The 144,179-nt window shown below is 44.4% G+C and overlaps 1 protein-coding gene and 2 pseudogenes across 1 annotated transcript; 2 read left to right on the top strand and 1 right to left on the bottom strand.

Moving 5' to 3' along the window:
• Positions 1 to 43,712: 43,712 nt before the first annotated feature.
• On the bottom strand, positions 43,713 to 44,246 carry LOC124096972 (myosin regulatory light polypeptide 9-like; annotated as a pseudogene).
• A 7,126-nt stretch (positions 44,247 to 51,372) lies between these two features.
• Positions 51,373 to 123,016, top strand: Kank4 (KN motif and ankyrin repeat domains 4). The gene is made up of 10 exons (XM_046451134.2): positions 51,373 to 51,674; positions 92,699 to 92,784; positions 97,989 to 99,899; positions 101,165 to 101,276; positions 104,255 to 104,470; positions 106,116 to 106,203; positions 108,437 to 108,656; positions 113,638 to 113,780; positions 119,923 to 120,123; positions 121,134 to 123,016. Exons 2-10 carry the CDS (start codon positions 92,769 to 92,771, stop codon positions 121,236 to 121,238), a joined length of 3,012 nt encoding a protein of 1,003 aa, XP_046307090.1. The 5' UTR covers positions 51,373 to 51,674; positions 92,699 to 92,768; the 3' UTR covers positions 121,239 to 123,016.
• A 3,927-nt stretch (positions 123,017 to 126,943) lies between these two features.
• Positions 126,944 to 130,431, top strand: LOC131424425 (nanos homolog 1-like; annotated as a pseudogene).
• The last annotated feature ends 13,748 nt before the right edge of the window (positions 130,432 to 144,179 follow it).

Here is a 144,179-nt window from a genome sequence, read left to right as displayed (position 1 = left end):
TTACAGAATAATTCTTCTTAGGCAGAATCGTCTCATGATCCAACAATATCTAGCATCTGTGGGCTCCACCCATTCGATTCTAGTAGTGCTTGCAATCCCTCAAATTTCCAGAATTTTCCCCAAAGACCATCACATCCCTGAGTGTTGGATGCGGGGCGGGGGTGGGGGGGGTTGTGAATGACAGAATGTGGGGTTGGAGGGGGTACAATGTGTGTTTGTCAGCTGAGGTGGGGGTGGGTGTTGGGATCAGTTGGAACCCCACCAAGAGTTGCAAGCCTCATTCCACAGGGTCTGGCAAACAGATGAGCAGATAGCTGAGCAGATAGCGGAGGAGTCTTTTAAGAGCATAGAAAATGACATCTAGAGTTAAGGTTTCAACCTACTTTAATATTACAAGATAAGAAGGAAAATCCATAACAACAACAAGTTTAACAGGAGCATTCAACCAAACTGCTTTGGATTTTAATGCTTTAAAAAATTTTTTTTAAATAAAATAAAAGACCTTTTTATTTATATGTGGTGTTGAGAATTGAACCCAGTGCCTCACATATAAATAAAAACATGTGTGAGGCACGCGCTCTACCACTGAGCTATAACCCCAGCCCTCTGGATTTTAATGTGTTTTAAGATTTGTTTGTTTGTTTGAGGATCTGGGAATCGAACTCAGGGTCACATGCACGGTAGACTAGGGCTCTGCCATTGAATTGCATTTGCAGCCCCAGGCCCCTCTGGGATTTATAAGTATTCTCTCTTGTCAATCCAGTTTTTAAAATACCTGACATAAGCTTCTTTATACAGAAAGGGATACTTGCTGGTCCTCATTGATATTTAATTTAATAAAGTTTCAGGCTTACAACATAGCTGCTTCTTAAGCTTTTAAGCTCAATGTACTGATCTGTTAATTTATTCATAAATCTAGTAAGTTCATATAAAAATAGCATCACTTTCATTTATCCCTGAATTAATATTAAGTTTAACAAGCAATATTCCTTAAACTATTAACCCTGTTTAACTATCATGGCTAATTAAATCCTTTTAAATTTTAAATTATAATCTCAAATTTAATATATTTGATTCTGTCAAGCATGTCAGACACCCTACAAGGCTGATTTACCCACCAGCAAAACATTTTTAAGCACTGACATTCTAATTATAAGCATATTCTCTTATAAACACCTAAAATCACGCCTGGGGGTGTGGCTTGGTGGTAAAGCAGTTGCCAAGCATGTGCAAGTCCCTGGGCTTGAACTCAAGTACCACACACACACAAAACAAACAAACAAACAAACAAAAAAAACAAAAAACAAAAAACCTAAAAACATTTCAGTCTTAATTAGGCCAGGGGTATAGCTCAGTGGTTAAGCATCTGCTTAGCATGGGTGAGGCCCTGGGTTCAATCCACAACTGGGGAGGGGGCAGATCTTCATGCTGTCTTTAAAATAAAATGCTAAGCTTAATATAAACATTTCAAATTAAAATTGTACAATTAATATGTTAGATTTTCTTCTATATTTCAAACATCATAACCATTATATATAATTTTTCATGGTAAACTAAAAACTTGGTCCAAAACATCATGTGAAAGTATTAATCTCATTGATTTAATTTACTCTATCATCTTTGGGGCGGGGGGCGGTACTGGGGATTGAACTCAGGGACACTCAACCACTGAGCCACATCCTCAGCCCTATTTTGTATTTTATTAGATATAGGATCTCACTGAGTTGCTTAGCGACTTGCTAAATTGCTGAGGCTGGCTTTGAACTCGCGATCTTACTGCCTTGCCTCCTGAGCTGCTGGATTATAGGCATGTGCCACCACTCCCCGCCCTGTATCATCTATGTATTTTATTATTATTAATTTCTGAGTAGCAAAGTCATTTCCCTCAACTACACAGTACTGATGTACCATCTCAGGCCAACTGAAGATCTCAGCCTGTGACAAGGGCTACAGATTCAAGTTCAAAGTCAGAGGTTCTGTCTGAAATAGACAGTATGTCCAGGCTAATGCTACCTGAGACCCTGGTTCACCTCTATAACCCCTTTCTAAGGTCATGGGGATTTAAAGTCCCAATTTTATTATGACTTGAATAACGAGTCACACGAAGTTATTTCCTTTAGTTGAATTTTAAACTCTTTACTTTTACTTCTTTCATGAAGCTGTATTACCTGCTAAGATTTCACATTTTTCATGTATTTTGATATCTTACCAGTCTCATTAATTACACTTTTTTCCCCCAGTACTGACGACTGAACCCAGGGCCTCACACATGCTAGGTAAGTGATCTACCACAGCTACAACTCCATCCCTTTTCAAATTTTATTTTGAAACAGGATCTCACTAAATTGCCCAGGCTGCCCTTGAACTTGAGATCCTTCTGCCTCAGTCTCCCAAGCAGCTGGGATTACAGGTTTGAGCCAGTGCACCAAGCTCACTGATCTCATTTTTGTGATCATTTTATTGACATCCCTTCTTTGTAGGCCAGCTCAATTCTGTATGATATGGTAGAGTTCCTGAAACAATTATTTAAATTTATTTATTCAAGTAAAAGGAAATGTAACGAGCACCTACTATGTGCCAGGCACTGTTCTAGGCCCTGGAACCACAAGAGGAAACAAAACAGAAAGAAAAAAACAATCCCTATCTTCATGAAGCTTTTTTTTTCTAGTGGGACCATTACCTTTTTGCCATCTTGAAGTACCACTTTGAGTCAGGGATTATGTCATTGGAAATCCTGGCTGGCTCGGGGGAAAGCACATAACAGTAATACAGGGACAGCTAGCATTTCTAAGGGCTTACCGAGAGCTCTCAGGGCTTACCGCTGGCTCAGGACAACTCTGAGGGCTTTGCATGTCTCCCATGGAATCCTTGCGGCAGCCCAGTGTTGGGAGGTGGTATTTTACAGACGCTCCAGTGTTCAGTCAACTGCCTATATCCCGTAATCACTAACAGGACCCGAATTCTAAAACAGTTTTCTGGCTCATATTTAACTGGCATGCCACATTGTTCCCAGAGTGGTGCGAAATAAATATTTGCTAAAAATCAATCAATCTATCTATCAATCAATCAATCATGGGCAATTTTCTTGGCCCTAATCAGCTGGTTATCTTGGTGTGTGCTAGGGAACAATCCCCTGCTCAGCTCCTTCCCTTCTCCACACCCACGTCTTTGTTGTGCTCAGGCTGGCTGGAGTGTCTGCCGCTGATTTATTTATACCATATCCTTAATCTAAAGCAACTGTGCGCCAGGTGTTGGAGTCAGATTCCATCAGGAAGCTCTTGTCGTATATTTGCTAGAGGAAAGATGGGATTAGATTAAGCCAAAAAGGAAAACAGTGAGGTGTCCACTATTCGCCTCCACCTACCCCTTCCGTGGCCAACCGCTTGCCCACTAGATGCAACAGAGGCCCTATGGGGACAGTCACAGTCTGGTATGTTTGTACATCAGCTGTCACTTGGAAAAATAAACAGAAAGAGCTTTATTTGGAATCTTGGTCCCTGAAGGATATGACCAAGGTCACCAAATTAAATTCCTAACAAAACGAAGTTAAGGCTCTCAGCTCCCCCAAACCTACCTCTGTGCTGTCCCAAGAGAGTGAATGGCCTCAAATTGCTTCTCAGTAGACAAAGGGAAGGGTCCTGATGGTCTGAAGGACAATGATAACAACTGCTAGCAGCCCCAGAAACTGGGCTCCAAGCTGGCTCTAGCTGAGATGCTCAACCGACATGGTCTGCCTTAAACCTTAGAAAGTGACTGAAGTCAGTCACCTTAGAGATGAGGAACCTGAGGCTCAGGGCAGTCCCCTCCTTGAACAATGCTTGCACTTATGTTGAAGAATTTATCATGCTCTATTGTAATATTTTTGTTCTAAATATATTTTGTGACATGATTCTGTAGCCTAGAGACAGCTGCAGTGGGCAGGAGTTGGACAACTTGCCATTTTGGAGCCGTTTGAGTCCACTGTGGAGTAGATTGTTCCTTTGTTTTGGCAAAATCTGCAGCGAGTGCCTTCTGGGTGCAGGGCATGAAAATAGGAGCCAGGTGTCCTTCCCCTATTTTCATAGGGGAAGGTGCGAAGCGCTATTGGTCAATGGCTTTGGATCAGGAAGGGAACACGGTGGTTGGGGGTGTGGACTGCCAGGTGCAGATGCCACAGAGCCACATCTCAGCTCTTGCTTTGTTGGGAAGAGGATGAAGAGCGATGCTTCCTGTTGACCTGAGCAGCACTGATTGTGATGGGCTGGGACAAGCCTGCTATTACAGGGAGGAAAGAAGTTGGAGGAGTGGGATACTTGGGTCTGGAATATATGATAAAAAACCCTGGGGGCACCTGAGTTAACTGGGGGGAATCATACCTGCTACTGGATGGGGATGGTCCTGACAACAAGGCTTGAGAGCGCGGTAAGAAGATCGCTTCCTCCACCAGGGCCAGAACTGCATTAGCCACCCCACTCCACCTGGGCAGAGGAACAGAGGTGATGGGGAACCAGCAAAAGCTGACAAATACAGAAACTTGGTTTCTGTTTCCTGTGAATGAGAAATATGAAATCCTGGGATGGTATACCACTATGCTTTGTCGAGGACTAGGCCTTCTTCTATCTTACTGTCCTTTTGTCCTCAGTCCAGGGCTTATATCTATGATCCCAAATGGTTGCCCAAGCTCCAGCCATTGCAGTTGATTTCTAGCCAGTAGGAAGCAGGGTAAAGCCAGCAGGGGTGTCCTTTACAAATGTAATCGACTGTTGTCATCATTGTCTCCAACTTGTTTTACTCCTATTACCTTTCTCAATCTTAGGAAATGGCCATAACTCTGTATGTTAGTCGGCTTTCTGTGCTGTGACAAAATACCTAAGATAAATCAACCTAGACAGAAAGGAGAAGGTTTATTTTGACTCACGGTTTTAAAGGTTTCAGTCTGTGGTCACTTGGTCCCATCACTTTAGGGCTTAGGTGCCTGGTGGAGCAAAGCCTCATGGTAGCTGGGAAGGAAAGGGAGAGAAAAAGGGGAGGGAGGGAGGGAGAAAGGGGGGGAGAGGACAAGTGTAAAATAGGAACAAAATATGCCCTTCAAGGACACACCCCCAAGGACCTACTTCTTCCAAATAGGCCTCACCTCCTAAGTTTCCACCCCTCCTATTTGCCCATTAAGCTATGAATTCATAAATGGATTCATATCTTCATAAGGCCAGGCCCTCATGATCCTATTATGTCTTGAAGGCTCCACCTCTGAACACTGCTGTCCTGGGGACCAAGCCTTCAACACACAAGCTCTTGGGGGACATTTCATGTCCAGACCATAACACACTGCATTCCAGAGCATCTTGCCTTCAAGATGAGGACAGGCCTTCACTAGCGGATGATCACTTCTGATCAGCGTCAAAAAACCAGACTGGCACTCAGGTTCCTGGGAAATGCTGATTACTGCAAGGAGCCCATAACCTGATTCTCATATAAATATCCCCCACTTCCCCAGACTTGAAAAGGGGCGGGGGGACCTGGGGACGTCCATCTGCTCCTTTTCCAGGTCAGTGACATTCACATTAAAGCCTACTTTCTTTCTCCCCAACACTCTTCTCTTGGGCATTTTTTCCCCTTTTCTGTTTGATGAGCTTCCAGACTGAATTCAATACACAAATACTCCCCCAAAATTTCACGTGCCTTTTTATGCTTACATCTCGTTGACCTGAACTTAGTTATGTGGCCATAGCCAGTTACAAGAGAGATTGAAAAATGTACTTTTTAAAAATAGCTCAGCTTTAAATTTAAAAAAAAATCTGTTTTTGTTTGTTTTATTAAAGAAGAAAAAAATAAGGAATTTTTTGGAGGAAATGAGCAGCATCTGTCTCACTCCCCTCTGCTTTGACTACTTACTGCAGTGGAGGGTTTTACTCATCTGACTCTTCATACTTCACAGGTCCTCATGAGGCCTTTTCATATACCTGGTGACCATTTGTACGTCTTTTTTGGAGAAATGTCTATTTGGGTCTGATGCCCATTATTGAATTGGGTCACTTGTCTCTGCAATTGCTATTGAGTGTTTTGAGTTCCTTGCATATTCTGGATCTCAACACAGAATATTCTCCCAGTGTAAAGATTATCTCTTCACTCTGTCAATTGTTTTCCTTGCTAAGCACAAGCTTTTTAGTTTGATGTGATCAAATTTGTCTATATTTACTTTTGTTTCATGTGCTTTTAGGGTTTTGTCCAAAAACAAACAAAACCCCTTTGCCCATCCCAGGTTCCTGACGAGTTTTCCTCTAATAGTTTTCATAGTTTCAAGGTCTCTATATATGTGTTCATTATGAGTTGTTATCTTTGAAACTGGTGAGACCTTAAGGGTGAGTTTTATTCCTCTACATGTGGCTATCCAATTGTCTGTGCACCACATTGCACCACATTTCGAAGAGACTGTGCTTTCTCCACTGTGTGTTCTTGGCAGCTTATTGATGATCTGTTGGCTTTGGGTGTGTGGGTTTCCTTCTAGGTTTTCTATTTTGCTCTATTGGTCTATCTAAATGCTTTTAGACCAATAATGTGCTATTTTGATTTCTACATGTTTGTAAGTATATTTTGAAGTCAGTGTGATGCCTCCAGCTTTGTTCTTTTTGTTTAAGATGGTTTTGACCATTTGGTATTTTTTTTTGTGGTTCCATAAAAATTATGTTTGCTTTTATTTCCTAGTTCTGTGAAGACTGTCATTGGGATTTTGATAGGGAATGCATTGAATCTGTAGATTGTCTTAGGTGGTATGAATATTTTAATAATGTGATTTTTCTAATCTTTGAACAAGGCATCTTTCTGTGTGTGTGTGTGTGTGTGCACATATGTGTTTGGGTATGTGTAAGTGTTTTTTCTGTTTCCTTTATCAATGTTTTATAGTATTCATTGTAGAAATCTCTTTGGCTAGCTTTATTCCTAAATATTTTTTTCTGGCTACTTTAAATGGGATTGCTTTTTGATAATTTGATAATTTTTTCAGATAATTTGCTATTGGTGTATGGGAACACTACTGATTTTTGTATGTTCACTTTGTATCCTACAACTTTCTGAATTTACATATTAGTTCTAATAGCTTTTTGATGGAGTCTTTAGGCTTTTCTCTATGTAAGATCCCGTCATCTGTGAACAGTGACAGTTTAACTTTTCCACTTTTGATGTCCTTGATTTCTTTCTCTCACCTGCTTTCTCGGTTAGGATTTCCATAACTATGTTGAATGAAAGAGGTAAACATAGCATTCTTGTTTTATTCCAGGTCTGAGAGAAAGCTTCAGATTTTCCCTTGTTCAATGTGATGCCAGCTGTTGGCTTATTATATAGGCCTTTGTTATGTTGAGGTATATTCCTTCTATACATAATTTGTTCAGAGTTTGTTTTTTTTTTTTTTTTTTTACTGAGAGGGGGATGTTGAATTTTATCAATTTTTTTTCCTGAAGTTATTGAGATGATCATGTGTTTTTTGTCCTTCAGTCTGTTGGTGAGGTGCATCTTTCTTTTTTAATGTTTTTTTTTTTAATTTTTTTTATTGGTTGTTCAAAACATTATAAAGCTCTTGACATATCATATTTCATACATTAGATTCCAGTTGGTTATGAACTCCCAATTTTACCCCAAATACAGATTGCAGAATCACATCGGTTACACATCCACATTTTTACATAATGCCCTATTAGTAACTGTTGTATTCTGCTACCTTTCCTATCCTCTACCATCCCCCCTCCCTCCCCTCCCATCTTCTCTCTCTACCCCATCCACTGTAATTCATATCTCTCCTTGTTTATTTTCCCATTCCCCTCACAACCTCTTATATGTAATTTTGTATAACAATGAGGGTCTCCCTCCATTACCATGCAATTTCCCTTTTCTCTCCCTTTCCATCCCACCTCATGTATCTGTTTAATGTTAATCTTTTCTTCCTGCTCTTCCTCCCTGCTCTGTTCTTAGTTGCTCTCATTATATCAAAGAAGACATTTGGTATTTGTTTTTTAGGGATTGGCTAGCTTCACTAAGCATAATCTGCTCTAGTGCCATCCATTTCCCTGCAAATTCTATGATTTTGTCATTTTTTAGTGCTGCGTAATACTCCATGGTGTATAAATGCCACATTTTTTTTTATCCATTCATCTATTGAAGGGCATCTGGGTTGGTTCCACAGTCTAGCAATTGTGAATTGTGCTGCTATGAACATCGATGTAGCAGTATCCCTGTAGTACGCTCTGTTAAGGTCTTCAGGGAGAAGTCCAAGAAGGGCAATAGCTGGGTCAAATGGTGGTTCCATTCCCAGCTTTCCCAGGAGTCTCCATACTGTTTTCCAGATTGGCCGCACCAGTTTGCAGTCCCACCAGCAATGTACAAGAGTACCCTTTTCCCCACATCCTCTCCAGCACTTGTTGTTGTTTGACTTCATAATGGCTGCCAATCTTACTGGAGTGAGATGGTATCTTAGGGTGGTTTTGATTTGCATTTCTCTGACTGCTAGAGATGGTGAGCATTTTTTCATGTACTTGTTGATTGATTGTATGTCCTCCTCTGAGAAGTGTCTGTTCAGGTCTTTGGCCCATTTGTTGATTGGGTTATTTGTTTTCTTATTGTTTAATTTTTTGAGTTCTTTGTATACTCTGGATATTAGGGCTCTATCTGAAGTGTGAGGAGTAAAAATTTGTTCCCATGATGTAGGCTCCCTATTTACCTCTTTTATTGTTTCTCTTGCTGAGAGAAAACTTTTCAGTTTAAGTAAGTCCCATTTGTTGATTTTTGTTATCAACTTTTGTGCTATGGGTGTCCTATTAAGGAATTTGGAGCCCGACCCTACAATATGTAGATCGGAGCCAACTTTTTCTTCTATCAGACGCAGAGTCTCTGATTTGATATCTAGCTCCTTGATCCACTTTGAGTTAACTTTTGTGCATGGCGAGAGGAGGGGATTCAGTTTCATTTTGTTGCATATGGATTTCCAGTTTTCCCAGCACCATTTGTTGAAGATGCTATCCTCCCTCCATTGCATGCTTTTAGCTCCTTTATCAAATATAAGATAGTTGTAGCTTTGTGGATTAGTCTCTGTGTCCTCTATTCTGTACCATTGGTCCACCCTCCTGTTTTGGTACCAGTACCATGCTGTTTTTGTTACTATTGCTCTGTAATATAGTTTTAAGTCTGGTATCGCTATACCGCCTGATTCGCACTTCCTGCTTAGAATTGCTTTTGCTATTCTGGGTCTTTTATTTTTCCATATGAATTTCATGATTGCTTTATCCATTTCTACAAGAAATGCCGTTGGGATTTTGATTGGCATTGCATTAAACCTATAGAGAACTTTTGGTAATATCGCCATTTTGATGATGTTAGTTCTGCCTATCCATGAACAGGGTATATTTTTCCATCTTCTAAGATCTTCTTCTACTTCTCTTTTTAGGGTTTTGTAGTTTTCATTATATAAATCTTTCACCTCTTTTGTTAGGTTGATTCCCAAGTATTTTATTTTTTTTGAGGATATTGTGAATGGAGTGTTTTTCCTCATTTCCGTTTCAGAAGTTTTGTCGCTGATATACAGAAATGCCTTTGATTTATGCGTGTTGATTTTATATCCTGCCACTTTGCTGAATTCATTTATTAGTTCTAGTAGTTTTTTTGTAGACCCTTTTGGGTCTTCTAGGTATAGAATCATGTCATCTGCAAATAGTGATAATTTAAGTTCTTCTTTCCTATTTTGATGCCTTTAATTTCTTTCGTCTGTCTAATTGCTCTGGCCAGTGTTTCGAGAACTATATTGAATAGAAGTGGTGATAGAGGGCATCCCTGTCTTGTTCCAGATTTTAGGGGGAATGCCTTCAATTTTTCTCCATTGAGAATGATGCTAGCCTGAGGCTTAGCATAGATAGCTTTTACAATGTCGAGGTAAGTTCCTGTTATCCCTAGTTTTTCTAATGTTTTGAACATAAAGGGATGCTGTCACTTTGTCGAATGCTTTTTCTGCGTCTATTGAGATGATCATATGGTTCTTATTTTTAAGTCTATTGATGTGGTGAATAACATTTATTGATTTCCGTATATTGAACCATCCTTGCATCCCAGGGATGAATCCTACTTGATCATGGTGCACAATTTTTTTGATGTGCCTTTGTATCCGATTCGCCAGAATTTTATTGAGGATTTTTGCATCTATGTTCATCAGAGATATTGGTCTGTAGTTTTCTTTCTTTGAGGTGTCTTTGTCTGGTTTCGGAATCAGGGTGATGTTGGCCTCATAGAATGAATTTGGCAGAGCTCCTTCTTTTTCTATTTCCTGAAATAACTTGAAAAGTATTGGTATTAATTCTTCCTTAAAGGTTTTGTAAAACTCCGCTGTATACCCATCCGGTCCTGGGCTTTTCTTGGTTGGAAGTCTTTTGATTGCTTCTTCTATTTCATCTATTGTTATTGGTCTGTTTAAGTTGTGAGTATCCTCCTGACTCAGTCTGGGCAAATCATATGACTTAAGGAATTTATCAATGTCTTCACTATCTTCTATTTTATTGGAATATAGGTTTTCAAAATAATTTCTAATTGTCTTCTGTATTTCTGTAGTGTCTGTTGTGATATTGCCTTTTTCATCCCGTATGTTAGTGATTTGAGTTCTCTCTCTTCTTCTCTTCGTTAGCATGGCTAAGGGTCTGTCGATCTTATTTATTTTTTCAAAGAACCAACTTTTAGTTTTGTTAATTTTTTCAATAGTTTCTTTTGTTTCAATTTCATTGATTTCCGCTCTGATTTTAATTATTTCTTGCCTTCTGCTACATTTGCTGTTGTTTTGCTCTTCCTTTTCTAGGGCTTTGAGATGAAGTGTGAGCTCATTTATTTGTTGGTTTTTCCTTTTTTTGAGGAATGACCTCCAAGCGATGAATTTCCCTCTTAAAACTGCTTTCATTGTGTCCCATAGATTCCGATATGTTGTGTCTGTATTTTCATTTATCTCTAAGAATTTTTTGATTTCTTCCTTTATGTCTTCTGTAACCCATTGATCATTCAGTAACATATTGTTCATTTTCCATGTGATGTAGGATTTTTCCTTCCGTCTTTTATCATTGATTTCCAGTTTCATTCCATTATGATCAGATAAAATGCATGGTATTATCTCCACCCCTGTATATTTACTGAGGGTTGCCCTATGGCATAATATATGGTCTATTTTTGAGGAGGATCCATGTGCTGCTGAGAAAAAAGTATATCCACTTGATGATGGTTGATATATTCTATATATGTCAGTTAAGTCTAGGTTGTTGATTGTGATATTGAGTTCTATAGTTTCTTTATTCAGCTTTTGTTTGGAGGATTTGTCCAATTGTGAGAGAGGTGTGTTGAAGTCACCCATAATTATTGTGTTGTGGTGTATTTGATTCTTGAACTTGAGGAGAATTTGTTTTATGAACGTCGCAGCACCATTATTTGGTGCATAAATATTGATAATTGTTATGTCTTGTTGGTGAATGGTTCCTTTTAACAGCATATAATGTCCTTCCTTATCCCTTTTGATTAATTTAGTCTTGAAGTCAATTTTATTCGATATGAGGATGGCCACCCCTGCTTGCTTACGAGGACCGTGTGCATGGTATATTTTTTCCCAACCTTTCACCTTCAGCCTGTGTATGTCTTTTCCAATCAGATGTGTCTCCTGGAGGCAGCATATTGTTGGATTTGTTTTTTTAATCCATGTTACCAGCCTATGTCGCTTTATTGGAGAGTTTAAGCCATTAATGTTTAGAGTTACTATTGATATATGGTTTGTACTTCCAGCCATGTTTGATTATTTATCTTCTTTTTTTTTTTTTAATTTAGTTTGCTTCTCCATGGTTAGCTTTCCCCCCGCCCTCTGTCTTTATAGAGGCACTTCCCACTGATGGTTTTGGTTATTGTTTTTCATTTCTTCCTCGTGTAGTGTTTTGCTCAAGATGCTTTGCAATGCTGGTTTTCTGGCTGCAAATTCTTTTAGCTTTTGTTTATCATGAAAGATTTTTATTTCGTTATCGTACCTGAAGCTTAATTTTGCTGGATACAGAATTCTTGGTTGGCATCCATTGTCTTTCAGTGTTTGAAATACGTTGTTCCAGGATCTTCTCGCTTTCAGCGTCTGTGATGAAAAATCCGTTGTTAACCTTATTGGTTTACCCCTGAATGTAATCTGCCTCCTTTCTCTTGTAGCTTTTAGTATTTTCTCTTTGTTCTGTATATTGGATATCTTCATAACAATGTGTCTTGGCGTTGGTCTACTGTGATTTTGTGTGCTCGGTGTCCTGTATGCATCTACAATTTGTATATCCGTTTCCTTTTTTATTTCTGGAAAGTTTTCTGTAATTATTTCTTTCAGCAGGTTACTCATTCCCTTGGCTTGAATCTCTGTACCTTCTTCTATCCCGATGACTCGTAGGTTTGGTTACTTTATGTTATCCCATATCTCTTGGATGTTTTTCTCGTGGTTTTTAACCAGCCTTTCTGAGTTGGCTAGGCTCTTTTCAAGATGATATATTTTGTCTTCATTATCTGATGTTCTGGCTTCTACTTGCTCCACTCTGTTAGTGATACTCTCAATTGAGTTTTTAATTTGGTTTATTGTTTCCTTCATTTCTAGAATTATTGTTTGGTTTTTTTTTATAATCTCAATCTCCTGATAAAGATGCTTAACTTCTTCTTTTATCTGTCTATGTAATTCATTTTCAAAGTGTTCTTTCACTGTTTGGATTTGCTGTCTCGTATCTTCTTTAAGGTTCCATTCCATCTGTCTAAGGTATTCCTTGAGTTCTTTATATGACCATTTTTCTGCTGACTCTAGGTCCTCCTGAATATTTAGGCTGTCCTTCATTGTTTGTACTCCTTTTCTTCCTTGCTTTTTTATGCTGCTCATGTTACTTCTTGTTCTGTTTGACTGCTGAGTTACTGTTTACTCTTATAGATTTATTTGATGCTTGAGAGGAAAGATATTAGAAGGGAAGGGAAGAAGTCACTAAAGAGAATGAGAGTAGGCAGGTAGAATTCAAGGAAGGGGGAATAAGAAGATTGAAAAGAAATGAAAAGACAAAAGAAACAAGAATAACAAAGATCAGATAATAAAGAAAGAAAGAAAAGACGAAAAAAAATTTTTAACAAAAATAATAGTGATAATAAAAAATGAAAATTAAAATTAAAAAAAATAATAATAATAAAATAAAAAAAATTAAAAAAAATAGAAACATTAAAAAAAATTAAAGAACAACAACAAATAAAAATTGAAAATGAAAGAAAAAGAAGAAAAAAAAAAGAAAAAAAAGAAAAAGAAAAGAAAAAAAAAAGATAATAATAATAATAATAAATGCAGTCCTAGAGTTCTATTAACTTCTCTTCCAGTAGGTGGAGCTGTGCCCACTGGGCCAAGCTTCTCCTCTCAGTAGGAGGGAACCATTCACTGTGCAGCAGCTCTTTCTGGGCGGGTCTCCAATCCTGAGTGTCTAGGGCCTTGTCTTGTGTTTCCTCAAGCCAGGCCGTGCTCACCTGTGGCGCTCACCACAATACTGGCTACACGCCAGGTCTGCTGCTCCTGGGAGCCCTGTTTTCATGAACACCTGGGCTCACTCTCCCTGTTTGCCTCCCTCAGACCCTAAGTTTGTAGAGCTTGGGGCTGAGATCCCTCAGCGAATTTGCTTGCCCTCCTGTAGCCACGCCCCCGGTAGCTGGTGCAAGAGACCTCAGTTGTCAGCACTGGTGGGAGCGGTAGCCGGGAGTTCCGCGCCGCGAGTCCCGTGCCACTCCTGATTCCCTCGGTCTGGCTATTGCGTTCACAGGAGAGCTGGGAGTGGCCCTTAAGGTTTCCCCGCTGTGTGGAGAGAGATGGCTAGGGGATTACACACCTGTCGCGCTGGTTTCAATGCAGTTATCTCCTCCGCCCGTGACGCCATTTCTCTGCCATGGTGATATCCCATGCAAATGGTGACCGTTTGTTCCCTTTGCCGGATGACCAATGCAACGGGTGGGTCCTGACTGTCTCTCCCAATCCCCGTTTCAGTCCTGTGGCCACTGCCTATGAAGGCTCGGTTGGCTTTTACCTCTGTAAGTTCCTAAGGGCCGGCCAATTATTTCAGCGGGATCGTTAGTGCTGAGTCACACGAAGCAGGCGAACCGGAGCTTAATTGCCTCCGATTCGGGCTCTGTGTGTGTGTTCTGAGGGGCCCAGCCTGTACACCCCAGATCCACGTCAGCTCAGCATTGCCTAGTGATCCTGAGCAAACAGCATTTAGACAGTTTACGGCTCCCTATGCCCGCGCAGTTGAAGATGTCAGAGACTTGATCTCTCTGCGCCTGCCACCATGTTACATCTCCTCAGTGATATTCATGTTGCCCTTACAGCTTCCTGGTATAAGCAAGTTCTTGGGATTATACAAACTGCTGCTTCTTTTTCCAGTCCAGATTTCTAGAAATGAAACTCTGGGCCGCGCTGACGAGCGTCCGCGCTTGTCCGCGACCGTAGCAGAGCCGCCCTGGCCTCCGCAGCTCTTCAGCCCGGTGCCAGGCCCCAGGGGCCCAAGCGGCTGCCGCCGCGGCTCTCCGTCCCCCTCCTCCGGAGCACGGGTCCCCTGGCAGGGGGGTGCAGAACGACCCCAGAGCAGGCTCTGCCCGAAGGTGCAGCGGCGAACAGGCCACAGAGACGCTCGAGGCTGCAGTCCAGCCTTTGGAGGACAGGGCTCGGCACGCAGCCCAGCTCCAACCTCTAGGTGCGGCTGCCGGACAGTGTATACAGAGCCATCAAGACAGCAAGCAGAAAGCAAATGGCGGCTCCCGCGGAGTGGATTTTCGGCACAGAAACCACAGCCCCGCCAGCAATCCCAATCCACAAACTCTCCCTGTATAAAAAATATTCAAAAAAAAAAGAAAAAAAAAAGGCGGGGCGCACTGAGCTTTCTTTGCCTCGGGTACTTACAATCCACTGCTGATTACACATTCAGCTTCTCCGCCCGGAGCGAAGCGAAAGAGGAAGCAGATGGGAGCAAAGCGCCCGCGGCTCTGAGCAGCCAAGCATCTCTTTTTCGATTTCTTTGTTCTTCCTGCTCCTTGGCAAAGTGGTCCACTACAGATTAACGGTGAAAGGAGCTTTAACAGACTGTGCGAAATCTCTATTAAAGCCGCTGCTTTGAGCACCACGCTCAGCACTTCAGCAACCCCCGTACGCAGCGGCCATCTTCCTTTCTTAATTAATCGGTGAGGTGCATCTTAAATAAAGATCTTATAGAGACTTCAGATTGTAGCAAGAAGACCATGGGCTTTGAAATAAGAAAACCTGTCCCCATCACTTATTTCCTGTGTGACACTGGGCAAATGCTTAATCCTAAATATTTTTATCTTTATAGTAAGAATAAAATTTTGTACTTCTGCTGGGCCATGGTTGCACTTGCCTGTATCCCCAGGTACTGGGGAACTGAGGCAGAAGGACCTCAAGTTCAAGGTCAGCCTCAGAAACTTAGTGACATGCTATCTTAAAATAAAAAGGGCTTGTGATGTAGCTTAGTGGTAAAGTGCCTGCCTAGAATGCATAAGGCCCTGAGTTCAATCCCCAGTACTAAAAAAAAAAATTCTACTTTATGACAAGTTATTGCTTTCATTTGGAGTGATGAAAATGTTTGAAAAATAGATATTGGCGAATATTGTGCAACATCATCAACATCATTAATGCCAGTGAAATATGCACTTACAAATGAATTAGAAAATTTTCTACCATATAAGTTTGCCATATTTCTGTATATACCTCATGTGAGTTTATGGAAGAACATGAAAAGAAAAAAAAAACCATGAAAAGGATAAAAGTAAGAAGCCATCACAAAAAGGGGTCTGAGATGGGGGGAGGGGATGAATGTCTGTGGTTGGAGGACAGTAATTACATTTTTCAGGAATGCTTTAAGTCCTATAACCAGAACCATTTGTGGTCTCTTGGCAACACGCAGACCTCACAGAGAAATGCCTGATGTGCAGAATCAGTGATGCAGCAGTTTTCTGGTGGCTTTCAAGGCAAGATTGATAGTGCTTATGTTTGCAGATTCTCAAAATGCTGATAAATTGTGCTGGGTGAGACAGTCTGGCCAGAACTGGCTATTCAACTTCAATTGGACCAATACTTAACAAACACCTATGTACAGTCATTACAGATATTAGTGAATTTTTGGTCCTCATCTCTAGAACATAAGATTAAATTTGTACTTCCCCACTATCTTAGTTTTGGCAAATGAAAGAAGAGCATAAATAGTAGTATTTATTTATACTACATCACAAATAAATAGTATTGTCTTGAGTGAGGGAAATTCTTTCCCTTCATCTGCCTTGGTGGTTGCACATGTGACAAGATGAATCCCCAAGGTCTGTGTCTAGGAGTCACTGCAAGGAGTCAGGTTTGACACCCTGCACTAGACACAAACAGGAGTGAGGAACAAGTTTTTGTGTTTGGGATGCCACTGAGATTTTGGCACTATTGGTTGCTGGAGCATTACTTAACCTAACCTGACTAATGCTCTATGTGTCTCTCCCTGGGCTATGTGAGTGTTTTAACATAGAGATTAAACTCTGGAGTTAGAGAACTGGATTTTTAATCCTGGTTAGCTCATTTATTACTATGGAATCTTAGACAAATCACTGACATTTATGCTTTATTTCTCACATTAATACAGTGGAGACAATAATGGAAGTTATCTCAAAGGGTTTTTATGAGAATTAAAATTAGGTGAGCAGTGTTTGTCAACACCAGGCACATTACTTACTGTCCTCAAAAATGTTTGATGATGATGATGATGGTGGTGGTGATCTTATTTAATTCCCGTGACAACTCTGTGTGAAACATGTTCTGTTAAGTCAATTGAAGTCTTGGCATTGGCACAGCAGCATAATCTGACCTGAACTGTACAGATAATGAGAGAGAAAGTTCTGATATTGAATCCAACGCTGACTCATCAATCTGCCTTGGGGGTGTACCTCTATGTCCCTGAAAACTGTTCTGCTCCAGCATCCACCATATCTTCTCTTTCTGCCTTCCTATTCTCTCCAGACAGCTCATTCACTTCCTCAACTTCTCCAAGGACCAAATCCATGTCAAAGATTTCCTGAGGCCTAGATTCTGAGCTCCAGCTACCAACCCTGGTCCCTCCACTGGGCCTGTCCTCCTTTCGAAAAGGCAGGCCAGAAATATGACCCCTAGACTTCAGATCTGTTTGATTCCCTCTGTGCCAGATGCACCACTTGATCTGTCAAAACCAAATAATTTATCTAAACCATTAAACAAAGCAACTGGTGCACAAAGTAAAAATATCCAGAAGATCCAAGGACATAGAAAAGTCCCTCCAGCTTGCCCTGTGGACACTCTGCCTCTCACCAGGGGCAACCGTGGTGACCAGTTTCCTCAAAGAGGGTTTCCTTTTGGTTCCCTGTTTCTTTCCTGAACTGTGCTTTCCCGGGGGACATTCCTGGGGTGAGTGACCTTGCCACCCACTGCTGGACCTGCTGCCCCCTCCCACCAGCAGCACCCACCTGGAACCCCACTCCTCTCTCTGCCTCCTCACCCTGCAGCCTCCCACTGCTTTCAAGCCACCTGCTCCAGGAAATCATTATGGTTATTATCACTTTAGCATTTCCAGTTGTCGCTCCTCTCTTCCTCCTGACAGCAGAACTTACTATTTCTGACATATTGGGACATTTTGTCTTTCAGTTTCTCAGGTGCTAGTTTCTGGTTGTTTGGTGTGGGCCACCCTCACCTCCCCAGTTAGCGGAGGGTTGACTGTCCCCTGATGGCTTCCACCACCTCCTATGCTCCAATGACACCCAAATCCACTCTCCTGGGTTTCAGACTTACTTATTTTTCCAGTTGAAACTGGGTCTCCTCCCAGCTGTCCTGTGGGAATGTCCAAAATGGAATTCAGCCCTTTTGCCCTTAACATGACTCACTCCTTGCACTTTCTCTCTCAGTGAATGACATCAACATGTATTTTATCCTCTGAATTTGAAACTTTGATCAGCTGAAGTTCAAATACCTCCTCCCACCTGTGTCTATCCGGGAGGGAAGCTGGGGAGAATGGGCATCACAGCCCTGTTGATTCGGCATCAAAAATCCTTCTCGAGTCCCTGGCATTCTCTGAACTCCTTCTATCTCTGTCCTTGGTCAGGTTCTCTCCTCTCCTCCCTGGTCTATGGACAGTGCTCCCCCTCCATATAGCCTCTTTTCCCTCCAGTTCATGGCCTCCTCCTTGGTGATGTCATCTTTCTGAAGGATGGTCGTGATAATTTCACTTTCCTGTTCAGAAACCTTTCAGGGTTCCCCACATTAGCCTGCAGGCCCCTCCAGACTTGCCTTTAATGCTCTGCTCACCACTCCCCACTGCCACCCCCAGGCCCTGACATTTCAGTCAATGGTCACCTGCCCTTCTCCAGACAAGGTCTTTACTGATTTTATCTCTTGACTTCCTTTTTCCTCCACCTCTGCCCACCTTACCAGGGCCCCAAGGCCAGCACAGATGTCCTCTCCTTCATGAGGCCTTTTCCTCATCCTCCATCCCTGACCCCTCAACTCCTGGGTGAAATTAACTACTCTTCCTTTTGCACCCCTGACTTTGTGTTCTTGCTGCTTCTATATCACATCAATAGTTGTATCTGTCAGCGAGTAAAGGGATATCATTCACTCATTTCAGTATTCCAGTGACAAAATAGATGCTTGGTTGCCGAGGAGTCATATTCAATCTATGTCCATTAGACACATTAATTGATTAGTTCATTGGAGGTTGTGTAATTTTAAATCTTCAAACAAGGGGGTTGCCACTTATAATCTTTAAGGGCCTTGGGAGCTCTAAAATTCTGTCATTTGGAATGCCTCAGTATCTCTAAAAGTCAACCCCTTTGTATTCCTCCCTTCCTTCTTTCTTTCTTCCTTCAAATAATTTTGAGGGGCCCCTATGTGCCAGGCCCTGTTACTAAGTTACTGAGGACAATAAAGAATCTTTTCTGTCTTCAAGAACTTTGGGGGTTCCAGGTGCTCATGCCTGTAATCCCAGTGGCTGGGAGGCTGAGGCAGGAGGATCGTGAGTTTAAAGCCAGCCTCAGCAAAAAACGAGATGCTAAGCAACTCAGTGAGACTCTGTGAATAAAATAAAAAATAGGGCTGGGATGTGGCTCGAGTGTCCCTTGGCACCTTCCCCCACAAAAAAAAAGCAGCTTGAGGGGAGGGGGGTGGGAACAGTGTCATTCAGACATCAAGCATCTGCTTCCTCTACTTCTCACAAAGGGCTGTGCTCTTTAACTTGCAGGCCTGGTCCTCCTCCCAACCCCCTGATTTATCCACTGTGGGAGCTGTCATGCATATTTCCAAATTGCTCTCAGCTTCCTCTGTAGATCATCCTCTTTACTGAGGGTTACCACTGGAAGCCCCAAGTTGTGGCCACCTCCTAGAACCAGGCCTCTCCCCACTAGCCCCAGGAAGGGGACGGGAAGGGCAGGCTTCCCTCGGATCACTGGGCTCATCTTTGAGGTTGTGCATGGCTTCCACCAGAGGAAGGTGGGAACTTTTCCCTCATGTCAAGTGAGCTCCAAGATGTGGAGCCTCCACACAGAGGGGGGCGGTGGCAAGCCCTCCCCACTCTCCCAAGCATTATTCATCTGAATTGACACCTGCCTTTCTAAGAACTGAATTCCTTCCTCAAAGAAAGATGTCACTGTCTGAGCCCATTTATTCCCAGCCCTCCCCAAGTAATGCCTTAACTTAGGCATTCACTTTAGGGTAGAGCCACACAGCTCCAACTATTAGCCATGGTCGCTCACGAACCCTCTGAGGAAAGAGGGCCTGCAGGTACCATGGTGGAAGGTGGACAAGGGTCCTTCAGGTTAGATTTCCTTTTCCACGGTTCCAGCATGCCTTTACGCAGACTCAGTCAGCTCATGAGTGCTCTGGTTAACTTAGGCAAACATGTGTCCCAGTGACAGATCATATTTTGGGGGGACAATATAGTCACTGGAAAATCTTACTGAAGAAGGAGAGAGTTCTGCAGTTGCCAGAATGCCTAACCCATCTCTGGAGTCAGTGAGGTCCATTGCTGGGCAGAGCAGGATTCAGCTCCTTCTCTGCACTGGGGCCAGTTGGTTTGTCCCTTTTAAGGGCCACTCCCTTTACTACTCCAGAAAACCATGGCTGTGTGTTCATTGTTGCAATCTGAGCCTCAAATGCAGCAAACAGCATGAAGCTGGGGCTTAATAATTGACTGTTCTTCAGCTCAGCCAACATTAACTACCACCAGTTGCTCAGTTGTTTAGGACAAAAACCTTGACTCCTCTCTTTCTCCTACATCCATATTTGATTTTGTAAGCAAATCCTATTTGCTCTGTCTTTAGAATGCAACCAAAATTACAACTGTTTTGATCTACACCAACATTTAGCAATGTTTTTCTTTATTTCACCCATCATGTACCATGAGGTTGTAAATCTGTGATTGATCCTCATTATTTGTGGGGTTTGTGTTTATGAATTCATCTACTCTCTAAAATTTACATGTGATCCCAAAACAAACACTTGCAGTATTTTTATTTTACTTGCAGTGTTTGGGGTCATTCATAGACACCCATAGAGTGGTGAAAACTTTGAGTCACCTCATTTACACCTTCCCAGCTGAAGTCAAACAAGGGGACCTTTGTTTTCTTATTTTTAATTCTCATACAGATGTGCCTTTTCTGTGATCCATTTACTGCCATGATTTTTGCATTTTTGTGCTTTTTGTTATTAATTTCTCCATTTAAAATGGACCTGATGATAGTGCTGAAGTGCTGTTCAGTATTCCTCAATGCAAGAAGATTACAATGTGCCTTATGGGGAAAACATGTGAGTCAGATGAGCTTTGTTCAAGTTCAATATTAGTGAACCAGCTATGTATATTAGGTGTCTTTAAACAGAAACACACATAAAACAAGGTATGTAGTTATCAGTTCATGAAAATATTGTGACAGAGGAAACTCACCCTATATTTCCCTTGAGAGCAATGGTTCAGTGTTTGCCAGTTCACCATTTGAGGTGACTGCATAGAACACAACTGCTGCAAACAATTTGAATCAATTTATTTGCTTGTCATCTGATTCACACAAAAAATGAAAATTTAGTGAGGACAAAAGCTTTGCCTGTGCTGGAATGATAGCAAGGCCATGGTAGGTTCTCAGTAAACCCCTGTTGGATGGATGGATGAATGAATGAATGAATGAATGAGTTAGAAAGCACTTTGTCCAGATGATAGAGGATATCTTTACTTTCATTATTTTCTAACTGAAATTGAACAGATTCTTCAATCATGAAACATAGGCGACAACAAATCACCATAGTATTAGGGTATGTCTGTGACTGTCACGATAGAATCACTGATATTTTCAAATCACATTATATTTGTAGATAACTTGAAATACAATTTAAGCTCATGAATTTTTTGGATTACCGTAGGTATTTTGAACACTACCAGGTATTATCATTTTAATGCTAATAAAGAAACACTTCTGAATCAAACATTTTAATAATTGCTTTTGAGTACTGTGAGTTTCCTTTGAAATCCTGTGGTTTCCCTTTTCTGCATTTTAAACAGTAAACATTGAAACATTCTGAGAAGAGGTTCATAGATCTCCTCAGACTATCAAAGAAGTTCATGGTGTAGAAGAATTTAACAACCTTAGTCTAGCTTTTGTTCAAAGCCACTTCAGGTAACATAGCCAGGGTTCTGAGACCACTTAGAACTAAGGTTCACATCCAAATCTGCCTTTAAGCATCGGCATGAGAAAGCCGCCTCATCTTGAGAGCCTCTCCACAAAGATTGCTCCTTTGTGCATCCCTCCAGATATCTGGCAGGGCACTTGGCAGGCAGATTCAAATGGATTCCACAAAGTACAACAAAGGTTGACCACATCAGAGTATTTGCAGGGGCTGGAGAGCAGCACACTAGTGGCCCAGACACTGGTGTGGTATGAATGCTATTACTGGTCAAAGATGAGCAAAGTCTAGAAATTGAGAGTAAGATTTAGAAAGCTATATAGCAGTTTGAATAGAGTCATAAAACAGGTTTTTATTTTGCTTGTTGCTATGGCTTTGATGTGGTTTTTCTCCAAGGGTTCATGTGCTAGAGGTGTGGTTCCCCAGGGTGGTAGTGTTGGGAAATGGTGGATCTTTGAGGGGTAGGGTCTAAAGGGGGTCTCAGCTCATTGTAGGGACTGCCCTTAAAAAGGATTAAGACAATTAGTTCTCATGATACCTGGAACTGGTTTTCACAAAAGTGTTGTCATGAAAGAACAAACCTGGCCATTCTCCATCTTTTTGGGATTCTTGTCTAGCCATGTGGTCTCTTAGTCTGGCACATGCTCCCTTATTGTGATGCCATCAACCATGAGACCTGAGCCAAGCTGATGCCAGCACCATGTCCTCAAACCTCTGGGATTGTGAGCTAATTTCTGCCAGGTGAAATGTGTACACCTGTAATCCCAGTGACTCAGGAGACCAACGTGGGAGGATTACAAGTCTGAGGCCAGCCCAGGGAACTTAGAAAAACCCTGTCTCAAAGTAAAAAATAAAAAAAGACTGGGGATATAGTTCAGTGGTAAAGCTTCCCTGGGTTCAATCCCCCATACTATAAATAAGTAAATAGATAAACAACTTTTCTTTATAAAATTAGACTGCCTGAGGTATTTCACTATAGTAACAAGAAACGAACTAATACATTTATGTATGTCTTTGTTTTTTACTTTCTTAAATTTTATTTTTTTAAGTAAAATCAACAGTCTGCAATGGATTGGAAACTTATTAAAACAAAAACCGAACAAAAAGATACTGGTTTTTCCTCCACAGAGTTTGGGAATCACCACAACTGGGGATCAGGGATACAGTGGACAGAGAATGGGGAAATAGACAGGGTACAACTGGGCAAATACTCAGGAGAACAGATGAATAAAATGCTGCACACAAAAGAGAACATCAGCCCCGCAGGATGGGAGAAGGCCCAGGGAGGAGGAACACCTGAGCTGATTAGACCCATGTCCACAGGTAGGGGTGGTACCTCTCAGGGTATTCCAACATGGGTGCAATAGCATCCAAGGCAAGGAGTAGAGAGCAATATGCGAATCAGAGAAGGTGACCATGAGGCCCAGCAAGGCACAGGCCCCTGTGTGTGCATGGGTCTGGGGGCGGGGAGCAGGATAAAGTGGGAAGGAAGCCTGGGAGCAGTAGTGTGAGCCAAGCATGGATGGCCTTGGGAACATGCTGAGGATCTGGAGCTTTTCCTGAAAGGTGCAAAGAGCCATGCAACTATTTTGAACCAAATGAAATGAACTGATCACATCTGTGTTTTAAATGATAATATTTGTTGAACCAAACTAAATTGTAAAAGTTCTTAGCACTGACTCTTTCAGAGAAGAGAATTCCCCTCTTCCATCAGAATGGGCAAATACTGAGATGAATTTCCACACCTGGATGAGCACTTGCAAGAATGTTTATGAATGAGGAATGCTCTGGGGAATTAATTTGCAACTTATGTCCCCCCCCCTTCCTTTCCTTTCCTCGCTTGTCCCTCCCCCTTTCCTCTCCCCGCCCTTCTCTCTTCTCCTCCTCTGTGGTTGGCTGAATAATGAGCGCACAAAGATGTCCATATTCTATCCCCAGGACCGTGAATGCTACCTGATATGGCAAAAAGGACTTTGCAGGTGTGATTAAATTAAGGATCTTGAGGAGGAAAGATTATCCTGGATTACTGAGTGGGCCTGATACCATCAAGAGAAGGAGCAAGCCCTGCCAACCCCTTAATTTTAACCCCGTGGTACTGATGTTAGAAACACTGACATCCAGAACTATTAGAATCAATCTCTGATGTTTTCAGCCACCAAGACTGTTGTACTTTGTTACAGCAGCCATAGGAGACTCACACGTCACCTCTCCTCTCCCCTCTTCTTGCCCCCTATTCTCTCACTTAACACTGTCCGTCAGTGTTGATGGAGGTGTCCTATATCTGCACTGGCAGCTACTAGCCACATGTGGCCACTGAGCTCTTGAAATATGGCTACTGTGGCTGAGGGAGTGAATATTAAATTTTATTCAATTGTAATTACTTTCAGTTTAAATAGTCACATGTGACTTTTGGCTAGCACATTAGACAGTGCAATCAAAACCGAAGTGAAATATGGATGCCAAGAACTCTCCAGCCAGGCTCTCATGGTGCATTTGGTTTATGACAGTAGTCAAAATAAAGATGAAAACAAATCCTTTGAACTCAACTATAAGAGCCACCAGGTGTAGAGCTTGGTGGTAAATGGGCCTCACATGAGCAAGGGTTCAATCCTGGGTTCAATCCTCAGCATGAAACAAACAAACAAACAAAGAAAACACACACTAACCCCCCTCCCGACTATAAATGCTTATTTTTGCTTTTGTTTCTTATTGTGGTATTGAGGTTCAACCTAGGGCCATATATACTGAGCTACATTTCCAGCCCTCTTCTTATTTTATTTTGAGACAAGTTCTCACTAGGTCTCCCAGGCTGTCCTTGAACTTTCCATCCTCCTGCCTCAGCTTCCTGAGTAGCTGGGATTGTAGGCATGTGCACTGAGTTCAGCTTGTATCTTATAACCTGTGTCCACTGGGCCTTTTGGAAAGAGTCCTGGCCCAGGAGTTGAAGGTTCTTGCCTAGACAGATGTGCCACCTGTCATTAGACAGATCGCTGCCTGTGAAAGGACAAGAACAAGTATCCATTGAGTGTTAGCAAAGTACCAGGTGTGGGACATTAGGCATTTTTACAATCACATTTGAACAAACATCACAGCAAATCCGGGAAGCAGGTTACAGGTGAAGGACAAGGAGGTTAGAGAGGTGAGAAACCTGTCCATGTCCCAGGTGGCAAAGAGAAGAGAGGGGTTCAGAGCCAGTTCTGAGGTCCTGGCCCTTGCCTCTGTGCTTCCTAAACTTTTCTGAACACCGCCTTCCTCACCCAGGAATGGGGAGGAGCAGTGCTCCCAGGTGTCCCCTCCAAGGGGGATGAGAGAACTCGGTGAAGGAACAATGCTGTGCCACAGTGATATTTTTTGAGAACACCAACAGGACCCAACGTTCTAGGATGATTCTGCACTCTCCCTGATATTGAAAAATACTTAAAATTTTCCATTTAAGAAATGCCCAAGGCCCAGCCTATTTCAATCATGTAAAAACCAATATCAGTTTGGAAAGGTTATCTCTGCTTTTCCAATTCCAGTCAACATTAAAAATGCAAATGTTTGCTATTTAAATACAGCCCTTGGCCACCAGCTCAGAGTGTTCAGGACATAAGGTAAACCACAGCGTCGCCCATCTCCCATCAAGGGCTTGGCTCAACTCATCCAGAAGGAGGCAGAGGACATCCAGAACAGTCTTCATCACACCAAGATGATGGCATCCTTCCTGCCACATGAAGGGCAGTGTTCTCGACATTGCCCAGTCCATTAACTAGGCATCCATTCATGAGGGGCAGGGACACTTGGTTTTCCTTGTCCTTGTGACCCCCCCCACCCCCCGCCCCCGCCATACCTAGCCCAGTGCCTGCTCCAGCGTATGTGCTCAGGGAATATTTGCTGAAGAGATGAATTAATTCACTCACCATGTTTTTGGGGGATATCCTGTCATGTCCAATGTACTGTTCTAGCTCTTTAAATTGATACAGAAATGAGCTATTTGGGGAAATAAATCACGAGTAATTTACCACCTAAGGAGGATGGTAAGATTTGCAAATAAGTAATAACATGAAATAGTACCAAGTTAACCTTACCCAAACTATTACATCTAGAGATTTGTCGATAACAGTTCTTTGAACATATGCCAGAGAAGAATGCTTGTAAGAGTGGCTTGGAGGTGCCAAGAACCATTCCCAAAGTTGGCCCATGTCCTTGGTGATTTCTAGTCACACTGTGACCTCCATGAAGGCTGGTGTGCGTCTTCTTCAGTTCTGCACCCCAGTGCCTGGATGGGGCCTGACACATAGTGGTAAATTAGCATAAGATGAATACATGAGTGGCTGTTAGGAAACACAGTGAATCATAACAATAAACTTTATTGAAAGTTTGTACCAAATATTTTATAATGTGCATGTGTGTATGCGTGTGGTGCTGGGGATTGAACCTGGGGCCTCATGCATTCTAGGCAAGTACTCTACCACTGAGCCCACACCCCTAGACCAACATCTTCTTAATTAGTTATAACAGTCAGGAGACTGAAACCACATCAGTTACTAGGTCAGAGGGAATTTAATGTAATGGATTATTAACTAGGTATAAATTTTTCAACCAGGAAACTGAATGGGTAAATGATAAGAGTCTTTGTTTGGGCTGGCATAACAAAATACCATAAACTGGGTAGCTCATAAACAGCAGAAATTGATTTCTCACAGTTCTAAATGCTAGAAAGACCCAGATCAAAGCACTGGCAGGCTCAGTGCCTGGCAAGGCTTATTCTTTAGCTCCTAGATGGCATCTTCTTCCGGGGTCCTCAGATGGCCAGGCAGTTTTCTGAGGCCTTTTTTATGAGGGCACCAACCCCGTAAAGTCATCTCCCAAACTCCTACCTCTTACACCGTGACCTTAGGGTTGGAGTTCAGCATGTGAGTCTTGGGGAGGCACAAATATTCCAACCATAGCAAGAACAGAAATAGCAATTGCAAAGAGCATCCACCCATTTAGGGATGAAGGACCACAGGGAGAAAGTCTGAATTAGTAAAATTCGGAGGGACAGAGAAAGAAGCCTGAAAGCTGAACCTGAGACTGCTGGAGAGGGCACCTGCCAGGGTGTTGCAAATGTCTGGGTTGGATTTGATAAAGCAAATTCTGCTAGCACTGCAAAAACTGCACACTGGCTCCTGCTACTACCGTAAGGAAGACTTGCTGCTACCAGGGTTAAAAAGCATTGCTGAGTGCTGGGGTTGTGGCTCAGTGGTAGAGTGCTCACCAAGTATGTGTGAGGCACTGGGTTGGATCCTCAATACCACGTAAAAATAAACAAATAAAATAAAATCATTGTGTCCATCTACAATTAAAGAAAAATACTTTTTTTTTTTTACAAGAAGCATTGCTAGCTGGGTACAGTGGTTTATGCCTGTCATCCCAGTGGTTCGCTTGGGAAGCTGAGATAGGAGGATCACAAGTTCAAAGCCAGCCTCAGCAGTTCAGCTAGGCCCTAAGCAACTTAGTGAGACCCTTGTCTCAAAACAAAATATAAAAAGGCTGGGGAGGTGGCTCAGTGGTTTAGTGCCCCTGGTTCAACTCATGATAGCAAAAAATAAAAAAATAAAAAAATTGCCACGATGATGTTCTTTGGAAGACAACCAGACAGGAAGCCCACAGAACACAGACTGGAAGGAGCACGTTCAGTTGCCGGGGCTCCGTGTAACACTTGTCCCTACTGGCAGGACTTCAGAGACAGTCATCTAGCTGATCAGAAATGTAGCATGCACAGACTGAGGCCCAACACCCCAGAGTGCAGAGGGTTTCGCAGCTGAGACACCATAGCTTCAGGATGGTACAGGAATCTTCCCATTAATGTTGTGCAGTGCAAGGACCACTATCACTCTCATTATGCAGATGAGGAAACCGAGGACCTTAGGAAAGTCAAGGTGACTTGCCTAGTAAGTTAAAGTGGCAGAGCTCTGATTGGAATCCAGGTCCGTCCACTCTTAATGGCAATGCTATTCCAGATTTCCTTTATGTTAACCCAGTGTCACGGGACAGAACAGATTTGAAGTCCCAGTGTTGACAGGTTGGCAGGGTGAGGTGAGGGATTCAGGTGTCACCTATAAGAACAGGGGAGCAGGCATGGGGGATTCCTGACAAAGTCTCCTGATTGCCACCAGTTGTGATGAGCCCTGCTTGGGGCTGATGGCTCTTGCCAGGGTGCTGCAGGCACCACAAAACCATTTTCTTGTTAGCAAGTGAAAGAAGTCATCCCTTACTTTATAATTCTCTTAGAAAGTTTAGATCTTTGTTTTTGACCCCAAACTATCCACCCAACAAACTCCTCTCCATTCCTCAGTGTGCACTTTAGTTCCTCTGAGAGGGCTTCTCCATCTCTAGGAGCCAGTCAGGACCCCATGGGTGCCACACAGGACTACAGACTGCAGGATGGGTTTTTGTCTCTGCACCACACCAGTCTGTGGCCCTGCAAGGGCAGGCGTGGGTCTGTAAGACCCTGCCTGGCACATGGTGGGAACCCAGGGTCTAATGCTCATTATAGAGGCTCATTTCTTCAAAAACATGCTGCATGGGAGCACTGCAATCTCAGGACCATACTTGGGACTTACTCTCTCCCTTTCATATGCTGAAAAAAACAAAACCTCACCGGTTTAGCCCTTCACTTCTCCCCTCCTCGAATCCATTCTTCACAATTCAGGAAGATGCAAATGAACATCTGAAGTCCTCACTAAAACTTTTTTTATTTAAAATATTTTTTTAGTTGTAGATGAACACAATACCTTTATTTTATTTAATTAATTTTTTATATCTTGATTTTGTTTGTTTATTTTTATGTGGCGCTGAGGATGGAACCCAGTGCCTCATATGTGCTAGGAAAGCACTCCACTGAGCCACAATCCCAGGCCCCCAACTGAAACTTTCCAAAAGCTTCCTTTTGCTCTTAGGATAAATAACTTAAGGTCCTCCAACACCATTCCCTGTCCCTTGCAGCCTAGCGTCTCACCACTCTGATTTCCCTCCTTCTCTTCTTCCTTCCAGCTACTGAGCCTGTTTGAGTTTTCAAACTCACCAGCTCTTTGCATCCCGGTGTTTGGGTAGAGGTGGGGTTTTCTCTACCCAAGATCTTCTCTTCCTCCCTCTGCCTGAGTCCAAGCTACTTATCTTTCAAGTCTCAGCAGCTGAGTCCCTCCCTCTGTGAGGTTATTGTCAGGGAACTTGTTGCTGATGCTTCCAGAGCAGTAGGTTCCTAATTATGGCCCTATCCACTGACAAGTAGTGGCCTGCATTTGGTCAGCCTCCTGACCTCAATGTAGAGCTCCCAACGCATGGCAGATCCTCTATAAAATCAATTAGAATTGGTTAATTTAAAACTTAGAAAACAACTAAGAGAGGTCTCTCCAAGTGGTTTTGAAAGTCACATCTCCTTTAGACACAGTGAAGTGTCCAGGGGCTATGTGAAATGGGGACCTGGGAAATGGCAGAAAGGGATCTGGATGTGGACTCAAGGTTGGATCCTGTATAATCCTGGGGCAATTTGTTACTCTGTGAGTTCCTCCATCTCTAAAATAGGTATAAAAATGCCTGTCTTTCCCAACACACAGGGTAGTGATTGAATGGCATGTGTACAAACCGGGCCAAACTGTAAAGTGCTGAATAAATGTCAGACTTAATAATTCTCACCACCATTGTCTTCAGGAGTCACTCCAGGCCATGGCCTTGCTGGCTTTCTTTGCAGTAAGTAGCAAAGGTCTTAATGGGTCATCTTCTTTTGCCCCCAAGCCAGCCACAGCCACTTACACAGAAGACATATCAAAGTCGCCACTCAGGACTTCTGTAGTCCGGCATTCAGCAAGCTCCCCTTCTGGGAGAGACTGGAGGAAAAACCAGGAAGCTAACCTGAACTTGCTATACCCAGCCCCAACCCTGTGCTTGGCTCCTTTGAGTTAAGGGCTCAGCTGGCCTGCCTTTTGTTTACATTCATGAGGCCCCTGCTGACTGTTTCTGCTTGGGATTTTCTTACTGTTCTCTGTGTGTATGTGTGAGAGAGATGCCTTTGATAATAAATAGGATCCTGCACCCTTGTCACTCCAAGCCCCTAGGGCATTACATCAAGATGGAGCTCTCTGAACATATCCAAACACAGGGCTGGGCCATTCCGAAGAATTAAAATCCTCCTGAAAATGACACCTTAAAAAGGCAAAAGACATTCATAGAATAAGCATTAATGATCCCGCGATGTGTTAGGTATTTGACAAATTTTTACATCAATTAAACCTCACCTTAACTTACTATCCCCACTTTATAGATGAGGAAATTGGGGCTGAGGAAGGTTTTTGTCAGATGGATGGGTAGATGGGTAAATGGGTGGAGTATGCACCATGATGGGTGGAGGGATGGACGGTTGAGTGAGCAGATGGATGAGTGGACAGGTGGGCAAATAAAAGGAGACATTTCCTGCCAGAGACCAGAGGAAGTGTCTGCATCTCTCCAGAAAAGCAAAGTGGCCATGTCACACATGGTTTCATTTTGAAGTCCCTCACAGGGAAGGGCTTTGTGTATCACTAGGCAAGTTCAAGACAAAGCCAAGCCATGGCAAAGCTGTTCCCTGGAGCAGTGGAGTCACTTACTTTAGACTTCAGATTATAGAGAGGATCTTTCGCTTTTTTAAATTTATAGCTTTAGAACCGGAGGAATTTGAGCTCTGCCATTTACTGACTGGGGTTTTTCAGTGGGGTTTCCTCTAACCAGAACCTTTGTGACCATGGACAAATGACACACATTTGTGCTTCCTTGCCTCATTTGTAAAATAGAGAGCTATCCAACTTCACTTTGCTGTTAGCTTTAAATGATCTTGCTCAAATAGACTATCTTAAATATAAGTCAGTTTTCTGCTCTTTATCACCCAAGTAACACAAAACTACTGTGGAGATGAGCTGAGGGTGGTTAGAATCTTCCCTGAAGGTGGCAAATCCAGATGTGGTGGAGTTACCCCTGAGCCTAGCTCTATTCCTCTGGATTTGAGAAAAGAATTGTTTCTCTCCGAGTAGCCAAGGAGGAAATCATGAGGACAGTGAAGGGGACTCCTATTCTTGATGGTCTCTAAACTGTGGCTTCATTTCCAAGGCATCTGAGAAACTCAGGCTTGGACTCTCTGAGCCCTTTTCTTTCCCCTGGGAGGGAGGACAGGGGCAGGGCAAGCCATGAGGGGGCAGATAAGGGCAAGAAGCTTAAAACCCCAAACAGCCAGCAAGGCAGTTTCTCTTCCCGACTCACCCTAAGGAAGGATGGAGAAGGAAAATACATTCCCCAGGCTGCTTCAGGATAGGGATGTGGGGGGTGGGGTGGGGCTGAGGTGGGGGGTGGGGGTGGATGGAGAGCTTTAGGAGCTGTGGCCATGAGTCTGTCCCAGAGTTGCCCAGAGGGGATGGACCTCTGTAAACACATAAAGACACACATGAAGATAAACTCTTCTTCATGGGAAATTGTAAGTAGGTTTATTCTCCACTCATTCATTCATTTTCCTAGAATCAACATGGGCCTACAATGAGAAAGGCAAAAACTGAAGTCCCTTGAGGAATTTGCTGTGGAGGTGGAGAAGGTAGAACGAATGAATTCCATCACAATGATGAGCGCATAAGCATAAGCGCTTCTCTGAGAATTTTGTGTTTTGTCTGGTAACATCTCCCAACACCCAGACACAATAGGTACTACTCCCACTTCACATAAGAGGAAACTGAGGCTTAGAATAATTGGCCCAAGGTCACTAGCTTGAGGAGAGTGAAGCTTGGATTATAATGCAGGCAGTCTGACTCCTGAAAATGTGCTCCTGGGTATTTCACTGAGTCCTTACCATCTATTTCCAGTTGACACGCAGGCATAGGTGAGTGTCCCTTACCAAGGCCTGGCTCCCAGGGAGCAACCCCCACCCAGCACCCTTTGCTATAGGGCTGCTATTATCTGGCCCAATCTCTATCCCCATTAATCTCTCTACATCCCCTATTTTGTTTTTACTTCTCTTGTCACCCCAAGGCAGAAAGAGGCATAGGAGACTAATGGAAACTAAAGGGTCCATCTCCCTCGGGGCCAATCACCTTCCCAGGAGCTCTGGAGCTGAGGCTTGCTCATGTATTCTCTGAGCCCAAACTCCCTCATCCTGAGAGGCAGTGTTCATGATTCATGGGCCTCATGGATGAATCTGATTTCAGTCTTTGGGTCATAACAGCATCTGCCTCCGTCAAGCTTTGTCAGGGAATGGAACAAGCTCTTGGTACCTCATCTCATTATCTTTAGTTTAATTGTCAGAACAACTGTAGGAGGCCAGATTACCCATTTATAGATAAGAAAACTAAGCTCGGGTTTTCATGTCCAGCTCAGGTGGTGACACTTAGATGAGATGGCAAGCCTAGTCTGACCCCAAGGCCACATCATCATGCTGTTTGTCTTTCTTCCTTTACCTGAGATTCCATGAAGAGTGGAAAGGCCATCCTATTCCGTCTGCCAGGGAGAGACTGCAGGTGATGGGTGCTCCATTCTAAGACACCTCTCCTACTCGGGGTCAGGCTTTAAGGGACAGGCCTGACCCAAGTCACTTACTCCAGGAGACCAAGGAGTCTCCTGGGAAATGCTTGCCCCAAGGGATGTGACCAAGGTCTGGTAATCAAACGCAGGTTGACCCAGAGGGATACACACTGTCCCTCCTTTACTTTGCTCCAGTCTCCTCAGTCTCCACCTTCCATTCTTCTGTGCCTGGGTCAGGGAAAGGTGGCCCTAGAGTAAATGTTGAAAGAGCATAGTCGTTCAAGCCCCCTGAGCCATTGGGAGCCCGAGGCTTGAAATTCCCCTTAATAGTGGGTAACCCAGCAGGGAAAGGAACTCTACACCCCCCACCCTGGGGTTTTCCTTAAACACTGTAGGACTCCCGTGTGCTGAGGGCATGGACAGGAGCCAGGTACACAGTCCCAGTAGTGCAGATACAAGTGCTGGGGTGGGGGACGGTGGTGTGGGTGGCAGAAGGCAGATGAGACAGCACAGAGGTCTCTGGGGGCCACTGAACTCGTTGCTAACACAGGAGTCACTGTGTGGGACCTCCCAGAGGTAGAGAGAGGTTTGGGTGGTGGGAGAAGGTAGTGTGAGAACTGGGTGGTTCAGTGGGGAGAGCTGGAGCTACAGCTTGCCCTGCACGTTATCATTTCTAGCCGCTAAAACTCTTCCTTTCAAAGGCTCCAAAGACTGTGTTCCTGCTTCAGGGCAGGAGGTTTTAGAACTACAGTACAAATGTCGGCATTGTCCCTTCTAAAAGGAACGATTCAACACCCCCTTGGCTGGGCGGGGAGGGGGATTCCTGAGGCATGTTTTGTCCCACTCCACTCCCTCCTGGCTGTCCAGGATAACCGGGCCAAGTGCCAGCGAAGGTCAAACGCATGCCAGCCTGTGACCTATGACCTATGGCCCAGCACAAAGAGCCGGGTTGGTCAGATTCCTGCCTGAGGAATTTGAACCAAGAAATGCTGAGACATACAGGCAGATAACAGTGGGGCTGGAGGCCAAAGGAATGCATTGGAAGATTCTATAGGGTGGAATTCAAACTGCGAGAGCCATGTGGGGAGGAGGGAGACCCAGAGTCTGTGGAGAACTGGTTAGCAGGTGTGCTGCGAAAAGTCAGACGAGAGGAAAGACAGAAAGGTGGGGACAGAGACAGAGACACATGGACCAGGAGAGACAGAAGCTCCTCAGCAGGGCTTCTTGGTCCCTGTCCCCCAGCCCAACTCCACCTCTCTTCCTAACCTAGCAGAGCTTCTGAGGGACAGTGACTTCTACCCCAGGATGGTTCTGGGTTGCTAGGGACCTGAACCTCAGTCCTTGGTGACTTCATAGGTTTCAATGACATTGAAGAGCCCTGTGAACAAGGCAGAGAGAGTCTGAGGTGGTGATCAGCCTCCTCCCACCACATCTGAGGCAACATTCAAAGGGAAGTTAGCTTTGAAGTTTTCCGCAAGCTTTGCTGGGTCTCAGGAAGTGGAGCTGGAGTGATAACTTATGCGGGTACAGGAGCTGGACCGTCTCAAATCCCAACTTCTTTTTGTGGCCAAAAGAAGTAGGTTTGGGGGAAGGAGACCTTGACCTAGAACAAGGAATTCATAACAAAAGAAGAAGTTGAGGGAAATGGCCTCTCCTAAGTCTTGGCTTCCAGATCACTAATGAGGACAGAAACAGACCCTCCTTCCTTAGGTTATTGGGGGTGGCAGGAACCTGGAAGACCCCCAATTTACCCCCAGACCTGTCTGGCCCAGGATGAATCCTCTCCTGTAGCCCTGGTGATTAAGTACATGGACTCCCCCATGAAAGGCTGGAGGCGGAATGAGAGGTTGAGGAATCTCTTTTCCAATGGACAAGTCTGCACGAGATGACCAGCATGGGCCTGTCCATCCACAGACGCACACACTTCTTTCTGTCGCCCTTGAGGGGCTCTGTGGGGAAGGAAGTTTTCAGAATCTTTGGTTACAGGCTTATTAATAGAAGTGTGTCCATTTTTTTGTCTTAAAATAGCCATAGAAAGTTATTTTCAATGAGCTTCCACTTGGGTGGTTAGATGGCTTTTTATTGTCTTCCTTTCAGGAGAGTTCAAGAACTTGCTCATATTTTTCTGTTTCATTTATAGCAAAACAGTCATAACAGGAAGATCCACTGCTCTGTGTAACTTCCTGAGTCAAGGATTCCAGGCTGTCTGAGGTGTCTTAGAGTCTAGTGCCACCCTGTCTGTTCACCTCTCCCCACCCCCGTGTCCTTGACGGGTAGTCATCCAGCCTCAGCCCACACTGCCAGATAGAGGGGCCTCCAGGCTTCAGATGGAGGAAGCCCAAGGAAAGAGGCCTGAATTGGGGCCAAAAGAAGTAAGTTTGGGGGAAGGAGACCTTGACCTAGAACAAGGGCCTAGTAATAAAAAATCCCTTTCTCCACCTTAAACCCTGCCCCCTCCTTCCCACTGCCATCCTTTCGCTCCTCTTTCATTCCAGCCCCAAATCCTGTGTGGCCATAACCTTCTAGAGCCCTCCATCCATTGAGAACACACTCCTTTGTTCTCCCAAAGTCTTACAGAAGGCTCTCAGAAACTTTTCTCTTAACAGGAGTCTGCATTTCCTCTGCAACCCTTCAGGAGAAAGAGGCTCACTCATAGTCTCACAGCTCTTCAGCAGAAATGGCGTCTGGATTGTCTGGGCTCCCTCATCTACATCACCTCTCACCCGCCCTCATTTCTCCCACCAACACCCTTATCCAAGCACTGAACCTGTCCAGTGTTCATTCACTGAATTACTTGCAACCTGGCTCATCATCTTCCTCACCAGGTCATGTCCTGCATCATCCTCAGAGTTTTCATTTCCCAGGGAAATCAAACGATTGGCCTGTATATCTTAGATTTCCTTAACTCCAGGGGCTTTACTTCCACTCTGCTTCAGCCACCATGGATCTTGTCACACCCAGACCCCACCCTGGATCTTGTCAGGACAGTCTCTTCCTTGACTGATGGCTGCATTCTCCTATCTGATAAGCTATCTCAAGCCTCACACTCAGGACATCTGTAGTTTGACCTGTAGGAGACCCCAGCCCTTTGGTCCTCCTGTCTGAAAGCCTGGATCCTGTGATCATCTCCACCGTGCTCACACCAGTACTGCTATTTCCCTTTCACTGCTATACGGCTGTGCCTTTCTCGCTCCCAAAATCCAGTTATTTTCTTCCAGTTTCAGTGAGACCAAATTCCAGCCAGCTCCTCACCAGGTGCCCTGCACCTCCCCTGCTACTTTCTCCTCTGCATCAACTCTCCCCCTTCTCTGACATTTTTCTCCTGTCCTATGAATCCTTCTAATCTACTCCATCCAACAAGAACCTCCCTAAGGCCAGGGATGGTGGTGCATGCCTCTGGTCCCAGTGACTCAAGAGGCTGAGGCAGGAGGATTACAAGTTTGAGGCCAGTCTCAGCATCTTAGTGAGGCCCTAAGCAACTTAGTAACAACCTGTCTCAAAATTAAAAAATAAAGCTGGGCAGGGTGGTGCACACATGTAACTCCAGTGGCTTAGGAAGCTGAAGCAGAAAGATGGCAAGTTCAAAGCCAGTCTCAGCAACTTAGTGAGGCTCTAAGCAACTTGGTGAGTCCTTGTTTCAAAATAAAAAGGGCTTGGGGTGTGGCTCAGTGGTGAAGTCCCCCTGGGTTCAATTCCTGGTACCAAAATAATAATGATAATAATAAAAATAAATAAATAAAAGAGCTAAGGATGTAGCTCAGTGGTTAAACACCCCTGGGTTCAATCTCAGTAGCAAGAAAGAAAGGCAGGAAGGAAGGAAGAGAAAGAAATGCCCTAAACCCTCTTCTGTCACCCCCACAATACTTTCATCTGTTCTTGTTGTCACCCCTTTTCTCACCCCCTGCATATATCCCAACCCAATGCGCTCTGGCCACTGTCCTGACCACTCCACAGAAACTGCTTTTTCTAAAGTCACAGTTTCAGGCACTGTTGCTGTATAACAAATGACAAATTACCCCCAAACTTAATATCATAAAATGGTCATTTTATTGAGCTCATGGATTCTGAGGGTCAGGAAGCCAGACTGATCACATAGTATTAGTCACATGGTCTTGTTTCTCTCTGCTTCACTGCACCTGGAGCCTCATCAGGGAAGACCTGAAGTCTGAGAATGACATGGCAATATGGCCTAGAGTCATTTGACGGCTCATTTGCCGCCACATTAACACCCCTGCTAGGACGGTGCCAAGACCAGGTCTGCCAAGAACAGACTTAGACATGGCCTCTCTAGGTGGCTTGGCTTCCTCACTGTGGAGTGGTCTCTGGGTGGTCTGACTTCTTACATGGGGTACTCCAGTGAGTCAACAGACAAGGTGGAAGCAGCAGCATCTGTGATGTCTCAGAAGTCATTGTGACTATTATGAGCTCAGAAGTCACATAGTGTCACTTCCACTCTACTTCATTAGTCAAAGTGGTCACAAGCCACCCCAAATCAAGGGGAGAGGGTCTAGACCTTATCTCTTAATGGGATGGAGATGAGGTCACATTGTAGAAGAGCATGTGAGATGGAAGCGTTGCAGTCATCTAAAAATACAATCAGTGTAATGGTTTGGATGTGAGGTGTCCCCCCAAAGCTCACATGTGAGACAATGTAAGGCTCAGAGGATGAATAACTGGATTGTGAGAGTCTTAACCCAGTCAGTGAATTAATCCCCTGATGGAGATTAAATGAGTGGTAATGGAAGGCAGGTAGCATGGGGCTGGAAGAGGTGGGCATTGGGGACATAGCTTTGGGGTATATATTTGTATCTGGGGAGTGGAGTCTCTTTCTCTTCTTGCTGATTATCATGTGAGCTGCTTCCCTCTGCCATCCTCTCTCACCAGGATGTTAAGCCTCATCTCGAGCCTCAAGGAATGGAGCAGGCTTTCTATGGACTAAGACCTCTGAAACCAGGAGCCCTCAAACTTTTTTTCCTCTACAGTTGTTCTGTGTCACGACCCCTTGCCCGCAAGGAAGACGCAACTCAGGAATCTTCTTTCAGCAGTTTATTCAGGCCCTTGATATTTCTTCTTCTCTCTCTCGGATGCCCCTCCCAGCCTTAATAAAGCATCTCAAGCCCCAATGCGAAGCTGCCACGTGGAGCTTTCTCATAGGGTGGTGAAAAACCATGCGCCAACTCTCCCAAATAAGGAGTTGTTTGTCACAGACCACAGCGGAGCCAGCGCCATCTTGTAATGGCGACCATAGTCTGCAGAAACGGCAGAAGCGGCTCACCACAGTTCTGGTCAGGTCCTTAGTCACATCAGTGAAAAAGTTGACTGAAACAGTCCATCACAGACTTCTTTGACAGTCCAATTACTAAATCCAAGGGACATTTTTCAGTTAATAACTTGATCTCTGCTGGATCTGTTGTTGTTGATTCCCTGCCTTGCAAAACTGTCTGCCCCATCCATCTGGGTTGCCACATTCCTCCCTCTTTCCATTCCCTCCACCCTTATCTTCTGCTGTGGGAGACCAACCTCGCACGTGACTGAGTTAACTTCCCTGCTGGGCAATGTGGCATCAGGCACCCATGCTGCTAGACTGCCCTGCTCTTCTAGGGTTTGAGTGACTGTGTCTTCCTACAGCCCCGTGGGTGGAGCTATGCTCACCTGTTTCTTTGTAATATTACCCTTTGCTCTGTTTAGGATAGAATGTTCCATGGAAGTGCCTTAGGTTTGTCCCCTTCTCTTACTGTGCCCTTGGGTGTGGCCTACCCAGATGTCAGTCAACCTGCTGACAGTGGACATCATGAGGATAGACTCAGTCCCCTGAAACCTGACCCCTTGCCTCATTTGAATAGCTTCTCCTCAATAAAGGGGTCAGCGCGTGCTCTCTCTCTCTTCCTGTGGACCCTTAAGGTCAGAAGAGCCATCACAGCAACACCAAACAAAAAGGTATTTGTGTCTCTTGTGAGGTTATTTTGTGCAGCCCAGTTAGCCCAGTTTACCTGGAGTGACCCTTGAGTGTTTTAGTCGTGAACGAAACCTGGCAATCTACATCTCTGTCCTCCTCTTAAGGAGAATGTTCTCCAAGGATGTATACTCAGCCCATACTTAGGATACTTTGGGCTTAGAGACCTCTATTATGAATTTAATTACTAACTACATACCATTAACTCCCAAATCTACCCTCCACAAACCCCTTCCCAAGTATCAGACTTGCATACCCATAAGCCTAGTGGATATGTTCCAAGATCCCTCAATTTAGGCTTGTCCAAAGTTAAACTCACCATCTTCCCCTATAAACTAGTTCCTCCTCTGGCATTCTTTCTCTTAAGGGTATCTAGTGGCCCAAATTTCACTCCTTTTCTGTTACCTTTCACATTAATTATTTACCCAGTTAGGCTCATTTTGTATTTTAAATGCTTCTATGAATTCTTTAGCATTTCAAAATTAGAAGATTAAGAACCAGAGAAGTTATTACTTTCCAAGGTGAAACAGCTATGGTCTATTTATTCTTCCATTGTTAATCAAACATTTATTGAGTACAACTTTGTTACAGGAACTGGAATGAAAAAGCTTGTAAGACATGGTCTCTGGTTACTTCTGGAGGAGAGAGATGGGAGGGTAACCAGTGGAGTCCTGTAAGATGTGATAAATGTTGTGATTATGGGGTGCACTGGGAAGAAATACCAGGGAAGAAACACCAGGGGTGGGAAGGGTGAAAGTGGACTGTATTTGTTAGTTTTCTATTGCTATGTAACAACTTCAGCTGCTTAGAACAACAAACCCTTAGCTCACAGTTGCTATGTCAAATACCCAGGGGCTGCTTAGCTGTGTACCTCTAGCTCTGGGTCCCACAAGGCTGTAATCAAGGTGTCAGCCAGGGCAATAGTCATCTGAATGATTGGCTTGGAGGGTAATTCAATCCGAGGTACTTGGTTCTTGACAGGCCTTGAGCCCTGTTGGCTCAAGACAGGGCTACTCCCAACAAGGCAGCTGGATTCTCCCACGGCCAGGGTTCTGAGAAAGAGAGAGAAGAAAGGGATCCCAAGATGAACCAGGCTTTGTATAACCTAATCTTGACAGTGACATCCCATGAGTTTTGGGATATTCTTTGTTAGGAGTGAATCACTAGGTCCAGACCATGTTCTAGGAGAAGAGATTGCACAAGGGCATGATTACTAGGTGGAGGGGATCATTGGGGGCCATCTCAGCAAGTATCATAAGAGACAAAGGAGATTCTTATAGCAGGTGATACCTGGACTCTATTTAGGGGTTATCCAGATAAAGAACTACATAGGACTGTCTTCTGCAGAGAATGCTGAATGTAAAATCACCTGGCAGTAGAAGAGCCCAAGGCTGGAGGAACAGCCAATCCATTAAGGTTGAAGGGTTGGCTGCCATCTATGGTAGGGAGCAAGCTGCCTTTGCCTGATGACTTTGCCACAGTCCACTGGATAGACTGTTCCTCCCAACTAAATGTCAAATTCCTTCCTTATTATGCTCTTGTCTGCTCTGTGTTTTAAGCAAATTTTGGCTGATTAATCAACATTGAATATTTTACATACACAACAAAGCTTCTTTCCATAAGATAAACTTACAACCTCTTTACAAAAAGGGCCCAAACCCATCAGGATGATTTCCCAGTAGACCGCATTTATAGATCATTACAAATGCCAGAAGCATGACCCAAATTTTCAGTTATCAAAGGGTGGAGATTCTCTCATACTTTGGAATGTGTTTATTTAACTTTTAAATAAAATTTTACATCGAACTCTGAGTGCAAAATGCACACCCAACAAAAACTCACAAAGTCTTGTAATCATCGTGCAGGTTTTCAAAACAGAATGTTGTCACTCTGCAAACTTCCCTTGTGTCACCTCCCAGTTCCCAAGTCCCTCTTCCCCAGAGATAATTACTATCCTGATTTCTATCATCATAGAATGGTTTTGCCTGTTTGAATGTTGTATAAATGATATCCTTTAGTCTATACTCTTCATACTTGGTGCTCATCTTTTTTTTTTTTTTTTTTTTGGTACTAGGTATTGAACTCAGGGACACTCGATCACTGAGCCACATCCCCAGCCCTACTTTTTATATTTTATTTAGAGACAGGGTCTCACTGAGTTGCTTAGCACCTCACTTTTTGCTGAGATTGGCTTTGAACTCATGATCCTCCTGCCTCTGCCTCCTGAGCTGCTGGGATTACAGGCATTTGCCACTGCACCCAGCTCATCATTCATTTTTGTAAGATTCATCCATGTTGTTTGTGGTAATAGGTGGTTTGTTTACACTGCTATATAGTATTTCATTAATTAAACCATAATTTATTTATCCATTCTACAGTAAAAATATAAATTATTTCCAATTTAAAGAAACTACAAGTAGTGCTGCTATATCCACTCATGATCATGCCCTATGGTACACATAAATACACATTTCTGTTTGACCTAAGCCTTGGAGTGGAACTGCAACACTATGAGTACATGTAGAGGTAGGTTTATTAGATGTTGGCAGTTTTCCAAAGTGGTTGCATTAATTTACACACCCAGGGGCAATGTTTATGAGTTTTATCTGTATGACATATCTATATCCTTGCCATAGTTCATATTATCAATATTTTTACACTAAGCTATTCCCAAGGATATGCAGTGACATCTTACTAAGGTTTAATTAGCATTTGCTCAATACTGCTAGTAAGTGGCTTTTAAGTTATTGATTTTTTTGGTACCGGGGATTGAATTCAGAGGCACTCAACCACTAAGCCACACCCCCCAGCCCTATTTTGTATTTTATAGGAGACAGGGTCTCACTGAGTTGCTTAGTGCCTCACAATTGCTGAGGCTGGCTTTGAACTCATGATCCTCCTGCCTCTGCCTCCTGAGCTGCTGTTGATTTTGAAGGTGTCTTCTTTTGCAAAGTGTTTGTTTGTACTTTTTGCTCATTTCCTTGTTGGATTGTCTTTTTCTTTTTGCTTTGCAGACATTTTTTACATATTATATCAGTTTTCTAAGGCAGTACCCCCTAACAAAGTACCACAGACTGGGTGGCTTAAATAACGGAACTTTATTGTCTCACAGTTCCGGAGGCTGCAAGTCTGAAATCAAGGTGTGGACAGATTTGGTTCCTTCTGAGGGCTGTAAGAGAAATTTTGTTCTATGCCTCTCTCCATTCAGTGGTTTGTTGGCAATTTTTGGAATTCCTTGGCTTATAGATGCCTGTCTTCATCATTACAAGGCATTCACCCTATCTAAATTCCTCTATTATGACCATATCCGTTTCATTGGATTAGGGCCCGCTTACTCCAGTGTGACCCCATCTTAACCGCTTACATATGCTATGACCCTATTTCCAAATAAGGTCACATTTTGAGGTGCTGGAGCTAGAAACTTGACACTTGTAGTTTGAATAATATACATGTTTTTTAAAAAAATCTTCCAGGGATGGGGATATAGCTCAGTTGGTAGAGTGCTTGCCTTGCATGTACAAGGCCCTGGGTTTAATCTTCAGCACCAAAAAAAAAAAAAAAAAAAAAAAATCTTCTAGCTAGGCACAGTGGTGCATGCCTGCAATCCCAACAGCTTGTGAGTTTGTGAGACTGAGGCAGGAGGATCACAGGTTTGAAACCATCCTCAGCAATTTAGCGAGACTGAAGCAACCTAGGGAGTCCCTGTCCTAAAAAAAAGGGAAGAAAGAAATCTTCCAGTTTGTGTTTTGCTGTTACACTCTCTTAATGATATCGAGGAAGACTAAAGATGGCTATAAGTTGTTTTTCATTCTCCAAATTGAGAGTTGACATTTCTTCCTCCTTCTCTTGAGTCCAGGTTTTCCCGATGACTGCTTAAACAATAAAACATGTTGGAAATGAGGCTGTACCATTTCTAGGCCAAGTCTTTGAGAGAAGGAGCACATTCTTCCCTCTTAGAAGACCTGTTCTTGGGATATTTGCTTGTGGGGTATCAGGCTGCAAGAAACCCAGGCCACACAGAGAGGCTCCCTAGTGAGCATTCCTAGTTGAACATCAACCAATAACCAGAATTAACTCCCAGTACTGTGAAAGAGCCACCCTGGACCTTATGGCCAAAAGAGCTCTACCCCAGCCAACATGTAGAGCAGCAGAGATGCCCAGCAAGCCCTCTCAAACTGTGGAATCATAGGAATGAGTTGTTCATAAGAAATAGTTGGGTTTTTTGCATCAATAATTTTTTTATTGGTTGTTCAAAACATTACAAAGCTCTTGACATATTTCATACATTTGATTCAAGTGTGCATCAATAACTTTTTAAAATTTTTTTTAATTAGTTACACATGACAGTACAATGACCTTGACATATCATACATTTGAATCACGTGGGATACAATATCTCATTTTTCTGGGTATACAGTTTGCAGAATCACATTGTTCATGCATTCACATATATACACACAGTAATAATGATGTCTGTTTCATTCTACTATCCTTCCCATCTCCCCAACCCCTCCCCTCCCATCATTTCTCTCTACCTAATCTAAGGTAGCGCTATTCTTTTTTTTTTCCTCACATCTTCATACGTGTATTTTGTATAACACTGAGGGTCTCCTTCCGCCATCCATGCAATTCCCTTTCTCCCTCCCTTTCCCTCCCACCCCTCTTCCCTATGTAGAGGTAATCTTCTTCCCATGCTCTTCCTCTCTTCCCCATTTTGAGTCACCCCCCTTATATCAGAGAAGACATTCGGCATTTGTTTTTTTGGGATTGGCTAACTTCACTTAGCATAATCTGCTCTAATGCCATCCTTCCCTGCAAATGTCCTGATCTTATTATTTTTTAATGCTGAATAATTTTCCATTGTGTATATATGCCACATTTTTTAATCCATTCATCCATTGAAGGGCAGCATCAATAATTTTTAAAAAAATATTTATTCTTTAGTTTTAGTTGGACACAATATCTTTATTTTACATCTATGTGGTGCTAAGGATCGAACCCAGTGCCTCGTGCATGCTAGGTGAGCACTCTATCACTGAGCCACAACCCCAGCCCCTGCATCAGTAATTTTTGATTAACAAAAGTTATCATAAAGTTTAATCATGATTCAGAAAAAATTGAGCAAATAACTTTCTCTAAAAAAATATTTTGACTGCGTAGACTGCAGTTATTGGGGGTGAGGGCAATGGTAACTTAAAATTACCCTATTTTCTATTCTGAAAATGACAAAAAGTCCCATTTCCAGTTTGATTATAAAGATACATGAGACTCAAAATGACTGAGAATAAATACAAAACAAGAAAGGCGGGGCTGGGGATGTGGCTCAAGTGGTAGTGCGCTCGCCTGGCATGCGTGGGGCCCGGGTTCGATCCTCAGCACCACATACAAACAAAGATGTTGTGTCTGCCAAATGCTAAAAAATAAATATTATTTAAAAAAAAAAAAACAAGAAAGGCAAAAACTGTAAAGCTAAAGGGCATACAATAGGCTCTAAGAGAAAAAAAATCTCAGAAATACCCAAAGTGGCAACAAGAAACATTTGGCTGGAATTTGAAGTTCTTTTCAGTCATCTTTGTCTTTTGCTACGTTTTTAAGAACGTACACGAACTCGATGTAATTGAAATTCCCCTATCTGTCAATAGGGGCTTCTCTGTACAGCTCATCCACTTCCTTATCTGTAAACCGATCGCCCATGAATGGTCAGCAACTCTCTCAGGTAATCCTCCTGAATGGTGCCAGTAGCTTCTTCATCAAAGCAAGCAAATGTATTTCTATTAACATCTTTGGGATCTGAGCCATTTAACTTCTTACCAAACATGGTGAGGAACACGGTGAAATTGATGGGTCCTGGAGCCTCATTCATCATGACATCCAGGTATTCATCAGTGGGATTCTTCCCCAGTGAGGCAAGCATATCATGCAAATCTTCCTTGTCAATGAAACCATCTCTGTTCTGGTCAATTATGTTGAAGGCCTCTTGAATTCCTGAATCTGTGATTGGTCAAACATGGCAAACACATTGGATGTACATGTTGTGCATTGAGGGCACTTCTTGGTGGTCTTGGTCTTTGCTCTTTTGCTCGTCATGGTAGTGGTTAAATCCCTACACAGCCATGAGACTCAAACACCTTAGCAAATCCCTCGATGCCTCTCAGGTCTTAATTTTAATGTATTTCCAACATACCAATCTTTCTCTTTAGTGTTGGTGCTTGTGTCCTGTTAAAGAAATATTTGCCTGCTTCTAGGATGTGAAGCTTTGTTATCATCTAGAAACTTTATTGATGACCTTTTACATTTTAATCTACATTATCTAAATGATTTTGCGTATGATAGAGTGTATGATACAATGCAATGTGGCATATTCCCTTTGAATTTAATAATAATGATAATGCTTTTGAATTTAGAATTCAATTTGCCTATAAATACCAGTATAGTAGTAATTTAACATCACAAAGGAGTAAAAGAAAATTTGAAAATTTATTTTACCTATCTGCCATCTCCTCACTCCCCATCAGGTCTCAAGGAAATGGACACTTAATCATGTATTCATCCATAAAACATTGAGCCAGGATTTATATTTGTATATGCCAGGATCTAAACCAGAGGCTGCAACACACCAGATGAGATACAGGCACTCTTCTCACATAATTACAATCTTTGGGGGATAAATGAAAAACATTTAATTTAAATTTTGCTGAGTGTTATGAAAGAAAAACAGATAACATGAGAATGGAGACCACAAATCCTAAATCTAGGACTACAGGTGCATCAGAGAGATTCCTTGCAGAAATGATGTTTAAACTGAGGCCCAGGGGATGAGTATTACTTACCTAGAGAAAGAATTGGGAAGAAGAAATTTCCAGAAAAAAAGTAAAAAAAAAACATGGCAAAGAAGAATCCAAAATATTAGTGGAACTGAGAAGAGTCTTGTGTGGCTAAGGGCTGAGAATGTCAGAGACACAGATGAGACTGAGAGATGGAAGAGGCAAGACTTATGAGCCACCTTAGAGAAATCTGGACTTTTTTTTTTTTCAGAAATGGGAGGCACTTTGAAGAGTTTAAGCAGGGGAGTGACATGATGGGTCTTGTGGGGTTGAAGATCAATAGGGTTGCCTTGTATGACAAGGTAGAACATAAGCAATATCTGATACAGGCTTCAAAATGCCAGGTGGCTTCAAGGGAAAAGTCTCATTGGCTTGAGGCATCAGGAAGGACTCCATAGAGGAAGTGCAGACGGGCACCAGCAACTGGGCAGTGGAGTCTGGACATGGGAAACACAGTGGGCGCATGTGCATGAGTTGGGAAACAGAGAAGGAGGAGGCAGAAGGAGCAGCCTTTCCCACAAAGCTGGAAACGTGTGTGGCATGTTGGGGACAGGGCTGGAGGATCATGGGGTGTAAGCCTGGAAGGGCAGGCTGTGGCATGAGAGGCCCAGAGGCAACAGTGAATAGTTTATAAATAATGACTTTGTCGGCCGGTTACTCTAGAAGACTGAACCTGAAGTAAAAGACTCATGTGCAAACAAATTTTGGGGAAAGCAATCCCAGGGAAGCCAGACTGAGGGAAAAGTGGAGTGAGAGAGGAGAGTGAAGAACAAATACAAAGCACACAGGGAAGCAAGTCCTCGCTGAGCGAAGGCAAATGCTCAGTCTCCCAGGAAATTCTCACAGAGACCCAGGGGGCAGGAGATGAGAGCTGTCACGTCTCAGAACATTAACATTTCTGGGCTTCTGGCACATATGATGCTGTTGGGTTATGTCCGAGAATGACTTAAGGGACCAGGAGCAGCCACCCGAATGCAGCGGCAGTGGTTGGCTTGGCCACGGGAGCAGATGGAACACTCTTACCATAAGTCAATGCACATATGTGGGGCTCAGATGCGGCACCCACCCACCCAGCCCAGAGGACGCTGTGAGTCAGGTAGGGCTAAGTCTAGCTGCTCTCTGGGCTGCTGTGCATTTGTCTATGTGAGGGGCATGAGGGACTTTGAAGGCTTGAGGAGGAGTGGCCATGAGACCAGAACAGGCAACAAGGGAGAAGTTCGCAGCAGAACTTCCAGAAAACACCTGTGGGAGCATGCGTTTAATCAGGAATCGCACCAGTGAAAGCAGAAGCAGAACTGAGCAGGGAGAGCTTTGGATGGTCAAGCAGATCAGACGAGGTCTCAAGTAGCCCAAATGGAGCTTGATTTGACCAAATGAGGTCAAAGCCTGGCCCTGAGAGGAGTCCTGCCCAGGAAGGACATGGCCAGGATTCCCACCTTTTTGCTCAGTCATTGGATGGGAGCTGCCCAGAGGAGAGGAGCTGCACTGGAGCCAGCTTCTTCCAGCTCACAATAGCTGACTATTACATTTTCAGAAATTTTATGAGCCAGTGGTTATGCCTAGCCATGAATAAAAATTAAATTATGTAAACTTACAATTAAATAGAATATATTTTAAAAATACAATATGGATAGCAAATAAGCACATGAAGAAATGTTCAAGATCATCAGCCATTTGAGAAATACACATTAAAAATGTGATGAAATACCTATGCATACCCATAGCTAAGTTTTAAAAAATATATTGATAATAACCAAGGCTGGTGAGAATGAGGAGCTACTTCACTCTCTCATTCATTGCTGGTGGCAATGGAAATGGAATAACTGATCTGGAAAACAGTTGGGAAGTTTCTTATCAAGTTAAACATGACCCAGTGATCTCATTTCTGCATATTTATCCTAAGGAGATGGAAATTTTTGTTGACACAAAAATCTGTGCAGTGTTCCAGACATAGGATGTAAAAGAAAAAGTTTAATAATGCAAATTAACCTTAAGAGTATATATTGCTGTAGCTGTTACATTGTAAATAGCACAGAAATTGGAGGAATATTCCAGTATTTGCAAAGTTTTTTCTGATTCACAAGGATGTCACCAATGCCACTGAAGAATGAGTGAAGTTCCCAGGACACATCTTTGCTGTTTTAATTTCATATTAATCCTTAATGCAAACAAAAATATCAATCACTTTTTTAAGACTTTTTTTTTTTTTGGTACCTGGGATTGAAGTCAGGGACACTTGACCACTGAGCCATATCCCAGCCCTATTTTGTATTTTATTTAGAGACAGGGTCTCACTGAGTTGCTTAGGACCTCGATTTTGCTGAGGCTGGCTTTGGACTTGTGATCCTTCTGCCTCAGCCTCTCAAGTGAGCCACTGGGATTATAGGTGTGTGCCACTGCACCCTGCTACCAATCAACTTTTATGTCAGATCCATACTGATTTGTTAAGTGCACGTTGGGTACAATAGCTTAGATATGAGAGATAAAGATCAGCAAAACTTTCCTGTGAGAATTAATTGGCTCTATGGAATACATAACAGAGTATTGTATATTGAATCATCATTGAGAAATTATACATTATACTTCTTCATATCAGTAAAATTTATAATAAACTGATACTTACACATACACACACGCCGATACTTGTACAATCCATCGTCATTATTTTCAGATTTTTGTATTTGCAAATTCATCTGTGTTAAAATTGACCTGTGTGAATTTCAGTCAATACCTACTGCGCTTTTATGGTCATTTGTAGACATGAAAGGAGTGACAAAAATTTTGAATTGGCCAGCATGCACAGCTGGGTTGGACAGCTCTGCTTTTTGCTCCAGCTCTCATATTGTAAGCTTACTCTCTGCTGTTTATCTAGTGCCATGTTTTTCATATGTTTGTGCTTTTTTGTGGATAATTTTGGTGTTTAAAATAGCCCCCAAGTTTAGTGTTCAGGTGCTGTTACTAAGCACAAGAAGACTGTGGTGTACCTTATGGAGAAAATATGTGTATTAGACAAGCTTTGACCAGGTATGCATAATGCTATTTGGCTATGAGTTCAATGTCAACAATATACACTGAACAAAAAGTGTCTTTCAACAGAAAAACACACAGAAAATAAGGTTAAAGTATTTCCCTCAACACCTTATCCTCAGTTTTGCTTTCTGAAGTTTTAGTTACCCATGGTCAACCACAGTCCAAATATATTAAATGGAAAGTTCCAGGAATAAATAATTTATGAACTTTAAATTGAGCACTGTTCTGAATGACATGATGACATCTGGTGCTGCCAGTTCCATTCCTCTCTGGATGTGAATCATCCCACTGTCCTGTACACCTGGCACTCCTTTAGTCATTTAGTAGTCTTCTTGGTTATCAGATCAACTATCACGATTTCACAGTGTTTGGTTCAAGTAACCCTCACATAACAGCCTAAGGCTGTGTAAGTCACAATACCTGTGACATCCATCCTACTTCATCTCCTCACACAGGCACTGCATCATCTCAAAACATCACAAGAGTGAGTACAGAACAGTAAGATAAGCAGGGGGGAGTATCGCCCTGATTAACTCAGCTGGGAGCATGCATGTTGGGCAATTTTGAAGAGAGACATATTCATATAACTTGTTACAACATATTGTTATAATTATTCTATTTTGTTATTAATTATTGCTGTTAATTTCTTATGTCTTTATAGTTAAACTTTATCACAGGTATGCATATACAGGAAAAAAAACAGTACATACAGTGTACATCATACATGCATCCAGTACGGGGGCTTGGAACATATCCCTTGTGGATAAGGGGAGACTATTACATATGTTAATGGGTTGATGAAAATGTGACCATAGTCTCACAGGGATCTAACTTTGTATTTCAGCCAGGAGGAATGGCTCAGTATTCACTATTTGGTGTTTGAAGCTACTTTTCAGGGCTTACGGAGAACTATAGAGAAGCATGAGAACTGACCCCACTGCGAGCCTGTTGTTAAACCTTACCAGCACACAATGACTGAGGCCCACTCTGCAGGAATTGCCACACTGCTGGCAACCAGGCAGTCCTGTCATGGAGTAGGGTCTGAGTGACATATCTCCATGTGGGCCCCAATTTCCAGGCCTTCAGTTAGAGAAGTTCAGTCTTCAAGGTACAAGTTTGAATCCATATCTTCAATTGACTAGGCTAGTGAACTGTACCTCGTTCCATTCAGCAGGAGAATGACAGCTACTTCACAATTTTGTTGTGAGTCCCAGTGAGACAGATCACGTATGTGAAATGATCAGTGCAGTGCCAAGCATGCAGTAGAAGGTGAACACATACGAATCCTCCTACACTTCACTCCAAACTCCAGTAGGGGGCAGGGGTAGGGAGACTCTCCATTCTATCCGCTCCTCACTCCTTTGATTGCGGAGGTTCCGGCTGCAGCAGGGTTGTTCCCATTCTAAATCAGCGTTCAGCATAAACCCTCACTGTCTGAAAAGCCCAGGCTGGGTTCTGAAGTGGAAATGCCCAAACCTGAGATTCTAGAACACCTGCTGCCTGAAAGGTGTTGCTTCTTTCCAGGACCATACAAGGGGTCTGCTTCCTAAGTTAGCTCTTGCTGCCTTCCTTTCATGACAGGAAAAGCAGGCAATGTTCTAGAAGTGCCTGTGTGTGTGGCTTCTGTTTTAGGGGTGGTGGGAGGAGGCTATGATGGGCACATTTGCTTAGTCTGTTTTTTTTTTTTCTTGATGCCCTAACCTGTGCTTCAGAAGCCTAAGCCAATTCAGATCTTGCTGCCTCTGACTCAGCTTTACCCTGAAGACACAGTTTGGTCTCTGAGTCATCAGGCTGAGCTCCTGCTTTCGAGGACAACAGTCTGGCATTGCAGCTTCATCTTCCTAGGAAAGGTGCTGTGTCTCCACACCCCAGTGCCAGCCCCATGCCTAATTTGGCTCACAATACCCAGAAGTCAAGAAACAAATTCTTCATAAGATCAGAGAAAAAGAGTTCAAAACCAGGACTTGGAATGCTGGGGTTTCAGTTCCTGCTCCACCAATTAACTTGTGTGACCTTGGGCTAAACCTACCTGAAACTGGTGTCCTTTTCCCTAAAATAGAAATAGTGATCCACACTGGGTCTACCCCACCAGAAACCCAAATGAAGCAGAGTCAAGTACTCCAAACATGAGGGCACAAACCCTTGGTCTACAGGCTGGATCTGATCCATAAACCCATTTTCTTTGGCTTAAACAATATTGACCTATATATATAGATTTAGCATTTTTTAAATAAGTCGCCAACAAATTAGGAGACTTCACTTAAATGTCTGGATTTATGGCTTTTCCTAAAAAAGATAGGATCAAGCCATATTAATTCCTTTTCTTGGATGGCAGAAATCAACTGCAGATGAGTAGTGGAAGCCTTGGACAAGAGCCTAGGTGGGGGATGGGATGCTCTCCAGCTTGCCATAGTTCCCATCACTCCCTATTGTCTCCAAGCCTCCATTCCCCTTTATGATTGCTCTGGGGCTATCCCTTTGCTTTGCTGGAATCCTAGCAGGGGTGAAATCCTTCTAACAACCATGCTTCTGTCAAAACAGGAAATAAAAGCCCCAGAAATGTCTCTTGCCTCAAATTATCTCTCTCATCTGGATCACAAAGTCAAAAATGAAACCCCTTTGGTTCAGTTTCACTATGTGCTATTGGGTGGAAGGAAAGACGCTAGTGGTGGTCAGGGATGGGATCTGGAGTACAGCAGGCTGCATTCCTCTCCAACCCCACTGTTTGTCCCCATCTGTAAAAGGAGTAGTAGAAGCAGCTTCTAGTACTATTGTGCACAACACAGAACACAGAACATGAAATTATGAAATAATTAATGAAATAGGCAAATATTTCATTAATAAAAGTTCAATGAACCGCTTCCGTGGAAGATGGGGCTGCGAAGTGAAAGATTTAGGATTCTGAGTGGGGCTACAACCATGACTTGGAAGGAGATGGAAAAAGAAATGCCTTAGGAGAGATAAAAGTTCTGTTACATCCCTCACCCACCTTCACTCCCCCACCTTCCCTGGCTAAGAGCTCACTGCACACAGATTCCCAGTTGCCAGGCCTGGGTTCGAGTCCTGTCTTGGGCAAGTCGTTACTTTGATGCTGTCTCCCCATCTATCACGAAGATAGAAATGTCTAAATGAGTTGAGAGAACGGTATGTGAAAGCACATTTGGAAATCTGAAAAGCGATATGCACCAGTTAGGAGTTTTCTGGTTTCTTTTCAAAGTTTTTCTCCTAAACTCTGTCCAAGGGCTTTTGCAGTTATCAAAGCTAAGACCCTCCCCCTCGGTTTCGCAATTCGGCCCTTTCCTACACACCAAAGCCCGTGCCGCGTCAGGAGTCTTTTTCACCCCCGCTAGCGAAGGCGGGGACTCGGGTGGTGTTGGCAGCCAGCGACGAGGGGCGAAGCGGCGGCGGGCCGCGCCTCCCAGTCCCGCATCCGGCGCGGTGGGTGTGCCCGCAGGGTGTGCACCCCGAGTTCTGGCCTATCTCTCCGGCCAGAGGGCGCCTGGAGGCTGTGCGCGCCCCGGACAACAAGGGTGCGCCAGAGCGGGGTGCGCGCCCGGGACGCGGACCTGCACCCAGAGGCTGCGTGCGCCCGGAAGGCAGGGTGGGCGCCCCGCCGCGGGGCCCCAGGCACAGTGAGTCGCCTCCCACCGTACTTCCGCGGCTAGCCAAGGTAAGGGTCTCTGCGCCCCCAACCCCGAGCAGTGCGTCTGCTGGGGCGTCCAGCACCCCGCCCTGCGCTACCAGGGGCTTGGCCCCCGCGCTCGGCCACTCTTCTCTGGTCCCTGCTGCCATCCTAGCCCCCTCCCAGAGCGGCGTCGCCAGCTCCTTTTAAGGCAGAGGCTGCGGCAGCCAGGGCCGAGCGGGTGCCCCCGCCCCGAAGCCTGGGGTCCGCGACAGCGCGGGAGGGGGCTGCTGGGCTGCGCCGGCTGCGGGTGGATGGGCGCCGCTCCCTTTCCATCTCTCTGGAGGATTGAGACCAGTGGGGAAGGAGAGACCGCGTCGTCCTTGCGGCCCAGGTGGTGCAGCCCCTGCCCAGCTTTACCCTGCGTTCTGAGATGCAGCTTGCGGGACTGGGGGCACCCTACCGCCGGCTCCTAGGACTACCTGGAATTCAGCGTGTGTAGTCGCTCATGTTTTGCAAAATCTGGCCCCAAGCTCCTGGCCTGACACTCCTCAGTCCCTGGCTGAAGTTTCCAGCCCTCCAGTGACCTTGGGTGGAGGCTGGGGGTATCTGGGGGGCCAGGTACAAGAGCGCCCCGGAACATTTTGCCAAGCCTTGGGCCACTGGGAGAGCTCCCCTCTCTCTTACATCTCCCTTAGTGTCAAATCTTTGACCCCACGTACTTCGCCCCTTCAACTGGCCGGTTACTTAGTATGGGAGTTGGAAAGTCAAACTCATGACCCCTACACCAGCTCTGAACCTACTCTTGTCCTTGAACATCCACCAGGGCTACAAAACCCTGGCATTCTTATTTTCCAAGCACCCTGGGATGTGGGCCAGTAAGGTGGGGAGGGAGTATTTTCCAAGAAAGAGGAGAATATTTCTCCTCTCCAAGGATAATCCTCTGAGACCAGGGCAGAGAGAGTCCTGTATCCACCAGGCATGGCCAGGGAAGGGTCAGATGTAGCCACTGACCAGGTTGAAGCCCCGGGAGAAAGCATCTTGAATTAAGTTCAGTTCCAAAGGACCTTCCTGAGTAAATCAAATCTGAGTTTCTTAGAGCCTCTCCAGACGTGACATAGGAGACCTTAGATCTACATTTGGAACCTAAGCTGAGTCCTGTCTTTCATTGTCTTTTCAAGTCCAGCTTTCCTGCCCCCATCCAGGTCACATGCAGAGAGAGAAATAGAGACTGACAGCACCCTGCTGGACTCACCCCGAACATGTGAACTAAGTACCAGTACCAGATCAGGGACAGTTTGTTGTGGAGAATGGCTCAGGCTGTCATTCAATCAACTCCATGCCGGGCACTGGGCAAGGTAGAGAAATACAAAAGTAAAAGAACTGGCACTCTTTGGCCTCATGGAGTTCACAGACCAGTGGCCAAGACATGAATCAAATCACTTATTTGAGTGAGTATAGAATTTATTGAGTATAGAATGCTTCACAGTGCTGAGTTATTTTAAAGGAAACCGTTAGGTGTCCTGAGAACCTGTGATTGGTCCAGTGTCACTCTGTCTGAAAACTGATAGGAGTTAACTAACTGAGGAGGATGGAAAGAGGCTTGAAGCAAAAGGAGCGGTAGAGTCAAGTGGAGGAACTGAAAACCTGTTTGCCAGGTGAGGTCCAGGGGCCTAAATAGGCATGTACCTTAGTTCTGCATCCCAATGAGTGGGCCAATTAGCATCTTTCTTTCTTGGCTATAATAATAGGCAGTTAGACACTCCCCTCTCTGCCCCCATCCAGGTCACATGCAGAGAGAGAAATAGAGACTGACAGCACCCTGCTGGACTCACCCCGAACAGAACATGTGCACTAAATACCAGTATCTTGATCAGGTAGCCCATGTGTCCACTCATGGTGCCAAGAGCAGTTCTTTCCTTTACTCCTTCCTTGTTGTTCCATTCAGCTCACAACTGTCAGGCCTCTGCTCAGCATTTAGGGAAATTCATGCAGGGAGTGAAAGTTCATGTTAGACTTTTGCAGCTGGAAAGAACTCACTGTCCACAAAGTAAAATTCCTTAGGGTGGTGGACAGAGCATTTCCTAATCTGGGCCCTGCCTACCTGTCCAGCCTTATCTCTGGCTTCCACCACTTTCCCTGGTCTCCTGCAGTGAGCACCCCCACAGTGTTCTACTCACAATTACACTTGAGGCAATTTGTGGAGCACTTGTTGTCTTTGCACATATTGCCCTTTGTCTAAAATACTCTTCCATTTGTTCACCCACTGAATGCATACATAGCCTTCAACTTCATCATTAAGTTTTCCCTCCCAGAAGGCCTTTCCTGACCAGACAGAATCAAAAGTTGCCTCTTTGTTTCCAAAGGCATGTCCTGGGCTGGAGATGTGAGAGCACTTGTTTAGCATGCGTGAGACCCTGGATTTAATCCCCAGCACTACCAAAAAACAAAAACACAACAATCCACCAAAAAGTAGGCTTCTGTTACAGTGAGTATCAACTGCACTGAGTACCCTAAAATCAGAACTTTTCTGGTCATATTTGTGTCTCCAGTGCCTAGCACAGAGCAGGACCATAGAAAGTGCCCAATAACTGTTGGATAGAAATTGTTTAGTATTTCTTAACTTTTTAAATGGAGGAGTATTGCATATATCTTTAAGATGCTGTTGAAAATTATGGACACTCTCCTTCAAATGCATATAACTTAAAATATCTTACATATAATATCATATGATTCATAGCCCCCCCATGGACCCAATTTCTATAATTTTATTTTTTATTTTTTTGGTACCAGAGACTGAATCCAGTGCCACTTAACCCTTGAGCCACATCCCCAACCAGTGTGTGTGTGTGTGTGTGTGTGTGTGTGTTTTATTTAGAGACAAGGTCTTGCTGAGTTGCTTAGGGCCTTGCTAAATTGCTGAAGCTGACTTTGAATTCACAGTCCTCTGTCTCAGCCTCCCCAGCCTCTGGAATTACAGGTGCATGCCACCATGTCCAACTCCATATGTTTAGACTGCAATTTTTTAGGAAACAGAGACTGAGTGAGGTGCAGTGACTGCTCAAGTACCCCCAGTGGTCAGGAGCAAGGACCCCAAGTTCCCAAGAAGTCCAAATTCCTTCTGTTTCTTTCTGCTTGTTTTAGCCAAGCAGCTTCTTTGCATCCTTGGTGCTTTATGAAGGCCATGCTCATGGCTGGAAAATGTATATCTTGGTTTTGCTTCAGTTCAGGAGCAGCCTAAGGTGTGACAGGGAGAAAAATCTTATTACGGGCACACTTGACAATTAGGAAGACAGATGGGCCAATTCTGCTGGCCTATTTGCCACCCCTAGTCTGCAATGTTATTACATCTGTTTTAGCTGGAGGAGAGTCACAGGTGCCTCACAGTCATGTGGGGTGGAGGAGAGGGTGGATGGGGTCTGGCGGGACAGGCTGGGAGATGTTCTAGACAGGACCATTAAGGTCAAGGAACCAGCTATTGGCTTTGTCAAAGGCTTCCTCCCTACAGGGCAGGGCTCTTGCATGCTGTCACTGGGGTCTTGCCTGCCCACCTCACCACCCCTTTCTGCAAACAAAACACCTGCTTTAGGCCATTTTGTTCTCATCTGCAGATCAGGATCTTCATTCATTCAGTAATTCATTCATTCATCAAAACCCCGTAAAACCTCTGGTCTGTACCAGTTACTGTTCTGGCTCCAGTGCACAAAGGATGGTCCCGAAGTGTGGCCAGTGCTTCTGCAGCTCTGCTCTGCTGGGGGAAGATAGAGGTAGCTTTACTACTAATTTAACCAATGTCTAAGCAGGTTGGTGGGTGGGCATTTATGACTTCTGAATGCTGATGATCTGCTCACTTTGAAAACTCTCATCTCAGGGTCTGGGGAGGTAGGGATGGAGGTCGGTGGTAGAGTGCTTGCCTAGCATGCGTGAGGTCCAGGTTTGATCCCCAGCACTGCAAAGTAACAAACAGGACCCCTTTGATCTTGTGCAGGTTCTGTCACCCCAGGGGAGCCTCAGTTTTCCTCACTGTGAGTGGATTGATAACAGTCCTTCCCCGCCATCTCTGGGTGGTCAAGCAGACACAATGACCGTAGGTCTACCCAACTCTGAGTTTGGAACAGTACAGAATAATCATAATGTGCACGTGTGCCAAACCCTGGCACATTCGGTTCTCATAGTCATCCTTCAGATGGTTATTCTCATAATACCCAGTGAGGAAAAGGAAGCTCAGAGACTCTGTGTGACTTACCAGGATCATGAAACAAACAAACTGGGATATATATATATATGTATATTTGGACAGGAGATTAGCCCAAGAGCACTTTACCACTGAGCTATATTCCCAGTCTTTTTTTTAATCTCATTTTATTTTGAGACAGGGTCTCGCTAAGTTACTTAGGACCTAGTTAACTTACTAAGTCTGGCTTTGAACTTTCAATCCTCCTGCATCAGCCTCCTGAGCTGGTGAGATGATGGGCATGTGCCATGGTGCCCCACCATGAAACTGCGATTTGACAGAGCTTTCTGTCTCTGGAGCTCAGACAGGGAAGCACATTGTGATTTTCTTGTGGTACAGTGTGTGGGAAGAGGCATGGGCTTAGAGGTCAGGGAATCCTGAAATTGGAGACTAAGTCTGCTGCTAAGGAGCTGTGTGATTTACAGCTGGACCCTAACCTCTCTGTGCCTCAAAATGCTAATCCTGCAGGCCCAGGTTAGATTAAGAAACTTAATAGGCCTTTCTGTGAACAGCATCTGGTCTCTACAGATCGTATTTCAAAGTAGGATGAAAGAAAAAAGAAGGGCCCTCTTGCTAAAAATAGGCCCATCGCAGTTTCCGGGATAGAATAAATGCCGTCCCAAGATTTTAAGTAGATGGTTAATGTGCTGCTTAGGCAGTTATAGATTGGTGGTGTCTGAAGAAGCAGGCTGTGTGTTCCTTCTTCAAGGAAAGGACTCTGCAGTATTTTCCCAAGGAGCGCCTCACTGTCTCTCCTGGGCCCTGAGCCCTGCTCGTCAGATAACTTTGTGGGGACTCAGACAATGTGGGAGAAAACACAAATCCTAATTCCCACCCCCTTCCCATTTCTTTCCCCCAAAGTAAATAAAACTTATTGGCTGCCATTTTTTTTTTTTAAATTTAAATGTGTCTGTGGCTTTTCCCCTCTGGTGCTGAAGGATTCTTTGTGTCTGCTGAGTTTCCTTCTTTATTTCTGGTTTATCTGACGTCAAGGGACAAGAAGGCAGAGAAATATGGCATGGGGAGAATTTGCTCCATGCAAAGATAAAAGAGCAGCAGCCTTCCATGCTGGTTCCCCTCCACAGTCTGATTTCTGCCCAGCTGCCCGGCGAGGCTGGCTCTCAATGAAATTGATTTAGATTTAGGTTTCTTTGCAGGGCACCAGGCCTGGGGGCTGAGTATTTCCAGGTGCTGTGCTCACAGCTGTTGCTTACTATGTCCCCTCAGCTCCCTCCCTTCTGCCTTGGAAAGCGGGTCATCCTACTCTTGGGGAAAGGTTTAAAAGACAGAATGTCAAATTGGGTGATGGCTGAATATATGGTAGGGTCAGATCTGTGTTTACCAGATACAATGTTGAGTGCATGCATGAGAGCATTTTATCAGTAATATTTGAATTTTTTAAGAGATTGTTTTCATGTATGATTTGTGTGATTGTAAATAAGGAGATAATGAAAGGGCATCACCTACCTGCCCCTCAATAAAAGGCAGAGGTGGAGAGGAAAAATTAGTTTCACCTTTTGCCCTGTGAGCCTGGACAGATTGTTCAAGTTCACTGAACTTCAGCCTCCTCATTTGTAAAATGGTGTTGATAATACTGATGAAGTGCTCTTCTGATGCAGCAAACAGAGACTCCCCTTACACTGGCTCTGAGGAAGGAAGAGAGAAGCCATCAAATGTAGCACTGGCATCAAAGCCCAGGTCTGGAAGGAGGAAGGCATCCTCAGGGCAGATGACCCTATGGAGAGGGTTGAGTTCCAGGCCACACCAGCATTACAGCTGGTTCCTGGTCTTCACTCCATGGTGCCACGTTCCAGGGCCAGTGGCTCAACTGTGCATCTTGGCCCTTGCTGAGCTAATCACCTGGACCTCTCCTTTGTTGATGTTCCAGAGAGGATCCTCTGGTCTGAGATCAGCCCTCTAGAAGCTGAGGCTTTCTCTCCAGACCATCTGCGGCAGGGATCAGGTGGCCTGGGCATGGGATTCAACCAAGGCACAACTCCCCCCTAGTACAGACAGAGTAGGCTCATATCTGTAGAACTCGGGATTTGAGGCAAGAAAGGTGTGAGTGGAGACTTTTCAAGAAGGAGATAAGGGTGAGCTGGAACTAAGAATTTTGCCCAGTATAAGTGTTTACTAAGTTGTAAAGGAACTACAGGCCTTCTTAGCTTGGCATCAACAGCCCCACTGGATCCATGTATAGAGTATACAGGAGTCTGTAAACTCAATTAGGAGAAAAAGAATATCTTCGTTTGGCATTTTCTTTAGTATCAATATAAGCAACAAACCAGTGTATTTGTAGTACCTGTAACAATGTTGCCAGCAGAAATCATGGATATTTCATTTTGCATTTTAACCACTACTGATGTCTTGAAATATTTATATCAATTGCAGCTTTGAAATTACAGTGGTTATCACACCTGGAGCTTATTATTCGATATGTGTATTAGTCAGCTTTTTGTTGATGTGACCAAAATACCTGATTAGAATGACTGAGGGGAAGGAAAGTTTATTTTTGGCTCATAGTTCAGAGATTCAGTCCCTGGTCAGCTGTGTCTGTTGCTTTGGGGCCAAGGTGAGGCAGCACATCATGGAGGAAGAACATTTTAGGGGTAAGCTGCTCAGGACATGGCAGTTGGGAAGCAGAAAGAGAGAAGGGTAAAGAGGTCACAAGGAAGATGAACCCTTCCAGGGCATGCCCCCAGTGATCCACCTCTTCTACCCATACCCCACCTGCCTACAGTTACCATCCAGTCCATTCAAACTAGGATGGACTAATTAGGCAACAGCTCTCACAGTCCAATCATTTCACCTTGGAACATTCCTGCATTAACATAGGAGCTTATGGGGGACATTTCATATTTAAAGCATAACAATGTGTTAATAAAGAACATGGCTGGGCGTAGTGGTGCACGCCTGTAATCCCAGCAACTCAGGAGACTGAGGCAGGAGAATCGTAAATTCAAACCAGCTTCAGCAACTAAGTGAGGCCCTAAGCAATTTAAAACAAATACATATATAAATATAAATGTATTTATATATATGTCTGGGGATGTAGCTCAGTGATAAAGTGCCCCTGGGTTCAATACCCATGTCTTAAAAATAAATAAATAAATAAAAAAAAAAAGAAAGCCAGCCAGCCAGCTGGGTACAGTGACATCCACCTGTAATCTCAGCAGCTTGAGAGGCTGAGGCAGGAGGATCGAGAGTTCAAAGCCAGCTTCAGCAATTTAGAGACAATTCAGCAATTTGAGACAGTGAAACCCTGTCTCAAAATAAAAAAAAGGCTGGGGATGTGGCTCAGTGGTTAAGCTCCCATGGGTTCAATCCCTGGTACAAAAAAAGAACAGAAAAAAGAAAAATAAGAATATGTATTGCTATAATATGCAGTTTTTAAATTTTAATAATTGTATTTCAGTGTTATTGGTTTTCTTTGTAGTCAAGCTACGCATTTTATGTTTTGGATTTTCAAGCACTCTGAGAAAGGTTCCTTCATCTTCACCAGTCTGCGAAAGTGGTGAAGGCACAAAAATGGTTAAGACCCCTGTCAGGAGGTCAATAAACTTTCTTCTCAGCAGCCCCCACCAACCTTTTGTATACCCATCTATCACTGTCTAATTAGTGGAAGACATTGTTGAGCAGTCGTTAAGGATCATTTGATAGTTGGCAAATTTGCAAAGGCCCAGGATTTGTGGTTTGGGTAAAGGTTTTGATGTACATCCAGAGGTTCATTTACAAAATGCAGGCACACGTGGGAAATTGGTTAGGTAATCCCTATCAACCCACAGCCCCAGAGCCCCACGCCTATCCCTTGGCCAGTCCCACACAAACCAGTCCACTGAAACAACTCAGGATAGTTTCTGAGAGTCCCTGTTCCTGAGATGTTAAAGAGTTGGTGTAGACAAGTTGATGAATCATTCGCTCATCACACAAACTAGAATTCTAGGAAGGAAAGGATGCTCAGGGAGCAGAAGCTTTGAAGTGGGCTCTGAAATGAAGGGAATGCAAAGGAGGCAGCTGAGGAAGGAGAGGGAGGAGTGTGGCCAGATGTTGATTTGAGAAGGAGGCCGAGAGAGGAGAGTCTGCTGGAGCAACATGAGAGGAGTGGCTGGTTTGGGCTGCCTTTTATTGAACACTTAACATGTGCCAGACATTGTGCCAAGCCCTTTAAATGTGGCAGTCCTTAATCTTTACCAACTACCAATGAGGTATGGCTGTTATTATTCCCATAGTATTGGTGAGCAAAGTGAGGCTCTAGGAGGTTCCGTACTTGGTCTAGGTTATAGAGGTATTAAGTGGTGGAGGTGGAAGCTCAGTCCAGATCTGGTTAATTCTAGAATGCTGTGCTCTTAAAAATTGCTACAGGTGGGCTGCGGTTGTGGCTCAGTGGTAGAGCGCTCGCCTAGCATGTGTGAGGCACTGGGTTGGATCTTCAGCACCACATATAAGTAAATAAATAAAATAAAGGAATCGTGTCCATCTACAACTAAAAAAAATATTTTTAATAACCACAGAAGAATCTGGAAAAACTCTGGCTGCCATTTTGTTTCTCTAAAAAAGTGCTTACCATCCATCCCCATCTTCCTCCTCCCCAATCCATCTCCCCAGACTGTTCCCTGTTCTCACCCCTCCCTCCCTTCTCCTCTCCCTCACCCTTAACCCCCACACAGGCATATGTAGGAGTAAGATAGGGCAAAAGCTGTGGAGTCAAGCAGAACAGGGTTCTAATTCCAATTCTGCCACCTGACTCTGACCATGAAGGGCCTCAGTTTTCAAATTTGTGAAGTGGGGATAATGAAGACTCCTTTCCAAATGTACCTGTCCTCTCTCAAGTGCTTTGGAGTTGTTTTGGGTGGTCCTTTCTGTTGCAGAGCCATCTTCTTCACACACGGCTCCAGCAGGTGGGCCCACTCTGGTCCCCTGAAAAACCTCATTCGTTTTACTGTACCTGGCTCTCTTTGCCCCCTCCCCAGTGCTCCCTGTAGCATCTGGCATCTGGTCCTTCCCAGTAGAACCCTGGTAACAGCAAATGACTGGTGTCCTTACTTCCTTTATTCAGCACCTCCTGGCTCATTCTTGGCATCCCTAGTTCACCCCACCCCCGGACACTTATGCTGGACTCTGTCACCTAGAGTTTGTCTCACCCTTTTCGGCCTCTGCTTCTCTCTCCCTTCCCCCAGCCCCTGCATGCCCCTCTTGGCCCTTAATACTGCCACTCCAAGTGCTGGGCTATTAGGGCTCCTATAATGAAAGTGGGAGGAGCCTCGACAGTTACCTAGACTACCTGCCTGGTCCCACAGATGACGGTGTTGAGGACCAGGCCTAGGTTGCACAGGGAGGAGGTGACTGAGCTGAACGACAACTCAGTCCTCTTGCTCCAGCTCACTTCCCTGCCTTGCCACTAACTATGACAGTGTCCCTTCCACACTATTAAATGCGCTGACATTTTTAGGCACCGGGACATGAGGAACACATTCCTCTGCAAGTGCTTGCTTGCCTGGCTCTTGCACTTGCCCGGGGCTAGCCTTCCTGACCTGATCTTCCCCCTCAGTCCAGCCCCTGCACCCCAGCTTTGCCAGCTGCTGACTGGAGCCTTGTGTCAGCTGGACCCGTAGGTGGCCGCCTCTGGTGATGCTTCGTGGTGCTGAAAGGCTCCTGCCCTGAGACCTCTGCCCACTGGCAGAGCTGAGGCCAGGCATTCCCCACATTGAAACCATTCCTTTGAGTGACTCTGTCTTCTCCAGAGAGCTATTGTTCAAATGCAAATATGTTTCCTTGAAGGGAGCCTGTTAACCCACTACAGTGTGGCCTGTCCAGTGGAGTGCCCTGGGCACTTTGAACTTTATTTTCTTGTTTTTAAAATAGGTTAGAATTAGTTTTGTTTTTGTTTTTTTCCTCTTCTGTTGAGGATTTACTGAGCTAAAGCACCTGGTATTTCCAGGCCTGCCAGGGGTCCTTGATGAGCATCTGGTGCTATGGTCTAAATGTTTAGGTCCTTGTCATCCCTGGTATGTGAGAGGCTGACACAGGAGGATTGCAAGTTCAGGGCCAGCCTAGACAACTTGGTGAGACCCTGCCAAAAAGAAAGAAAGAAAGAAAGAAAAGAAGGAAGGAAGGAAGAAAGAGGGAAGGCTGGGGATGTATTCTGTGGGCCTCTGGGTTCAATCCCTAGTACCAATAAATTAAATAAATAACTGTTTAGATCTGCCTCTCTTGAATTCAAATGCTAAAGTCCTAACCTCAGGGTGATGGACTGGGATGCAGGCCTTAGGGAGGCAAGTAGACGATGAAGCTGAACACTCCTGAGTGGATCTGTGCCTTTATCCCAGAGACCCCAGAGATCTGTCTTACCCTCTGTACCGTGTGAGGATACAAGAAGTCACTAGAACCTGCCCCTGCTGATGTCCTGAGCCCAGTCTTCCAGCCTTCAGAACTGTCAGAAATAAATGTCCATTATTTCTAAGCCACCCAGTCTCTGGTACTGCACTTTGTTCTAGTGGCCAAAGCAGACCAAGCCACTCGGTCTCTTGGAGTCATCCTGCAAGTAGGGATCAAAGCCACTGGGAGGCTGGAGGAAGGTTCTGGGTGCATCACTAGAGAGGGAACTGCTAAAAAAGAGGGAGGAAAAGTCAAGAGGATCTTTCCTGCTTTCCATCCAGATGCTTAGATTCAGCCTGGGTAGGGAGTATGAACTCTTTGACTTTCTCCCAGATCTTTCTCTGAAGCTTCTAATTCCTGTGGAGTGCTCCCCTTGGTGCTCCCTCCTTAGCTGGAATGGCAGTGGTGGTGAGCAAGCCAGCGCTCCTTTCCACACTCTGATCTCAAGGTGGGTGTCCATGGGTGTCGGAAACTCATTTGAGAGATACTGGGCTTTTGAGAACATCAGCAGTTGTCTCTGTAGTCCCTATGAGACCATAATGGTTCTCTGTGGCTTCGGGCAGGGAGAGGTACCCTGGAGTGTTGACAGAGTGGTCCTGCCTGGTGGCCTGTGAATGAGGGGTAGGGTGTGCAGCTGCCCAGTTAAAGCAAGCAATGGAGACTCACTTCCAGGGTTCTCGGAAAAATGATCCTCTCCTGCCTTGTCTTATGCAGAAGGCCCATTTTCTGATCAGACAGCTGCCTGAGGCTGAAGGGATGCTGGTCATCTCTCCTCTACACATGTGGCCTGTTCCAAGCCTCTGTGGTTCACTTCCCTGCCTGCTGTTGGGGAAGGCTCATCTCCACTTCATCTGTCCTAACTGCAGCTATCCTCCTATAGAAGAGCATCTGACTGATGCATGTCACTTTCCCCCAGAGCTGGAGACCAGGAGCAATAATCAGGTGGAGGTGGATGCTAGTTCCTGGGGCTCAGAAGCCAATGAGCAACCTGCCATCTGCCTGGCCCCTGGGTGAAGTGGCTGCTGGAGACTTCCCAATGGTCTGCTTTCAGTCTGTAGCACAATGGAGCTGCATCCATCCCAACCCAGAAACAGTGCTTGGGACCATCTTGTCATTACAACTCAGACAGATGTTTTGGTTGCAAGTGGCCCATTTCTGTCAATTCTTCCCTCCTTCCTCCCCTTCCTTATTGTTCTCTCCCTCCTTCCCTTCCTTTCTGCTGTCTAGTAAACATTGATGGATCACCTATATGGGCCAGGTACTCTACTAGGCAAGGAGCTTATGGTCCATCAGAAGAGATGAATAATCAAATAGTGAGTTATGTGGCAGTTTCATGGGGGCTGACAGACTTTCTTACAGGTGCAGTGGGGCCCAGAATAGAGGGAAAGTTTCCAGTACCACCTGGTGCACCGCGAAGGGGAGGATGCTGGCAAGTAAAGCTGTCTTTGGGGTTGGGTAGGAGTTACAGATGGGGAAGTGAGGAGAAGGATTTCAGTTGAGGGAGAGGAAGGGAGTTGAGAGGGTACCCCCCATCCCAAGCTGTAGTACCGGCAGAAAGCTCAGGATGATCACATGGCCTGAGTTTTGGCCTTCTCTCCTACAAATTGAGGGAAATAGTACTAAAGTCATAACTGGCACACACACACAAAAGACTTCCTTCCTTTCTTCGAGTGTATGATCTACCAGAAAGATTTTAAACATGCGGAAACAATGCTGGCTCAAAGCAGAAAAGTGAAGCAGGCTAAAAGTCAGTGGAAATACAGGCAGGGCAGAGAAGCAGCTTTTGGAAGAGAGCCTTGGAGAATGGCAGTATTAATGAAGATTAATAATTAGGATTGGGAGGAGCTGAGAAGAGGCATCACCTAAGTAGTTCCCCTAAGGAAGGGTGAGGGCTGGGCTGCATTCATGAGGGCAGAGGAGTTGGGGACAAGTTTAAAAAGGGGGACTGAGACCCACCAGGAGTCACATGGGTTGCTTTAACTTTCTTCAAGTTTTCTTTGACCTGCACAATATTTTAAAAGAGGAAAAGAGTTCGGCCAACATTTCAAAATCAGATTTTACACAAATCCGCATTCCTGGCTTCTTTTGGAAAAGATCAGATCTAGCAACACTAGCCTTGAATTTATCCCCATATGGCCATACATGGCTGAAGAATAGACCTTCAGGTGATCAGCTGGGTCCCACAGCCAAGTAGTTTGCCTAAAATCTTCACCATCAAGTTACTCTAGGGTTAATACAATACCATGTGCTCAGAAAACTCCAAATAAAATGCTAATGTGTTGCAGGGGAGGAGAAAGGAAATTCCAAACTATTTACCATTGTGATCCTTTTATCAGATTCAGGAATTAATCTCACTATTCTTTGGTAATTTTAAGTTGTAAATTTAAAAAAAAGGCAGTTAGGTACGACAAATGGGAGGAATGATGTCTGATGGCTAGGGTAGAAAGCTCCAGGAAATGAAAGATGGGGGTGGACACCTGGAAGTTTGGGAATGGTGGGGCCCTAGAGTGGGCCCTTTTGCTCATACTAATCCATAGCAAACATTAAAATAATCTAGATGCATATAAAGTCAACAATTGGTGATTGGGGCGTATGGGACCGTTTGAAGCATGCGGTTCGTTCTAGACAACACTATACTTATAAGGCATACAACTACACATGCTTATTTAGATCTGGATCCAAATATATATTTATCTACATAGAAAAAAATTAATAAATAACGGAGCTTTACAAACTGACCTGCTATGTGTTTCCTGTAATGCTGTATTTTGAACAAATTTCGGGTTGTTTATTTTGTCTGAGCTCGTATAGAGTCCGTGATGGGATACCTTACTGCCTAGAAGGAGCTAGTCTGAATCTTTGCTGTGTCCCTCCGAGCCTCAGTTCCTTCCTCTATAAAATGGGGATAATAATTCCGTCTTTCAAAGGTTCACATGAAGGTTAAATAAAGTGGGAATGTGCTCAGTGCAGTCCAGTGCACCCTGGAGGAAGGGCAAACCCTGATTACATCTTCCATTCTTTGGATTCCTCATTCTCCACCCTTCCCTGTGTTGGGGAAGCTTGTGGGGAGTGAGTCTGGGATGAATTATAACTTTGCACAATGGATTTAAAATCCTCTTTTCAATGCATTCAGTTCTCAAGCAGCTCATTAACAGCTGCATTCGGGTTTTGTTTAGGACATCTTCCCTGGAATCACTTTTATTTACTCAGCTGAAGGAAAAGTTGGGAAGTTGGGTGTGTGTTCTGCTGGCCTGTGCTGGGCAGGGCACCCCCCTACTCGTGGGGAAAGCCACCCCTTAGCACCAAAGGGGACCTATACCTTGTCTTTGGGAAAAACATCCCCTTCCTACAGCCAGCTTTCCTCCTTCCTCCTCTGACTTCCAGCTCTAAATTACAACATTCCCTTTCTTTGTTGAACACATACATCCCCTTTAGCTAATCACTTCTCTCCCATTACCTCACTGAATGCTTTTGCAACTCTGTAGATTGGGTCAGTTTGGTAGGTAGCAAATGAAGCAGCTGAGGTCCAGAGAAGTTGTAATATGCCTTCAACTCACACAGAAAAAATAATGGGGCCAATCTGGGTTAGGATGTGGATTTCCTGGCCTGTAAGCCATGCTGGTCATGCTGTATCATGTTGCTGCCATTCTTAATTGTTGGCAGGCAGCTCCTGAAAGGGGGGAGGTTTGGGGGAGTGGGGGATTTGTCTTCATTGGACAGTCGGAAAAGGCTTTTTGGAAGGTGTGAGATTGTTGGGCTTGGTGTTCTGGGAGAGACTGGTGGGAACAAGGGAAGGGGATGTTTGGATGTCACCCTGAGGTCAGTGGAGGGAGCAGATGGGAAGCTGAGGACTTTGAGAATGGCCCAGGGGAAAAGCAAGGACACCAAAGAGGGGTCCTTAATGGGAAGTGGCTCAGGGTCAGTCCTGTCATCCCTGGAGGATTTGTAGACTTCTGTCGATATTTAGCCCTTTTTCTTGCCCCAATTAGTGTCATATCATAAAAATCTTCTGGTACTCCAGAGAGGACCTCTTTCCTAATTCCGGCCAGGTTGCCCTGGCCCTCTATTCCCATGTCCAGCAAATCAACTCTTATCGGTTTTCTTTCCCATTCTCTCAAAATAGCTCAGAGAGCTGTTCAGCCAAACTCCTTTGCTTAAATGAGCATACTGTCCGAATGCGCTGATTTAGCCCAAAGTTAATATCATAGTCTCCTTGTATAACAGTTCTTGCCAATAAAAATAATTTCTGAATCACATTTTAAGCATTCTAGTTGCACATTAAATAAAATAAAAGCTGGTGAAATTAATTGTAATATATTCTACTGAACTCACTATATCGAAAATGTTAACATTTTAACATGTCATCAAAAAATATATTTTTCATACTAAGTCTTGAAGTTCAGGTTTCTCTTACAATACATTTAATTCAGACTAGTCATGTTTCAGGTGCCAGTAGCCACAGGATTTAAGTGGCTATGGTATTGAGCAGTGGAGTTATGAGTCTTTACTGTTCAACCAACAAAACTTGTTTGGGCTGGGGTGTAACCAGGGCGTCTTGTTGGGCAGCTGACTGGCAGACCTGGGTATAACCCATCATAGCTGCTTGCTCTGTCCTCAGCTTTGTGCTTTTTGCTATGGATGAAATGACATTGAAAATATTCTCCCTCCCCATTGTGCCAACTGTTTGTGTCCTCCAATGCTGGTTGTGTCCTCCTTTGTGACCTACAATTTCCCCCTCTTAACTCCTTTCAATTTCATAAGCCGAATGCTAGGTTAAACTTCACCATCTGCTTTCTCTGAACCTGTCTTAGGACTGCTGGATCCATGTTAAATCCATGACCTTTGACCTCAGCGGCTGCTTGGCATCCCTCATATTTATCTCAGTTTTCTCTCACCCCAATCTCCTCGCTGACTGTTGCAAACCACAGCTGCTCTCCTTGGGTTCCCAAATCCGTTCACACTTCCCTCATTTCCAGCACCGGTCCTCTTCCTCCTTCCTACCCTCATCTCTTTCTCACTATTTCTCTCCATCCGCTCTCTTCTCCCTTGCTACAACTAAGCCTTAAAAGCTTTCCTTTCCACCTCTAGAAACTCTTCCCATCAGAACAGCTCTTTGGGTAAAAGCCATGGACTCTAGAGCTTTGGTTTCGAATCTTGGCTCCTCCAACTGTTAATTGGGTAAATTATTTAACCTCTCTGAGTCCGTTTGGTTGCTGAAACAAATGGACGTAGACTGGGTGGCTTAGAAATCAAAGAAATTTATTTCTCACAGTTCTGGAGGCTGCAAATCCTAGATCAAAGTGCTGAGTCTGCCAAGGACCCGCTTTCTGGTTCTTAGGGTCATCTTCTCAATGTGTCCTCACGTGGTGTAGGGGATGAGGGGTCTCCTGGGATCTGCTCTACTTACTAAAGACCCCACATCCTAGGACCACCAAACGGGGGGTTAGGATCTAACAGATGAACTTGGGCAGCACACACACCTTCAATCTACAGCATTTTTCAGTGCCTAGATTCCTTGTTACAAAATATGAAGTAAAATAATAAAAACCACCCAGTTCTTATGGTTGTGGTGAACATTAAATCCAACCTTTGTTGCACATTCTAGCACACTGCCTGCTGTAAATATTGGCTCTTGGGCCGCCTCTGCTTGCATCTCGATCCATTATCCTTATACTTCTTCCCCTGAAAACATGCGCCCTTCCTTACCTTCCTCAGCGCCCCTGACCCTCCCCTGAGCTGCTGCCCTTTACTCTCTGAATTCCACTGGAGACAGCAGGAGTAGCCCCATCTGTTGGTGCCACCATCTTTATTGACTCTTGTCATGACCTCCAACCTTTGAAACGGAGCTGGGAGCTGGGTCCTCCTCATCTGCAAGACCCTGCAACATCTCACACCATAGAAGAGTTTTCTATGTTCTGACTCCTTCGGGTGTCTGGGCTGTTGCCATGCTGATTCTTCTTCTTTATCTGCTGTCCACATGCGACTCTAGGAGTTTTCCTCTGACTCCTCTGGTCTTTCTTGCCCTTCATGTGATCACGATGACATGCAAGACTCTGGGATGGAATCCATAATCTTCAGGTTTTTCTTTTGTCAGCTGTCTGAGGAGCCACCCTCTCAGCCTCTTTGGATGAACCCCTAGCCCAAGATGGAGCTGACCCTCCTCCTACTCCCAAATCTCTTTTCCTTCTTGTTTTGCTTAACTCCGTCATAGTCCCCACCTCTCTAGTTACCCAGGTTGGAAACCCTGATGGAATCAATCTCTCCCTTCCTTCCTCATCTAGTGCGTGATCTAACCATGTGTTCAGTGGCCAAAGGTTGGATGGTGGATGACTCCCAAGGTCCTACTGTTTTCTTCCTTACTTTTTCTCCAGTGAATCACCTTATAGCTCCCCTTGCTGCACTGTGATGAGCATCCTATGTACCGCATCCTTGTTAATCTAGGATGAGATTCAACAAACAGGGGAGGATATTATTTTTCTCTCCTTTACATTGTGGACACTGAGGCTGGGGGAAGTTAGGAAACTGGATAAACACATGTTTAAGTGGCAGAGCTGGCATTCCATGACCCAAGCCTTTAACCTTTCTGTTGTCTTGCCTCTAGCAGGTCTAGTCCCAGGCTATGCTTACAGCAGAATTTGGTAAGCACTGGTTGCTGAACACCTTGCACCTATACCTACACATTCTTCTGTGTTTGGGTGTCAGTGTTCTGTCTACCCTGCTGTTATCTAGGCTCATCGCTGGTATATTTCAGAGTTTGTGCCTGGACCCCTGCTGTTAACCCTTCAAAGTCTTGAATGTGCCCAGGTCCCTGCTGTGGGTCCCTGCAAAAGCCTGGCCATAGGAATGCACGCACATCTTTGGATAAGGCACGTTATTTCCCCTTTTCTGTGTCTCAGCCTCTCCTCCCATAAAGCAGGGGAGCTAGATCTGTTATCTGCAAGAGCCAGTCCAGTTCTTGTGCTCCCTGAATCTGTTCCATGGTTCTGCTTGCCTAGAGCCTCTGTGTGCTCTGTTCAGGACAGAGGCTGCTGGGCAATGCAGGGAGAGCACAAAAGGCATCGTCCCAGCTGTCATAGAGCTGAGAATTACTCTGGAAAACAAAGCCAACATTTAGAAAGCTGCCAGCCATATAAAGACCTTGTGTGTAATTATGCCTGCAATTTCAGAGTACATACATCTGTAATAGTTCAATAAAGGAAAAGCTGCTCTTATCTGAAAAGAAAAAAAAAATAGGAGTATTTTGTGAAAAGCATTAACTCTGGCTGAACTTCTTACCAGACTTGCTACTCTCAAAATTGTTCATTCTCTAAATATTTATTGAGTGTCTACTAATGGGCCAGTATCTGGGGACATGGCCCCTCATTGCAGTCAGAGTTATATCCAGATTTCATCTTGTTCTCTGCTTGGGAAACTTTGAAGGTTTCCTACTCTACAGAATGAAACCAGCTGACTTCCAGCTCCTGCCTCCACCATCCTCCACCACTGTCCTGCCTTCTGGCCAGATGTGCTGATCATTCCTGAAGCTGCATTTTCATCTCTGCCCCATTTGCCTGTGAACTCTTAATCAACCTTCAAAGCCCAGCTCAAGCAACATCTGTGATGTTTCCTAATCCACTGTGAAGCCTTAGCTACTCCCCTGTAACATAAGGCACCATGTCCTTATTCAGGTCTCTGTTCTCCTTTTGGACTGTGAATTCCTAAAGAGAAGAACTCTGTCTCATTCACCCATGAATCCACAGAACCTGGCTTAGGACCTGGACATTGATCTTGGATGGACCAGTGATTGCACACATCTGGAGAGACTGGTTTTCCCCATCCCCCCAGCTAGTTTCCTCTTTATTGATGTGCCTCCCACAATTTCAGGGTAATGAAATTACCTCCTCCCTGCAAAAAAGAAGATAATGAAAAGGATCGTTGAAATTCTGAGCTCCCTGGGCAGTTAGAAAAGGAACAGAAACCAAAACAATCACTGGAGGTGACAAAGATTGTTTTTGTCAGCTTTTTCATCACTGTAACTAAAATACCTAACAAGAACAATTCGAAGAGGAAAAGTTCATTTGGGGCTCACAGTTTCAAGGGTCTCAGACTATAGATGGCCAGTTCCACTTGCTCTGGGCTTGAGGTGAGGTAGAACATCATGGTAGAAGGGTGTGGTAGAGGAAAGCAGCTCAGGACATGACATGAGAAAGCAGAAAGAGGGACATAGCTCTCCTCATCATTGCGGAAATACAAACCCCAAAGATGACCCACCTCCTGCAGCCACACCCTACCTGCCAACACTTACCACCCAGTCCATCCCTATCCAGGGATTAATGCACTGATTAGGTTAAGGGTCACATAACCCAATCAGACCTCTAAACTTTCTTGCATTGTCTTACACTTGAGCTTTTTTGGGGGACACCTAATATCTAAACCATAATAGAGACTGATAACAAAGAAGTCTAGAGTGGGGATGGAGGCCAAATGGGGAAAAGGAGAGATACAAGAGGCCATGTCCACCAATACCCCTCCTGCTAAGAGGGGCTGGAAGGAAAGCCTCAAACATTAAGAAGTGCGGGTTCTGAAGAAGGGTGCAGGTGTTTGAGCCTGAAAGAGGAGGTAGAGGTCCAGAAAGGGGTGCCACTTGTCTCCTTGTAGAATGAGGACCCCTGCCTCAGGGACAGCAGCTTCACAGACTGCAGACACTTTCATCACTGTAGGCATTATATAGACGGCAGCCTTCTTCATGGTGTCCCTGACCCATAGTGGCGCTAATGGGTGGAATGAACTTGTGGACGAAGAAAATCAAGGCATCGTCAGCTCAAAGATGAATTCAAATCTGGATCAAGAAACAGAATGGACCAACTGTTCCGACAAGAAAGTTTAGAGGTATGATTGGGTTATGCGGCCCTTTGCCTAATAAGTGCATTAATCCCCGGATAGGGATGGACTGGGTGGTAAGTGTTGGCGGGTAGGATGCTGCTGCAGAAGGTGGGTCAGAACAGTTGGGTCAGAACCAACCGAGCAGAAGGCACCAAGTTTTTCTTTTGTCCAGCTTGCTTTTCCAAACTTTAGGAGCCTTTTCTACTAACACGGGACCTGGTCTGGGTATTTCTTTTGGATCTTTTCACCCTCAGAGCAGTGCGTCTCCAACAGAGGCTCCTCTTTGTACATGAACTTCGTCCTCCAGGAACTGGGCTGGACCCAGCCGGGCTGAGGGAACCAGGGAGGGGCAGACTTGGTGGAGCAAGCAGAGGCTGGTCTTTGAAGGGGACAGTTGCCCTCCAATTCCCTCAAGCTGCTGGGCTGTGACTTCATATCTCGTGGCCTGTGCAAGTGACCAGATGGTGGAGGAAGCATTGCTATCCCCCAACAGTAGCAGGCAAACCCCACCCCAGGAGCCTCTCTTCAGCCATGGACAGGGGACTCATAGAAGCAGGGGTAGCAGGAGCCCCACGTGCCAGGGGCTGTGGTGAAGGAGGCATTTGTGTTGGGCTTGGCAGGCGAGTTCTGGCGCTCCAGAGGACAAGGGGGGCGGTCTGCCGGGCAGGCTGCGGGCTGCACACACATGCCGAGGGGCTGGGGCTGGGCCCCAAACGCCTGCTGCTGACCCACGAAGAAAAGGAGGCATTGTGTGCGCTGGCGGCGCTCCAAGGGAAATATTCCAGTTGTTCTATGTCCCACGGCTCCCTCTTCTCAAGAAGAAAAGCCCAGAAGCGAAAATCTTTCCCCAGCTCGAATACATCCCACTCACCAATTTCAATTCAGTGTCTGCCTTCAAAATATTATTTAACCTGTTATTTAATTCATTAATCCAACGGCTCTATCTTTTTTCTTTCTGGTATTGGGAATTGAACCTAGGGATGCTTTACCACATCCCCAGCCCTTTTTCTATTTTGAGACAGGGTCTTGCTAAGTTGCTGAGGCTGCCTTCCAAACTTGTGATCCTCCTGCCTGAGCCTCCCCAGTCACTGGGACAACAATTGTATCTTTATGGAGCACCATTAAGTGTCAGTGCTATAGTTAGGCACCAGGAGTCAGAAACCAAAGACACAGTCCTTGTCCCTTAAGGCTCCATTCCTGATTGCCAAGTGTTCAAATCCTTGTGGGATGTGGCCCTACTCCTTCTCTTTGGCCCCATTTCCCTCTGCGCCTCAGAGTTCCTGCTTGTTCTCTGTCTCTCCACCCTGGCCTGAATCTTGGCTCCTGGAAGTTACCCTTTATCAGCCCTTCAGACTCAGGCCTTTTACACAGCTGTGGGCAGAACCATGCCTCAGCCTGATTGTTAAAACCTCAGACAGGTGCACCTTAATTCAGCCTCAGTTCTGCCTTTTACTATCTTTGTGACTTTGACCAAGTTACTAAACCTGTCTGAGTTTTGGCTTCATAATCTGTCAAACAAACGAACAACACCACCACCACCACCACCACCACCAAAAACCCCTATAAAACCTCGTGGCCTGTGCAAATGACCATGTACTAGCACATAAAAGAGTGCTAGGGAAGAGTAAATGATAATAATGTAATACCTGGCATGGTGCCTCACGTATCACACAGCAACTCTCAATAAATAATAGCAAAGCAACCAACAATTATTGAGCACTCACTGGTTTTATTTTATTTTTTTCTTCCCTTAGGAAAAGCAACAAGCACAGCTTCTGTTTCAGTGTTTTCTACATGCCAAGTACTGTGTTAAGTACAGGCATGTAGCCATCTGAACAGCCTTAGAAATTGGATAATGATAAGTCAATTGTGTTATTTTATATCCTTACAGCTGAGAAAGCTGGCTCGAAAGGTAAAGTGAATCATCCAAGGTCATAGTGTTTGCAAGCTCTGCTGCTGGGAATTGTGCCTAGGTCCATCGGGCCCTTCCCCACAGCTTCCCAATCAGACACCTTGGTCACATGACTTGCTATTTGGTGCCAAGACTGGCAGCATCAGCATCTTTCTAGATGCTTCTTGAAAATGCAAATTCTCAGGCTCCACTCCAGACCTATCTACAGAATCAGCATCTGCATGGTAACAAGATCTTTGGAAGCTTTAAATGCATATGCATAATATGGTTTAAAAGGCATTGAATTATAGTTTACAAAGTGTTTTTTGTTTGTTTGTTGTTTTTTTTTTGATACGTGAACTCAGAAAGAGTCACTTGACCAATGAGCCACATCCCACCCCTTTTTATTTTGAGTCAGGGTCTCAATAAGTTGCTTAAGGCCTCAATTAGCTGCTAAGGCTGGCCTCAAACTTGTGATTCCCCTGCCTCAGCCTCCCAAGTTGCTGGGATTACAGGCCTGCCTCAGCACTCCTAGCCAGTTCACAAAGTGTTTTAAAAAGTTGGCTACAAGGTGAATAAACATTGCCTGGATGGCTGGTAAAACACAGATTCCTACCTGGAGACTCTGATCTGTATCCCTTGCTCCTTCCCTCCTGCCTAGTGCTTTCACATCATGGGTTCCTCAGGGTAAGCAGAGTGAATGTGAGTGAATCCATGCAAATTTTGACTCAAAGTTTGGCTGAAGGGCTCTGCGCAGTGGTACATGTCTGTAATTCCTGCTGCTTGGAAGGTTGAGGCAGGTGAGGCAGGAGGATTGTGAGTTCAAAGCCAGCCTCTGCAATTTAGCAAGGCCCTAAGCAACTCAGTGAGTCCCTGTCTCTAAAAAATATATAGTGAAAGGTTCTAAGGATGTGGCTCAATGGCTAAGTGCTCTGGGGTTCAATTCCCAGTACCAAAAAAAAAAAAAAAAATTTTTTTTTTTTTTTTGGCCACAGGAAGCTCACAGTTTATATTTGTCATTAGGGGAGAGCTGGGTTGGACCTGGGCGTCCACTAAGGACCACTGGCAGCAGCATTTTTCTGGTCTGGGGAAACTGCCCTGCTGACGAGGAGATACATCACTGTCCAGAGTTATGCAATGCCATGGATGCCTTTCTCAGCCGATGCAGTCTCGCCTGCCCTGCCTGGTGGATGACAGAGAAACAAAATTAATTTGTAACCTAAAACCCTTGTATTAGGCCTGAAAATGTCTTTGTAATGGAAATTTTGACAGAGTGCTAGATCTGCAAAGAGCGTTTTATATAAAGTTGACATCTGTGTAACTTGACTGCTGCTTTCTGGTTAAACAGCAATTAAGTACATCAAGACTTTTTTGTACTTTCAAAGATAATGTGAAAAGTAATTGTGTTTTATTGATTAAATAATTTTAAGTTAATTAGAAAGTCACTGCATTTTTCAGGCTGTTCCTTCCCAAATAAATTTGTCTTATTTGTAGACCTTTGTGTCCCCCCCCATCCCAATGTTGTTTACATTTTAATAGTCATCTGACATTTAATGAGCATGGCTGGTGATGGAATTTAAGCGATTCATTCCTTTGCTAAATCCTGACATCTGGTTCCTTCTCTTTCTAGTTAGACACCATTGGCTCTTGCTTCATTGACAGTTACAAAAATAAGACTCAAAAGTCAGAAAACAACACTCTGTGGTAATGAGTTTGGTCTCTGGAGTCAGACAAACCTCAATTTGAATTCTAACCCTGCCACTTTCTAGATTTGTGCCCTTGAAACCATCACCTATGAAAAGGAGATAATAGCACCTACTATAATCATTGTGAAATTCAGTGTTAGCATACATGCAATATAGGAGAATAGTAACTAGCTAATAATAATTATTTTTGTTATAACAATATAATTATCTGCTATTATTACTTTTAAGCTTCAATTTCCTCATCTGCAAAATAGGTGTTTACAGGGAATACAAACATTAACATGTGAGTATTCAAAATTTGCCTGTGGCCACCAGGTGCAAGTGGTGCACACTTGTAATCCCAGCGGCTCAAGAAGCTGAGGCAGGATTGCAAATTCAAAGCCAGCCTTAACAACTTAGTGAGGCCCTAAGCTACTTAGTGAGACCCTGTCTCCAAATAAAAACTAAAAAAGAGGCTTGGGACGTGGCTCAGTTTTTAAGCACCCTGAATTTAATCCCTGATATAATTTTTTTTTTTTTTTGCCTGTGGAGCTAAGCCTAAGGAAATCTCTGGCATAGCCTGTTTGGCTGTGGCTTCTCTGTTATTAGATAAATTATCCAACAATGAGAAAGCCCTGGACAAATGAAGGCAATATTGGAATTCCCAATGAAGGGCACAGAGACAGAGAATGGGTGACTGGGTGCCAAGGTGAGGAGGTGGGTGGGTGAGGAGCAGTGGATGGATGAGTCTGCTCAGGGATGTTGGGGAACAGACTTCACTGCTTCTGAAGCATTGCTGTGCTGGAAATAGATACTGAGAACAGCAGAGAGAGGAAAGCAAAAATTTAAGACTTTTGTTTTGTGCTAAGAATGCACTTCCCCTTTGGTATTTTCTCTAGAGACTGAAGTGAAGGTTTGAATTGCTTCCAATTATTTTTTTTTCTACTTAACTGCTATTTCTTTGCACACAGCAGTGAACTCAGATTGAGCCACGAGGCAGCCATCTTTACCTCATTTACCAAGGAGTTAGGACAGCACGATCCCAGGCACTGGGTAAAGATGAGTAGAGTACTTATTAGTACAGAGAAAGTGCCTAAATGATGTTAGCAACTGTTTTTATTATTGCATGGTACTTTCCTTGTAGCCACAGGCTGCAAACAAAGGTCACCAGCAGGAGTGTGGTTAGTTCTCTGGCACATGTTATCACAATGAGAACTCCATTATTCCCCATTTGAACTGGGACACCCACCGTGTTGTTTTTAAAGAATCCATCAATTTCGTATCCTCCAATATCACACTGCAGACAAGTGCCATCATAATGAGGTTTATAAAGGAGAACACTGGATCAGGAGTCTAGAAAGCAGAATCTGACCTTGGCCATGATGAATGTATGGGCAAATTATGGAGCCTCAGTATCCCCATTAGCAAATGAGGAGGATGTCCAAGGTCCTATTGTGTTTTTCTCTTAACTGTAGAATAAGCAGGACTGACTGGGTACATGCCACCTGCAAGAGCCTGGGCTGATGCCATAAAATGTTTGCAGAAGCATGAAGAGGAGCCTTGACTTGAAGGAGCCCATCATCTGGCTGGAAGAGATGAGTGCAGTTGCCGAATGAGGGTCTGCCTGTGCTGCGCTCCAGATGCCCAACCTCTGAGCCACTGTGGGTTGACTGAAACCTGGGGTGTGAATTTCGGCAGCACCTATTCTTAGTGACTTTACACATTGACTTAGTCTGTTTTCCGAGATATTTCTAGATAACAGAATATCTGAGACTGACAATGAACATAAATTTATTTGGCTCATAGTTCTGAAGGTTGGGAAGTTCAAGAGCATGGTGCTGCCATCTAGTGAGGGCCTTTGGGTAGCAGAAGGTAGAAGGGCAAGAGCAATTGAGCAGGAGCACCAAACTCACCTTTATAACAACCCATTCTCCCTGTAACAAAGACATTAATCTATCCATGTGGGCAGAACCCTCATGACCTGATCTCTTCTCATGAGGCTCTTCCTCCCAATACTGTTGCCTTGGGGATTGAGTTCCTAACACATGAAGTTAGAGAAGTATATTCAAGTTGTAACACCTACATTATAGCAAAACAAAACCTGGACTTCAATGGTATATAAGATTCCTTTGTATTGCCAGGTGGTAGGCTGAATGAATTCCATCTCCTTCCAGAAAAAGTTGAGGTCAATGGAAGTTTCTAGAGTCCTTCCTCTTTCGCTGCCTCTCTCTGATTCATCTCAGATGATGCCAATCCTTCCTTGGGCCAACATACTACTGAGGCCAAGTGCCTGTCATCCTGGTTTGGCCCATATCACATATGCCTTCTCCTCTGCTGACTGAACTTGTAGAGGCCAGGTGGGGTGTTATGAAATAATAATAAAAACCTTCCAACTTGCCTGAAAAATCTGCAAGAATCACTGGCTCCACCCAGGTATCTAGGGATCACTTCTCAGGCTCAGTTTGGTATAAACTGACTTTCTTGAATGTTCAGGCTGTGTGTAATTGAGCCAAGAAAAACCTTCCTCCCAGCCCAGAAGGCAGATGCCGCAGCCCACGCAAGCTCTGAACTGTCCACACCTGCAGCTCCTGGTAGGCATCCAGGCTGATGCCTTCAGCTGGACTCTCATCAGGGACAATGATGCTGGGGATGAGAGCTGCCTCAAGGGGAGGGGGAACCTGGGAGTGTGTGTCCCTACTCTTTGAGATGTTTTCGTGGAAGGGATCCAGAGGGAGGGGATGGAGCTGAATTCCTGGGAAACATTTCCTCCAAGTTGTCATTCCCACTAGTCCACTTAGGCAGAGCAAAAGACCTTGTAGTCCACTTGCCACTTTCTAGTGGGAAATAATTTGGTAATAAAAGGTTAAAGGATAAAAAGAAAAAAGAATAAAGTGGTAAAGCAGCAAATACTAAGGGCAACAATCAACAAAAACTCCTAAAAGTAATTTTATAAGTAATGTAAGTTAATAAAACAGTAGCAATTAAAAACTAGGACAATAGTGCTGCATTGGAGCAGTTGAGGGTCATAGCTGTAAACAATAGAACCTGCTTGGGCAAGCCTACGCAAGAGGAATTTATTAAAGGCTATCAAGTAGCTGAATGTCACTCCAGCACCCTTCCACAATTCACTTCCCTCTACCCTTTCCTTTCCCAGGTACTTTCTTCCACTTTGAAGTCTGGCCTGGGCGTCTCTGCTAGCTGAGCAGAGGTCCCAAGACTGACTCCTGGTTGTGAAGGGGTTGGCAATGCCAATTCCAGTTCATACCTTGAGAAGGTGAGATGCCAAAGGAGGGAAATAACCAGGCATCGGAGGGTGTCCATAAGGTGTTGAGTAGCTGAAAAGAGCACCTCAGATGTCTCCTGCAGCAATAACAAAACGCCCTTCCTGAGAATTGCAGGAATTCCAGATCTTGGCTCTGGTGCCGACAGGGTTTTGAAGTGTTGTTTAGTGATGATGAAGGTCACCCTTCTTTGCAGAATAAAGAATTAAAAAAAAAAAAGGAATTAATGTCCTCAGTAGACTCATATAACAGACTGATTTTTGTTTATTAATTCCAACCTTAATTAATCCTTAAAAACTCACTTATTGTGTTGCTAGTTCCTTAGAAAAATAAAATCCCATGTAGTTATATCAGTTGTTTATACGAACTGCAGAAAACACATGCATTCAGGATCTATGTATGGCTCTTTTGGAAATTCTTGCCCACTTCCACTGGGCCAGGGACTCTGCTTTGAGAGTTATCAATTTGAGGATCTGAGGCATATAGTAGCAGGGGCATTTCTGGCCCCTAATAAGAGACCCTGGGCACTGTGAGGGACTCAGATGAAAAAGGCTTGGTTCTCACCATCAGTGAGCTTTTGGTTGAACAAGAAGAGTTGGGTAACTATATAATCACCAAGGAAGATAGCAGGACAAGGTACTGCTATGGTTTGGAACTGTAATATCCCCCAGTGTCCCATGTATTGAAGGCTTGGTCTTCAGGGTGATGCTATTGGGAAGTGATGGGCAACTATGAGAAGTCTTTAGGTCATTGGGAGTGTGCCCCTGAAGGGGATTGTGGGACCCCAGTCTCTTTCTTTTCCTTCTTTTGCCTCCTGGCCATTCATCACCTCCACTAGAAGCCTAAAGGCAATGGATCCACCTGATCAGAGTCTGGTACCTCTAAAATCATGAGCCAAATCAACCATTTTTATTTATAAGTTAACTATTCAGGTACCTATTATAGTGATGGAAAACTAACACACACCGATAAGTACCATAAGGCAGGTTAGTTAACTTGCATGTGTTCTCAACATGTAGGAAAGATAGCACTTGGACCCAAAGCTGACTTTTGCCACTCCCCTGTCCAGAAAAAGAAATGAGTTGCTCATCAACTGGTCTCTTTGTATAGAAAAGATGATCCAAAACATATCCAGAGATGCCAGATAAATCAAAATTTCCCTAAACCTTTCAGAGCTCACCTCCCAAGAAAGTAGAGATTTGTTATTCCCAACTGGAAGAAGCCTCTTCTGGTTAGAAATTAGATTCCTCATTCCATGTAGCCTCACCCAGGTAGCATACCAGGCAATTCTCCACCAAGAGATTTCAAAAGATGGAGAATTAGACTGGAATAGCTCTTGGGATGGCTTGCTGGGGGAGAATGGGCTGAGAGGGATGGTTGAGATTTGGACAAGATGCAATGTAGGGAAAGAGTGGTCTCTGTCCAAGTGGCACAGTCTGAATAAGGGGAGACTCAAGTCTAAAATTTTTATAGCCTTGTGCATGTGAGGCACTGGGTTCGATCCTCAGCACCATATGAAAATAAATAAAGATATTGTTAAAAAATAAATAAAACTTTAATAGGGAGGGTTAGAGTGCAGTTTTCAGTGAGGGCTTGCCATACCTCTTATGTGTTGAGATGGTTCTAGGAATTGGGTCAGGTTACTAAGGAGGAAAACATTGACTGGACCCTGGTATGGACTCCATTACTGAGGTGCTGTGTGACACTGGTGTCACTTTCATTTTCTAAAAATAGGATTCGATTAAATGATCTGTAAAAAACTTTTCCAGTTGGATGCAGTGGCATACCCCTGTAATCCCATCAACTTGGGAGACTGAGCAGTAGGATCACAAGTTCAAGGCCAGCCTCAGCAATTTAATGAGACTCTATCTCAAAATAAAAAATAAAAAGTACTGTGGATGTAACTCAATGGTAGAGTACCCCTCAACTCAATCCCCAATATGAAAAAAAGAAAAAAGAATTATTTTAGTTCTGATGAACCTTGAAAGCATCATTCTAAGTGACAGAAGCCAGTCATCAAAGACCACATGTTATATGATTCCATTTATGTGAAATGTCCAAAATAAGCAAATCTATTTTAGATTAGTATTGCCTAAGGCTGGGACAGGGTAAAAGGAATAGGCAGTGACTGTTAGTAAGTATGGGGCTGCTTCTCAGGGTGATGAACGTATTTTAAAATACTGTGGTCTTTTCCACAAATGGCAAAGCAGAATAGTTACATGCAGAATAATGGGCCTGGGCCCTTATTTTATATCATATACAAAAACTACCTCAAAATGGATCAAAGATCAAAACTTAAGAGATGAAACTATAAAACTTGTGGAAGAAAACATTGGGAAAAATCATCATGACATTGGATTTAGCAACAATTTCATGGATATGAAATGCAACAAAAGACAATATTGATATACTCAACTTCATCAAAATTAAACCTGTGTACATCAAAGGATGCAATCAAGAAAGCAACATGACATCCTACACAATAGAATAAATGATTTGTGAATCATCTCTGTTAGGTAGTTAATGTCTAGAATACATAAAGAACTCCACCACCACCAACAAAACCAAGAGTAACCTAATTCAGAAATGGACAAAGTTCTTGCATAGACATTTTTTAAAGGAAAATAAAGAAAGATAGTCAACATCATTAATGGTTAGGGAAATGCAAATCAGTACTACAATGGGATACAACTTCACACCTACTAGGATGGCTGTATTTTTTTTTTAGGTATTGATTAGGATATGGAGAAATTGGAAGCTTCCTGCATTGCTGGTGGGAATGTAAAATCGTGCCACTGCTATAGATTCTTAGTGGTTTCTCAAAATTTCAACATAGAATTACCACATGACACAGCAATTCCACTCCTAGGTATTTATTAAAGAACTGAAACCATGGACTTGAATAGGTATTTGTACACAGTGGTCATCCACTGCACCATTATTCACAATAGCTAAAAGGTGGAAGCAACCCAGGTGTTCACAAATGAATGATGAATGAGTAAACAAATGAGTTAACAAATGTGTTATGTGTTATGCTACATACAAGGAAATACTGTTCAGCCTTTTTTTTTTAAAGGAAATTTTAATGTATTCTACAATTTGGATAGTCTTTGAAAACACACTAAATGAAATAAGCTAGACACAGAGGAACAAATATATGATTCTACTTAAGAGGTACTTAAAATGGGCAAATTCATAGAGACAGAAAGTAAAAAAAAAAAAAAAGAAGTTGCTAGGAATGGAGTAGGAGGGAATGAGGAGTTGTTTAATAGGTGCAAAGTTTGTGTTGGAGATAATAAATAAGTTTTGAGTATGTGTAGCACTTATGGTTATACAACATTATGATTGCATTTAATATCATTTAATTGTATATTTATAGTTAATATGATAAATATCATGTATCTCTTCCACAGTTTTTAAAAATTAAACTGTGGTGATATTTGCACATCTCTGAGTATACTACAAGTATTGGATTGTAGAATTTATATAAATAAATTAGATGGTATGTAGATTATATTTCAAGAAAGCTGTTTTAAAAATCCTTTCCAGGGCTGGGGATGTGGCTCAAATGGTAGTGCGCTTGCCTGGCATGCTCGGGGCAGTGGGTTCGACCCTCAGCACCACATAAAAATAAAATAAAGATATGTGTCCACCTAAAACTAAAAAATTAAAAAAAAATCCTTTCCAGCTGCAGTGGTCTCTAATCTATCCATTCAATGCCAATCTTCCCATCTGTCCATTAATTCAACACCTTTTTATTGAGTTCCTACCATTTCAAGTGTTAAGAATAGGGCAATGAATAAAATAAGCCTGATTCTTGCCTTTTCTTTCTTCTTTAAACTGTGTTTTAAATTGTAACCCTAAGGTGCTGGGGTTGTGGCTCATCGGTAGAGCACTCACCTGGCATGTATGAGGCCCTGGGTTCGATCCTCAATACCACATATAAATAAATAAAATAGACATATTGTGTCCAGCTACAACTAAAAAATAAATATTAAAAAAATTGTAACCCTAAGCCTGCATGGTAATGCATGCCTGTAGTTCCCATTACCCCAGAGGCTGAAGCAGGAGGACAGTTTAAGACCAGCCTGAGCAATATAGCATGACCCTGTATCAATCAATCAAATGCAATCATAACTGAACTTTCCAAGTATTCGTTATACGTACCAGGAACTGGTACAAGCACTTTGCATCTCTTCTCTCCTGCAGTCCTCACCTGGTGCACTGAGCGAGGCTCTTCTTGAATAAGGAAGTTGCTCAGGTTCACACAGCTAGAATTTGAGCTTGGTCTCCCTGACCTCAAAGTCTGTGAAGCTGGATTGCAACCATCTGTAACTGGGCTCTTTCCTGGAGACTTGCCCTGAAGACCACCTGTCAGACTGGCTGATGTGGCAGCACTAAAGGGAAAGTTCAATAAGAGGTGGGATGACCTCCAGTAGGGAGTGGGTTTGGAAAACAAGGGGAAGTCAGTGGAGTCTTGTACAGTCATTTATAGTAATTATTCTAAGGCAAGTATAACTGTACTGTTTAAGATGGTTATGTGAGGGAATTCTAAATAAATTTGAATTCATAATTGAACTAATTATTATATTAATAGCTAGTATATTTATTTCTTGAACAGACTATATGCCAGATTCTGTTCTAAGTGTTTACACTATCATCTTATTTAATCCTCCTGACAGCTCCATGGCTTGCAAGAAATATTACTAGACCTACTTTAAAAGCAAGCAATTGAGACTCAGAGAAGTTAAGTAATTTTTCCAAAGTTACTTAGCCAGTAAGTGGCAGAGCTGGGATTTTTGACTGTTTGACTTGAAGCCCAGGCTCTTCAATTAAACTATGCAAAACAGATGGACATGGAAGTTGTTTTATACAGGTGGTAAGATTGTCGGTGACTTCCCTTCCTTTTTTCCTCGATTTATCTTTCATTTTCCAAAAAGCTATCCATCCATCATCATGATGATTTTTAGGCCAAGAAATCACATGTGATGGTCCCTTTCTGTCTTCTTAACTCATCACTATTTTATTTCGTTGCTTTTGATTTTGGATACCCATATGCACTTGTGCAAGCAACAGTACCACTGAGCATGCAGGACGTGTATTGCCTGGAGACATTGCCACAGCCTGCAGCCCCTCGCTGGCTGCAGCTGCCCTGCTCTGGGAGTCTACTGGGGGGGTGCATCTCTTCTCATCACTCTTATTGACACTGAGGATCTTTCTTTGGAAAATGTTTTTTATCTCCCGTATAGGAGAGTCTGCCTTACTGTAATTAATAACAGCACATCTGGGAACAGTGGCGTAGGTCTGTAATCCCAGTGACTTGGAAGGCTGAGGCAGGAGGATCGTGAGTTCAAACTTATCCTCAGTTTAGTGAGGGTCTAAACAACTCAGTGAGATCCTGTCTCTAGTGTGTGTGTGTGTGTGTGTGTATCTGAGGATGTGGTTAGATGCTCCTGGGTTCAATCTCTGGTAGCAAAAGAAAAAAAAAAAAAAAGAACAGTGCATTAGCATCAGAAAAACATGAATTTGAATTTTGACACCATGGTCTCAGTATTGGGGCAACTGCTACTCTGAGCCTCAGCTTTGTCCTTGGATAAGAGAAACAGCCCATCTACTGCATCATGTTATTGTGGGAATTAAGTCAGATAGTGTTTGCACTGGACCTAGAGTTCCTGGCACATTGCAGGGTAAATAAGGAATGTGGTATTTCAGTGTTTATGTGGCGTCTTTTCAGTTATTGATTCATGAGGTTAAATGTTTTTAAAATATTAACCATTTGTATTTCTTCTTTGATGACTTGCCTGCTCATGCCTCTTCCTTGTTTGTTTATTGGCATCTTGATTTTACCGATGTTTCAGTCAAGGAGTAAGCATTCTAGAAGGGTCTGAATGAAGGAAGAGGTGGAGGTCTTTTCTGTGGAGACCCTAATGTCTTTCTTTTTCTTCAAGGAGCATTTTCCATGGGTCAGTATGGCCTTCTCTCTCCCTGTCCTTTCTTAAGAAAAGTTCATCTGCTTTAAGGACTCAGTGTTTAGAACAACTGATTCCTGAGCACCCCCACCCCATTGCCACACCTATGGCTTCACAAATGATCTCTCTTTCTCTGCCCACACAGGTTGTATTCAGTGAGAGTGACTATGGCCGTGGCTAGTGTACTCTGAGAGGCTCTGTTTCAATGGGTGTACCTAACACATGTGCCTCTCCGTGGTCTGCATCACCCTACAGCCTGCCAAAGAACTGACCTGCCTAAGAAGAGTGCAAAAGCCCAGGAGACACTTAGGTGCAGGCGTGGTCTTAAGAGACTGAATTCTCTTTTTCCTTCCCTCTTGCCTAGCCCCCATCTTGTAGGATTTAGACTGTTCTTTTTTCCACCACACAAAAGGGACCTGGGCTACAGGAATTGAAGGTTTCTACATGGCAAAAGGAGCCAAACCTCCCCTCAGTTGAATAATTTTGTAAAGTTCTTGTGGATAAATGTGTTGGTCCAGGAGATTCTCTGGGTGGCTTGATAGTAACATGAAGTTGGCAACAGGCCTAAGACATACGTCTCAGTGAGGCATGGGGGTGGGGATGCCGTAGCTGACACAGCAAGACCCCCAAGGGTCCCAACACAGAAGGCCAGATTCCTCTGGACAAAGTGGTAAGGTTTCCCATGTAGATGGCTGTTTTAGTAAGGCCACTTTCTGCCTAGACAGCACCAGACTGAAGCGTGTACCTTGGTGTTTGCGTGTCCCCTGTGCTCACAACCTGTGCGACTCAGGCTGTGTGGCATAGTTGAGAGTGTTGGACTGGAAAGGAGACAATCTGGGGTTGAGTCAAAGCTTTGTGCCAGGCACGGTGGCACATGCCCGTAATCCCAGAGGCTCTGGAGGCTGAGGCAGGAGGATCGCGAGTTCAAAGCCAGCCTCAGCAAAAACGAGGTGCTAAGCAACTTAGTGAGACCCTGTCTCTAAATAAAGTACAAACTAGAGCTGGGGATGTGGCTCAGTGGTCAAGTGCCCCTGGGTTCAATCCCCGGTACCAAAAAAACAAACAAACAAAAAAAAAACTTTGCTTTGCTTTAGCTCTGAACCTGGGCTTCCTCATGTGGAGTGTGGAGGGTACCACTTCCTATTCTGCTCTTTCCCCGGCTTGGCCATGGAGTTCAAGCAGGGTATTGGGCAGGTTATAGACACCACGAGACAATTTCTTCTCCTCTGAGAGATGCAGGCAGTTGGCACAGTGCTTTATTGCAGCCTCTCAAACAGAGCTCAAGAACAGTAAGTGCTATTTCTTCCTAGAAGGAGGTCTGAAGAAGTTAAGGAAACTTGGTGTGTGTGTATGTGTGTGTGTGTGTGTGTGTGTAGGTGTGCCTTCTTTTTTCTGTGTGTCCCTGTCCTGGCATCAAAGCCAAGCTGATTGGTGGCACTGCAACAGAGGTAGTATTTCCTCCCCTCATTTTGCATTTTCTTATAATTTTACTTTTAATATTTTATTTTATTTTTTTGATTGGCACATAGCATTTATACCTGTTTGTGAGGCACATAGTGTTTATACCTGTTTGTGATGTTTCAATTGAGTAGTAATCAACTCAGGAAAACTCCATCCTTTTTCCCCACTATTCTCCCCGGGCTCTGGTAACCACCATTCTACTCTCAACTTTTGTGATCAACTTTTTTGGATTTCACTTTTTGGTCTGATGAGACACCTGAAGCAGAGGTGCTCCCCTGTCATAAATAGGAGTATCTGAGAGGTGGCCTGTATTTATCTGAAGGGATTGTGGATGAGCTCTGTTTCACACAATCTGTGGAGCCGCTAGCCTGAGGTGCTGGTTGGAGAAACAGAGGCAGCAATTGGAATTTAGTTAGCTGCAGTTCGGCAGACAGGAGCCATGGCGACAGGAAGTGCACCTGCAATTGATGTTGGAGGCTCAGATGATAGGAAGACAAGGTGGAATAACAGCATGCCAGGTGGATTTTTGGGTTTTGCAGGAAAGGTGCAGCCCTGGGGTTAAGCACTGCACCTCGTTGTCTTAGATAAGAATTTATCTTGGGAGAAGGAAAGAGAATGCTTGTCCTTAGGTAGAGCAGAGGGAAGAGTGGGGGGCTGGCAAGACATGGGACTGCTAAAATGGAGGGCTCTGTTTTTCACTCTGCTTCTTAAAGAAATGCTGAATGTCTTTAGCAATTCTCTTACCAGTTTGGAGGAGATAGTCAGTGATTATTTAAAATGTATCAGAGAGGCAGTTTGCTTCTCGGAATATTTTTCATATAACCTTGGTGTTCAAGGTATACTTCCAATTCTTTTTTATTCTGATGGTTTGGTCCATGTACTTAGTTAACACAGAAAAATAATTATAACAGTTGAGAAAAGTGCATGCTGATTCCATGGCTTTGTGGACCATCACATCATCCCATGCCCTTCAGGAAATCTCTTCATCTCTAGATGAAAATGCTCTAGAGATGCTCTAGAGATCTTTCAAGGAAAATAATGAGAAAAACACAGAATTCTACCCAAACAATCTTTACTCCTGTGGGAGTGAAGGGAAGTGACTTAGACCATCTGCCTTATTTTCTTTACCTGTACAACAGGGATGCGAAGTGCTTTCTGAGTGTACCAGGTGTGATGCAGGCAGGATTTCAGGGTGACACTTGGTACCAGCATCAATTTCAGCATAGGATAGACAGGAACCTGCCTTGGCCTTGGGGAGTGCCTCTGATGTTGCTTACTGGTGAGGCTTTGCTTTGTAGGATGATCTTGCTTGTCTGGAGTCCTGGGAGGTCAAGGGGATAAGGTCCCTCTAATCCTCTTGGTGAGCCTGCATATAGGAGCCTGGAAGCTCTCTGGGCCCCGTGTTGGACCATGCCACAGTGCCTGTCTGTTTTAGGTCCAGGAGCAGCACTTCTGCTTTCTGCTCCAAAGAGCTGCAGCAGTCTGGCTGGACTCCTCAGCCTGCCTAGGACAACCTGGGACGTTCCTCCTCCCACAGCTGTGACTTCTGTCTGGCTGCTCCACCCCATCCCTCCCAAGTCACAGGTCTTTACTGTTATTAGGAACCCTGGCTGAGGCTGGAGCCACTGGATGGCAATTTGGTTGTCATAGCAAGTACTTGCCTGCTTTTCTCTTCTGCCACAAATGATGTGTTGGGGTGTTCAAGGGCAGCAGACTGGTGGAGCAGCAGGAAGCAGGAGCTGCCAGCCGGCCCGGCTATTCACTGGTCATTGTTCCTGTCTTGGCTCTGCCCTGTCTGCTGCCAGACTATCATTCACTTAATGATCAAGGCTTCATGGGGTCCTGGGACCCTAGGAGAGCCGTAGGGGATAGTTGTTTCTAACACAGAGCAGAAAGAAAGTGATGCACTCCTGAAGGCTTTCAGCTCCTAAGGAGACTGCGTCCTTACTGGGATCAGTTTCACTAATGATTCACAGCGGCTGCAGTGGAGGTGGGGGGTGGGGGTGAGGAAAAGCAGACTTATGTGCGTGCGACTGTGCCTGTCCGGGATGAGCTCCCAGATGAGCTCCTTCTGATAGGAAGGCTGCGTGATGTTGGAATGTCTCTAGATGGGTGCTTCAGAAACGATTGCAGCTCAGGGAACTAACTTTGCAGTGGAAGGCTTTGAGCATTCTCCCTCTCTCTGCAAGATCCAGTATTAACCTACTGAGCGGTGAATTCCTTTCTGACCCCTATCCCTGGGAGCAAAAGGGAAGTCAGTATTTGCTTTTCCAACAAGGTCTCGGATCACCTGACCAAGTCCTTTCACAGCTGGGAAGCAGAGGGCAGTACTGAACTCACAGGAATCCGCTGCCTTCCTTCAGCCCCAAGCTGGCTTTGCGGGAGGGAGAAGTCCTTCCCGCTCCAGGCTGTGCAGGGGGAGGATGCTGGGGAAGGTAATGTGCACACAAGCTTTCCCCCCAACTGTTCTTTCTTTTTTCGTGAAGCTCCAGATGCAGCTGCTGCAATGCAGGCAAAAAATGACAGACACTTGCAGGGAAATGTGGGAATGGGGTTAATGAGATTGTGTTAATTTGTTCTTCACTGAGCATGAGTTATCTCCCTGTTTCTCAGGGCAGGAAGTGAGCGCGCTGGAGAACTCGGTTGGCAAAATCTTAGATTCTGCCCTCCTCTAGTGCCGGGCTTCAACCCTTTCAATGACAAGCTGTCAGATGCCTCCTGCTTCTTAGCACAAAAACATTTCCATTTGGAGGTTTGGGGGTCCTGGGATGGGGAGAGCGAAGCTCCCATCATCTTGGCAGGATCGGTCCCAGGTATGGATGATTTTTATTTCTTCTCTCTTTTGGAAAGGGTGCTTTGTCTTTGCAAGCGATGGTACAGGGATGGGTGGGTTGCTGTTGGGTGTACTACCTTGCTAAATATTTGACTTTGTAAGGTTGAATTCTCCAAGAATTCTCGTAGCAGTGAGGTTGTGTGTTGAGCCAAGCTCTCTTTTCAAGGAAATCCAAGGTGCTATTTATTTTGGCACGCAGCCTGCCCTGGGATGAAATACAGCATTTTTATTATTACAGAATAAAGAAGGGTTTGAAGAAAACAAAAATGCAGAACCAGGTTTCAGTTTTAGGACTAAGGAAGGGAAAATTTCTTTATATTTGGATTTGAGGTTAGAAACGAGGTTGAAATGGCTCATGAAAGGAATAAATGGGGAAAGGGGGAGGGTGTGGGTAAATGCTGCCAGAGTTGGGCTGACGGGGAAATCCATGCTCTTGGGAAGGAGTGTGGACCTTTTGAAGATATCCCTAACATGGTCTGGTAGTTACACGAGGACCATAATTGCTGTTGGTCAGTGACAGCCTTGATGGATTTGAATGGGCAGCCTGGGTCCCCACTGCTTCACTGCCCTATAGGATTTGAAAGATACCGCAGAATGATAGAGCCACATGAGGTGTCTGATTGACGGGGAAAGTTTGAGTTGGCCACTCACCTCTTTGTGCCCTAGTTTCTCTCTCTCTCTTTTTGGGCAGGGGGTGGTTACCAGGGATTGAACTCAGGGGCACTTGGCCACTGAGCCACATCTCCAGCTCTATTTTATATTTTATTTAGAGACAGGGTCTCACTGAGTTGCTTAGCACCTTGCTTTTTGCTGAGGCTGGCTTTGAATTCATGATCCTCCTGTCTCAACCTCCCCAGCCACTAGGATTATAGGTGTGCAGCACCACGCCCAGCTTCCTAGTTTCTCATTTGTTAGTGGGCCCTATTTCTCAAGATGGTTTGTGTGAAATGAGAAATCATGCCCAAATACCTGATTCCCAGAGTAAGTGCTTAGCACCTGTTAATTTCTTTCCATGGGTTCCATTTGAAGTCATTTTGTTTCCTGTTCTTGTTTGTTCATTTAAAAACCATGCTGAGTTCATTTGTTCCTTTCAAAACCATGCCTGCCTCATTTTACACCTGGGGACTTGGACAGGAATGAGTCTTGCAAGAATTCTGACCTTTGCAAGCTTTACAGATGGCTAGGAGAGAAGAGCTAGAGAGAGAACACTACATAAATCTTGAGGACAATGAGTTAACAAGAAAGGCTGGAACCTGATTGGGGATCTTTGACCCTGGGATAGTCCACAAATGAATGAAAATTTACGTAATAACAGCAGGTTTTCACAGGTGCTGAACATTGGGGATGCAGCTTAACAGAACGAGGAAGAAATTGCTTTATGTCAGAGCCTTAAATGTTCCAGAGGGTTGCAAGTTTCCATTTTAATAGAGAATTCTGTTCAACAAAGCTATTTTCATATTCTACTGTATAACAAAGTAGCATGTGTTGATGTGGCAATTATTCTTCTTTTCCAGTCACCTAACCACATCAAACGTCCACCCACTCCAAGGAATGTCCCTTAGCTAAACCCCAAGACATCTACCATAAGGACCAGGGATGGAAGTGGAGAAGGCTGTGGAGGGAGGGGGCCGAGGGCGGGTGGAAGTGGTGAGTCGTGGGCAGGAAAGTCCCCTCCTTTCCTTCCTGTGTTTATAGAGGCCTTTAGAATGAAAAATTACTGAGTCCCTTCTTCAGGGAGCTGGGGTGCCAACCACATTTAAAATCTTTAGCTTTGAAATGATTAATATTAGCAAAATTCAAGACAGAGAGGGAAACCTAGAGGTCTCTACAAAGTTCTTTTGAGTGAAATTTGACCTAGTGTGTGCTGAGTAATTATCCGTAGTCCTACTATCAGGTAGCGACAGGCAGAATTCTTAATTCTAGCCAAAGGCAGCCAGCCTGACTGATGTCCCCAAGGGGCTGGTGAGAATTTGTTCAGTCAGACATCCAGCTGCACCCAGGCGGCTCCCCTCTCAAGGTAGAGTGCTTGGTGTCCACCTTGGAGAAGCAGAGCTCTCCTTTGGCCCAGGAGGCTTTGTAGGAGAGACCTTCTCCTCCTCAGGCCCACACATGTGGACCTGAGGGATTTTCATATGCCGAGAAACATCTGTCAGAAACATCTTCCCCTCAGGAGAACTCAGGACCAATCAGAGTATCTTGAACAGGGCTGTCTCACAGGGCTGGACTTATGCTTCCAAACCACTTCTGCTCTCAGCACAGGCTTGGAGTTGGCAAAACCTGAGGGCACATTCTACTCCAATGCTTGTTGTTTGTTTTGTGACCTTGAGTGAGTGTGACCACTCTCAGCCTCAATTTCTTCTTTCTGAGGAATGGGAATAATAGTAATTCCCTCAGGGTTATGGTGTGAGGATTTCAAGAGATTAACTGGGTATGTCAAATGCTCCATCCACACTCATGGCTCAGTAATGCTATGCTGTTGGAGGGAGAGAGGCCCAGAAGAAAGAGCAGAGGCTGTGATGATGGAAGGACCAGGCATCACTCTTTTCTTCCCCAGGCTTCACCTGACTCTCCCGAGCCTCCCCTAACTGCTGGCATCACCTGGCACAGACTTCAGGCCTGGCTGGGGGAGAGAGGCAGCTGAGTCCTCTGCCTGGGAGCCTTCCTATGATCACATTCCCTCGGCCCAGGTTAGAACCCTCCATACCTCTCCACTCTCTGCCTTCTTCATGGCCACACTTAGCTCCCAGACCATCCATGCTCTCGCCTTCCTTATCCCCAACTTCTGGAATACTCCAACTCCATCACTCACAAGCACTTGCACATCAGGTGCTGTGGCCTCAAGGTAAGCCAAGTAGCAATTGTTGCATTCCTTCTGCAAGGAGTGTCTCTGTCTCCACCCTGTGGAACTCCATCAGACCTGCACCAGGAAGGGCCCCTGTCGCAGCTGCATAGAAAATGGTTTGGAATAGTCTAGGCAGGACAGAGGGCATTGGGTTTGGAGGGAGAAGGCATGTTCACAGAAGGAAGCCATACCAAACTTTCGGTTGGGCAAACTTTAGAATTTGTTTTAGTCAGCTTTTTTTGCTGCTGTCACTAGAAGACCTGACCAAGAACATTTGTAGAGGAGGAAGAGTTCATTTGAGGGCCCGTGGTTTCAGAGGTCTCAATCCATAAACAGTAGCCTCCATTCCTCAGGGTTCGAGGTGAGGCAGAACAACATGGTGGAAGAGTATGGCAGAGGGAAGCAGCTCACATGATGATCAGGAAGTGGGGGGGGGGCAGGGGGAAGATCTCCACTTTCCAGAAACAAAATACGTATCCCAAAGGCATGTCCCAGTGACCCACCTCCTACAGCCATACCTACCTGCCTCTAGTTACCACGGTTAATCGCCATCAGGGGATTGATTCACTGATTGGGTTAAGGCTTTCCTAATCCAACCATTTTTCTGCTGAACCTTTTTGCGTTGTCTCACACATGAGCTTTTGGGGGACCCTCACATCCAAACTATAACAGCATTTCTCTCTTGACAGGCCTGATATTTTTCTCCTCTGGTTACTTATTGGTTCCCTGTTTTCCACCCTCTTCATGGATCTCTCTTCCTCTCAGTTCTGCCAGCCCTTCCCTCATCAGCAGTCCACCTTTCTGGTCTGGATGTCGTCGTTAAGCAATTGGGAATTCCGAAAACAGCCCTGCTTTCACTGCTGTGGTATCACGGATAATTCATTATTCTGATGTGTGTGGAGTTATAATCATAAAAAGCCAATTTCCTGGGTGATTTATTGTCATGGGGGCAGGATGGAGGTTGTTTACCATTTTAAGAGTCAGTCCTGGGAATGGATTAAAACTTCTGGGAGAATTTATGGCCAAACCTCAAGGGACACTAATTCAGCCAGGTGATGTTCTACTTGGATAAATACTGATATCTTCTGACCACCTGGGTTGAACTTCCTCTGTTCTGCCCACAGTAAGAAATCACCCATAAGTGTCAGTACTTACAATTATCTCATCTTTGTCTTGTATTTGATTGGGGTGTTGCAGGTCATCGATGGGTGTTCTTATTCTAACCTTTTCACAAAATGCATTGGAAGTCTCTTACCAGGTTATGGGTAGGTAAATGTCAGCTGTTGATTTTATGGAATGAGCACTGTGCTGGTTGTGAGAAGTCTTGGGTCTGGTTCCACCTCCTTCATTAATAGCGTGAGAGACCTTGGACAGACCTTTTTCTCCTCAGCCTCAGTTTCCTTATCTCTCAAACTAGGGGGTTGGACCAAGTGCACCTTCACTGTCAACCATCGCTCACAATCCACAAAGACACACCAGAACTGGGCTCTACGAATGTGTTCAGGTTCTTTCTGCCCTTCCTCAGGTGTCTGTGAACCCTGGGAGAAAGGCAGAGACCAGTGTTACTTTCTTTGATGCTGTGTTTCCTCAACTCTTAATTCTGAAGGAACTCTCCACCCTCTACCCTTCTTTCTTTCAGAACTCTCCAGGAATCTTACAGACTGAGCGAATGAAGAGCGCCTGAGAGGCGGAGAGTCACAATCCCTAAGATGGAGAAGACAGATGGTAGGCAGGGGGCTTTCTATTCCCTGGTTTAAAGGGACACGTGGGTTGGAATGGGATAGTTACCATAAATCCTGCAAATAGCCTATGGGAGGCCTGTAGGAGACGTTCCCTAACAGGCAGTGTAGGGAAGCCCAAATCATGTATTTCAGGTGTGAACTACAGAAGAATAGAGAATGAAAATGAAATCATAAAATACAAAATATTGGACCTGTGTAATTTTCAGAGCATCTTCTCATCTCATCCAAGCATCAGGAAGGGAGCAGGGTACCCTCCTTCATTACCTTTCTTTTATAGATGGGGAATTTGAAGTCAAGAGGCATGTGGCAAAAGTGTCTCCATTCACAGCTTTGTGACTCTACAAGTCATTTAATGTCTCTGAGCCTCAGTCCCCTTGTTGGTGAGGTAGCTTTGCCACTTAGTGAACCACTAAAATTTTTGTGATTTAAAGCCAGTTGTTGTCAAAAGATTCTTTGGGTTGGCAGGCTTGTTATCCTGATCTGAGCTGCCTAGGCCCATTCACATGGTCCTCTGGGTGGCTTGGCTGGGTTGGACAGTTTGGAATGGCCTCATTCACATGTCTGATGGTTGAGCATGTCACCTGGGCTGTCAGTGATGGTTGGTGTTGGCCGGCTTGCTCAACTGTTGCTCATCATCCAGGAAGCTAGCTGGAGCCCATTCACACATGGTGGCAGAAGTGTTCAAACACAACAAGAAGAGACAAATCTCAATGTACAACCAATGCTCATCTCTGCATATGCCACATTTGCCACTGCCCTCATGGCCAATGCCAGTCACAGGCCCACCCTGTGGTCAGGGTAGTTGTTGGGTAGTACCAAGGCTGGGGTAATATTGCGGCTGTTTCTGCAAACTGTCTACCATACTCCCTCAATAAACAGGTATGAATACTATTTCCTAGGATTGGTAAAGAACTGAATGTGCTAATGCATGTAAAGTTGTTGAAAAACAACTATCAAGAACAGTGGATGTCTCCATAAATATTTCCCTCTTCCCCTCCCAAGAAACTTGCTGAAGGTCATAGTCTAGACCCTGATCTTCTGACTTCGGATGAAATTCTTTTTCCAGATCACCCACTGTTAGAAATAGGTGAGCCTGTAATCCCCGTTGCATCACATGGCCCAGGACCTAGGGAGCAGACAGCAGCTGCAGTGCTGCCTCTTGCTTTTCTCCAGATGCATTGCCATATATTTCAAGGGCCTACCTTTCTCCCCAGAGAGCTGTCTTTGCAGTGCATCACTGGAAGTGGTCCCAGAGAGCACCAGCTAACACCTTAGCGCCTGGGGGCCTGTCGTCCTGCCACCTGGCCTCGTTGTTCCCTGCTCAGCATCCTCAGCATCACCATTTCCACAGGATTACCCACAGCAGCTCCCAAGAGGTGCCCCTCCCTGCATGCACAGCGTCTCAGAGTAAAGGCCAAGCAGGAAAACCTCCCTGGCTGTCTTGGCCTTTTGAAGAGGCTGACTTAATTCCTGTTCTTTCTGGCTTTATTTTTAGCCATTTTTCTCTCCTGTTTCTGTTTTTCCCATTTCCTCCAGACACTGATTACAGACTTTTGAATGTTTCTTTCTCACTTTCAGTGACTCTAATTGGTTTAGTCACCTGCTGAACTTTATTTTGTCCCTCCAGATGATTCTGTGGTACTCCCTCCTTACCTTGTCCCTTCCCAGCCCTCTTCCTCCCATCTGTGTGTGACTCTGAGGCTGATGGCTGTGTTTTAGGTCCTTCCAAGGCATCTACTCCTTGGCTTTGCTTTCAGAAAAAGACAGTTCCTGATAGCTTCGAGCCTCCTGTATCTTACTTTTTTCTTTTCCCCAAACTCATTTTCCCTTTTTCTCCAGAATTATTTTCTTGGGCTTTCATTCCCTCCTGAGGCTGTAGTCCTCACAGAGTTAGGGAGAGAATCTTTAGCAAATCCTCCCCCACCTGTTCAGAGCCAAGCCCACCCCCACCCCCCTCCACTCCACCACCTTTAGGATGCTCATTGATTACCTACTCTGTGCCATGAGCCTTAATATTGCAACAACTCTAAGAATTATTATCTCCTCTTTATATATGGATAAATTGAGGCATAGAGAAATGAAATACTTTGCCTAGAGTCTCACAGGTAGGAGATGACAGCCAGAATTCAAATCCAGCCAGCCTAGCTATGCTTGGCTTATCTGATCCAAATGTCATTTGCAGTACAGACAGTTCTCCTAATTAATTCTTGTCCTGGCCCCATGCCTGGAATTGTGAGCTCCTGCATACCTGTCACCAGGTAGAATTAACAGGAGTGGAGCATGTGGTGAGGCTGGGTCTCCCTGCCTATCAGCTCAAGCTCCATCATGGAGGTCCAACATTCTGCCTGCACTGGGAAAAAGAAAAGGGCTGAAGAGTGGCAAGTGGCAGACAGGGCAGCGTGATGGATCACGAGTGAGACTGTGTGTGTGTGCGTGTGCACACGCGCACATGCGTGCACACGCATGCATGCACATGAGGATGGGTTTAAGAAAGTGCCTATTAACCCTCTCATCCATGATAACTGCTTACTCTGACTCCTTTGGTTCCCCTTGCCTCCCTGTGGAAGATTCTGCCTCTGAACCTGCTGTTTCTTACTTGATGGTATTATTGCATTTGTGTTCTGAACCTGCTCCCAGAGGCCTCTGGGCAAATCAGTGCATTTCTACTGAACAAAGGCAATAAGGGTAAATAATGCAGACTCTCCTTTAGGAGAGGTCTTTGCTTCCTGGGTCATAAATCTACTTTCCGCTTAACTTGAGACAAATGTCTCCTCTCTGATTTGGCCTGTCCTTGTACTCCAGGGGGCTTCTGACTGAACCAAAGGACTTAAGAATATAACTGAGTGTAATTGGAAACATTACTCTCATTTACTTTGCACTTTTATTTTGAGATGGGGTCTTGCTAAGTTGCTGAGGTTTGAACTTGCAGTCCTCCTGCCTCAGCTTCCTGAGTCACTGGGATTACAAGCTTGTGCCATCTGTGCCCAGCAGAGTTGGTGAATGTTTTTCTCCTGCCTAGCACCTGGGCTAGGATGGCTGGAATCGTTGGGGGCTGGTGAGACATCACTGTTCCTTTCTCTGCAGGACCCTTCTCCCTCTGTGGGCTTTCTCACTATTCAGCAGCCTAAGGGAAGTTGGACTTACATGGCAGCCAACTTCCCACCAACTGGGCATCCTAAGAGACCCAGCATAGAATTCTCTCAGCATCATTTCTGCCATATTCTTTTGGTCAAAGCAGTCACAGATCAGCCCAGATCCAAAGGCATGGAGAAACAGACTCCACCTCTCAATGTGGAATTTGCTTGCTTGTCTAAAGAGGGTAGGAATTGATGGTACCATCTGGAGATAAACTGGTATAATGTCTTTCACCCTCCTCTTCTCCTGATAAATTCCTGTTTGTTCATTTAACACCCAGTCCTATGTCACTTTTGTGATTTCTACTCTCTCTTATCAAGGCAAAATTAGCTTCCATGTTTAAGAAAATAGTTTTTAGAGAAACTGAAAAAATAAGTCAGGGAAGACTGTACCTTGTGCTTGCATTTGTACCCATCACCCTCCTATACCACACGTGTGGCAGTGCTCCTACTGGATCACATCAATCCTTGGAGGGCAGGGCAGCTATACCTGACTCATCCTTATGCCCTTGAGACCTAGCTTAGCAACTGACCCATGGGAGCTGAATAAATCATGGCTGAGGGAAGTGAACTGAATTACTGCTGCTTTGTTGCTTTACTGCTTTTTCCACACAGGGCCCCCTCCCCTTAGAGCCAAGGAATCAGTCACAAAGAACTTGTGGACCCAGAATATGCAACAGTGAATCACATGGGTTGATTTCCATCCTGGGGCCTCAGTTCTCAATATTTTGGTCTTCCACAAAGATAATCACTACTGAGCAGGTATCAGGTGTTTATCATGTGCTAGGCATTGTGTCAGGCACCTTATATTCATTATTAATTAATTAGGCCTCACAATAATGCTATATTACCTATTATTATTTCCACTTTACAGATGATGAGATGCAGCAAGGCTAGGAGCAGAGAAATAGATGGAGCTCCAGAATCTGTATTCTGAACCTCTTTTGAGCTCAGCTTTTTCAGAGTATGCTCAGCAGAATGTCAGAGGTAATAGTATCACATGAGGAATGCTGGAAGAACCCAGTCTTCTTCTGACCGGAAGAAGAGGATGCCTGGAGACAAGTTCCTAGGGACTCCAACAGTTGAAGGACTGGCTTGTTCTTAGTGGCCTCTGTGGGGGCCAGTTGGTGGATGCTGCAAGGAGCCCAATGGCACCTTGGTGTAAAGTTCCCTATAGCATCCCCCATAGTTCAGGCTGCCTTAAAAGCCACAGGGTCCACAGGGTCCGTATCTCTTGGAGAATATTGGCCTGTGTCCCTTTTGACAATTATTGGCCCTTCTCCCTCCCTGCCTTTTTTCCAACCTATGAAAAATGTATTCCCTTACGGGCATGGTGTTTGAAAGTGGAATTCAGCTACGCATGATCACTTGTTAAGCACTAAGCAGTTTTCAGGGGGAAAGAGCATTAGCTATGCAGGCTCACTTGTTCCAGTTCTCTCTGATCTTCTTGTAACTGGAGGCTCAGGCATGGGAGGAAGCTTCAATAATGTAGAGGGCGTAACTCCTTGATACCTCCAGTGTAGCAAGATTTACTAGTTCCCATTTGAGTAATGCAAGTTTCCTTTTTATGCTGAGTAAATTGTGTATCTCATCTCATCTTTCAAAACCTTCCATATCCATAATTGCCAATTAGTCCCCCTGATGTGCCAGTTCCTGGCCACTTCATTTCAATGGTTACATGACTCCAACTGGGAAAAAAAGTATGAGATAATGTCATTTCGCTGGTCTGCAGGCAGATTCCACACCAGCATCTGAGATGACATACTACAAATTAAAAATCATTCCCTCTACCTGTTCCCTTGCAGACACTGGCTAAATACACATTGCTTTAATAAGATGGTTTCCCAGTACGGCCAAAAGGACTGTGAGCTTCTCAGCACAATTTAGAGGCTAGAACATTTGGGAGAAATATCACATGACATTGTCAAGTTGAAATCACAGATATTAAGTTTCATCACCCTGTAAATTTTGTTAACTTTTCTTCTCCTCCTTCTCCTCCTTCTCCTCCTCCTCCCCCTGCCCCCCTCCTCCTCCTCCTTCTTCTTCCTCTCAGCCAAAGACCAGATCTCTCAGGGGAGTGAAGAGAAAGACCCTCCAAGGAGCCACCCATACTCTGTGGAGACCCCATATGGCTTTCACTTGGACCTGGACTTCCTCAAGTATGTAGATGACATTGAGAAAGGGAACACCATCAAAAGGATTCCTATCCACAGAAGAGCCAAGCAGGCCAAGTTTAGCACGTTGCCCCGCAATTTCAGCCTTCCTGACAGTGGGGCTCGCCCCCATGTTACTATCCCCCAGCAAAACTGGTCTCCCGCAGTGCCAAGGAAGGTGTCACCCAGGACCCAGGAGCAAACCCAGTCACTGCTGCTAGGTGATCCTCCCCACGCCTCAGCCAGCGGGAGCCAGGTGAGCTATCATAGGAAGGCCCTATTGGCGGAGGCCTCCAGGCAGCTGGAGGCTGCTGCTCCAGAGGAAGCCGAGCTCACTTCTGGGAGTGGACGGCCCCAGCTTTTGAGAGCATCCAGTATGCCAGCCACGCTGCCCCAAAACAGGGCCTTGGAGGAGCCAAACCTAAGCGCAGGTCTTCCAGCACCTCCTGCCTTCCCTCCTCTGCAGGGGGACAGCAGCATCTGGGATGGCACCTTTGGCCCAGCAGAAGGATTTGCAGGTTTTCACAGCTCCAGCCCTGGAGCATCAGCCCAACTGACAGTCAGCGATTTGGGAGACCTGGTGGCAGGGCTCCCAGAGCTACTCCAGGAGGGGGCTGAGCCTGCAGAGGGGGAAGTGAAGTCTCCAAATCACCTGTTTCTCCCAGGGCCTCCTCCCGCATTCCAGAATGCACTCCTAGAGGATGTGGAAGGCGAACACCAAACCAGAGAAGCAGAGGGGGTTCTTACCCCTGGCTCCTCAACACCCAGCCCCCCACCTCTGCCATCTCCCATCCCTGAGAATGAGCTCCCTCTGGAGGAAATCGAGCTCAACATCAGTGAGATCCCACCCCCGCCGCCCATAGAGTTGGATGTGAGAAGCATCGGCATCCGGGTAACTGAGGAAAGCCTGGGCCTTGCCCTGGTGGACCCCAACAGCATCTCCAACCTGAAGGAGCAGGTCTCAGCCCTTGAGGGTGAATTGTCTGGCAGAACCAAGGAACTGACCCAGGTCCGAGCTGCCCTTCAGCAGCAGGAAGAGGAAATCAAGACGCGGGAACAGAGGATTCGAGAGCTAGAGTGCACTGTAGCCCAATTGGAAGAAAAGCTTATCCAAGAGACTTCCAGAGATGCCCCGGGCCAGGCTGATGCCATGGTGAACACTGACCCTCCCCGTGGGCTCTTCCCAGGGGAGTCATGTGACAAGAGCATCGGCGTCAACCTTCTGAGCATCACAGACTCTGAAAGCTGGGGGGCCGGGGGAGAGGAGAATGGCTTCCTATGGGGGCAAAATGGTCACACTCGAGCGGGTCAGAGATTGGCAGAGCCTGTGCTACCGCCCCAGCTCTCACTGCCACAGGGACCTGAGAAGGTCCTTGCCTCCCCTTTACATTGCTGCCTCCCCACTGAACTCAGGATTGAAGAAGCAGGCTCTGAGCACGAGGGAGGCCTGCAGGCAGGAGGCGAGAGCCTGGCCAGGGCAGCACAAGGTTCTTCACGGAGCAGTGACAGAGAGGCTGCCCCAGGGTCCAGGGAGGAGCTCCCAGGGAAGGAGCACCCGGGAAGGCCACCAAGCTCTCCAACAGATGCCACCATTGGGCAATATGTGAAAAAGATCCAGGAGCTCCTGCAGGAGCAGTGGAGCTGCCTGGAGCATGGGTACCCGGAGCTGGCCAGCGCCATCAAGCAGCCTGCCTCCAAGCTCAGCAGCATCCAGAGCCAGCTGCTGAGCTCCCTCAACCAGCTGCTGTCTGCCTACTCAGCCCAGGCTCCCCCACAGGAGCCTGCAGCCCCGCCCTCCTCCCCTCCAACCGGTAAATACTGGTGCCCAAGGCAGGGAACCTTTTCTCCTTTATATGACAAATCCAAGGGAAAGGGGGTTTTGGTTACATGAGTAGATTTCTAAAAAGATTTTAGCACCTCCAGGAGCCTAGTGGAATAAAAACTGACCTGTGTAAGCATGGGGTCCGCACCTCTACTCTCCTTGTGTAGGTGTGAGTCTGACTGCAGGGCCACCACATTCAGCTGTACAGATAGTGTCAGCCACAAAGATGCCAGCCAGGGAGGGCAAATAGGAGCTGAAATCCAGCCCATGCTCCCTTTGCCAAACCATGTGCCTGCAGCACTGGGTCTACCCAGAGGGGGCGCTGTTCTCATTTCATCGCACAAAGGCAAAGTCTTGGCCAAGGGTGGTCCTGCCCTGGGTGCTCCCCTCAGGCTCCCTGCTGGTTTCCTGGGCTTCAGCATTCCTGCTGGAACAGGAAAAACCCTTTCTGGCCCTCCCACATCAGAGGTTTTCTCTAGCCTGGTTTTGGATGAGCATTATATAGAGATTGGGAATTGTTCACTGAGTATTTTCTGTGCGCATGCATGGGGGCAGGGGCTCACATGGGCCAGAGCAGCTCCTCCTCTTCTGACCGATCTCACACTCTTCACTGTTGAGGAGAGTGGAGCCATTACCATGCTTGGCTCAGTGGGCAGCATGCAAGTCTGCTTCCTGCCACAGGTCACAGGTTGGCTGCCTTCTCATTTCGGTGCTAGTTACCATCTTGTCCCTTGGGAAATGCCTCCCATACCACTGAGCACAGCATGAGGTTGTGCTCTTGCTCACATGTCTCCAGTGTCATCACTACCCCCACATCACAAGTGTCAACGTGCACATGAGCTAGAAAGGACTGCTGAGATGCCCTTGAGTGGAGAAGGGTGCTGGCCCATGAGTCCACAGACCTCAGTTCTATTCCTGCTCTGCCATTCCCCAAGGAAGCCTGAGTCTCAGATTTCCTAGCCATAAGATAGGGACAACAACCACATGTGCCCATGTGGTTCCCTGCGAGAATGTTCCAGTCTCTCTAATCATCCATATAGAGAGGGGCATCATTAACAGGAACCATTCTATTGACAGTCACCAGAAAGAATAAAACCATTTTATTGAAAAAGTCCCCAAAACATTTGATTTGAATTATCTGGTTTCTGTCCCTATCCACCTTTTCACACACCTGCAACCTGTATCCCCTTAAAGGAAAAGCCCTGCTTTTGCTACTCCAAGATCTTTCTAACCTGTGATGTTGTATCTACCTAGAGAGCTCCCCGCCGACCAGCCTTAAATCCATAATGAAAAAGAAAGACTATGGCTTCCGTGCAGGAGGTAATGGGACCAAAAAGAACCTTCAGTTTGTTGGGGTTAACGGTGGGTAAGCATCGCTTGTGAAGCTCCGACTGCCTTCCCTGCTACCTCTCCTGCTGTTGTCCTCGGTGCTCTCTTTTCTAGGGGGAAGCATCTGGCTTTTGTTCTTCTGCAAGGGAATTAATCTCCAAGGTCCTTTAAAACTCCATGTCGGGTTTGCACATGTTTGGCTCTTTGCCAGATGTGCTGGTTTGTTGGAACCTCTGCTTTTAACATACTTGGCTTTAGTCTCCCCCAGGGCCAGGACTCTGGGTGGTTTCTGGGAGTTTGGGAGAACATGGACCCTTTGAGGAAGGTCTTTAACCCGAACCATGACACTGAAACTAGTACAATTGTATGTGTTTAAAATGTTTCTCCTTTAATTACTGCAAACCAAACCCAAGTTTTGGGCAATGAAAGGAAACAACCAGTCTATTGATAAAGAACATGAACCAAGCCTTCTGTAGTCTAGGGACTTAAACATTGGATTTAGAATACAGTCATGCAGCTGGGCACAGTGGCACATGCCTCTAATCCCAACAACTCATGAGGCTAAGGCATGAGGATTGCAAGTTTGAGGCCAGCCTCAGCTTCTTAGTGAGATCCTGTCTTAAAAGAAAAGATTTTTTTAAAGGACCTGGGATGTAGCTCAGTGTTAAAAAGCCCTGGGGTTCATTTCCCAGTGCCAAAAAGAAAGAAAGAACATTACAGTCATATGTCACCTAACAACCAGGGATACCTCTAAGAAATGCAGCATTAGGCAATTTTTGTCACTATGGGACACCACAAAGTACTTACAAAAGTCAAAACATCTATGATGTCACTAAGCACATGACTGTATTTTCTAAATCGCTCATTCAGCATTTATTAAATGCCAACGATATGCTAGGTGGTGGGTATTAAAAAAAAAAGTCAAATAGATCAAGGTCCCTACCTTTAGCTCTCAGATACGTCAAGAAACAAGGGAGAAATGCTGACGTGCCAAGACCAGTTGTATTAGTCAGGGAAGCACAGGATGCTGTGGAAGCCCAAGGAGGGGTCTAGCCCAGCAGGCGGTGTGTCCAGGAGACTGCCCAGAAAAAGTGGGGATCCTGCAAACTTAAGTCACACAAAACACTAGTCGCGAATGGGGGGGGGGCATCATTGTTGTAGTTTCTGTGAGGGAAACATCAGAAATGATGAAGCAGGTTGTCAGGTGGGCTGCTGCTCTCACTTCCTCTGGTGTGTGACCCTCTGGTCCATGAAGAACCATGTTTTGTGCTTTCACCAGTTCACATGCAGAGGAGGAGGATCAGCCTGATCTCCAAGCCTAATGCAGGTCACGCTGCTGCCCAGCTTAAATGCCCTTCACAGTCCCCCTCTGTGCCCAAACCTGGAGGAACTAGATCATGGTTCAGCTTCTCGTCCACCTCAGTTCCTGCCTCACCTCCCTCCAACATGCTGAGCTCAGGCCCATCTCAAGGCCCTGGCATTTGCTTCCCCTGCTTAGACTGAGCCCCTCCTGGGGTGCGGGAGCATAAATAATCCTGATCCCCATCCTGAAGACTCAGGTTTAATTAGTCTGGGAGACAGTCCACCTACTGGGAATGCTAACCCCCACCCCAAGTGTTCTAATGTGCAGCTGAGGTTAAGAACCCATGTCCTAATTGAAGCAGCTCTTCCTCCCATCACTAGCCCATGGCCCTTTTTAACTTTGTGCATTATTCTTATCACTTTCTGTATATAATATTTGTTGTATGTCTGTATCTGCCTCTCCCTACTAGCATATAAGCTCCCCTAAGGCAGGGGCTTTGATATAAGCACTTAGAACACTACCTAGCACATAGTAGGTGCTCAATAAATTTCTTCCAGGTAAAAATTTTATTTGAATTTGTTTTTGTTGTGTTTTGTTTCCTTTGTGGTGCTGGGGATCAAAACCCTTGGGCCTTGCACATCCTAAGCAAGTGCTCTACCACAGAGTGACACTTCTAGCCCTAGGTGAAGTTTTTATGGAAGCAATTCTAAGATGAACACAGCTTGGTAAACATAGTGTGTCCCCCATTTCTTTATCACAAAAGGAAATGATTATTCCAAACACAATGGAGAAGAAATATCTGAGAATTAAGCAAAATGGAATGCAGGCATACCAGGGAGCCTGCTGGGTTTGCAGATCCAGTGAGCACAGAGTTCTTATGTAGAAGCCACTGATGGATAAAGGACCTTAGGGGGTTCAGCAGCAACCATAGTCACTGATCCCTGTGGCTCTGTGGAGTGTCCTCAATACCCAGATCTTAATACCAGCATCCTCCATTGGGATCTCCTGTTGAATATCGGCAAGGGAATCTGTAAATCATCCAGTACTTTGCCCCTGGTCTCTGGTTGTGACAAGGCAATAGGATTGTTTATAGCTGAATGTAAGAATCACTGTCAGGAGCAAAGCCACAAGTCAAGTACCTGAGACCACACTTTTGCTGCTCCCAGTTGTAGTTCTAACAGGCTTCAGGTGAGAAAAGCAGGTGTGTGTTTGAGTATCTGGCTGGGAGCAGGTGCAGAGGAGCTCACCCCTTACCAGTCTCACCCTGGGCTGGGGAGGAGAGAGCTGCAGGAGGTCTGCCTTCCACCCAGAGATGTGAAGACTTGTCAGGCTATTCAGGGAACTCAGGGTGGAGGTGGGGATGCTAACCTAGACTTGGGCTCCTCTCTGGACCTAACATTAGGATTCCAGAAGCAAATGGCTCTGTGAGAACCTTGGATTGCCTGTCTGAATCACCAAATCATCAGCCAATTCAGGGATAGGGTGTTGGTGTGTTTGCTGCAAAGAGCAGAAATTAGCTTTTCTTCACAAATGGCATCCAGCACCAGAGCCTATTTCTCTGACTGTAGGGTTCCTGGGAGCCTCCTCATCCTGGCCTGCAGGATGTGCTTAGTAAACTGGGGAGTGTGACCTGAGACCTGCCTTGTTCTCCTTGGTGTTGACATAGCCCTGGGCAGGTAGGACAGGACGAGTGACCTCTTCTCCTTCTCCAGCTATGAGACCACTTCCAGCGAGGAGACCAGTGGTGAGGACAGCTCTCCAGAGGACTTGTCTGACAGCGAGGCTGAGAAGAAATGTGGTGGCCCAGAACACAGGCGGGGCCAAGATGCCACCAGCTGCGAGGCTGGCCAGGATGTCCCTGAGGGCACTGACAGCACAGGCCAGGAAAGCGGGTTTGGGGAAGAAGCCCCCCATCCCAAGGCTGAGAGGTGAGTCAGATGGGTGCAGAGGGGGCCGCCATTCCTCTGGTGAGGGGCAAGGGCATGCGCTCACCCTTCCATCCGGTCATTGGGTCATTTGTCGATCCACCCGTTGGGCAGAGTTTGTTGAGTTTTCTTCCAGGCTGGGCTCTGGGCAGTGGTTGAACTAAACAGACATGACTCCTGGAATATTCTGTCATAGGTAGAGCTCTGCGGATAAAGCCAACATTCACCTAGCACTGAAAATGTGATGGATGGACATGTATTATTTTATATAAGCCTTTTCACGATCCTGCAAGGCAGCCATCACTATGACCCCCACTTTACAGGTGTGGAGATGGAGGCTGAGGGAGGGAAGTGATGCTGCTAGCAGAGCAGTTTGGACCTGCTGGTTCTGACCCATACACTTCTCTGCCTCTCTTGTTGGCCAGGTGACACCACCCTGTAAAGTGATGGGAGGCACGTGATGTGACGGGGGGGGGGGGGGGAGAGGGAAGGTGGGGGGGAAGGAGAAAGGAGAGGGGGAGTCTTTCTTTTCCTGACTTGGAAAAGAAAGTGATCAGAGGCCATGCCTTTGGAGCTGACCACACCTTGATTCAAGAACTGCCCATGGTATTCTTTGGCAAGGTCCTTAAGCTGGGGTCACCTCCCTTTCCTTATCTGAAAAAATGTGGATAATAGTGACCTCTTAGATTTGATCTGAGAATCATGTGAGAAAAAGCACTTACGTGCCTCACACAGTTCCTGCCATGGAATGGGCTCCCGATGAGAGTAGCAATAGTTGAGTCAGGACCACCATCATCATCATCATCACCACCTGCAGCCTGCTGCTGGGGGAATGCTGAACAGCAACAGAGGCTGGTTAGTGAGCTGATGCACAGGGTGCTCTGTGTGGCAGCCCGATGAGACTGTGCCGAGCAAGCAGGCATGGTGGCGCACACCTGCAATCCCAGCTGTTTGGTAGGCTGAGGCAGGAGGATCTCAAGTTCCAGGTCAACCTGGGCAACTTAGCGAGACTCTGTCTTTCAAAAAATAAAAAGGTCTGAGGTGGCAATTTGATGGTAGAGCGCCCCTGGGTTCTATTCCCAGTACTGCAAAAAATTAAAAATAAATAAAAGTGAGTGGGCTCTCGGGGACCGGTGCCATTAGAGCCCACTGAGGCCTGTGTGCGTGTCGCTGTGGCACCCAGTGTCAGTGCTTCTCATTTTATGAACTCTTAGCCCTTGTGGTTCCTTCATGGAAGAAGGACCTGAGGAGATTTGCTGGTATGTGTTGGGTTCTTTGGATTTTTTTTTTTTTCTTGTCAACCCAGGAAGAAAAATTTCATCCAAAGTCAGAACAGCAGCCCTCCAGTCCCCAGTGAGTCAGGCATTGTGTTGAGCCCACAGCCTCTGCAACTTGGTTTATCTGTTCCAACAAGAGCAGGATGCAAAGGCTCTTCAGAGCCACATTAGCAGGGTGCTCAGATCACCCCACACTTCTGAGGAATGTTCCCTATCCTGGGGGAGTTACCCGGTTTGGGTGTTTGAGTTGCTGAGAAGTGAAAGAGGAAAATGAGAGTCGTTTTTATCAATGTGGAGAATGATTACATAAATATGCTTTTGTGTGTGTGTATACATATATATACACATGTGTGTGTGTTTGTTTTCTTTAGATATAAACCCTCAGAAGAATTTCTTAACGCATGCAGAGCATTGAGCCAGTATCTGCCGGAGACTGGGACCACCACCGACCAGCTCTTGGTACTCTGATTTTCCTTTGTCGTGTAAAGATTTCCCACCACAGTGACTTTGGCCCCTTGCCTTATGCCGGGGTGTGAGTGTGCACACAGGAGTCCCTCTCCTCAGGGAATTCTGTCATTTACCCAAATGCTGCCACCCAAAATGATGGATTATGCTGAGGATGTGGAAGGATCAATCTGCATGAGAAAGTAGGTCAGGGGCTCAGAGGCATTTACCAAGCGAGATTAGGCATCACCACCTGAGTGTCTGTCACTAAAGTGTTTGTGACTAAGGCTCAAACCTCTGCCCTGAGGTTGGGGAAACATATGGGTGAAGTGGGAAGAGCACATGGAATGGGAACTGTGGGTTCTGGTCCCAGAACCTCACCTGTGAGGCAAGAAGTGAGTGAGGGCAAGGCTCAGAGCCTGCCTCCTCATCAACAGAACAGTGGTGATGAGTGACGTGTGTCCACCCGCTGAAGCTCTGACACTTAATTCCATAGTTATTACTGCTTTTCTTAAAGTGCACCTATGGGTCCAGAGACCAGAAATAAGAAAATCCATGTTTGCTCCTTTGTACCTTCGTGGCCCATGGAGATTTGAACATGCAATGATTGGGTCCTACTTTTAATCAAGAGCTACTGACATGGGCACATTCCCCACGGTAGGAGAGAGCTGTCAGAAACACAGCACAACAACCTGTAAGCATTTTAAAACCTATTTTGCTCTCCTCTGCAGAAGAGCCCAAAGAGTAAAAATATCAATTCAGCAGGGTTTATTACTTGGCCAGGCAATTTTTATTATTTTATTGTAGCTGATTTGGCATATGGCAGTTCCCAGACTTAAAGAAGCAGTGTGTGGTGTGGATGTGAATTGAAATTCCTGTTTCTTGTTCTTAAACAAATTATGGAACTAAGTCTTACCTCTTCATTTAAAATCCACCGCTATGCTCCTTCCTATGAGGGTCTTTCTCCAGATTTTCTTGAAGATTCCTTGGGTGAAGCAGATATTCCTTTCTAGGATTAAAGAGAGAGGGGGGGGGGAGAAGGAAGGTGGAGGGAGAAGGAGAAAGGAGGCAGGGAGAGATTCTGATATGCAAAAGTCTTTTGGGCACAAGTGATTTCTCTGTTCCTGACTTGGAAAAGCAAGTGATCAGAAGCCATGTATGTGCAACCCCACAACCACACCCACATTAGGATCTGAGCATGGATGTCCCCCTGTGCTCCCTCCTTGCCCCTGCCTGAGAGACAACACAGGCTATGCAGAGACTTGGAAATAAGGAACACAGCCCATTTTTCCATTCCCAGTTTGTAATAGGGACAAGTAGTATTCAAAAAAGTTATATACTTCCAAGGTCGCAAGCTGAAACAGGACTCAAACCTAATCACATTGATTTAGTGACTCCAAACCCAGTGCTCTTTCCAGAATGAGCATGAAATCGTTCATGACAACCATACCCCAATAGCTTCCCCTCCCCTTTAGGTAAATAATCTAAATTTGTGTCATCTTAAGCCCTTAGGTCATGTTACATACAGAGTTGATGTCATCAACTTTGACACTCCTATGGTTCCAGGGGAGCCAGATGCTACAGAGAGCAGGGGACCTGTCATGGGTCGTTAAAGTTTTCACTTTGGAGAGCCCAACAAAACTCATAGCCAAGAACAGGGCTGGAGATGTAGCTCAGTAGTAGAGTGCTTGTTTAGAATGCACAAGGCCCTGGGTTCAAGTCCTTGCACCACAAAAAAAAAAAAAAAAGAAAAGAAAGTCAAGAATAATTCAAGCCCACCTGTTTGGGTTTTATTTCCAGCATAAATTGCATATGATTGTCTGTATAATGTTGTGACTTTCCCGCTATGCCTAGTATAAAAAGGCAAGAGCCCTCGTGCCATACGGGGGGTAAGTCAATGTAGACTTACCACGTGGGCATGAAAGAGAGTCTTAGTAATCCTGTGCACACAGGATGTGACCTCAACTTACACTAGTTTCAGGCCATCATCTAGGAAAGGGAGTTGTTCCTGGTTATTGCATTGTCATCCCAGAACTCCCTGCTACCTCACATGGAGGGTTGATCACAGGTCCCATGTGTTCCTGCATTCCCAACCTTGCTGTCTGTCAGTCCCCTACATAAATCCCCTGCAGGGATACAGGGAGATAAGGGATGGAGGCAGAAACATTCAAAGCTGACACGTCCTGGTGTCAAGTGGGACATCCTAGACCAGGGAACGTCTCAGAATTGGAATCTTTTGGGGTTTCAGAGGCAAAGCTTGAACACCATCAGTCAAGAGTGGTTCCGTGTTTCCAGCCGGAAGTCATCTAGCCCTGCCACGGTGGCCGCCTACCTCGCTGGGGTCCAGACTCACTCCCCACATCTCCTGAAGCTGCTTGTCAACTTGGCTGATCATAACGGGAACACAGCCCTCCACTACAGTGTGTCCCACTCCAACTTCTCCATCGTGAAGCTGTTGCTGGACACAGGTCAGAAATGGCTGCACCTGCAGTCTGGATCCCAGACCTTTTTTTTTTTTTTTAAAGAGGATCTCACTTTGTTACCTGGCTGTCCTCCAACTCCTAGGCTCAAGCAATCCTCCTCTCTCAGCCTCCTCTGTAGCTGAGGGCCATTCTTGTACCATACCTCTTTCCAGCAAGAAAATTCTTCACTCCTCAGAGTTCCTTCTTTACTCCAGAAACTGGACTAGACCATGTTGCCTATATCATGTCATTCATTCTCCACAGTAGACCTATGATATTATTCTCAATTTGCAGGCTCAGAGAGTTCTAAAACTTACTCAGGTCACAGTGCTGATAAATGGTAGAGCAGATTCTAGATTTGGTCTTTTCAACTTCAGAGCTCTACTGCACTGCCTTAGGAAAGGTCACCATTTCTTGTCTTTCTAAGATAATTTTTAACAAAGGTCTTGGCTCCATTTGACCAATTGGACTCTGTTATTGTTTGCAAGATAATTATTGATTAATTATGAGGTCCATACTGGCTACAACCCGAAATGCAAAAGAGCAGGGCAAGATGGCTCCGAAGAGAGATGCAGAATGTGATTTAGAGATGCAGAAGAAGTGAGATACTATTCAATTCAGGAGCAGGAAAGGTGCCCTGAAGCAGATGGGGTTCCACAGGCAGAGAAGTGTCCAGATGAGGAGAGCACCATAGAGGGTAAGAAAAGAAAAGACACCTGGAGGTCAGAATGGCTCCTGGTTTGGACAAGATGTGAACAAAAGTTGAGAAGGTAAGTTGGAGCCATTGGCATGGAGGACCTTGTGTGCCAGACTGACACCTGTTTGAAAGGTGCTGGGAAGTAGTACAGATTTTTGTGTAGGGAGCTCTATCACCAGGGCAATTCTCCAAGAAGCATAATTCAGTGGTAGGAGCAGATCAGTGGAAGAAGAGAGGAGGAGGTGGCAGGCTAGTTTAGAGTCCACTGCAAGGGTCCACAGAGAGGTAGTGAGGACTAGATGATCATAGCAGGAATAGAAGAACAAAAAGTCACTGGAGAGTTAGTGACCACCTGGCTGTGATGGGCCTGGGAAGTCAGAGCTCTCTGTCAAGCTTCGATGGCTGAGAAGATGATGGTGTTGTAAAAGGGAAAGGAGCAAGTGTGGGGAGGCAGATTTTCAGTTTCTAGTGGGTCATCCAAGCGGAAATGTCCAGAAAGCTATTGAGAGTTCCAAATCCAAAATCTATAGGTAGTAGAGTTTCAGGAGGGGCTGGCTAGAGCAAAAACACTGGAGTCCTGGGAGAGTCTGGCTCCAGGAATTGGAGCAGAGGCTGATCTGTTCCCTTATTAAGGAAGCATGGGGCCGGAGGGGTGGCAGTGTGTGATATCAGAAACCAACAGCTTTCCCACTTCTCAGGTCTTGTCCATCTAACTTAACTTACTCTGCCTGCTTCCATGGTCTGCCCTGCAAGATCCCACCTGGCATAGCTGTCCCTGTGTCACCACACTCTCCTCCTGTGTTCCACCCAGCCATGCTGGCCTCAGACTCACCTAGCTCATTGCTCCTGGGAGCTTTGTATTTTATTTCTATCTAGACTCTTTCCCCTGAAACTCTTTGTAGGACTGGCTCCTTATTACCCAGGTCACAGCCCAAATGTCACCTCCTTGAAGTCATTCTGGTGACTCTATTTAAAGGGGTTACACCCCATCTGTTGCTCTAGAGGAACACCTGTTTTTTTTTTTCTTTAGATGATCTTTTTATGTATTTCTACCCAACAGAATACTAATTCTGTAAAAAGGGGCTCTTGTCTGTCCCTTTCTGTCCAAGTTCCTAATCGAGTTCCTGGATGATGCTCTCTGTTAAAGGAATGAGTAATGGATGACTCTTGGAGTTCAGTTAAACTCCATTGTACTTCCAGTTCTCCACTGTTCTTTTAAGCAGCCTTGAGGCTCTTCCAAACCGGAAAGGTGACATATGTAAAAATAGCCTAAACTTCTAATTCTCACATCATCAAGAAATTAAATTCCATTAGGGCTGGGGATATAGCTCAGTTGGTAGAGTTCTTGCCTCGGATGCACAAGATCCTGGATTCAATCCCCAGCAATTAAATTCCAGTTCTAAGATTGAGTCAATGTTATTGATTTCAGTTATTCATGGATTCCTGGGTACCATCAACATGGTAGCTCAGCTGAGGGAGGCACATGGTTCAGTGGAGCATGCCTCTGTATTCCACTTACCATTTCCAGTATTCTGGGCCTTCAATTGAGAACATGAAGAACAGTAGCTAGAGTCTTTTGAGTGTCTTCCCCATCCCAGAAACTGGTTTAGGTATGACATGCATGTTCACATATACAATCCTTGTGGAGATTGTGAAACAGATATTAATTGCATTTTCCAAGTGAGGAAACTGAGGCCCAGAGATGTCAGTAAATTTGGCTGAGATCCCAGAATCTGTCACAAAGCCAGAATGCAAACCAAGATCTGTCACTCTCCAAATATGGACTTTTTCTACTACCCCCAAGTAGTTCACAGGGACACTCTGAGGCTTTGAGAGCACCTAATATGTGTGTGAAGAATCCAAAGACCAGTAACATGGAGCCCTGTCTTAAGTAGCTCCCAGACTTGTAGCCTATTAGGAGTTCTAGGTGGGATAGGCCAGGACAGTGATTAGACACCCTAAGATTTGGGTGCTGTAAATTTCTGCTACCATTGATTAGACATCCAGCCAATACTCATCAACTTTATGGTGGTTTGGAAGCTTCCCCTTTGATACACTAGCAGAGAGGGTGAAAAGGGTTGTGGAGAACAGGCCCCAAATGCCATTACTTTCTCTCATCAGTAGAAAGGGTGTTGATAGTGACAGATCTGTCACACTCCCAAACCTGGGCTCCCTTCAGAGACCATTGTGAAGCATATGAAAAGCACATTACAAACTGTAATGTGCTGTACAGAAAATGGCTTCTTCTTATAATAATAATAATAATAATAATAATAATAATAATAATAATTATTATTATTATTACTGGGGATTGAACTCAGGGACCTACAACCACTGAGCCACATCCCCAACCCTATTTTTTATTTTATTTAAAATACAGAGTCTCTGAGTTGCTTAGCACCTCACTTTTGCTGAAACTGGCTTTGAACTTGCAAGCCTCCTGCCTCCTCCAGAGCTGCTGGGATTACAGGTGTGCACCACCAGCCAGGCTGTGACTCATTGTTATTGAGAATAGAAACACAGAGTACACCTCCATAAGCTGGGTCCCTAGTGGTGCAAGCTTGTTAAATTTGAGCATGCTCGGTGGAGAGCCTTTCAGGGGCATGTGGCATGAATGTGGATCCTCAGCCCTTTTCTGGGTCCCCGGTGAGGACCTCACTCCAGAGTGCTGCACAACATGTTTCTGAAGAGATAAGAGCACTGGTAACTTGAGGCCTATTCACACATCTTAAAGCAAACTTAAAGTAGGGGTAAAAACAAAAATTGTTAACACAGCAATGTCCACCTTCACTCCTAATCAGGACAGGCTTCTGAGGCAGTGCACTGGGTTATCATTCAAGGTTCGTAACCCACTCAATCACAGCCATGGTCAGAGGGGCTTGAGAGGAAAAACTGCTAATGAGTCAGCCAAGCCAAGGTTTGCAGATCCATTGGCACTTAGGTATAACAATTGCACACTTCTGAAAAATGCTTGGGGTGGAGCAGAGGGAATATCAAACAAATGCTGGGTTCTCTCCTTGCACAGAACCTGTAAGTAGCCCTAATTGACATTGTTCCATAAATTAGATTTCTTCTAATGAATTCCTAATCTACAAGAATACTATTCTGAATGATCATTGTAAACTAAGCATTTACTTAAGAGATTTAAAGAGATTTAAATACATTAACCATAAATTCCACAATAATCCTATGAGAGGTTCTGTAATTCACTCTTTTCCACAGAGGAGGGCAGCCTAAGAAAGACTGTCTTGATCTACTGAGATAATTTTGTTATTTTGCTCAAAAGAGCCACCTAGGCTTTTCTAATGAACAACTGCACAGGGACAATTTGGTTTTGCACACAATACTACCCTGGAGAGGTGAGATCATTTATATAAGGGACATCTGTGTCTCACAATGCCTTACCTCTCCTTTGGATAGCCCCAGGACCACAAACCAAGAATCTCTTTTCCTTTCTTCTTTACTACTTCATCTCAAAAGTATACCAGTTTTAGCTGGGTGCAGTAGCACCCACCTGTAATCCCAGTGACTGGGGAGGCAGAAACAAGAGGATCACAAGTTCAAGGTCAGCTTGGACAACTTGGCAAGATCCTGTTTCAAAAACAGAAATATATTAAAAAAAAACAAACCAAAAAACAGAAAATTTAAAGTGTGTGTGTGCATGTGTGAGAATTTTTTGCAGTTTTTCATTCTGTTGTGAAAGGTTTATTCTTGTTTTATTCAAAAGTTATGGTGTTTTTATCTCCCCGTTTTTCAAGTGAGATGGTCATTTCCGGAAGATTTTCTATGTTTATCCTAAAGGACTTACATGCCCAGCCACCAGCTTCAGTTACATACAGACATGAGGTAGTGAGAGTGAGACCTGTAGTGCAGAGCTGTGGGTACATGTGGCTGGTGACGGATGGGCTCAGGACCCAGACAATCCTGAGCCCTGGTTCTGCTTCACCTGCACATGAATAGTTTATGCATCTTCTTAGCCTCTCAGAGTCCTCATCTGTAAAATGAGAATAATGTCATATGCTCAGGTTTAGGAAGTAAAGTCATGGTCATTGACCCTTTGGCCATCTCTGGCCTCCTGTGGACCTCCCTTCCTGGGTATCCTCAGAAAACTTGTTAAAGAAAGGTAGCTACCTTTAAATGCTACCAGAATTGTAAACTAGTGACTCCTGCTGTGGATGGCGCTATTCCTTGGATTATTAACCAGCAAGCAGCATCTTGTTGACCTGGCTAAAGTGGAGGCTGCCTTCTGGCCCCTTGGGGCTATTCCAGGCCCCGTTGCTTATCTTGCAGGGGTCTGCAATGTCGACCACCAGAACAAAGCTGGCTATACTGCCGTGATGATCACTCCCTTGGCTTCTGCGGAGACGGATGAAGACATGGCTGTTGTCTGGAAGCTCTTAAGAGAAGGAAATGTGAACATCCAAGCAACTCAGGTAGGTGGCGTGAAGGAGATCTCTCTCCTCTTTAATAGATATGGGAAACTTTCAAGTTTTAGTCTGCCAGTGAGGCAAGAAATTCCATACAGATTCATGGAGAATTTTTCACCCAAGAAGGCTGGGCCTCCAAAGCCTGAATATTTGCTTTTCTTTTTTTCTTTTTAATTTTTATTTGTTCTTTGTAGATAGACATGATAGTAGAGTGTATTTTCACATATTATAAATACACGGAGTATACTTATTCTAATTAGGATCCCATACTTGAGATTGTACATGATATGGGTCACATTTGTCATGTATTCATACATAAGTATAGGAAAGTGATGTCTGATTCATTCTTTTGTCTTTCCTATTCCCATTCCCCTCCCTTCCCTTTATTCTACTTTGTCTAATCCACCGAACTTCCATTTTCCCTTCCACCCTTGTTGTAAGTTAGCATCCACATATCAAAGACAACATCTGACCTTTGGTTCTCTGAGATTGGCTTATTCCACTTAACATGATAGTGTCCAGATTCATCCATTTACTGGCAAAGTCATAAAGTCATCTTTTTATGGCTGAGTAGTACCCCATTGTATATATATTCCACATTTTCTTTATTCATTCATCTGTTTAAGGGTACCTAGGTTAATTTCCATAGCTTAGGTATTGTTAATTGAGCTGCTATAAACATTGATGTGGCTGTGTCAGTGTAGTGTGCTGATTTTAAGTCCTTTGTGTATAAACCATGGAATGGGATATCTGGGTCAAATGGTGGTTCCATTCCAAGTTTTCTTACGAATCTCCATACTGCTTTCGACAGGTTGCACCGATTTGCAGTTCTACCAGCAATGTATGAATGTACATTATCCCCCAGATCCTTGCCAACATTTATTGTGACTTGTATTCTTGATAATTGCCATTCTGACTGGACTGAGATGGAATCCCAGTGTAGTTTTAATTTGCATTTCTCTAATTGCTAGAGGTGGAATATTTGGTTTCTTTAAAGGTTCCTGAGACCCAGACAGCCAGGGAATGGGTCAGTGAGCTTCTAAAGTTGAGCATATTCCACCTGAACTTGGCTTTTTGAACCAAACATTTCTACCATTAGCCTTTTGAGAAATAAAAAAAAAGCCCCATTGGCAGTCTACCTTGATCATGATCCACAGGCATCTAGCCAGTGAGGATGCTTTATGGAGGCCTAGTCCTTTAAGGAAGTTACCACCTCTGTCATTCCTCCTTTCTCCAGGGTCATCAGTTTCCAGCCTGGTGGACAGAATTGGCAGATAGCCAGGACATACAGGAACTGTTGTTGACCAGTCCCAGGAATGATAAGGATGCTCATTTCCCAGGCTTCAGCTTGGATCAAAGCATCATTATAGAGTTCTGTTGGTGAGTGAGCACTCTGCCTGGCACACTTCCACAGTCCTTGAAATAACCAGATCTCAAATACCCATGGCTGAGTGCAATGTCACACACTTGTAATTCCAGCAACTTGGACAGCTGAGGCAAGAGGATCTCAAGTTCAAGGCCAGCCTCAGCAATTTCATGAGGCTCTAAGGACTTAGCAAGACCCTGTCTCAAAATAAAACATAAAAAAAAGACTGGGGATGTGGCTCAGTGGTTAAGTGACCTTGAGTTCAATTCCTGGTAACAAAAAAAAAAAAAAAAAAGGAAAAAGGAAAAAAGACAATGAAAAGAAAACATCCCTGAGGGCCAGGTGCAGTGGCACACACCTGTAATCCCACCAGCTTGGGAAACTGAGGCATGAGGATTGTGAGTTCAAAGCCAGCCTCAGCAAAAGCTGAGGCCTAAGCAACTCAATGAAACTCTGTTTCTAAATACAAAAAAGAGCTGGGGATGCAGACCAGTGGTTGAGTGCCCCTGAGTTCAATCCCTGGTACCCAAAGAATAAAAAAGAAAAATAAAGAAAATTTCCCTGTCTTTCTTCCCTCTCCACCAACCAGTGTGATGACATTGTTTTGGGCATATAAATCATGTTGTGGTTCCCAGGAACAGTACTGTGGGTCAAGATGCTAAGAGTAATTTCTGCCAAGAGCCAAAAGGTCCCTACAACAAAGATAGTAGCCAAAGAGTCAGGACATTTGGGTCTACTAGGACACATGGGCCCACTAACTCACTGGGTACCTTTGCCTCTGGTAAGAACAATACTTGAAAGTCACCTCGGTGATTTCCTCCCCCTCCTTTTTTTTTTTTAATTTGTAAAATACCAAATAGTCTCCAACTTCATATTATTATTATCATCATCATCATTACTATTATTACCAGGGATTGAACTGAGGGGCATTCACCCCTGAGCCACATCCCTAGCCCTTTATTGTATATTAGTTAGAGACAGGATCTCACCCACTTGCTTAGGGCTTAGTTAAATTGCTGAAACTGGCTTTGAACTCACATCCTCCTGTCTCAGCCTCCTGAGCTGTTGGGATTACAGGCGTGTGCCAGGGGCACCCAGCCTCCAGCTTCATTATAATGCTCTCTGAGCCCATGACCTCCAATGTCAGGAACTCTATGCTCTTCTCAAGCAGCCTGTCTGTTACCCCAAGCAACTCTGATAAATGTGACCCAAAATCAGTGTTCTGAACTTCCCATAGAGTGAATAGGTAGAAGTTGTTTTAGGTTCACACCAAGAGAGATCTTGTGAGCAGCAAAGGTATTCAAGGCAATCAGAGCCTTGGGGTCTGGAATCCTCTTCTGGAGAACACAGGGCAGGTGTGTGGTCTTACCTAGCAGGACTTTGAGTTGGACAAGGTACTGCATAGAATAGTGGGGATCCCTCCAGAGGTCACTTGCCATGTTGACCACACAGGAATGAATAGTGTACATTTCACTCTCCTGTCCCCCTTTTTTAATATTTATTTTTCAGTTGTAGTTGGATACAATACCTTTGTTTTATTTATTTATTTTAATGTGGTTCTAAGGATCGAATCCAGGGACTCACACATGCTAGGCCAGCGCTCTACCACTGAGTCACAACCCCAGCCTCTTTCCTGTCCCTTTGGAGTGAACATAGATGATGGCATAACTGTCAAGAACTGTGAAGTATCTGAGATTTTATCCTTTTTTTTTTATACCAGAGATTGAACACAAGGATGCTTAACCACTAAGCCACATCCCAGCCCTTTCTTTTTCTTTTTCTTTTTTCTTTTTTAGTTGTAGGTAGACACAGTATCTTTATTTTATTTATTTATGTGATGCTGAGGATCAACCCCAGTGCCCCACATGTACAAGGCAAGTGCTCTACTACTGATCCACAACCCGAGCCCCTCCCCAGTCCTTTCTTATATTTTATTTTGAGACAGGATCTTGTGAAGTTGCTGAGGCTGACCTCAAATTTGAGATCCTCCTGTCTCAGCCTTTTATCTCTTATATTGGGCAATGTCTTAGAAGAAGATACCACCTCTATCTTCCAGGACTGTTTGCTATACAAACACCCTTAAAAACATCATCTAAACTGGGTGCACATGCCTGTCATCCCAGGAACTTAGGAGATTGAGTGTGGCTGGGGGATGACAATCTGAGCCAGCCTGGATAACTTGGTGAGAGGCTCAAAGTAAAATAAGGAAAAGGATTGGGATGCAGCTCAGTGGCAGAATGCTCCTGGGCTCATGGGTTCAATACCAGTACCATTAAAAAAAAGAAAAGAAAAAGAGAGACTAAACAGATAGTATTTGAAACTAGATATGGAGAAAGGCAAGAAACCCCATGCAAAACTGACTCAGCTCCACTGTTCCACACTCCCCCAATACAACTGCAGAGACCTAACCTGATGGCAAAGCCACTTTGGACACTTCATCCATCCAATAGCCATCCTCCTGATAGCCACACACAGATATTTGTAGATCACTTTCTGGTTTACAAAGTATTTTCACTCACCTACAACTCCTATTTCACAAGACTCCCTATAGCTATTTTCATTTTAAATAATATTTTTTCCCATAAATGTGAATTTTTCTCTAACCTGGCCTCTTCTAAGAGGGATGCTCAGCAGTGATCAAGGCCAACTTATTCTTTTTTCAGAGGAAACACCTGTGCTCTAGGAGAGAAAGGGAGTTGCCCCAGCTCCCCCAACAAGGGATGGGAATTCATAGCTGCAGCTGTCCCCTTGTGGCTACTATAAGACCTCTAATTATGAGGACAGGTGGAGAGGCCAGGTAAAATGGAATGGAGTTGGGAGTCTCCTAGGAATAAGTTACTATTTTTTCTTTGTATCTCCAGGGTCAGTGCAGAGCCTGGTGACCAGTAATACTCTGTAAATGACCACTGAATTAAAGTGTATTGAGCTAGACCAGAGAAACAGTGAGGGAAGAAGGAATCCTGCGTCAAGAAGAGGGGCAGATGGGAGGGCAAGCTGCAAATGCCATTTGGTTAACTGACAGTTGGGGAGAGGGGTCTGGATGGAAAATCATGGTTGGGTTCATCCATGAACAACCATTACCTTGGGGCTGAGTAAAACACACCAAAAATGTACACAGGCTTCTCTGGAAAGATGTGACTGGATTTCAGAGAAGTGGGGGACTAGGACGTTTAGTAATGCACACCACAAACTGGGCAATTGCCATACACCATCTCCAACCAGCATGAAGACCCTGACAGGTAACACATGCCCAGGGCTCACTACAAGTCCACTAGTCCAAGAATGCTGGTCACTCCTGTCTTCCCTGACCAGGGAGTGATATGGAGGATATCTTGCACACATTCATGTGGGTCCTAACTGGCAGAGCCTGGATTTTTCTGATTGCAAGCCCCTTTTCTTTCTTCAAAGCCCCAGGGTGCTGAACAGTGCAGCAGAATGCACAGGGACTGTAGATTGGGTTGTAATCAGCCAGCACAGCAGCAAACATGTCCTCAGCTCTTTTTAGACATGGCATTCAGAGTCACAAGGTATATGAGAGGAAAGAAAACACAGACTTTGCCTGATTCTTGCCATCTTACAAAGCCCAGTATCCCATCAGAGAGAAATCACTGACCTGTCTGGAACTCAGGAGAACCACAGGGGCAAAATATAATAAATCCGTATAAGAGGCCTATAGGAAAATATCGACATGTAAATAGTGTATACAAGGGAGATGGGAATGGGAAAGAGTAGAATGAATCAGACATAAGTTTCCTACATTCACATATGAATACACAACCAGTGTAACTCCACCTCATGTACAACCACAAGAATGGGAAGTTATACTCCATATATATATATATATATAATATGTCAAAATACGCTCTACTGTCATGAGAAACTAAAAAGAACCAATACAAAAATTTAAATAGTATATACAAGAAAATCTATGGGAAATAAGAAATTGTCAGTTTTTAATCAGAAAAATTACCACCTACACATTACTCTATTTACATCCTTTATCTTATTTGATTCCCACAAAAGTCCTGTGAGATACACTCAGAAAGGCCATTCTTTTGTAAACAAAGTTAGAATTCAGGGAAGGCATCGAGTCAGCCAGTGTCCCACATTGGTGGCCGGCAGAGCTGGAGATGGGACTCGCTTTCGGATTCTCTTGCTTTGTCCGCTGGTGATCACAGGGATGTCAATGACTATGGATTAGAAAAGCCACAGGGACATGAGTGCTTATTGAAACAAAGGCTTCTGGGCATCATTAATCTAAAAAGACCAGAGGCGTGGAGCAGACCAAGGCTTCCTGGGGAAGGCTGGGCCAGGGCAGTGATAGGAAGGCAGGCCGCTGAAGCACTCAACCTTCATCTCCCCCATGGCTCCACATGTATCAGTGCTGGGTGCTAGGTACTGTGGAACAGACAAAGATGACAGTCCCTGCCAATATATCAGCATATGAAACAACAATTGAATAAGTGAACCCCAACTTTTGGAGTCCAATCATCAGAAACTACAGGAGGTGTAGCTAGGAGGTTCAGTAGCCTTGAGAACAGGAGAGATTGACAAGCTGTGATGCCCAGTGTGATGAATCCCACCTGGGTAGTGGTGTTGGGGGGCGGGTTGGAAAGCCTTTAGAGCAGATGGAGTACCTGACTAGCACCCTGGGGAAGTAGAATTCTGCCAGACAGAGAAGGAAAGCCACGTTGGAAGGAATGGTCACTTTGTTGAGGAGTCCCTGCTGAGCACCCTGGCACTGGCAGCAGCCTCAACATATCCCCTCTGCCCCATGTGCAGGGAGGCCAGACCGCCCTGATGCTGGGGGTCACCCACGACCGGGAGGACATGGTCCAAGCGCTACTGAGCTGCCAGGCAGACGTCAACCTGCAGGACCACGATGGATTGTCAGCTCTCATGATGGCCTGTCACCATGGCAACGCCGACCTGGTGCGCCTGCTCCTGGCCCACCCGGCTTGTGACAGCAGCCTGACTGATAAGGTGAGACTTATGGGCAGTTAACAAGTAGGTTAGTGTTTAACTTCTGGTCCTGAAAAGTGCCTCGATGGCCAGCAGAATCCAGGGAACCATACAGTGGTAGCAAAAAAAAAATCAACCTCACAAGGCTGTTGTAGATTTAATGAGGCAATACAGTGCTTGGAGCCTGACGGCTGGGAAACCCACGGCTCTGGACAACTGGACGAAGGACCAAACTTTACAGAGTCATCTCTAGTTGTGAAACTGGAAATACCTCTCTGATATTGATCCACTCTGCAAACTGGCCCATTCCACCGAGCCAGCCTGCGAAATAGCCCTGCTAAACCCAGGTTTCTTAAATAAAGGTCTCAGTAAGGTGAGGACATTGATGATGATAATGATGATGATGAAGAGATGATGATGATGATGATAACTAACCTGTGCCAAAATCATTTAAACCCACGATGACCTTCTGAGGTTGATATAGCTGCCACCATTTTGCTAGAGGAAACTGAGGTCCTAAATAGTAAGGTTCAAGGGGTAAAGTACCCAAGATCACACAGCTGGTGGAACCCACCTCCCTTGAACTCCTGAGCCCAACATCCAGCTCTCCCACCATCCTCATTGTTGTCCCATGGAAGCAGCATATCTCTAGGTCTCAGGTGAATCTTTGCATCTTTCAGAGAGTCTACCGCATATCAGCAAATGAATCATCAATTGAATAAGTGAACCCCAAACTTTAGAGACCACTCATCAGAAGCTACGGGAGGCACAGTTTCTGGAGTGCTCAAGGGAACTAAACCTTTCCCACGCATCATTCTTCCTCCTCTTCATGATCCAGCGAGGCAGGCACAGTGATCCTCACATTTGCTGATAGGGAAACAGGCCTAGAAATGTTCCCTCACATGCTCAAGCTACAGGGAGCCCATCCTAGAGCAGAGATCCCAGCTCCGGCGTGCCCCCTATCCCGCTCTCTCGCTGGATCTGGAGGCAGATAGGGTACAATGTATTTCTCCTTTCTTCCTCCTCTGTAGGCTGGCCACACCGCTCTGTCCATCGTTCTGCAATCACCTTCCCATGTGGAAATTGCAGGCCTTCTGCATGCCCACGCAGAGCGGGGCAGGTCCCTGGGGCTGTAGAGGCTGCAGAGGAACCAGCAGCCAGGAAGAAAAGGCTCCTTCTCTGCACTCCTCCTTTGCCCTTGGAGAGGACAGGGTCAAAGCCTGAGGGTCGCCCCTCAAGAGAAGAAACTATGTCAAATATGCACATACATTCCTGTTGTGTAATTCTGCTCATTAGGATGCTTTGTAGTTTACGCCTAAGGCCAAGCCCCAGAACAACAAGGGTTTCAGAGTGGGGTGCAAGGTGCAGAGTGCGGGGTGCATTAGCTTCTGCCCAAATCCCAAACATCTTCAGCCTTGAATTCCTTGTGACTCTGCCTTGGCAACACCATGTGGCAGGCAGGCAGGAGCACATTAGCACATTAGAAAAGCAATACTTTTTACAAGAAATTTTAAAATGCACTGTCATTTTGTTTTTAATCAAATATATATATATATATATATATATATATATATATATATATCCCATTGAATATGCATGTCTACAGAGGATGGCAAGGAATTGAATCATTCTCAAGAGGACCTTCGGGAAATGACTATGAAGTCAGGTGAAAATGAGCGAATCCCATTTGGGGCTTGACAGAGGAATCTTGAATTCAGACAAGGTGGAAGAAGCATATTGGCATCATTGCAAACTATAACACTCTTGACCATTTCTGAGTCATCTAGTGGCTCCAATCTGCCCCTAGAAATGGAATTAATCAAGAAGTCCAAGTCAATGATGTGCATCACAGAGTGGCAGGGTCCAGTTCTATCAGCTATTCCCAGCCCACAGAGGAAACGAATCCAAGTGAGATCCTGGAGATGGATTATTGTCATTCAGAAGCCACCACGATCATCCATAGCCTCACAGTAATCCCCAGTGCTGTTCCTGTGAGCAAGCATCTGCTCTGAGGTGTCAGGGCTCCTAGCTGAAGAGCCCTTGAGCCATAGCTGCAGCAGGAGTGGGTGCACAGGGCAGGGCCCTCCCCACACTGACCTCTCTCCACTGGACAATTCCTTCTTGAGAATTCCCTGTTCTCTAGCCCCACACATGCATGGTTCATATTCAGTAGCTCACATAGATTATCTATGAATTGTTCTTTCTGAACATCTCTTATGCCAAAAAAAAAAAAAAAAAAAAAAACCCACAAATCTCCCGTTTATATAAAAAGAAAAGAGACATCCAGGTTGGTGAGCCTCCTGCTGAAAACGCAAAAGCATGAGTTTTTCTTGTGGCTGGAATGCTAACTTGCATGGCACTTATTGGGTGAGTCACAAAGCTTCCTGGGACCCTGGTTTCATCATCTCTAAAAGCAGAAATCATCCTACAACCTACCTCCTGGAGGTGCTGCACAACAAACTGCTGATGGAAGTTTTGGAATCCAGTTTATAACCCGTAAAGGCTGTCCTCAGAAATGGTGTGGAAAACTTCTTTATGCTATTGTGATTCAAATGACGCCAAGACTCAGAGCAAGAGCATTCATGTGTGTTGATGCTGCTCAGAGGTGAAGAGGTTGGGGCAAATAATGAGGGGGAAAAGTGCTTTAAATGGATTTATTTTGACCACAAAACACGTTGTTAGAGCAAAAAACTACAATTATACATTCTCTGTCCCCATGCTTTGCAAATTTTAATGTGCATATAAATCCTCTGGAACCTTGTTAGAAAGAAGTAAGTCTGGGGTGGGGACTGAGAGTCTGCATTTCTGACCAGTTTCCAGAGGATGCTGAGGCTATTGGGCTACATCCTCAGTTCAGGTAGCAGGGCTCTGGCCTGTCCTTACTGTTTGTATATTAAAAGTGCTGCCTCTCAGTCTTCTGTCTCAAAATTTCTGTGCATTTCTCTGCTATTGATTCTTGGGAACTCGCAGTGCAGGTCTACATTAGTTCATTTTTTTAATTTCTATAACAACATACCTGAGACAGCCTACTTATGAAGAAAAAGAGGTTTATTTTGCTTACAGTTTTGAAGGCTGTAAGTCTAATCCTCATGGCCGAGGCTTTGGCAAGGGACCTAGGACAGATGATGGGAGCTCATGGAAGAGGAAGAATCACATCTCAAAACAGGAAGCTGGAGAGCTGGATGGTCTGAGTTCCAGCTTTTCTGACAGCCCCTCATAAAAGAACTAACCAGGATCCCCCTAGAAATACCTCACTTCCTTTCTATGGCACATCCCCTATTGACCTAAAGACCACCCACTAGACCCCTCTTCTTCAAAGTTCCACACCTCCTCCCAGTTCACAGGGGAGTAGGACTGCACAGTGCTGTGGGAACTGGCTGCCAGAGGAAGTCAGGAAAGCTCCCAGAGGAGGTGGCTTTGGACAAAGCCATAAGGGTGGGTGGGAGCTAGCTAGAGCACTGGGGACAGAGCAGCAGACCCTGCACTGGGCACGTGAAAAGGTGTGGCCTGGTGAGCAAGGAGAGAACTTCAGGATGACTCTAGTTGTGTGGGAGAAGTGCACAGAGATGAGATTTGGGGGTGAAGTGGGGAGATGTGTCACGTGTTAATCTTAAGAATTAGGACTTGAGCCTAGAACTCCAGAAGTCTGCTTCACAGACCACTTGGAGAATGGAAGCTCTCAGAAAAATGCACATCTGTGCAAAATTTACTAACTTCAAAGATTCAGAAATCCTATGTACCCCCCTGCCAGTCACAGTGGTTCATAGCTATATCCCAGAAACTCGGGAGATTGAGGCAGGATGTTAGCAAGTTTGAGACCCATCTCAGCAAGGTAGTGAGATCCTGTCTCAAAACAAAAATTGAAAAAGGCCAGGCATGGTGGTGTGTGCCTGTAATCCCAGTGACTCAAGGTCAAAGCCAACCTCAGCAACTTAGCAAGGCCCTAGGCAACTTAGTGAGAGCCTGTCTCAAAAAGTAAAAAGGGCTGGGAACAGGGCTCAGTGGTGAAACCTCTCTGTGTACAATTCCTGGTACAAAAAATAAAATAAAATAAAAAGGGTTGCAGGTGTAGCTTGGTGGTAGAGTAGCCTTGAGCTCAAGTCCAGTACAGGAAAAAAAAAACAAAAAAAACCCAAAAAGCAAATTGCGATGAGCAGTGGGAGCCAATGAAAAATTTCTGAATATTGGGGCCATTTAATCAGTTTTACTTCTTCTGATGATCACAGGGGGAGACTGGAAGCAAAGGGATCAGTTGGAAGGTTCCTATGAGATACTGGGTATATAGCAATTTGGGTGGGGATGAAGACAGAGCCCTGCAGGAAAGGAATCAGGAACTGGGGCATGCCAAGATGGGGTGACATACCCACGGAGATGCATCAGAAATGGGTGACAGGAGAATGGTGGTACCATTGTCCGCCATATCTAGGTTCTGTTCCTCCTTAGTAACACAACTCCCAAATTTTAGCTGGGCACCGAACCACCCAGGGGACAGACTCCATTTCCAAGTGCCCATTGAGTTTGGTGTGGCCAAGCAACTAAGATCTGGCTAATGAGCTATTAGCAAGGCAAAGGGTGCAAACTCTGGCTCCTGCATTGAAAGTGAAGGGGACGCATTTTCCCCCTCTGACTGGCTGGAATGTGGTAACCAGAGAGCTTGATCCATGAAGATGAGGCCCACACTTGAGGGATGATGGAACAGCGAGTCAGAAGCAGCCTCGTCCCCATCCAATCTGCTCTGGACTACTCATTCCCTATTTCATATTTGAGCAAGGAATAATACTCTAACTTGTTTAAGACACAGTACATTTGGAACTCTGTTGAGATGGACAAATGTCTTCAGCACCCTGTGGCAATCTCAAGGGTCTAATGTTGTACCATAAGTGGACTTCAGCATAGAAAAGCTTAGGAAGCCTTTTGGAAGGAGCATCATGGCAAAGCTAGGTACGGTGGATGTCTCCTTCTGGTACCATCCCCTGTTTATGCCCAAAGTGAAAGCACTCAGCCTAAAGACCTGTAGAAAGGGGTCACCTGACAGATGCCTGAATACAAACTGGGTCCCCTAAAGTAGCCAGTAAACCAGTGAGTTTGAAATGATGTGGTGTGGAAATCTATGCAAAGCCATTGAATTATCTGAGCATTTCGAATACAAAAACATGTAGAGTTTCAGGCAATAGCGGTGGATTATTGTCAGAGAGTGCAACCACAGAGTGCAAGAGACATGAGGACAGAAGCTGAATTTGCATGAGTAAAGGTCAAGACAAATTGAAGGTAGGAGCAAGAAGGAACTAGGAGTGGGCATCAGATCAAGAGCAAAGAATGGAGTAGCTGCCAAAGAATCAAGAGCAAAGCTTATGGAGTAGCTGCCTCCTGGACTACCTACCAAGTTCCCCTGGCCTGGAAACCTCCCTTCCTAGACCCATTCCTCATCCCAGGACTGCACCAGTAAGCTGCCATGTTCCTGCAAGAGAACTCACTTGGATCTGGCCCCCAAAAGACAGATACCACACACTACCTCTGCCAATCAGGAACCAGAAGCTGGGATTTAGAAGAGGGCTTCAACACGCTTCTGGTGTCCAGGTTGTAACATGTGGATCTCAGAAGCTACTGGTGCCAAGGTCAGCCATGTGGGCTGAGGGCCACAAGGAACTCTTCAGATGGAAAGACTGGAGCAGATGCCCAGATCAGAGCAGTGGTGAGAAACTACTTCCTGATGTGACTAGGGCAACCCTTGCTCCATGAAGGCTCCAATGCATACCTCCTTTGCCTTCAGTAACTGCCCTAGGTGAGTGTTTTTCCCATGCTCCCCCTGGGTATGCAGCCTGCAGAAGCCAACCAAGGCCTGGTGTCTACTCAGATGTCTCAGGGTTTGGATCCCAGTTGGGCCACTTGGCCATTCAGGCTCTTGATCTAAAAACTGGGATGGCAGTTCCTCCTCTGTTCTTGCAAGCATTTAATTAGCTAGAGCACTCAGCACAGTGCTTGGCTTAGGGCAGAGCTCCGCAGAGAGCTTTCCCTTCCCCTAGACCTGGCCATGTGCTTAGCAGCTTGACTTCCCCGGGTCCACCAGCCCTTCACATCTGAGGGCTTCACATGTGTGGATTCAACCACTGAAAGATGTATTTCATGTGTACTAAACACATACAGGCTATTTTTCTTTTCATGAGTCCCTCTACAATACAATAAAACTACTACTTACATAGCACTTACATTGTATTAGATATAAGTAATATAGACACATTCACACCTGGATGAAAGGCCATGAATCTACCATACCACTCCTGTTCAGCCTAACTTCCATGGACACTTCCCTCTGACTAGCCCACAGGAAGGTCAAATGCAGCATGTCCCAAACCAACATCAACAGCTCAACAAAGGGTACCCCACTTAGAGGCCATCTGAGGATAGAGGCAGTATTGGAACGAAGCAGCCACCATGCAGGGGAAACCTGGAGCCAGAAGCTGCTGGAAACAAATAACTAGAATTATGAAAGTAAACTTTGTGGCTTTAAGCCACACAATGTGTGGTAATTTGACATGGCTGTTCAAGAAAACTCATAAAAGGGTATTTATGAAAAGGTTGGTCAGCCACAAATTTTGAGGGGAAGCATTTTCTTTTTCTTTGCCAATGTGGTAGATCACAAGGTCAAGGCCAAACTTGGCAATTTAATGAGACTGTATCTCAAAATAAAAATACTTGGGAATTGAGCTCACTGTTAAAGCATCCCTGGGTTCAATCTGCAGACCACCCCCACACATACACTCATATACACAAATTAAAATTTCATGTTTAGGCTTGATTCCCATCCCAAACACATGAGGTGTATGTTATTATTCCAAAATCTGAAAAACTCCCAAATATTTTTAATTCTAAGCATTTCAGGTAAGCATCAGAATAGCCAAGCATGTCGACCTGGACACCTTTCAGTCACTTATCAAGACAGTAAAAATAATCCTGAAAACCAGAAACTAATCCCTCACACCACACAACATGGTGATGCCCTTTGAATTCATGTTCCATCATGGGCTAGGAGACTTGTTCAAGATCTGGACAGACTTTTATCTACTAGAATCCAGCATGGTTTGTATGAGTGTTTGTTGGAGGACAAGTCACATTGGATGACACAGTGACCTTTTCCACATGCCTCCTGGTCTATGTGCAGTCTGGAAGCAAGAGGACTCTCCTGTAGCTTCCAAAGTGATTACCCAGTTGCAAACAGACAAAGTGAGCCAGGCACCCTTGAGCATGCCTGGAATCCTAGAAGCTGAAACAGGAGGATCACAAGTTCAAACTCAGCCTCAGCAACTTAGCGAGGCCTTAAGCAACTCAGTGAGACCCTGTCTCTCAATAAAATATAAAAAAGGAGTGGAAATATGGCTCAGTGAACAAGTGCCCGTGGGTTCAATCCCTGATACCAAAAAAAAAAAAAAAAAAAAAGAGAGAGAGAGAGAGAGACAATGAAGAGAGCAGGCTTAGCAGAGGTAAATGCTGATGTGCCTGGAAAGGTCAAGCCAGGCTGGAAGCACACAGCCTGGACCTGGAAGCAGACACATGTGGTCCCAGGAGCAGACTTGATCTCCTTTCTAATCAGGAATAACCTACCTCCTAGGGTGGAACACTGAGCCTGATTTACATAGAAAGTACTTTGAGTGGAAGGTGGGTGACTAACATTTATTGAGAACATTTGTTAGACATCATTTGCATAGAAAACTTCAACATATTCACAATCCACAATCAAATATTCCCAATATTTAGAGAGACATCTATTTATAAGAAATATGAAGGAAATACTACTTAGTTTAGGTTTCTTCATCTAGTGGACTTTTCTTTGACAATTTTTTTTTTTTTAAAAAAAAGCACCAGAGGCTGGGGCTATAGCTCAGTTGGTATAGTGCTTGCTTACCATGTGCAAGGCCCTGGGTTCAAACCCCAGAACCACCAAAAAAAAAAAAAAAAAAAAGAAAAAAAAAAGCACTAGTCAATATCTTCAACAAGAATGTGCCACCCAAAAGTCTGACCTCCCAACAACAGTAAGAACCCCTTCTTTCTAGAACCTACTTCCCATCAGTGCTTCCATTTTGCTCCTTAACAGGTTTGGTGCCAGAATGAGGGAGCCCTCTACTGGGAACAGTCTCTCCCATTCTCTCTTCCTCTGTTTTGTCCCTCCTCCACCATGTGCAGTGCTAATGCAGTGACTTCCTGAGCTTAGTGCTGCTCTCTCCTGGGCTTCTGCCATGCTGCTCTCCCTGGCTCTCCTCCCCAGGGCTCCATCTCAGATCCTCTCTCCTCCTACCCATTGAAAAGTTTTCATTCTCTTTTCTTCTCTTAGCTCCTTTCCCTTAGGGACCCTGAGCCTCTCCAAATACTTTCATCCCAAGGACATCTGTACCTAGGACTCTTCCAAAGTGCTCCTGAGTTCCAGCACACCCTGACTTTGAGAACTGACCTGGCAGGAGTGCCCACCACCCAGGTGTCCACTGCATCTGCTGAACCCCTCTCAGCTCATGGCATCCTGCCCTCAATAGACCCATCAAAAGCTCCCCGCTGCCTACAGAAGTTCTCTGAACTAAAGCCTTGGATTCACACTCCACTGTGGTCTGGCCCAGCTTCCCCACTTCCAAACACCCACCAATCCCAAGTGGGTCACTCCCTCCTGCTAGACTGTGAGGCTCCTTTTCCCCTCCTCTAAGAATTTCCCCTATGGTGCCTTCTGCCTCCTTGATGTCTCCAAGCCCAGTATTTGCATGTTCCCATCTTGCTCAGGATTCTCTAGTCTTTTGAACATAGGTTCCAAAATACCTTGAAAAGTAGTCAAGTTTCAAAAGGTCATCTCCAGTGGGCATGCTGTCCCAGAAGGTCAACAGATGATGCAGTTGAGCCCATAGCTGCTACCCCAAAGAAAGTCACTAACTGCCACTAGAAAATAACAAAAGTGAAAAACAACAACAACAAAACAACAATCCCCACCCAAACCCACACTTCACAAAAAAAAAAAAAAAAAAAAAAAAAGAAAAGAAAATTCACCTATATGGAGAAGTTAAAAAAAAAAAAAAAAAACAGAGGAGGTAGTGCACATCTGATATCCCATCCGATCAGGAGCCTGAGGACCAAGGATCATGAGTTCAAGGTCAGCCTCAGCAATTTAGGGAGGCCCTAAGGGATCCTGTCTCTAAATAAAATATTAAAAAGGGTGGAGATATGGCTCAGTGGTGAAGCGCCCTGAAGTTTTATCCCCAAAACCAAAACAGAAGAAACAAACAAACAAAAAAACACAATACATTTTGAGCCATGCTTTTTGGTGAATACCTGTAATCCCACTAACTCCAGAGGCTTAGGCACCAGGATGGCTAGTGAGGCCAGTCTCAGCAACTGAGTGAGACCCTAAGCAATTTAGCAACACACTGTCCCAAATTCTTTTTAAAAAGGGCTGGGGAAATGCTTCAGGGCTTAAGTGCATTGGAGTTCAATCAATCCCCAGTACCACAAAATAAATAAATAATTAAATCCCCCCAATAGCAGAAGAAAGAGTGCAATAGTGTTATAGGTCAGAAGTTAATGATTAAGAAAATATGAAAATTTAATTTGTAAATATAGAATGCACATCACTGAACAAGATGAGGATTGGTAACTAGCCTAAGAAAGAAAACGGGAAGAAGGAAAAGGAGAGAGCAAAAACACAAAATTAGAAATAATAAATGGAGCAGCTGGCCAGCGAGCAGGCTCTGCGCGTTTCTTCCCTCAGGCCTGTGCCGGCGGCCACACACGGGGGCGGGGGCAGGCCCGGGGCGCTGGGGCCGCCCGACTACGACGAGGAGGAGGACAGCGATGAGACGGGGTCCCGGAGCCGCTTCCTGGGGGTTCGCGCTGGAGCTATGCGCAGGCCCCGCCGAAAATGGTCTGCTGGAGGAGCGCTTCGCGGAGCTAAGCCCCTTCGCAGGTCGCGCCGCCGGGGTGCTGCTGGGCTGTGAGCACCCCCCCCCCCCAGGTGACGCTGCGAGAGGAGCGGGCCCCGGCGTGGGCGGCCGATCCCCAACTGCAAGCTACCTCGGGGACGGCCGCCGCCGGCTGCTCAAACCCGAGCTGCAGGTGTGCGTGTTCTGCCGGAACAAGGAGGAGGTGGCTCTCTACACCACCCACATTCTGAAGGGCCCTGATGGGAGAGTGTTGTGCCCTGTGCTGCGTCGCTACACGTGCCCCCTGTGCGGCACCAGTGGCGACAAGGCGCACACCATCAAGTACTGTTCACTCTCCAAAGTGCCAGCCCCGCCCGCCATGCGTCCACCGCTGCGCGGTGCTAGGGACAGGCTGCCAGGCAAGAAGCTGCGCTGAGGGCCCGGCGTCCAGTCTGCGGGCACCTGATGCTACCGCATTCGCTGCCTGCCCTCCGTTTTGTTCTGCGAACTATCTTTCCCTGTTTATTGGGGAGATGCGGAGCTGTCAGCACTGGCTCAACCTGGAATGTGTGAAGTCCGCTGAGTACTGTCAAGCAGATTGAGACTAGATGCTGATTTTTTTTTTTTTTTTTTTTTTGGAGTGGGATGGATGAGGGGGGACTGTGTCTCTAGTTTCTAGTTTGCACACATCCAGGACTTCGAAGAAGGCTGGATGTGTATTTCACTAACTGAATATGGCAGCCGAGAGGTGCTGTTTATTTACTGTATACGTCGACCTATTTTAGATGCGCGTTGGTATGAAATTATCTCTAATCTTGGGTGTTTCGTTTTATGAATGGAGGCACTTTACTAGGTCTAGTATATTTTTTTAATAGCCTCTGAACTGAGCTTAAAACTGACGATTTTATACAATGTCAGCAAAATGACTATTTTATTGTTTGATGCACTATTTTAGTTGTCCTTAGTTATATTCTAATTCCAGGTGAAGCAATTATAAGCATTATAAGAAGTGAAATTTAGTTCTTTTCAGTATTAATTTGATTGGGTATTCCCTCCTTGTGGCTTGTTTCCGTCCTAACTGGAGGTGTAAAATGCAGTCTGTAGTAGGTAGAATACAGCTCCTTTTATGTACCAGATCTTTTATAACTGAACTAGCAACTAGCCTTTTTCACCTTTAAAAACTGTGCCAAGTCATAATCATATTGTGTATACACTTGGAGATGGCGCTGAAAATAAAAAATAAAAAAAGACAATACACTCAAAAAAAAAAAGAAATAATAAAGGGAAACTTGCTCCAATGTAGAGAAATATAAATACACTTGAGACTGTTACGAATTACTTTAATAAATTTGAAACTCCTGCATGGATGATCTTCAGTAAGCTTGTGTATTCAATAAGCAATTGTATTAGATTAGAAAAAGATATAAAGCATAAAGATTATGAAAGAAAATTTTAGAATTCTCCTCAAAAACCCTAGACTGATGTAATTCTACATGCAACTCTTTAAATAGTCAAAGAATAGATATTTTGTGCATTTAAACTATTCAAAACAATACAGCAATAAAGGAACCATCTTAATGGACTTTACAAAATCAACATGTCACTCATCTGGGAACCTAGTAAAGAAAACTATGGACCAATTTTACTTGTAATTAGATATGAAAACATTTTAAAGTAAAAAATGTTGGGCATGGGGCAGTCACATCTCACCTGCACACACACAGCTGCCTTCCCACCTCGGGCTCCCCTGGGTTCTCTTCAGTGTGTCCTGTCTTCCTCTTCTATCTAAGGACTCTAATCACATCATGAGGGTCCACACTCATGACCTGATCTAAACCTAATTACCTCCCAAACCCAGCCTCCAAATATGACCATATAAGAGCTTCAACACATGAATTTTGACTAAACACATTCTGTTCATAACAACATATTATTAAATAATAAAATATTTTAAATGATAAATTATCCTTAAGAATTCCAAAAGGCCGGAGCTGACGTCACCATCCCTGTTTTCGACTGATCGCAGCTCATTCAGCCATAGAACAGGTAACTTCAGGCTGCCATTCGCCTGCGTCTCGCAGACAAATTACTCAGGCTCAGTGCTAAAGAACCCGCGGAAACTGCTTCTTGGAGCCTGCTCCTATCAGAACATACACCGAGCCCGGAGTGGCCGAATTCCGGCTCCGGGAAGTGCTCTGGCCCAGGGCTAAAGAACCCGCGGAAACTGCTTCTTGGTCCGGGTCCTGCTGAATGCTGTGGAGGTAAATACCAACCGAGCCTTCATAGGCAGTGGCAACAGGATTGTGATGGGGCTTGTGAGTGCCGGTCAGGACTCACACATTGCTTTGGTCACCGGGCAAAGGGAACAAAATGCTGCCATTCGCATGGGATACCAACATGGCAGAGATCTGATGTCATCAGAAAGCGGCGGAGGAGAGAACCTCATCGATACCAGCGGCGACAGAAACAGTTGGTCTCCTGGTAAAGAAAGTGAGTCACAAACACCCGAGTCTCTCTCACTTTGTCATCAAGCCAGAGGGGCAGAGCAGAGCCGGCGCCTGTGCCCGGAACAGGCCCAGCGACCCACCGGCGTGGTAGACACATCACCCCAATTGGAGTAAGGGCAGAGCAGAGGCGCCGCCCGCACCTGAAAGGTAGGCAGACCTGCGACCGACCGGCAGAACAGGCCCAGCGGCCCGTCAGTGTGGTAGACAGATCACCCCAATTGGAGGAGGAGCACAGCTGCCTCCCACCCCTGCAAGGGAGACTTTTCAACTATACAAGAGCAATATAAATATATAGGGGGAAAATTTCAAAAACACAACAGTTTCACCAAGCAGAAAGAAACGCGAGCAGTATGAAAAGACAAGGAAAGAAAGGTCCACAAGCAATGCAGGTCAACTCAACTTTAGAAGAGGTAATAGCTGCAGCAGATGGAATGTCAGATAAAGAATTCAGGATATACATGCTTCAGATGATCTGGAGTCTCAAGGAAGACATTAGACAGCAAAATCAGACAATGAATTACATAAACAAATCCAAGAAGCAAAAGATCAACTATACAGGGAGATAGAGGTTATAAAAAACAAACAAACAGAAATCCTAGAAATGCAGAAAGCAATAAACCAACTTAAAAACTCAATGGAAAATACTACCAGCAGAGTAGAACACTTAGAAGATAGAACATCAGACAATGAAGACAAAGTATTTCAACTTGAAAAGAACATAGACAGCTCAGCAAGACTGTTAAGAAACCATGAGCAGAACATCCAAGAAATATGGGATAACATAAAGAGACCAAACTTAAGAGTCATTGGGATACAGGAAGGTATAGAGGTCCAAACCAAAGGAATGAGCAAACTATTCAATGAAATAATACGAGAAAACTTCCCAGACTTGAAGAATGAGACAGAATCCCAAATCCTAGAAGCCTACAGGACGCCGAATGTGCAAAATCATAAGAGATCCACACCTAGACACATTATAATGAAGATGCCCAGCATACAGAATAAGGAGAGAATTTTAAAAGCTACAAGAGAAAGGAAGCAGATTACATTTAGGGGTAAACCAATCAGGATAACAGCTGATCTTTCAACACAGACTCTGAAAGCTAGAAGATCCTGGAATAACGTATTTCAAACACTGAAAGAAAATGGGTTCCAACCAAGAATTGTGTATCCAGTGAAATTAAGCTTCAGGATGGAAGATGAAATTAAAACCTTCCACGATAAACAAAAGTTAAAAGAATTTGCAGCTAGAAAACCATCTCTTCAAAACATCCTTGGCAAAACATTACAGGAAGAGGAAATGGAAAATAACAATGAAAACCAACAGTGGGAGGTAGGACAGTAAAGGGGGGAAAAATAATCAAAGAGGAAAACAAACCATGTTTAGTAACATAAATAAACAAATAGGGCTGGAAGAACAACCCATATCTCAATAATAACCCTAAATGTTAATGGCTTAAACTCACAAATAAGAGACACAGGCTAGTAGAATGGATCACAAAACAAGACCCAACAATATGCTGCCTACAGGAGACGCATTTGATAGGAAAAGACATACATAGGCTGAAGGTGAAAGGTTGGGAAAAATCATATCACTCATATGGACTTCGGAAACAAGCAGGAGTGTCCATACTCAGATCAAATAAAATAGATTTCAAGCCAAAGTTAATCAAAAGGGATAAAGAGGGACACTACATACTGCTCAAGGGAACCATACACCAACAAGACATAACAATCATAAATATATATGCCCCAAACAATGGTGCAGCTATGTTCATCAAACAAACTCTTCTCAAGTTCAAGAGTCTAATAGACCACCATACAATAATCATGGGAGACTTCAACACACCTCTCTCACCACTGGACAGATCTTCCAAACAAAAGTTGAATAAGGAAACTATAGAACTCAATAACACAATTAATAACCTAGACTTAATTGACATATATAGAATATACCACCCCACATCAAGCAGTTACACTTTTTTCTCAGCAGCACATGGATCCTTCTCAAAAATAGATCATATATTATGTCACAGTGCAACTCTTAGACAATATAAAGGAGTAGAGATAATACCATGCATCTTATCTGATCATAATGGAATGAAACTGAAAATCAACGATAAAAGAAGGAAGGAAAAATCATGCATCACTTGGAGAATGAACAATAGGTTACTGAATGATCAATGGGTTATAGAAGACATCAAGGAGGAAATTAAAAAATTCTTAGAGATAAATGAAAACACAGACACAACATATCAGAATCTATGGGACACATTGAAAGCAGTTCTAAGAGGAAAATTCATTGCTTGGAGTTCATTCCTTAAAAAAAGAAAAAACCAACAAATAAATGATCTCATACTTCATCTCAAAATCCTAGAAAAAGAAGAGCAAAACAACAGCAAAAGAAGTAGAAGGCAAGAAATAATTAAAATCAGAGCTGAAATTAATGAAATCGAAACAAAAGAAACAATTGAAAAAATTGACAAAACTAAAAGTTGGTTCTTTGAAAAAATAAATAAAATTGACAGACCCTTAGGCATGCTAATGAAGAGAAGAAGAGAGAGAACTCAAATTACTAGCATACGGGATGAAAAAGGCAATATCACAGCAGACACTTCAGAAATACAGAAGACAATCAGAAATTATTTTGAATCCTTATACTCCAATAAAATAGAAGATAGTGAAGGCATCGATAAATTTCGTAAGTCATATGATCTGCCCAGATTGAGTCAGTAGGATATAGACAACCTAAACAGACCAATATCAATTGAGGAAATAGAAGAAACCATCAAAAGACTACCAACTAAGAAAAGCCCAGGACCGGATGGGTATACAGCAGAGTTTTACAAAACCTTTAAAGAGGAACTAACACCAATACTTTTCAAGCTATTTCAGGAAATAGAAAAAGAGGGAGAACTTCCAAATTCATTCTACGAGGCCAACATCACCCTGATTCCTAAACCAGACAAAGACACTTCAAAGAAAGAAAACTACAGACCAATATCTCTAATGAACCTAGATGCAAAAATCCTCAATAAAATTCTGGCAAATTGGATACAAAAACATATCAAAAAAATTGTGCACCATGATCAAGTAGGATTCATCCCTGGGATGCAAGGCTGGTTCAATATACGGAAATCAATAAATGTTATTCACCACATCAATAGACTTAAAGATAAGAACCATATGATCATCTCGATAGATGCAGAAAAAGCATTCGACAAAGTACAGCATCCCTTCATGTTCAAAACTCTAGAAAAACTAGGGATAACAGGAACATACCTCAATATTGTAAAAGCTATCTATGCTAAGCCTCAGGCTAGCATCATTCTGAATGGAGAAAAATTGAAGGCATTCCCTCTAAAATCTGGAACAAGACAGGGATGCCCTCTCTCACCACTTCTGTTCAACATAGTTCTTGAAACACTGGCCAGAGCAATTAGACAGACAAAAGAAATTAAAGGCATAAAAATTTGAAAAGAAGAACTTAAATTACCACTATTTGCAGAAGACATGATTCTATACCTAGCAGACCCAAAAGGGTCTACAAAGAAACTATTAGAGCTAATAAATGAATTCAGCAAAGTGGCAGGATATAAAATTAACATGCACAAATCAAAGGCATTCCTGTATATCAGCAACAAATCCTCTGAAATGGAAATGAGGACAACCACTCCATTCCCAATATCCTCAAAAAAAAAATAAAATAAAATAAAATACTTGGGAATCAACCTAACAAAAGAGGTGAAAGACTTATACAATGAAAACTACAGAACCCTAAAGAGAGAAATAGAAGAAGATCTTAGAAATGGAAAAATATACCCTGTTCATGGATAGGCAGAACTAACATCATCAAAATGGCGATATTACCAAAAGTTCTCTATAGGTTTAATGCAATGCCAATCAAAACCCCAACAGCATTTCTTGTAGAAATAGAGAAAGCAATCATGAAATTCATATGGAAAAATAAAAGACCCAGAGTAGCAAAAACAATGCTAAGCAGGAAGTGTGAATCAGGCGGTATAGCGATACCAGACTTCAAACTATACTACAGAGCAATAGTAACAAAAACAGCATGGTACTGGTACCAAAACAGGTGGGTGGACCAATGGTACAGAATAGAGGACACAGAAACCAATCCACAAAACTACAACTATCTTATATTTGATAAAGGGGCTAAAAGCGTGCAATGGAGGAAGGATAGCATCTTCAACAAATGGTGCTGGGAAAACTGGAAATCCATATCAACAAAATGAAACTGAATCCCTTTCTCTCACCATGCACAAAAGTTAACTCAAAATGGATCAAGGAGCTTGATATCAAATCAGAGACACGGCGTCTGATAGAAGAAAAAGTTGGCTACGATCTACATACTGTGGGGTCAGCCTCCAAATTCCTCAATAGGACACCCATAGCACAAGAGTTAATAACTAGAATCAACAAATGGGACTTACTCAAACTAAAAAGTTTTTTCTCAGCAAAAGAAACAATAAGAAAGGTAAATAGGGAGCCTACATCCTGGGAACAAATCTTTACTCCTCACACTTCAGATAGAGCCCTAATATCCAGAGTATACAAAGAACTCAAAAAATTAGACAGTAAGATAACAAATAAGCCAATCAACAAATGGGCCAAGGACCTGAACAGACACTTCTCAGAGGAGGACATACAATCAATCAACAAGTACATGAAAAAATGCTCACCATCTCTAGCAGTCAGAGAAATGCAAATCAAAACCACCCTAAGATACCATCTCACTCCAGTAAGATTGGCAGCCATTATGAAGTCAAACAACAACAAGTGCTGGCGAGGATGTGGGGAAAAGGATACACTTGTACATTGCTGGTGGGACTGCAAATTGGTGCAGCCAATTTGGAAAGCAGTATGGAGATTTCTTGGAAAGCTGGGAATGGAGCCACCATTTGACCCAGCTATTCCCCTTCTCGGTCTATTCCCTAAAGACCTAAAAAGAGCATGCTACAGGGACACTGCTACATCGATGTTCATAGCAGCACAATTCACAATAGCAAGACTGTGGAACCAACCTAGATGCCCTTCAATAGACGAATGGATAAAAAAAATGTGGCATTTATACACAATGGAATATTACTCTGCATTAAAAAATGACAAAATCATAGAATTTGCAGGGAAATGGATGGCATTAGAGCAGATTATGCTAAGTGAAGCTAGCCAATCCCTAAAAAACAAATGCCAAATGTCTTCTTTGATATAAGGAGAGTAACTAAGAACAGAGTAGGGACGAAGAGCATGAGAAGAAGATTAACATTAAACAGGGATGAGAGGTGGAAGGGAAAGGGAGAGAGAAGGGAAATTGCATGGAAATGGAAGGAGACCCTCAGGGTTATACAAAATTACATACAAGAGGAAGTGAGGGGAAAGGGAAAAATAATACAAGGGGGAGAAATGAATGACAGTAGAGGGGGTAGAGAGAGAAGAGGGGAGGGGAGGGGAGGAGAGGGGGGATAGTAGAGGATAGGAAAGACAGCAGAATACAACAGACACTTGTATGGCAATATGTAAATCAATGGATGTGTAACTGATGTGATTCTGCAATCTGTATACGGGGTAAAAATGGGAGTTCATAACCCACTTGAATCAAAGTGTGAAATATGATATATCAAGAACTATGTAATGTTTTGAACAACCAACAATAAAAATTAAAAAAAAAAATAAAGCAAAAAAAAAAAAAAAAAGAATTCCAAAAGGCCATCTCTAGTGAGTGTGATACCATTGATGATCAACAGATGGCGGTGTAGAGCCCATAGGAAATAATTCTCTAAATCCAAGGAAGGATGAGTTTAATGCTAAAGTGCAGTATTTCTGATAATATCAGGTGTAAGATAATGCCTGACATTACAAATATTATTGAACATTGTTCTAGAAGTTCTTGCCAAGGCACTCGTGGCAAGGAATGAATGAAAATTATACTTATAATTTTAATTAGTAGTTAGAGCTCAGCCTGAGCAATACAGGGTTCAGAAGTTCTCAGGGAGAACTTCTCCCAAAATAAAAAGGGCTGGAGATGTAGCTCAGGGCTAGAATGCCCCTGGCTTCACTCCTTGCCTTGACATAATTTTGAAATTTGCTTTAATTGTCTCTTGAATATATACACTTTTCACAATTCAAATTTCCTGAATTAGAATACAGATTCTAGAATAACAGAGTATGACATTTGCCTTTCTTTCCAGCAGAGTCTATTCTTAGTCTGGAGAGACCTACTATAGGGAAGCTATACCCAAATTTGGAATTAGATTACAAACAGATTGCAATTAAAACTCATTAGTCTTCTGCCCTGGTGCACCTGTGCTGTGCTCTGAACACAGAGGCCTCCACTTTTTATTTTTTATTTTTATACTGGGGGCTGAACCCAGAGGTGTTTAACCACTCAGCCATATCCCCAGCCATTTTTAAAAATATTTCCTTTAGAAACAGGGTCCCACTGAGTTACTTAGGGCCTCACTAAACTGCTGAGGCTGGCTTTGAACTCACAATCCTCCTGCCTCAGCCTCTGAGTTGCTGGGACTACAGACATGCACCACTGTGCCCAATCCAGAGGCCTCCACTTATGAGCTCTTGGCCTGGGGATAGAGTGTAGGAATAAAGAAGAGGATTTGTTGAGGCAGACCCCAGACCTCTTCATCTTAAGCACCTAGCACATCTCGCTGGGGACTTAGGAGTTTTGCATCAGGAAATTGCATGTTAACTTCTCAACAATTTGCTAGCAAAGCTCAAAATGTTTTAATACATTGAGTCCACATGTCCTTGGGAACAACTGAATTGTGTTTCAACTTGGAGAGGTTGGAGAAAGGAGCTTGCTGTCAGCACCATCTAGGTCATTGTCTCAGCACTGCCAATACCAGCAGCTTCTGTTGACACTGGGGAAAAGAAGGTTTCTTTTGGTTTCAAGAGAGAAATCCCTACTAAAATCCGATCTCAAAAATGGTAAACAAAATTTAAATGTGCCTTTTCTGCAGTGGTTAGCAATAAACATACTGTAACCAGCTATTAAATTCCAGCAAAGACAGCATTGTGGATAAGATTACATTAATGCTTTTGATTTTATTCCCTCATAGCTTCCTTTGTGGTTCAGTGTTGAGTCTGTCTGTTTTATGGTTGTTTTATAAGAGTTTTAAGTCCAAGGAGTGTAAATTTGCATCAAGCTAGGTAAACCCTGGAGGATCCCATCAGGAGTTAGTAATTCCATCAGCAGGTCTGGGGGGTGTGGCTCAGTGGTAGAGTATCTGCCTGCATGTATGAGGCCCAGATCTAATCCCCAGCTCGAGAGAGAGAGAGAGAGAGAGAGAGAGAGAGAGAGAGAGAGAGAGAGAAGGGAGGGAGAGAGGAAGGAAGGAAAAATGTTGTGGAGAGAAAATGTGATCAGCAGTGAGATTCCCCTCTTATAATGCACTATCCAAAGAAGATGCATGCAGATTGCTTGGAGGCAGGTATTCAGGACTTTTTATTTGGTAGAGCAGTGGGCTTTCCAAACAGAACCTGCTTTCATATGAAACTTGCTTGCTTTTGATAGAGGTGACTTTTGGAGGCCCACTAAGTTAGCCTCCTTGGGACAGGATGAAAAAGAAGGAGGTCAAAGAAGCAGTCTCCAGGTGCAGGAAGGCATGGGCCAGATACACCAGTCCTGCTGGCCCCAACTTGTGGGGTGCACGTGAAGTCAAGGTGCAGGGTGCACGTGAAGTCAAGGTGCAGTAGTGGTGCTGGTTGCAAATGACATGGGCAGACCAGGTGGCCAGGCCTGGTTTGCAGTCTGAGACAGAAGTGAGAGCCTCAGGGGACTCCAGCAGCAGCATGTGAACCTCCATGAAGGAGAAGGAAAAAATTACGACTCAAAATCTTCTTTAAGCCAGGCATAGTGGTGCATGCCTGTAATTCCAGTGACTCTGGAGGCTGAGACAGGAGTCTCTCAAGTTGAAGGCCAGCCTGGGCAACTTAGCAAATCCTTCAGAAACTTATCAAGACCCTGTGTCAAAATAAAAACCCAGATGCAGTTGCAAATGTAAAAACAATAGAGCTACTATGGAAAATGATAAGAAAATTTCCAAAAAAACCCCAAAACAACAACAACAACAAAAAACCCTAAAAACTGAATTGTCTTATGACCCAACAACTCTACTTCTAGATATATATCCAGAGCAGGACTTCAAAGGGATTTTTACACACTCATAATGATTGCAGCATTATTCACCATAGCCAAGACGTGAAAGAAAGAGAAATGCCCATCTATGGATGGATGAATGAAGATGCAGTACATCTGTACAATGGAATATTCCACAGCCTTTTTCAAGGAGATGCTGACACCTGCTACATCACAGATGAGCCTCAGGGATATTATGGAAGTGAAATGTCAGTCACAAGAGAACTAATATTCTATGATTCCACTCACATGGGGTATCTAGAATAATCTGAATAATAAAAACAGGAAGTTGACATTTCTGGGGAGTGGGACGGTAGTTGTGTTTAACACGCAGAGTTTCAATTTGGCAAAATGAAAATTCTGTGGCTCCGGACATCATGGTGCATGCCTGTAATCCCAACAACTCAGGAGGCTGAGGCAGGAGGATTGCAAGTGTGAGGCCAGCTTCAGTAATGTAGCAAAGCTCTAGGCAATTTAATGAGACCCTATCTTAAAAAAAAAAAAAGCTAAGGCTGTGGTAGCTCAGGGGTATAGCGATTACCTCACAAGCAGAATCTTATATTCCATCTCCAGCAACACAAAAATAAATGAAATGATAAGTACATGTAGAAATTACACAAAAATATAAATAGCGAAGTGTGGAAAGGATGGACCATTTGGAATTTTAGATCATTCATATTACTATTTACTTCTGTAAATTTGGGCAAGTAATTTGCATGATTTTTTATTTCCTCACCTATAACATGGCAGATAATGGCACAGAAGACTTTAGTGAGGGTGAAATGATGTGTGTATAAAAGGCACCCAGTGTTTACCATGAAGGGAAGGCTCAGCTGACACCACCTTCTCACTTCCTGGGTCCTCCTTAGGCTGTCTCTAATGAAGAAACAGTCCACGTGTCCAATAGTAGCAGATTGGCTTACAAATAGTATACAATGGCATTTAAGGTCATGCTTTTTAGCCTACAAGGCCAGTAAGCAAAAATTATGTGTGGCTGGGCTCATGGTGCACACCTGTAATCCCAGCAGCTTGGAAGGCTGAGGCAGGAGGATCACAGGCAGGCCTCAGTGACTTAGCAAGACCCTAAGCATCTTAATGAGACTGTCTCAAAATAAAAGTAAAAAGTGTTGGGTGTCGCTCAGTGGTAAAGCATCCCTAGGTTCAATTCCCAGTAACTCACCCCCCCCCCAATAAATTATGGATGAGAAAAGGAAAGTTTGTCCTTTACCTATGTCGCAGGGTGGAGCCATTTGCATGTGTAGGCTAAGCAGATGTTCTACCACTGTTACTCCCCCAGCCACCATGTATACCCCCCCTTTTTTTTTTTAAAAGAAAGGCATTATAATTAAACACAGTTTGCTAAGCTCTGAAGGTAACAGTAAGTATGAGTCTCCACACACTTCGCCCCACACCTTCACAGAGAGGTTGGGATACCCAGTTGCCTGAATTTCAGCCTGGAGGGAGGTCAGGGTACTTGCTAGTAGATCATGCTCACAGAGTAACACAAGAATCCTTCCTCACCCTTTAGCTTTTGCTGGTTGCAGGGCATACAGGGTGTCCCGTGGCTAGTGGAGCTATCACTCCAAGCTACCCCACCCTGACATACTCTTCTGGACACCCTTGGCTTAAGGACAATTAATCTAGTATGACCTCATATCAATTAACTTAATCACACTAATTTTCAATGTCACATTGAGATTCCAAGGGACGTGGGGGTGGGAGGAGGGATACTATTTACTCTACAACCACCTACCCCTTCAGCTTTCAGAGGATGCCTAGAGATGAGTGAAGGGTGGCTTTGTTAGCTTTTTATCACCTCCCACAGCCTGTAGGGACCCAAGCCATTCTCTTCTTCAAACCATCCAGTGGGGAGACTGAGGCATGAGACTCACAAACTGAGGACAGTTTCAGCAACTTAGAAAACCTTGTCCTAAAATAAAAAGTGTTCGAGGTGTAGCTCAGTGCAGAGAATCCCATAATTAAATCCATAGTATTGGAGGGGGAGCAATCACGCCCCATTTTGAGAACCTGGGCACACCATTGGGCTTTACAAATTGTTCAAATGGTCTTTTGGACATGAGAAGATGATCCTGGATCATCTGCATAGGTCCTCAATGCAGTTGCAAGTATCCTTATGAGAGGGACAGAGTTACTGCCTCTGGGAAAGAATAGCCTTGGGGTGAAAAGAGTGAAACAGCAGTAACTTGGCACCTGAACAAAAGCCAAGGGATTCCAACAGCCACCAGAAGCTGGAGGAGTCTGGAAGAAAGTCTCCCTGAAGCGTGTAATAGTGATTTCAGTCAAATGATAGTGATGCTGCACTTCTGGCCCCCAAACCTGAGATTCAATTTCTATTTTCAATTTTATTAATTTCTTTAGGACCATAGAAACCTAAACATCTAGTTAACAATGTCACACTCGTTATTGAAGATGTTACTATGGGAAGCAGGATGAGTAGTATGCAGGACATTATTTTTTGCAACTTCCTGTAAGAAATGTTTTAAAAGTGTGTGGGAATTCTATAAAGCTGTGAAGGCAAAATTGCGAGAGTTGAAAGATAATGCGGCAACTCTGAATAAGGGGCCCATCTTCCCAACTGTCTACCCGGACCAAATGCCTTAACCCTCTGTGATTTCTCATTTTCTAAAATCTGCATCAGGAGTGGGGTACAACTCAATGGTAGAGGGCTTTTCTCGCATGGGCAAGATCCTGGCTTCAACCACCAGTATTGCAAAAAATAAAAGCACAACTATTGAAAACACAGGTAAGAGAGTTCAAATGTATGGAGCTAGGCAGTAAAATTCAAAAACTATTCAACTACATACACTAATGACAAAGTACGCTGGAAAAGGTAAAACTTTTAATAGCAAAATGAGTATATTCAAATGGAAAAAGCAGATTCACTGATACATGATAAGATTATGAAATATCCTTCCCCATACAATCAGCAAAATTTCATTTTTTCTTCTCTACTTTATCCTGCCACCTTTCCCCTGTACATTTCTATTACTTTCCCCATCTGTTCACTGGACAGATTCCTTCCTCCCGGCTCAGTAATACAGAATCTTCAACCTAGGCAAACTACAATGACTATCATTAAATTTTTAAAATATGCACTTTAACCTTCCTAACATCTGGGTGAGACCACTCCTTTCCCCGCATCCCCAGTTAGCTCCCACTCTTCTGGACAGACATGATGTTGTATTCGTCAATTTTCTAGATCTGCTTTGGGGTGAGGAGAGTGTAAGTTGCAGCCACCTATTTTGTTTTCTCCAATAATTCTTTCAAAGTGGGTACACAAGAAATAAACTTCCTAAATTCTTCCATATAAAAAATATCTTTGTTTGACCCTGGAAATCAAATGCCAATTTGGCTGGATATAGGATTCTAGGGCGAAAGCCTTTCTGTAGGTGTTTTCTTTTTTCTCTCTAGAAGCCTTTAGGATTTTCTATTTATCACTACAATTCAAAAACTTCACCAAGATGTGTCTAGGAGTCAGTCTGTTTT

The sequence above is a fragment of the Marmota monax genome, unplaced genomic scaffold, assembly GCF_021218885.2.
Source record: "Marmota monax isolate L192 unplaced genomic scaffold, Marmota_monax_Labrador192_F-V1.1 WCK01_AAM20220418_F8-fsc00023, whole genome shotgun sequence".
In the NCBI taxonomy this organism is placed as follows: Eukaryota; Metazoa; Chordata; class Mammalia; order Rodentia; family Sciuridae; genus Marmota; species Marmota monax.
Note: the sequence above shows the minus strand (reverse complement) of the source record. Positions and strands in the feature narration are given on the sequence as shown.

What these genes read in the sequence shown, in the direction of transcription:
- Kank4 (XM_046451134.2), top strand. An exon ending in CCCCATCCCAAGGCTGAGAG is followed by an intron (nt 104,471 to 106,115) that starts GTGAGTCAGATG and finishes TGTTTTCTTTAG; the next exon opens with ATATAAACCCTCAGAAGAAT. An exon ending in ACAGCAGCCTGACTGATAAG is followed by an intron (nt 120,124 to 121,133) that starts GTGAGACTTATG and finishes CCTCCTCTGTAG; the next exon opens with GCTGGCCACACCGCTCTGTC.